This window comes from Girardinichthys multiradiatus, chromosome 2, assembly GCF_021462225.1.
Source record: "Girardinichthys multiradiatus isolate DD_20200921_A chromosome 2, DD_fGirMul_XY1, whole genome shotgun sequence".
NCBI lineage: Eukaryota > Metazoa > Chordata > Actinopteri > Cyprinodontiformes > Goodeidae > Girardinichthys > Girardinichthys multiradiatus.
The window spans coordinates 22,881,747-23,012,238 of NC_061795.1; the positions used below are offsets into that span (position 1 = coordinate 22,881,747).

The 130,492-nt window shown below is 39.2% G+C and overlaps 7 protein-coding genes and 1 long non-coding RNA gene across 13 annotated transcripts in view; 4 read left to right on the top strand and 4 right to left on the bottom strand.

The window, feature by feature from the left end:
- parp16 (poly (ADP-ribose) polymerase family, member 16) overlaps positions 1 to 1,508 on the top strand; it is a 10,629-nt gene extending 9,121 nt beyond the window's left edge. Inside the window, exon 7 of the mRNA XM_047390366.1 lies at positions 461 to 1,508. Within this exon, the coding sequence (XP_047246322.1) occupies positions 461 to 467 (7 nt within the window). The 3' untranslated portion in view covers positions 468 to 1,508. The remainder of the gene's footprint in view (positions 1 to 460) is intronic.
- A 1,889-nt stretch (positions 1,509 to 3,397) lies between these two features.
- On the bottom strand, positions 3,398 to 6,936 carry si:ch73-330k17.3 (IGFBP domain-containing protein). The gene is made up of 4 exons (XM_047390381.1): positions 5,400 to 6,936; positions 4,045 to 4,132; positions 3,775 to 3,964; positions 3,398 to 3,688 (listed from the first exon to the last, which is right to left on the bottom strand). Exons 1-4 carry the CDS (start codon positions 5,737 to 5,739, stop codon positions 3,623 to 3,625), a joined length of 684 nt encoding a protein of 227 aa, XP_047246337.1. The 5' UTR covers positions 5,740 to 6,936; the 3' UTR covers positions 3,398 to 3,622.
- Positions 6,937 to 10,423: 3,487 nt separating this feature from the next.
- Positions 10,424 to 20,406, bottom strand: ctdspl2a (CTD (carboxy-terminal domain, RNA polymerase II, polypeptide A) small phosphatase like 2a). 3 transcript variants are annotated; one of them, XM_047390334.1, is made up of 15 exons: positions 20,189 to 20,406; positions 19,253 to 19,299; positions 17,478 to 17,689; positions 17,276 to 17,320; positions 16,482 to 16,617; positions 15,919 to 16,065; positions 15,506 to 15,733; positions 15,125 to 15,218; positions 13,964 to 14,075; positions 13,787 to 13,873; positions 13,637 to 13,699; positions 13,464 to 13,543; positions 13,179 to 13,305; positions 12,978 to 13,073; positions 10,424 to 11,502 (listed from the first exon to the last, which is right to left on the bottom strand). In XM_047390334.1, the coding sequence occupies exons 3-15, from the start codon at positions 17,664 to 17,666 to the stop codon at positions 11,437 to 11,439; spliced, it is 1,470 nt and encodes a 489-aa protein (XP_047246290.1). In that variant the 5' UTR covers positions 17,667 to 17,689; positions 19,253 to 19,299; positions 20,189 to 20,406; the 3' UTR covers positions 10,424 to 11,436. The 3 variants fall into 3 exon arrangements, with proteins under 3 accessions (XP_047246290.1, XP_047246298.1, XP_047246306.1); XM_047390342.1 differs by lacking the exon at positions 19,253 to 19,299 and having other exon boundaries at positions 17,478 to 17,688; positions 20,187 to 20,406; XM_047390350.1 differs by lacking the exons at positions 17,276 to 17,320; positions 19,253 to 19,299 and having other exon boundaries at positions 20,189 to 20,403.
- A 532-nt stretch (positions 20,407 to 20,938) lies between these two features.
- On the bottom strand, positions 20,939 to 43,234 carry sqor (sulfide quinone oxidoreductase). 3 transcript variants are annotated; one of them, XM_047353573.1, is made up of 10 exons: positions 43,081 to 43,234; positions 42,233 to 42,443; positions 41,925 to 42,095; positions 41,771 to 41,824; positions 39,557 to 39,751; positions 39,252 to 39,461; positions 38,959 to 39,142; positions 23,653 to 23,720; positions 23,272 to 23,450; positions 20,939 to 23,174 (listed from the first exon to the last, which is right to left on the bottom strand). In XM_047353573.1, coding segments are annotated over exons 1-10 (1,332 nt in total). In that variant the 5' UTR covers positions 43,083 to 43,234; the 3' UTR covers positions 20,939 to 23,116. The 3 variants fall into 3 exon arrangements, with proteins under 3 accessions (XP_047209529.1, XP_047209510.1, XP_047209519.1); XM_047353554.1 differs by having other exon boundaries at positions 42,233 to 42,496; positions 43,081 to 43,197; XM_047353563.1 differs by having other exon boundaries at positions 42,233 to 42,490; positions 43,081 to 43,179.
- A 7,928-nt stretch (positions 43,235 to 51,162) lies between these two features.
- On the top strand, positions 51,163 to 78,068 carry atp8b4 (ATPase phospholipid transporting 8B4). The gene is made up of 28 exons (XM_047392834.1): positions 51,163 to 51,375; positions 51,633 to 51,711; positions 58,645 to 58,703; positions 58,776 to 58,889; positions 58,973 to 59,071; positions 59,155 to 59,216; positions 59,293 to 59,365; positions 60,265 to 60,335; positions 60,442 to 60,521; positions 60,634 to 60,792; positions 60,915 to 61,003; positions 62,815 to 63,011; positions 63,125 to 63,333; positions 63,831 to 63,874; positions 65,402 to 65,567; positions 65,645 to 65,833; positions 66,043 to 66,158; positions 68,098 to 68,262; positions 68,349 to 68,460; positions 68,553 to 68,658; positions 70,786 to 70,927; positions 71,278 to 71,461; positions 72,620 to 72,843; positions 72,922 to 73,005; positions 74,660 to 74,905; positions 74,988 to 75,126; positions 75,205 to 75,335; positions 75,656 to 78,068. The coding sequence occupies exons 1-28, from the start codon at positions 51,307 to 51,309 to the stop codon at positions 75,971 to 75,973; spliced, it is 3,726 nt and encodes a 1,241-aa protein (XP_047248790.1). The 5' UTR covers positions 51,163 to 51,306; the 3' UTR covers positions 75,974 to 78,068.
- A 48-nt stretch (positions 78,069 to 78,116) lies between these two features.
- Positions 78,117 to 87,639, bottom strand: galk2 (galactokinase 2). Its single transcript, XM_047392821.1, has 10 exons — positions 87,413 to 87,639; positions 87,233 to 87,321; positions 85,733 to 85,856; positions 85,519 to 85,612; positions 85,279 to 85,425; positions 84,070 to 84,168; positions 83,827 to 83,979; positions 81,885 to 82,095; positions 79,482 to 79,683; positions 78,117 to 78,597 (listed from the first exon to the last, which is right to left on the bottom strand). Exons 1-10 carry the CDS (start codon positions 87,460 to 87,462, stop codon positions 78,390 to 78,392), a joined length of 1,377 nt encoding a protein of 458 aa, XP_047248777.1. The 5' UTR covers positions 87,463 to 87,639; the 3' UTR covers positions 78,117 to 78,389.
- A 578-nt stretch (positions 87,640 to 88,217) lies between these two features.
- Positions 88,218 to 107,707, top strand: cep152 (centrosomal protein 152). Of its 2 annotated transcripts, XM_047354808.1 has the most exons (27): positions 88,218 to 88,722; positions 88,851 to 88,950; positions 92,404 to 92,513; positions 92,608 to 92,668; positions 92,753 to 93,073; positions 93,567 to 93,729; positions 94,722 to 94,862; positions 95,115 to 95,254; positions 95,560 to 95,760; positions 95,886 to 96,033; positions 96,984 to 97,075; positions 97,180 to 97,343; positions 97,456 to 97,657; positions 100,140 to 100,244; positions 100,327 to 100,457; positions 100,538 to 100,666; positions 100,744 to 101,026; positions 101,117 to 101,377; positions 101,534 to 101,665; positions 101,751 to 102,380; positions 102,536 to 102,611; positions 102,700 to 102,867; positions 102,955 to 103,039; positions 103,787 to 103,869; positions 103,994 to 104,150; positions 104,238 to 104,341; positions 104,437 to 107,707. In XM_047354808.1, the coding sequence occupies exons 2-27, from the start codon at positions 88,864 to 88,866 to the stop codon at positions 105,243 to 105,245; spliced, it is 4,983 nt and encodes a 1,660-aa protein (XP_047210764.1). In that variant the 5' UTR covers positions 88,218 to 88,722; positions 88,851 to 88,863; the 3' UTR covers positions 105,246 to 107,707. The 2 variants fall into 2 exon arrangements, with proteins under 2 accessions (XP_047210764.1, XP_047210755.1); XM_047354799.1 differs by lacking the exons at positions 104,238 to 104,341; positions 104,437 to 107,707 and having other exon boundaries at positions 88,854 to 88,950; positions 103,994 to 104,229.
- A 10,190-nt stretch (positions 107,708 to 117,897) lies between these two features.
- Positions 117,898 to 121,803, top strand: LOC124856984. The gene is made up of 2 exons (XR_007035466.1): positions 117,898 to 118,511; positions 118,584 to 121,803. It is a non-coding gene; the product is annotated as an uncharacterized LOC124856984 (long non-coding RNA).
- The last annotated feature ends 8,689 nt before the right edge of the window (positions 121,804 to 130,492 follow it).

Sequence of the window (130,492 nt, forward strand, 5' to 3'; positions counted from 1 at the left end):
TAATTTCATTTTATTTAAGACTTGAAAAGATGGAGATTCACATTTATCTTCAATAAAAACACTGCAAAGACCAGGTAGATTCCAGAATTGTCAAAATTGTAAAACAATTTATAATTTTATCATTTTTTACTCAATGAAGTACTTAATCAAAGGTATAAAGCTCCTTAAAATTGCTCAAAAATATAGAGGGATTAAAGATTGCTGAATGACTCTGATTTCTGAGTGACGACATCGTTGGTAGTTTTCTCATGACTGGTTTTGTGTTGCATTCAAATGTTGACATGGTTCACCTCTGATAGAGATGCATTTATTACAGCTGGCACACAGACGGTCCTCCACTATCAGACGTTTGGTGTCGCTAAAAAAGTCAGGCAGATAAATGGGGTTGATAACGGCAGCGGCCTGCTTTGCCGGCGTGTCTCCTCGACCTAATAGCTAATAAAATGATATGCATTAACAGGAGCTGAAGCTGAAGGGAAAACATGTAGCAAATGGCCCGAGACCGGGAATAAAACCCAGGATAACCGCGTCGAGGACTAAAGCCTCTGCACCTGGTGCACCTGCTCTACCAACTGAGCCACCCAACACCTCGTTTTCAATAAATCTGATTAAAAAAACTGTTGGCACTTCTTTTATTTTCTGACAGAACCATGTCTTGTTAACCCTAATAAACTCTGGATAATGTCGTGAAATCAGCGGTTTGCAGATGCATGCGTCTACGCAGTTAAAAGGAGATGAAAGCAAATGCAGGCTTTTGTTTTGGCTTTAAAACAAATTCCTTCTTGCGAAATCCTTTAGATAAACTGCTTCTCTCCTTCAGAAGCTGCTCACTCTTGAAGGCCAGAGAACAAATACCCATTGTTGGTCCACACTTCAGTCCTTTTCCTCATTATCGCTGCCTCATAAACCATCTGTTATTCAATAACTACTACCTGTGTGGGGGCCAGCCATGGTAGAGGGGACTTGCTTTTGAACTGAAAGAAACCCCGACCTAATGAAATGGGAAATGCTAGATCAGAGGTGAGGCACACATGCTGGTGAATTGCTTTGGTTTGTTTTTAAATCGGCATACATGTGTTGTAGTTTCACTCCTCAAGTTTTCATTCTTTTATGATGGTTTTAAAAAGTGGTCAATTGTTTCTCTCTCACCATTAATGTGACATTTATTCTGTTCAATTCAATGCAAAGTGAAAATGCTGCAATAACCTGGTTGCCAACTGTACACAACCTTAAACTAAATCCCCTATTCATTTAAAAACACCATTCAGTCTTTGATAAGAGTCTATGAGCTTACTACATCCTCACTCAATAATATTTGGCCATTCTACCTGGACAAAAACTGTCCAAACCTAACAGACCGATAAGGACATCTCTTGTCCACACTTTTAGTTCTAGTCTCATGCAAGCCTTTTCATAACTTTGATTATCATTTGAAGTCCTGCGTTTGTTGATTTGGCTGCACACTGAAGCAGAATAAAGTAAACCTGAAAGTTTTGGGTCAACACTGACTATTTGGGGGTGTTTTTAATTTCGCCCGATGTGAACCAAATGATGATTCCACCCCTACCATGTTTTATTCTGTGCTGAGTGTTCTTGGCTTATTATGTAGAGTTGTTTTTTGTTTTTTTTTCTTTTTGTGCCAAACATACCTTATTGAATGATGTTTGGTTTTATCGACCATAGCACGTTCTGCCACAAGGTCCCTGAATATTTTAGCCAAGCTTGGGTGTTTGCTTTGGAAGAAAGGCCTTCTGTCTTCTACTCCTGAGTCCAGACACATGGAGAATACAGGAGAATCCGTGACCAGATTCTGTCTTGTCATTTAATCAGTTTTAGAAAGAGACATCCAGTTCGTGTAACCTTGCTGTTGTCCCATGTTTTCTCCAGTTACTGACAACTCTTTCCAGTGTGCCGTTGCATATATCTAATGCTGTGGAATATTTTGTACTCTTCTCCTGACTGATACTTTAGTACGATGGCATCCTCATGATCCTTAGTAAAATCTCTGCAAACTATGGATGTAAGTAAAGGATGTATGTGAACCGTTGAGGAAAATCCTACTAGTGCAGCTGAATCTTCATTCAGATCAGTCCAATTCAATATAATTGATGTTAGGTGTGTATCAGAGAAAACTAAATGTTGAAATTCATCGATGAGGTGCAAGAAAGTATTTTATCAATGTGTGCCAAATTAAACCACCAGGATGTTGTACCCTAACAGGTTTTTTTTTTTCAGTCAAATTATACAGGATTTATGCCACACTGATGGTAGAAAAGTTAGGAAATAATGTATCAAGGTGGCATTTGTAACATTATGAAAACCTGGCATTTCGACATGGGTGTGTTCTCCTCTGGGATCCAGCGCTTCCTTCAGGGGCTGCAGTATTTTGGGAACCAGCGTTGTTCAATGAATAAACCTCCCAACTGTGTCATATAAATGTGATTTTTCTTTGTTCAGATTCTTCTTGCTGGACAGAGTTTTGACATTTGCTGCTCAAACATGATTTCACTCAGAAGTTATTTAAGTCACACTTTTAAAAAAATACACACTCATTCATAAAAAAAAAAAATATATCATCTTGCCTATTTCTTTTTTTAACCACATGAACACGAGTGTACAAAATCTAAAACAGTTTTAGTAACCATAACAAAAATGCTGTAGAACAATGAAAATACTGATTTATTACCATATAATTAAGTCAGTCAACGTGGAAATGATAGAAAATCATACTTTGGTTTTCTTATTGCTATAAGATCTGCAGATATTTGATTGGACCAATAAATATACTTCCATGAACTTACATTGACTTTAGGAGAAATAAAAAAAAAAAAAAAAGCTTTTTAAGTTCTCTGTGTGCCTTGATGTGTTGTTTTCACTTTTGCTCATAAATGTTGCTTCGTTTAAACCTGACATGTTTTTTATCTCGCTGTTGACAGACCTAATGGTTGGTTAATTGAGGATAGCCATTGACACTAGTGGTTTTAAATGTAACTAGAAATCTAAACCATGTTTAGATAATGTTCTTTCATGAGGGAATATGGAGCTCTTTCCACCTTGGCACTGTACTGAAAAAGTTGACAGACGTCCCAAACGTCTGCAGAGATTTGACCGAACTATCGGTCCAGCCTTCCTCAGCATAACTCAGTGGTTCACCTGCTGCCTTTTAATGTGTTTACACCTGATTGGCGTGTTTTCACCTAGGCTCTAACATGTTTGCATGGCTGATGGATGTATTAACGAGACCGAAGACATTGCTTTGAGAAGACATGGAAACTGGATCTAAAGTTTGGCCAAATGCACAACACATTTTTTGTGTTTTGGTTATTAAAAAAAAGGTAAACAGGAAGTGAAATTCTGAATACTGTAAATCCAGCATGATCAATTAAACCAGACCCAGTCGAGTATCACTTGGATGTTTATTTTCGCAGATATTTACACAAAGTTTATTTTACAAATGTTCTTAAACTGACTGATTACATATGTACAATTCACATCATAAAATGAGATCACATAGTATTCTCAGGGTACTGACATTAAGAAGGTAGCTGCCCTTTTTCCATTTTGCTACATGAACTTGTGAAGATTTTCCCTTGGTTTCAGTCATCTCTTCCCCTTGGTGGATTTACAGCTGTGGGTTTGAGGGTAAGCAGTCCGGCACCAAACACACCAAATTCCCTTCGCTGTTATTCTAAAACACAACACACAGGTTTTGATAAAACAATGATAGAATACAGCTTTATATATTTTTCCCGTGTTCCTAAAGTTTACTCTCACCTGTATGTCACTGCTGCAGGCAGGATGAGCTTTCAGGTGATTGTGCACACACCTCCCGAAACGGTCCAGGCAGGCGGGATCGGACGGCGCGCAGCTGTGAGGGCATGAAGGACGCTTCAGCATGAGGCAGCTTGTGCAGGAGGTGTGCTGACAGGAGCCCTGGCATGCCTTCTTCTCCAGAGATGCAAACCTGCAGAAACAAGAATTACGATTTTCTGCCAGGAATATTTACAACAAATGAAGCATTACCTGCAGAGTAGGTGTAGTCACCTGGCAGAGCAGATTGCAGAAGGGTTGGCCTGACAGTACTCCTTGGTGCATTCTGGGCTGCAGCTCTCTGGATTGAGGGTTTCAATCACTGCACAACAAGAAGTTCATGAAACGATCTGCCCAGTTCTGTACGTCAAAACATGAAAAGCAGCTCTTGTAGGATGTCTGATATCGAGCCCAATCGTTGACGGTGACACTTCTTTTCATCATGGACAGATAAGAGGCACAATTATATGAGCGGAAACCTTTGGATCAAAGGAAGCTTTGACCACCCTATCAGTCTTCACAGCTCATAAATGCTGTTTACCATATTGGCACCATTCCCATCGCAATGTGTGCAGTGGTGGTTGTTGCCTGAATGGCGCCCTGGGAGAAGCCCTCACTCACACAGTCACTCAATGGTGCATTTTCAAATGGGCAGCTCCCCAGGGTGGCATGAGAAATGGGAGAGTATTTGATGATTAAAATGACTTCTCAGTCATTTGTACCCTGACCAAGGTTTCTATTGTTTTCATGCATGTTGAGAATCTAAGACAAATTCTTGTATTTTAATTGGATGGGTGGCAGCAGACGGAGGGGGATGCCCAGGGTGCAATTCATTCAAGAACTGCCACGGCACTCACTCCACTCTAACAAAGCCCACTGGGCAGAAGTAAAATTAAAAAACCCAAAGTATTTTATGTAAACATCAAACGTAAAGAACTAAAAAAGGAATTGACACAGATCACCAATAAAGAAAACATCTGTAATCACTATAATTCATGGCCAGTCCATATATAGTGCTTCTCACCATTGTTTCAATCTAATGTAACAATGGCAAGAAAGCAACCAAATAATCTATTGTAAAATAAAGAGCAAATAAAGAACCTCTGTTTTTAATCCATTTGAGGTCTGACTAGTGGAAATATGCAAAATCCCAAACTAATTGGTAAAGAGGTGTACAGCAACGTTTTCGGAAATGCAAGTTGGTTATAGAAAAGTCATTAAGGGCTCTATTGAAAGATTTTTTAAACTTTATCTTTTGCTTCGGGGCACTCCCAGATCATGCTGCCCTAGACAGAAAGCCACTTGCCCGTTACGGTTGTATTGGGGTCAACCAATACCACAATAAAAAGCTGTTGATGTTGAAATATTTTAAATATACATGATGCATTTTAAGTTATCAATAACTAAAATAATGCCAAATTTTTACAGTTTAATGGAATTTAGTTCATCTCTAATTGTTCTTTTTTAATTATTTTTTATTTATTTTCACTTTAAAATCTTTTCCAGGACTCATTGTGTTAAAACCTCATTGTGAACCCAGCTATATACCCTACCTGTGAAATATAAAAGAATATGACTTTTGACCTCACCTGCCTTACAGATCCCCTTTCTCTCTGCATCTGGTTTATCAGCTGCTGGCTCCTGATAAATACACACAAACCCCTCATCACACTTCCCCAGATAGTCCCAGTTCCCTCCGCAGGTCTCCCCCTCCGTCCGGGCGCACACGGGGCAGCAGCCGCAGACGCCCGTCGTGACGCCACCTTTGCACTGGAGCCTCAGCGTCCGCCTGGTGGAGCAGTGTATCCGCTTGCAAGGCGGGCAGTGTAGGCTCTGAAGCTGCCGGCCGTCCCTGGTGAGAGTGTCTTCTGTCCCTAATGCCCCTAAAGGGCCACACAAAAGGAGGAGCATCCACATCCTGGATTTCATACTGGTATAACCCTGAGTGGAGGAAACCTGTCAGCTTTTAGAATCGTGAGAACCTGGAGGGTCACACCAGCGAGGCCTGGTATTTATAAGCCACAACCTCCTCTGGCAACCAATAGATGAGGGCAGGGGGGGTTTAATCATCCCCTCATATTCACACTATCAACAGCGAGGTTTTCTTTAGAAACAATTTGTCCTCCTGAACACAGATAAGTGTGATGAAGGTGGAAAGACTGCCCCCCTTTGTATCTGCAGTCACATGACCTCTGAAGGGGGCAATTTACTGCACACTTACAATCAGGTAATGACCCATTTCTCAAAAGAACAAAAGGGTCAAGACAACAATAGGTTATCTGATCCAGACATCTCGTAAGTGTGGTGAGTAAAACTGGCAGGATGTGAACACGACAATAAATGATGGTCCCTGCCTGGAAGTTTCTGTTTTTTCTTATCCAAGTTCTCACTGATCCAAATTATCACACAGTTCATTTCAGTCGTCCCTCCCCGTTATTTTTGTGGTCGTTTTTTTAGAAACCTTCACTTGTTTAATGTCCTTTTATTCTCAAGCAGCCTCACTTATTTTGCCAGATGTTTTTAGAAAACATACTGAAAACCAATAAACAGATAGAAAGTATTTAAACTCAACAGCAGATGGTCCACATGATGATCTCAGATTATGAAGCAAGAAAAATATCAAAGCATTGACTCTATAAACGTATTCTCTAAACTGTTTAATCTGGGAATAACTTGAATCCTGTAATGTTAATAAAAGACAAATTTGACAACATAAACAGTGAACCACAAAAATTATGTACATTTGAACTTTATTCCTTTATTTTTCTGAAAAGTTCTTTAAATTAACTTGTGAATGAGTGGTTCTGTACAAATCAACTTTTCTTAAAGTTTAATTTATAAAACGAACCACCCATCCCTTATATCCTGAGGAGCATTATTTAGAGACCATTAAAAACTGATTTTATTTTATGTTATTTGATTTTATTGTTGCAAATCAATGCAGTCCTCTTCAAAGGATTCTAAGACAGCAATTGTATAGTAAAATAAATCTTTTTATGAAATTTCAATCATTTTTATCTTGTTCCCATTTTGTGTTATCTGTTGTTAACCTGCAAAAAAATCTAAACTTTAGCTTCAAGCCGACACATTTCATGATCAATTTGTACGTTTTAGTGTCAGGTATTTAAACCTATCATTTCAACATTCCTTTTTTTTTACTGTGGAACTTGTTAAAAATGTTGCAAATAAATGTCTGAAATATGATTATTGGATATTTTTTGACAGTCTTGTAGAATATGAAACTTTGTGAAAACATTTTTTTTCTGCTCAATTTCCTTGTTTTTATGAGGTTTCCCTGCAATAAAACTTCCTTTCATGGTTTAACTCATATTGTTAAAAACACCAGACATGAAACTATCTAAGTTTCATCAGTTTTGTTTAATTTGTTTGAGGAAATTTATGGAGATGGATTTAAAAGAAAATAGATTTTTCCCCCCTGTTTTTAACTACACTGTAAAATAACTTTTATTGTTGTTGTTTTATTACATGTTATGAACAGTTTGTTCATTGTTAAACATGATATGGGAACATCTACCAGCTGTAAAAAAAGACTATAACTTGTCATCTATGCCTACAAATCTCTTTAACTTTCCATTCTCCCTGAAAAGTTTCAGAGTGACGCGTCACTAGATCTGATGTTCAGGTAAGAGTTGGTGCTGGTTTACTAGATAGTATTTATTTTACACATTTCCTTTCATGTTAAGTTTTAGTGACATATCACATTGTATTAAAGTACGCAAACTTTCTAGCAGCTTTAAAAATCCAATAAAACCTTATTTGACTTTCGAGAATATTTTATTGCAAAAGAAAGAAGAAAGAAGGAGAAGCATTTCATCTGGATTATTACCTTCAACCATAATCAGATGTTTACCTAAGCCAAGAGCTAAATGTAGAAGAAATGACTGAAAAGCGTGTATTTATGATTAAACTACACAAAGCAGACCAAAACATTTGTAGAACTTCAAATTTTCTACAATCAGTAAAAGATGTTTAAAAGATGAACAATTTGGTAAAAGCCCAGTCAGTAGTGAGTTGTTTAAATTCAGTTTCTGGCTTAAAGAAAGGAGGAGCAGTCAATCTCTAGAAAGCACACGATGTTTGAACGATATGAAAGTTTCACTTGTGAATTTTTACGCAAATACATTCTAAAGCATGAAATATTTTAATAAGTATAAAAGTAGACAATGTGTGAAGTCATCGCTACCATCTTATGTTGAACATTTTGATGTTTGAATTGTTGAAACAGTACAAAAACTGCAAAAGTAGAGAGAGGCCAGGAGATGTGCAGAAAATGATGTCTGCATTGTTTTTTTGCAAAACGTTACATCCATAGATCCTCGTTTTGTGTTGCATTGTGAAAATTGGGAAGATTCTGCTTCAATCTTCCCATTAAATACAGAATAAATCTACTCCCTGAGCTTCAATTTGGAAGGAACGGAAACCCACAGCAGCTTTTAAGTTTAGCCATTAAACTGCACCAAACATCTGTCGGTATTCTTCAGTCAAGTCAACTATAGTTGGTTCTTGTTGGCAGTGTACATTATAGATTTAAACTGATGATTTAGAACAAAATGTGTTCAACTTGAAAGTGCATTTTAGAGTACCTCTATTGTGAATTAACCTGAATTTAATTGCTGTCTACCTCCTTTTGGTCAGAAATGAACTTTAAACAAAAGGAATCTGTCTCCATGTTTCATGCAGCCCAATATGCTGCTTCAGTTAAAGCTTAAATTATTTTTACCCCTGATAGATTAGGGCTCACAGTATTTTTTTTTATTTTACCAGCGTGTTAATTTTGACTGGAAGTCATATTAACATTTTGAAGTGGCCCGGTGAGAACCCTGACTTGAATCTGATAGAAAAACTGTGGAGGGAGCTAACGATTAGGGTGATGGTAAGGAAGCCTTCCAGCCTCAAACACTTGGAGCAATCATCAGCAAAGATAAATCACCAGTGGAAACATGCAGAAAGCTGGTCATTCATTATAAAATAGGTTTTACTGCAGCACAGCCAATACAAATTTCCCCCCATTGATTACTGAAAAGTGAGCATTTCTTTAATAAATAAAAATAAAACATAACTTTATTTGTTTTTAATTGCTAATACTTTTACAGGATCTCATCTTTTGAGAGATTCCAATCTGATTAGAAACAACCTAATTTTTTTAGCAGAATGATTAATTTTGGGCTTAACTGTGCACCTCAGTAATCATTGAAAAGGCTGTTTATTTTTGCACTCCTTTAGATTCATTACACACGATATAACGATATAACAATATAAACTTGGCACAAAAAAAAAAAAGGACATTTGTGTATGGTCGGTTTTTGTCTTTGAAGTAACAATGCTTCTTGCCAATAAATCTTATACTATAAAAAAGTCTATTGCCCCCCAAATGATGTCAGGCCTCTAAGCAAAATCCATTTGTGGTGTGAACCCTTGGAAAACTTGCCAAATCCTTTCAGCTACTATTATAAACAGAAAATTTGAATATTACATAAATGTCAGCCAGCTAAAAACCACATCCATGCACTGTACAGTATCTGTACCTAAGACTTGGTAGGGGCTTCTTATGCATAAATCACTGCATAAATGCTGCGGGGCATGGAGGAGATCAGCCTGTGGCACTGCTGAGGTCTTCAGGAAGCCCAGGTTGATTTAATATCGACCCTCTGCTTGTCTGCACTGTTGGGTGTGCTACTCCTCCTCTTTCTTGACAATCCTCCAAAGGATCTCTGTGGGGTTCAGGTCAGGTCAGTTTGCTGGCCAATCAAGCAGAGATACCATGGTTGTTAAAGCAGGCATTGGTATCGTTGTGGGCTGGTCCAAAGTTTTGCTGGAAAATGAAATCAGCATCTCCATAAAGTGATCTGAAGATTCCTGGTAGATGGCTGCATTAACAGTAGACCAACACCAGCAGATAACATGGCACCCCAAATCAACACTGAAACTTCACACTGGACTTTAAGCCACTTGGAGTCTGTTCCTCTCCATTCTTCCTGAAGACTCTGAGACCTTGATTTCGGAGTGAAATGAAACAAAATTACTTCCACGTGAAAAGGGGACTTCGGATCTCTGAGCAACAGTCCAGTCTTAATTTCCTTAGCTCAGTTAAAACACTTCAAGTGACTTTAAACAAGAATGCAACAGTTATAGCCCATAGCCTGGAAACATCTGGGTTGTGAGCTGCCCCTTGAATCTCCTGCAGACTCTTGAATATGTTTTGCTTCACAAACCTCTCAAGGGTGTGGTCGTCCCTGTTCTCTATCATACGTTTGCCTTCCACTCAACTTTCCATAAATATGCTTGGAAACAGCACAGTGGAGGGTGTTTGTCAATGTCCAACTACTAAGTCAGCAGTGCTGCTAATGAATGTGTAGGCCACAAATAACATTTCTGTATTAAAAATGTATTTTATTAGTCTTGTTATATTCTTATCTAAGAAATAAAATTTTAGGTTTTTATTAGCTCCAAGCTACAATCAACAAATTACCAGAAATAAAGTACACCTTCAAGTACATCACTCTGGGTGTAATGAATTACAGTAATGATATTCTGATTTATTACGATACACATGTAAGGTCATTACATAAAACATCAATTAGGAGGCCTTGAGTCATATAAAAATGTATTTATTTCCAAGAAAACCATTAAGGAACACTGAATACACCAGGAGTGATCATTCAAGTCAATAAAACTCGTGACTCACATCAGAGATCCGACATACAAGACGTTTTGGAAAAACAAGATTTAATAGCAATCATGTTGGCAATTTGCTGGTGCTACAATTTTCTTTTCTTTCCTCCAAATAACAAATTTAGGTGATGCATACAAAAGTGACAAGATTTAATCATATCAACTTACAAAGGGTCAAAGTGCAAGATGCCCCCCAACACACACACACAAATCCCCTCATCAAAGTGTCGAAATCAGAACTGGATTCTTACGTACAAATCTCTGAAATTATTGTTTGGCCATTATGGCTTTGTATTCATTTGAGACCTTATCCTAGCTTATATATCTTGATTTTAAAATATTTCAGAAACATTTTACCCCTAAAGATACTTTTTCTTTCAACTGCACCTTATTTCAGACAACTGCATGTAATGGGGTAAAGCATCACAGGAATACTGCAGGCATACAAACCGAAAAAGCAGCTGCTTAACAATTTCAAAGAAAACACGACATTTTGTGGGTTTTATAAAAGCAACCAATCAATAGAGTACATACTAAAATCCAAAGTGGAAATAAAATGACTTAAAAACCTTGAAGAAAAAAGAAATGAAACAATTATGTACATATATTTACAAGTAACTAGAATGAATAATATACAGGTTTGACCGGCCGTTTAAGGTCAGGCTGAAACCGACATGGTCCGTTTGAACAAACATCACGCGACATTCACTTTCGTCAATCCAAAATGGTTGCGTTGGAGACAAACTACCCTCCAGAAGGTCGTCTGCTCTTATTCAACCTTGTATGAACATCCAGGACTTTTTAAATCAAATAGAGCTTTTTGATTTTTTAACATGTTTTTTTCTTTTCTTTTAAAAGCAATGGCAAAGTGTACGCAGAGAGAAAACCACTGAATGTATCCTGTTGTTGAAGTGAGGCATGAATGAAGGCCCCTCAGTCTGGAGGAAGGAGGTCATGCAAACGAAACCGTTCTCTGATGTGCGGTCTGACGTCTTCGTTCTGTGATGCAAAAGCAAACAAAAAAAAAAAAAAGAAGAACGTTTTAAAATAAAACTATTTGAAAATCCAATAGTGTCCAGACATAAAGATACAAGAACTTGTGGGGTGATCAGTCCTGGCTAAAGCTCAAAATCACTTTGAACAAGCGCTCTAACATCCACAGCAGAAAATAGGACAATAAAATACTTGGTGTGAACGTTACACTTCTGTGTTTGTGGGCTTTCACTGTTCTTCGAGTGGAGTTTGTCATTTTATTCATTAGCAGCTTTGGTTGAAAGGTCCCAACATGGAAGGGGGGGTTAAAGTAGACCCACCTGCTACAAGTCTTATCCACAGCCTCAGATATTCACAGGCCAATAATGACTCAGATATAAGAGGAGTGACGTGGGAGTACGCTTTAAAGCAAAGACAGCAGCAGCACATTCTTCTGGCACAAGACGGACCACAACCACAGAGTTCGGCAAGACAAATCGTAGTACGTTCGTAAGTATCGTAACCGATTCCCAATTGATTCGTAGGCATTCCCATGTATTAAATCAGGGAGTTGTAAAGCACTTTCTTGACCACAGAACAAAGGCATTCTTAGCTTCCACCCTCAGTTCTGGATCAGTCTGTTGTAGTGACCATATTCTAGCCTTCTAGGTGCCGTCAGCTGCAGTCTAACTCACCACCTGTGGGCTCTTCTCCTTCCTCTTCTAAACCGTCTTTTTGTAGCTATCAGCAGCGGTGTTGAGACTCCAGTTCCAGGGCCGGAACTACAGCTGCTCTGCGTTCAACATCCATTTTAAAACTGATGCCCAAACAGGGGTGAGGACCTTTTTGTTAAATCTTGATTGAAAATCCCATGATTTTGTTAAGAATAGTAACTAATTCAAATTTAATCCCAACTTATCCTTGGATGCATTAGGCATATTGTACCGATTCCTAACATTTGTGCAGTAATCTTAATAGATTACTGTAAATCGTACTGAATACTTGAAAATATTTGTGCGAATGAATCCCACAAATTATCTTTATATATGGTACCGGTGTCAACCGAATCTTACAGCATCACGGATTGGCCCAGAAAATTTACAAAATCCCAAGAATCCTCACCAATCCTGAAATTTAGCAATTCTTGGCGATTCGTGGTGTGTGTGGAATAGTAGCATTCGATATTCTCAAAGCACACACAGCCCTGTGATCTTAACAGATCATCTTATATAATGTGGAAGAAAACAAAGCGGGTTTGAGGTTTCACTATAAGAACAGAACTACAATCTGAAAGGTAACAAAGGAACCAGGGTTCTCTTGATTAATCTTTACATTCTTGCCCGGCTTTTAAATATAATTCTGATCATCTGCTGCAAGGGTTTCCAAGAACAAGTTACAGAACGCTCGATCACGGGGCTTGGTGGTGTATTTTTACATCTACAGAAGACCTGTTGCAGTAATCTAGCTACTCAGAACCAAATGTTTTAGAGTAAAATACATACCAGCTCCACGAGTTTCTCAAGGAAGGGGATAAGCTTTAAAAGCTCGTTGTCATTTCTATCCACAAACCAGCTCTCGATTGGGACTCCATTAGAAAGCTGGAAAAGACAATATCCACGCTTAAATCGCAGCACCAGAGAGGAACATGGAGGGAAAAAACTCCATCAGATTTTCTCCATCTGCTTCTGGTGTCACGGTTTTACCTGATAGGCAAAGGCTTGGGGTGAGTTGTCGATTATAACCGTCTTTGCAAGATCCCGCCCGAGGATGTTCAGGTCTTTAATATAATTTCCTTGAACACAAACACAGTGCTCCCGAAACAGTCTATGTCTGGGGAAAAAAGACGAAGCCTCGGTTAAAACGCAACAGCACATCCAGTAACTTGGTTGGAGAAGGCTAATGGCAGAGACATTCTAAAAATGGCCAAACAACAGATTCAAATAATTACATAATTACTGATTCAATTGAAACTTTGGGTCAATTCTTACCTAACTAGCTGTTTTTTCGGATCCAGGATGTTGAGCAACTTATCTGCATAGACCTTTTTTGAAGCAGTGAAGAGAATAATCTGTAATTTGAACAGAGACAAACGTTTTTATTTTGCCACCAACGGGTATAAACAAGACTTGCATGGGCTGTCGGCTGTGGAGCTGCACCTCACCTCGTACAACTGAGACATGCGCTCAAGAAACTCTCGAAAAAAGGGCCTCAATCGCACATAGACCTTTGGATACAAAAGCAAACAAAAGCTTCAGTAAGGCAGCTACCGAAGTGGGAGGTTTGATCATAGAGTAGCTATGGTCTCAGTTACCTGGTATATTACATCTTGAAAGAGCACAGGGAATGTCAGGGCTGCATCTTCTAGTTCATTCAAACTGCAGTGGACTAAAGTTTCATCCTGGCAGCAAGATGACAAAATAAATAAATAAATAAGGGTGAATTTATTTCTACGGCTAGTTCATTTCTTATTAAACCTTTCGCTACCTACCAGGTCCAGGACGAGAGAGAAATCAGGTGTGCTGCGGGTTTTCAAAGGTAGTGCTGGTTTACGAGTTAACTGCTCTTCTGTCAGTGGAGGCACATGCTTGATGAAGAAGTACCTACAGGAAGAAAAACAAAGAACACAAGAGACATGGGTAGAGGCTTACCAGTAAATATTAAAACAGAGCAATCTTCACCCTGATTTAAAGGGATAACTCAGATGTTTTAGATGGCTCTAAGCAGTTAATTTCTCCACTCTCTTGGTGTCCAAATTTGGTGAAAACACAGATTAGTTGGTGGCAGACAGAGAGGTTTTAATGAAAAATGTACAGGTTACAGTGATACCACTATAACAATAAATTAGCTATTTATAGTGCAGCCCTAATGCCAGAGCATGGAACCTGCAACACCAGCTCCAAAGTGGACTTCTACAGTACAGAAACTAATCAGTTTGCATAATGTCACAGCGATCCATGCAAAAGGCATTCTATACACCTTTAAACAACATCCATATTTGCATCAGATGTAACCGATGGATGTAGGTTGGAGTGTGCTGCCAAACATCAAGCATGTGAAACATGCATTGCAGCACATTGTAAACAGTATCAACATGGCAAGAGAGGCTGTTTTAGAGTATAGCAGGGTACATCACAAACACGTACCTGAACAAAAAACCTTTCATCTGAACCACTGTAAAAATGTTTTGTTCTAAAAATCAGTTCCTCCGGCCAGATGCACATTTTATTCTGCAGCATTCAAGATTATTAGCAACACACCACGACCTATCTGAAACTCAAGTGTTTAAAAAACATAAGCATCTTTGTAAATAACAGTTAATTGCAAGTGAGACAGAGGTCTGAGGGCTCATTAACCAGGAATTGCAGGAGTTGCTATGATTATTTCTATATGGTGTACTATGATCTGAACAGATGAGACAGCTTTGTGCTGCCATCTAGTGATTAAAAGTCTCTCATTACAACAAACACTCATGAGGGAGATTTTGTTTCTAAAAATGAACCTCATTTAAGTGTTTATTAAAGCCAGAAAATGGGAACTTGAATCTGATTAAAAAGGAAACAAAAGCAGATTAGAGTTTTTTTTTTAAAGAGTCTCAGAGCTTTGCTGTAGACCTATTAAAAAAAAAAAGTGCTGATTTCAATCTACTTACGGGTCAAAAACTTCCCAGTCCTCATCATAAGAGGTTTCCGCAGGTGCTGAAGGTAAAGAGTGTGGGTAGCTGCCATCTGGCATACACCCAGGAGCTGAAAAACACAGAAATGGAAAACAAACTTAGTATAAATCCTCTTTAAATGGAGGCTCTACACTTAAACCACGTTGTCTTTACAGAAGCAGAAAGGATCAAGATGTTGTTTTGTCAGTAATGCCTCCAACTTGCCACTTATATCATTCGTTTTATAATCCAATAAAACCAAGAAGCAACAATATCATGTCTAAATCCATTTTCTGTGTATGTAGGTACAACTACAACAGTTTAGCTGTTTTTCCAGGTACTTTTCTGAATCTTTAGAATGGGTCTGAAGTGAGTTACCTGTTAATGGGGGTATGTCAGCTTCGGTGGCGATTTCTCCTTCTTCGATGGTTGTGTCAGAGGTGACCTGAAGCCTCTGTGGTAACATTTGGACAGTGTGACACGGAGTGATTCCTTCCCTGGATGTCAGAGTACTGCTCGGCATTTCTTCTGCTTGCTCAATGTCCAGCTGTTTAATGATTTCCTCTGCCTCCACTGCTTGGCCCGGCGAATCTGAGCCTGGAGTGGCTTAAAGTGACACAAAAAAACATCTCAGCACCCTTTGGCCTGTGGAACTTCAGCCACACATCAAACAGCAGGTCCCAAAAAACAGCAAGATTATGTGCATTGTGTAATTTAGCAGACACACAGTCTGGCATCCTCTTAATACTTCTTTATTTTTTTAACGCTTAAAGTTCCTTGTTATTCCCTACCAGTTTTAGTTGCTGGTGAGAAGAAGTTGAAAACCGGGGAGAAGATGGTTCCCAGTAGGGTTGTGCGAGGTGGGCTGCTTAATGAGTCAACAGGGGCCTCCAGTTTACCATTAGGTTTCATGGGTTTACTGTTGCAGGTCATTGTGTCTATAAAAATAAACAATACATGAATAAGATGGAAGCATTTTTTCTAAATATCTGTAGATTTTCATGCTGCGAGCTCCTTGTAGATACAATTATATAAAGGCATGACGGGGCTGTTGCAGCACCCGGACTGCTTTCTTTCATGGGGTTCTGTAGGACCTGGGTGCGCTAACTTTATACAGTTTTAAAATCTTCTCCTTATTTAACATTTTTGCCTAACATGGAGCCGTGTACTAGAGTAAAAAAGAGGAAAATGATCCACAGCTACATGTGTTCAAACCTTTTCTAACAGAGTTCAAACTTCAACATGCTAATAGGGGTCTGCGGCATGAGATTCAGAAACTTTATTTTCTTGCTTTTACAGTTGCTGTAAAATATGAACCTCAAATCCAGAATACAGGGAACCGTCTCTGCTCTACCTTTACTTTGAGTTTTTCGACAAACTCTTGAGACCGACTTGTTGGACAGATCTCGGGTCGGGGGTGTTGAAGAAATGAGGTCATTGTCTGAATTACAATCAATACGACTTCTCTTGGCTGGGATTTCCTGCTCCACCTAAAAAGCAAACAAACAAATAAAAACAGCCACATTAAGGCAATTGTTTTTTATCTGTAACTATTTTTTACGAAAAATAAAATAAAGCGCTCCCATGTATTAAGAGCTAGAATGTAAAAAAAAAAAAAAAAAAAAGAGTTAATATTACCAGCTATAATCACTTTTCAATGTAATGTTTAATATATGTGACAAAAATAACAGATGGGTCCAGAACTTTTAGCTATAAAGTCTAAATGCACTTTTCAGTTTAGCATGTAGATAAATAGTTGCCACTGTCCTGAGATCTAGGAACTAGCTTAGAATTATATCAAGCTGTATTTCTGACAGCACCTACAGACAGAAAGATGAAACTCATTAACCAAACCAAATCTGACTTTAGAGAGCCGGATGAGAGCAGCTTTGCTCCTTTCTACACATGCAGTCAGTGATTTTATACATCAGATAATGTGTTACTATTTAAACTAACAGACAGTATGTGTAACTTCACTTGGTTCATGAATAAACAGGGGTTTACATGCTTATTTAACATAAAACAGGATACGTGTTGTTTCAACACTAAAACTTGCTGTTTGGTGTCATGATTTCATTTTTTTCATGTTTCCCCATGAGTTTAAGGTTATTGTAGCCAAGCAGGTTGTCTCTGTCATTGGAAACACACATTTATAAAAAAACGTGAGGTTAACTGGAATCCTTCCTCAATTCCCTGCAATCAAAAGAATACAAACATAAACGTTTCTAGCCACATCTTTCAAATAAGAAGTGTGCTCTTTTCATAAATAAATGTTTCTTTTTTGCCATAGGGTGTAGTACGTTTGTGATAAAACAAAGCTGAAGGGCAGTAAATCTCTGTCTGTGCTTACCTTGACGGCATTCCCACGGATGAATTTCTTTATAGTGGAGAGGAGCCCGGTCTCATTCTTCTGCATTTTGCCTCGACCTCTCAGCGGGGATGTCTCCACCTCTCTGTGTTTTCGTTTGGCCTGGGACGGGTGCGTTCGGTGGCCTTTGTTTAGCTGCTGAGGAGCTTTACGCACTCTCAGCCTCATCATGCTCCGACGTCACATAAAAAAACCTGACAAGAACAGAAATAACAGGTGCAAATATTGTTTGGATTCAGGTTTAGGTTTCTGACCGTTTTGATAGTCTCCTACAGGGACAGATAACGATACCAAACTGAGGTTTAGTATCCCAATTGTTGTTCCTTTGTTTTATTTGACACGTAGTGCAAAATGACAGCATGCAGAGGAATTATCATGTTTTCTTCTTCAATATTTTACCCTTTTAGCCATATGTTGAATTAATGGAAAGTAGAGTTCTGTAGATTCACCACTTAAGACCTGATGTGACATGTAGGCATAGCATTTCTTGTATTTAAAGGGTGGTTTGGGGTTATCAAGGTTTTTATGTTTTTCAAAGCAAAGGATATTTACACCGTTTATTTGTCTTAGGGCTACACAGTGTCATGCAAACATATTACCATCTCATAAACTTTTCCATATTTTACTACTTTATAGCCACAAACGTCAATGCACTTGGGATTTCATGCAAGTCCAAGTTAAATCGACCAATAGCAGTAAAATGGAGGGAAAAGGTTATGACATTTTTTTTTTAACAAATGCAAATCTGAAAACTGTGGTATGCATTTGTATTTGGCCTTATTAACCAAGGAACACAGCAGACAGGTCAGGGTTAATATTCTAGAGAAGTCTAAAGCAGGGTCAGGTTATAAACCAACAGCCTGAGCTTTTGACAGAGCTCTGTTCAATCGATCATCAGAAGATGAGAAAAAGGTATGGCCCAGCTGCAAACCTACCAAGATTTGGTAATCAACCAAAACTAACAGGCCAGGTAAGGAGGTCATTAGTCAAAGAAGCAACCAAAAAAGGCCCATGGTAACTCCAGAGGAGCTGCAGAGATCCAAAGCTCAGGTGGGAGAAGAAGTTTGCGCAACTACTGTTAGCAGTCCACTCCTCAAATCTACCCCTTATGGAAGAGAAAGCCACTGTTGAAAGAAGTCTCATTTGTAAGCCACAAGTCATGTAGAATGGTCCAGTCAAAGTGCAGACCCAAACCAACAAAGAATCGGTGGAAAGGTTTGAATCAGATATTCTAACCAGCCAATCTGAATGATCTTGAGCTAATTTGCAAAGAAGTATGGGCAAAGAATTTCATAGTGATGTGCAAAGCTGCTAAAACTATAACCCTAATATGTGCAGAAGCGTATTGACTCAGGAGGGCCGAAACAAATACAAAACACAGATTTTGGATTTTTATTTGGCAAGAATTTTTTTTAAAGAAATTGCAAAATTTTCCCCTTGCTTCACAATTATGCGTTACCCCTTTACAGCTCTTGTGCATGAAATCACCCCAAAAAACACAGAGACCAAATTTGACAAAGAACAATAATAAAAAAAAAAAAGGCTGCAGTATGTTTTATGCAGTACAATCGATTTACATTAATAACCTGTGCATTATGGCTATATAATAACATCTCATATTTTGTTTTTGTAACATTAAGCAAGAATATGCAGGTGAAAGCTTGTCATAGTATATTTATGTTAGCTGGTTTTGCTTGCAAATTTTCGGTTCCCTTTTCTAAATCAACTCAAAGCAAACACATAAATTGTATGCTTACGCTGAATAACGCAGCACTCCCACCTGTATCCATATCTCTAGCATGGCCTGAAATGAATTTGAGAAAGTTGTGAAAAGTACAAGATTTCAAGTAATCAGTTTTGTGCAAACTTAAAACAATTGGCCACATAATTTACACAAATCTGCATCATTTTACGTTTCAGAAAACCCAGAATGCAGAAAATCCTTCGTGAACAACTTGAGATTTGAAGTTCTCCAAGAGCCCATTTAACCCAGTAACTGAACCAATCAAACGCTAAATCTGTAGCCGACTAAAAACAAGTGAGGGATGACTGATTGGTATGTGACAAGGATAAGAAGCAGGTCTCTATCTGCTTTGTTCAGCTCCGTTTAGTTTGTTGTGTTTATGGTTTACGAGTTTTGCCCTTTGTTGCTAAATAGTATCTGACAGCAAACAGCACAGCTGTCTGTCGTTATGTAACATCGGACACAAACAGCGTTAGCCGAGTGCTGCCGTGTAGCACCGAGACCGGAGTATTTAACACTTTAACGGCAGACTGACTCTGGTGCTTTACGGTTGGTAGTGAACGTGGACACAACTGACGCTTATTAGCTTAACATGTCTGTTTTAATGCTGATAACCCAAACCTGTCAGTGGGTTCAGTGACTAACAAGCTATGGTTAGCTTCGAGGCTAACAAGACGCCAAAGGCAGAACAAGCAGTGCCATAACGTTACTTCCTGCAATACCCACAGCACCCTTCGTTTTCGCTAATAATTAACAATATTAATCCGTAAGTCATCCTTTAACTAATGTGTAGCACAACCCAAACGAACAACTCGTTTTGTTCGCTCCATAACTATATTCAGCCATTAGACTACGCCCCCTTCGCTGACTACCGTTAGCCGCTAGCTAGCAGCAGTTGGACTTTCACTTGGGAAAATATCTGTTGTTTACATGCCGTCTGGTTTCCTACCGAAGATTTCGGATGCTCGTGAAAACCCGCCAGACCGTTGTCAGTCTCGGCCGCGACTGTGGCGGCCACCGGTAGAGGTCGATCCGTGGTTGTTGCCGCCAGCTGTGTCCGTCTCTCAGTGGATAAGTCACAGAACAGCCGAGTCTTCGGACGCCATTTCCCGCCTCATCACAAACAGAAGGCTGGCGGAGCGCAGGGGAATGCGACACAGACGGAGAGAGGTGGCTATGGCAAGCCCCTTTATCATTTAATAATCAGACAGCAGATTCAATATAGATATCCATACTTGGTCCACATTGACGACTTTGCAATGTCCATTCCAAAAGTTATTAATTTGAGCTCTTACAATACAATTTGTATTGGATAATTCCTATGCTATTTATTCTAACAGCCAATGATGCCATTTTAACTAGCGTGAAAAGGAGGGATGCTATAAATGAATATCTAATCATCTAACTAGATAGGAATGTGTTTTGATAACAGCCTACTATTGTAGAAGTGACAGTCATGATCTTTTATAAAAATAAAATGTTCTAAGGACAGATGCCTGGATGGGTGCTAAGAACATTATCTTTTGCAGTATTTTTTGCTATAAAAATAATTTAAAAATTATTGTCAGCCTTTGCACGGCATACAGTCATAACCTCACAAAAATAAAACCCACCCATAATCAACAATTGTACTTCAAAACAGCATTGGGAATCAGTTGTGCAGCTTTGCTGCTAAACACCATCCAATAACTTCTTTCAATTATATTTTAGGCAACGTTTATTGATGTGATTATGGACCAGACAGTAAAAAATAAAAATTGTAAGAAAAGCAAAAGCACCCAAACATACTGCTTGAGGTTTGGACAAAGCATACGTTAGTTTATTATCACAGGACAACTAATTCTTCACACATTTTTTTTTCACCAATAAACAATACACTCATTCCTATCTCTAGATCTAGATCTGGCCTATCAACGAAAATAATATACATTACTTCATATTCAGAATGAAATACATTCATTTTCAAACAAGAGCCACAAAATAACCAGCCAGACATAAAGGAGGCAAAAAGGAATATATGGTTAATCATAAAGATGCAAAATGACCACTTAGCAACAGGTGACAACTGACAAATAAAATACAAAACAGCTGTTTAAAAAATATAAAAATTAAATGAAAAGCTCTATGAATCAATATGAGTTAAATTAAAACATTGATTTACAAGTAAATATATAAACCCAACTCAAAGGATCAGATTTGATTCATATTTTAACTTTATTTTATGAAGAACCAATATTTTTCTATTCTCATATTGTTTGTTTAACTTAATTGAAGTAATTTCGATAAGTCTTTTATTTTCTTTTAACACATTGTCTAAAAGCCTTTCTCAGAGTTGCCAGTCTTACTGCCTTTTCTTTTTATATTTGTCTGTACAAAATAAAACTGAAATGAAATTAAAGTTTAATAATACCTAAATAAATCAAAAAGTTTAATTAGTTAACCCCACAACGTGATGTGGAAAACTTTCAGTATAAGCTGTTTAAGACCATCCAACAACAAACAGACTGAAGGTATTCAGCGCTTTTCTACTCATGGTGACATAACAAATCACATTCATCCATTTGCAAGGTTCCCAAACAGCAACACATTTACACACAGTTTCAGACAAGTAAAGGTTCAGCGTCTTGTCGGAGGCCACTTTGACATGAATAAGGGGGTTAGCTGTAATCACAACCTTCAGACTACTCTTCCCACTGATCCACATGTGAAAAAAGGAAGATGAACTTGGAAGTGTTGGCCTGGTCATACATTTCTGCTGCACAGAGGCTACTGAGAATGCAGCAGTAATGTCGGGTGTAACACAACTGATTATTAAAAATGGACAACACGCATTCAATGTCTTAAAAAGAGAAATACAAAGCAGATCTGCACATAACATGAAGGTCGTATGTTATATTTTGATGAAAAATGAACTAAAGGGTAAAATAATGTTTAACACCAAGCAAACAATTTATTTCTATTTTTTAATTATTAAACAAGGAAAAAGACAAGAGTTTTAACATTATTGCCAATTTATTGGTTTATGGACAATACATCTTTGTTAGTCAATGATTTTTGCTTTGATTGTGTGGCCACCATGACATATAGAAAAAAAATCATAAATGTAGAAAAAACCTCCAATGCTGACATATAAAATATAAAAGAAAGCACTTATGGTTGTTTTCATGTTTATAGTCAAGCCTTTTTAAAATGAACTCCAGTAAAATATTTTAAATTGGACTCCTCTGTTTTCAGGATTAAAGTGAGATGAAAAAATGACGCTAGCTACCAGCACCACACACTTTTTACTGTAGCAACATGAAAAATAATGCATTCATATAGAGTCCTTAAAGACTGCCATAAGCACTAAAGCAGCAGAGTTAAGGCGTTCCTATGAAGATCTGCAAGGACTGATTAATGGGATTACACCAAAAACAGAAGCAAACTCAACATTGTGCTTGACCAGTTTGCACACTTGGCAGTTGTGAGCGTCGTTAGCTGGGCTGTGCATCAGTTAGTTGGATTAATCTGGATGCTGAACCCAGCTGTATGACACTGATCAAACTTCTCAGGAGAACAGTTCCTCTTTACCTGCTGGAGTTCTGAGCCACAGCTTCCTCTAGGTTCACCGCACATTTAGATGTCTGAAATCATTAAATCTTGTCAGCTCCTGCTCATCAGTGGAACCAAAAGTAGTCACTCATGTTAAAGTCATTTATTTTCGTTGTAACTATAAAAGCTCCACTTTTAGGCAGTTGAGATGAATCTGTTATTTCATGATGTTAAGATAATAGACAGGTGTGTGTGTCCTTTCAGGGATTAGGACATAATGAGTAGTTTACGGCTAGTTTCTCTGTAATTTATTTAGGAAACATAACATTTAGTTGATGGAGAGGTTTTACTTCATGCCAAGATGAAGGATCTTCCTGTACGGTCCAGGTCCCCCCCACAGGCCCCTGAGAACAGCAATAAAAAGACTTTGTAGCAGCCAATGCAAAAAAAAAAGGTATTACAATTAAGCATTTAATTGCTGACAATAAACCATATGCATACCGGAGAAGCCCGTGCCAGTAGAGGTGCGGCATCACATCGGCCTTCATGTAGTACATTAATCTTCGCTCTTTGGCTTGGTTGATTGGGAACGTTTCCAGTGGCTGTCCGTCATAGTCGAACTCTGCCAGGACAACTGTGTTGTAGCTCGTGACCAGTGGACAGGAGGTGTAGCCGTCATACTACAAAAAAAAAAAGTTTTAATGTTTTCTTTTTTTTTTAAAGGGGTGGCAGATTTAATTCAACCGAATACAGTCATCATAAAGAGGACATACACACCGTTCTTACAGCTGCTAAATGAGTAAACCAACCTCAGATGGACAAAAACACAGGCTATTTTCTGATCTAGCAGATTTTCTTTAAAGAGGAGACTAAGACACTTACCTTCTTATCTGGCTTCTGGTTTTTCAGTAATTTGCTGATGGTTCTGTTCAGGATCGCAGACTGTGCAGCTAAATAGACAAAAAAACAACAAGGTTTAAGTTAACTCTCTTTACAGAAGTGAGATGCTGCTGCTAAAATTAGCCCAACCCAGAGACTTTGCCCAACGCGAAACACTGATGGATGAAAATAGACAATAACACCTTAAAGTGAAAGTTCCACTTGTTTGAAGTAGGTTTCTGTTGACATGCTACAACTACTTAATATTTTCACTGATCTGACTATTATTACCTGAAAACCTAAACTCTTTTTCAAAGTGAGAGCATTATCTATCCCATGTAAGATATTGACTGTTCATTCTCTTAACTGCACCTCACTTAAATATAAAAACTATTGTTTTAAGTCTTTAATAGACAATTTTATTGTTTTTTCCAAGAACCCTGCAATGAAAAGTCACATCAACATTTCAGTAGCCTGTTCCTGGTATCTACAAAGAGTAACATGTTTAACCCTTTCTCTCTCCTAGACATGGCGATTGACTGAGCTTAACTGTAACAAACTCTATGTGCTCTCTTTCAGACTCTAACCTTGAAAACTGGCTCAGAGTTTCTGTTCTTTCTTTCTAGATGAAACGACTAAAGGAGCTACATCCATTAACATTTACTTTTCCTTCCCATAGAAAGTACTCCTGGATCAGTGCTTCTTTGTTCTCTTTGTGTCTCTGCTCTGTTCTCTCAAACCCCCAGTCGGTCGTGGCAGATGGCCACTCACACTGAGCCTGGTTCTGCTGGAGGTTTCTTCCTGTTAAAAGGGAGTTTTTCCTCTCCACTGTCGCTACATGAATGCTCAGTATGAGGGATTGCTGCAAAGTCAACGCCAGTGACTGTCCACTGTCTCTACATGCTCATCCAGGAGGAGGGAATGCTGCAAGTCACTGACTGGATGCAATCTGCTGGGTTTCCTTAGATAGAAAAACTTTTTATCCAATTTGAATAAAAAGCTAACTCCGACTGCACTGTTCAATTGTTAGGATTAATAGGAATGTATGTACCTGACTGTTATGAAGTGCCTTGAGACGACATGTGTTGTGAATTGGCACTATATAAATAAAACTGAATTGAATTGAATTAACATGCATTCATGATGTCCTTCAGCCCTAATGACTAAAATAGAGACATGTTATGATGGAAAAGAAAGACTGGATTTTAGAAAATGTGGCGTAATCACAACAGATATAAGTCAATATTCTACACTCATGTTTTCTAGGCCTGATATAAGAGAATCACGTGGTCGCGATATTATGGGAAAATACACATTTTATTCCCCCCTGTCTTTCCCATGTGTGCGTCCAGACCTCTATGTAACTGTTGGATGGGTGCGAAAACTTATCACTCATGTAAAAACTTTGTGTTGCAAGGCACCTGCACTATGCCTTCCTCCCTGTGTGTGTGAGATCATTGTTATCTTCGTGAGAACCAGCCTCCTTTCTGTCTCACACACACACACACCCTGTCTGAACTGTCTGTTGAATTGTGTATATAAATAAAGAGATAGGGTGTCAAAACTTGGTAGTTGCACTGCAAAGTGGGCTACCCTTGCTGCAAGTAACTCTGACTGTATCGTTCTTACCTCTGAGTTGACTAAATAATACCTAACATTATTTGGTCCTTCGTTGCCGGATTAATTCAATAATCTAATTTCTCTTAGCTTTAACAGTGACTCTGGGATCCGTTGGGGGAAGACTGATGTCGAGCGAAGCACCGCTGCACAGCCTCCATTAGCCGGAGTGGCTGACAGTCCCGGTGTGTGTGAATTCACACCTGGCCAGTGGGTTATCGCCTTCCTCAGCGCGGGTGACTCTCACAGGGTCTAGAGAGTCACCAAGAAGTCAACTCCGAGGTGAGACAGTTTTAAAATACAGTTCATAAGAAAAGTATTTAACAGTCGTTGGTAGTCTGTCGCCGGTAAGGACGCTGCATTGGGATGGTTTTATTCCACCGTGAAAGGAATAGTGACAAATTTGGTACAATCCCGCCGTGAAGGGGATTAAAGAAAACGACTGAGGATTATTCTCCTGAGAGGGAATAGAGTAAAGTGCTATATAAATAAAAGAAGAAAAGTACTTAAAAGTCGTTGGTAGTGCGTCGCCGGTAAGGACGCTGCATTGGGATGGTTTTATTCCACCGTGAAAGGAATAGTGACAAATTAAGGTAGGGCCCCGCCAAGAAGGGGGCCAAATAAAACGACTAAGGGTTATTCCCCTGCGAGGGAATAGCATAAGCGCTATAAAACTAAAAAGAACGGAGTAAATTGAGCTCATAAAATAACACCAAGTTAACTTAGAAAAATTACAAGGTACCTGAAACTAACTGTGTGACTGTGTTGTGTGTGTTTGGAGGACTAAGCATTTTAATAGAATCAGCAGGATTCTGCTAGTCCTGTGTTTTCTTTTGCCCAGATTAAAACTACGTACTGGTGACTTTGGAGATTCAGGTCGGATTTCATTCCAGAAAATTAACACCGCTGCGAATTAGTCGCAGTAGAAGGCCGTGTTAATGTCCTCTCCTTAAAGTCTCATGCCAGTGACCTTTTATCTGGGACATTTATACTACAATTAAACTAACATAAAACATAATGGGGAAGAAACAAAGTAAACTAATTGACTTAGAAGGGGATGTAAAGTTTATGGAGAACTATGTAAAAGGAGCAGGTATGATCTGTCATAGATGGAATAAAAAATAAAAAACATGGGTTTTTGGGCAAATTAGATACAAAGAATGTCTTAAAATTACAAGGGGATGTAAAATTAGAAATAATGAAAACTAAAAAGAGAAAAATAACAAAGAACAATGGGGAAGGGACAGAGAAAAAGCTCTGATTTAACAGAAATATGTACACGATGGCATAAAAATACAGATTTTCAGGTAACTTAATTATCACTGAAATCCTAAAACTACACGGGGATCATAAACTGGAGATTATGCATTCAAAAGATTCAAGAGACAATAAAAAACCTTGCCAGATTATAATTTCAAAGGGGACTTTTCAGTCCCTGAGTGCACACAGTTGATAAACAGATTAAAACAAAAAGATGAATTAAAAAAACAACAATAAGAGCAGCTTTTAACGGACATAGCCATAATACTGAGGCCTTAAGAAAAGCACAGAAAAAAACTTTCAGCTTAACTGAAAACAAATAAAGGGCGGCGGACTGCCACCTATCCCAGTTTAGAATACCAAGGTAGCCCCAAATTATAAAGACTAAGAAGTGGTTTTAGAGGACGTGGTAAAAGAAGTTAAAAGAGGAGGTGACAATGTGGACAACATGGAAACTGTCCAACTGGACAACCCAGTGAACAATGACTAGAGAAGAGAGAACAGAATGTTGTTAAAGAAGTAATCTGAGAGTAAAACATTTTGTAGGCAAGCATTAGTGAGAAACAGGTGCTTTAAAAATCATTCTATGGTGTTATACTACCAACAATATCATGATAAAATGCAAAAGATTCATTTTACAGGGAAATAATTCCATATTTGGCTCAGATTGTTTGCATTCTTGATTTTTCCTCTTTGAGAGAAGTTAAATTTCAGCTCTGTGAAACGACCTTGACAAAGAGATGCAGCTGCCTGAAAACAAAGATAAAACTTCTGCAAACAGCAGAAGCCTGTCTCTGCTGAAAGGTCTGAAAAACAAATTGTAACTCTACCCTGCATGTGTCAAACTCAAGGTCCGCGGGCCAAAACCGGACCCCAGAAGTTTAGCGATTCTCTAGAAGTAGAGCCTTTTAATATGGTGATTGTGTGCTTGAATGTTATCTTGTCAATCAATAAGCAGTTTTGTTTACATTCTGCCACAATCTGTCTTTTGAAAATGTTTTGAATCTTGCTCTTTATGTATAAAAAAAAAAAAGAAAGAAAAGAAAAATTGGCTAAAGTCTGCAGACACAAAATGAACTTGGATTGAAGCTCTAACTATGTTTATTTAATCTGAGATCCTCTCCAAATGCAACAGTATATGTCAGTCTACATGAGATACTAAAAACTTCACCTACTGGTATAATATAAAGATCTGAGTGAATATGTGAAACAAACAATGATGAAAGTTTTTCAACAGGTGATGCTCATCCAGGAGGAAGACAGTGTTCCTAGGAAATGCAGCTCATTCATTAACAATCAATTTTTCTCCTATAGGTGGAAGTTTTGCTGACTAATCATAGGCTGGATCTATGAAACATTATGAGCACAGAACAAATGACCAAGGTTCTGAATGACTTATGAACCTCACTGACCTGACAATGATAACATGACACCCAACAGACAACACCTTTAAGGTGGACCCACTAAGACCACCTTATTGATTCTTGGTGAATAAAAAAGAATTGAAGCGTTCAAAACAGACCTTGTGGAAACAAAAGGGGTTACGAGGAAACAATGTGCATTTTAAGAATAATAGAAGTCAAATTATGTTCAAAATTTTGCAAATAAAATGACTCTGAGAGAGAAATAAGTAAGTAGTGTGTGAATGTGTGTGAATGGGAATGACTGATTTCATTGTAATGCATCTTTGAGGGACCTTAAAAGCGCTAATAAAGGTCTGATGTTCTGATGATCTTTGCCAAACTTATATCTTAATAAGGTTTCCAGAATCTTTTCCGAAAAATCATATAAAGATGGCAAAGGTTCTACCTGTATTAAAAATACTGATAACCATAAGAAAGTTCATAGATCCGTCTTCAATTTTTCATAATTCTTTTACAAACAGGGTATTTAAACTTTCATGTGGCCAAATGTCTGTATTTGACTTTCTGTTTTTGTGAAATAAATGTCTGTTTCATGTTATGTAAAAATTAGAGTCCTCAACATTACCATAATAATATTAGGTCAGTTCTCTATGGTAAAACAAAAAGATTTTAACAGATGTTTAGACTTTTTCCAGTCAGGTTCAAAATGATTGAATTAGACTCAAACTTAACATAAGATGAAATGAACCTTAACAGAATTACTGAACTGGACTGAAATAGATAAAACTTTAGTTAATTGAAACAAACTTTAGTTACTTGAACTAAATACAAAGCTGACTGAAACTGTATGTTGTATCTATAAAACTGGGTAAGATAAACTAAGATTATAAGATATAATATGCCCTTCATTTTTTGTGTTCATCAGTGAGTGAGTTTTTATTTTTTATAAGAACTAAACCAAGCATTATTTATAATAATAGCAACTACCAAAAATATTGATCTCATTTTTAAATGTAATAAGGACTTACTTTATAAAATATGATAAAAAAGAATAATAAGAATTTGGAAAAACAGAGGCTTTAAACCTCTGCAGGAACAGCACTGACACTGTCAAAGGTAGATCCTAATACAGGAATCTGGAAGCTCATTCTGGCGTGGACAGTCAAAGTCCATCCAGGGACACATTTAGATGAGGCAGAGGGACAAATACAGGGCTTAGCTGAGAGCAAAGAGAGCAACATGCATCCTGCCCTAGCTGCTGTCCCACCTGAACTGTGGTCCCAATCATCAACTGATGTAGGGCTTATAAAGGGGTTCCCACCATACAAGGTTAAACTAATATCTGAAAAAAGGCTATCAGTCCACCAATACCCCTTAAAGCCAGAAGCTGAAGAAGGTACTAAGCCAATAATACAAGATATGTTGAAGTCAGGAATATTAAGAGAAGCACCTGACGCTACATGCAAGGCATATCTCACTGACATCGCTATTATTATCACAGCCAAACATAACTCTAAAAAGATGTGCCCTTTAAATCCAAGTACTCTAATACCTACTGCAGAAGATGGAAAACCACATTCTTATAAAGCAAAAGTTGAAGAAGACACCAAACCCAGACAAGACATTTCTCAAACCCTTACACCAGATTCATGTGTTGTGTTTGTAGATGGCTCAGCATCTAAAGATGAATATGGAAAGAATAGAGTTGGTTATGCAATAACAACCATCGACAGAATAATAGAAGCTAAATCTCTACCCAATACATGCTCAGCCCAAACAGTAGAATTATATGCTGTAGTAAGAGCATGTGAATTACATGAGGGACAAATACTTACTATATACACAGACAGCCAATACGTTTTCGGATCAGAGGTTTTAAAACATCATCAGGGACAGAACTAACTCATTTCAACCTATTAAAGAGAAAATGTCAGATCTGCTATTTATAGACACAGACGTGCTGAAAGACGCCCAACAGTCAGCACCCAAGACAGAAATAAAGGCCTGGCTAAAGAGAGGAGCACAGAAAAAAGATGACATCTATCAGATTGAAGATAAACCAATCCTCCCAAAAAATGTATACAACACAGCGGCTACAGTGACACATTGGGAAGACCCACGTGTCAAGGGGGGAATATGTCACATCTGGTAAAGCATTAATGCTACACTATAAATTTTTCTGCTATTCAAAGCATTTTTGCAGATCATGCATAATTTGCTGCAAACACGGGGGAAGAAATATTGCCTAGTTGCAATAGATGAACCTAGTGACACATTTCTTCCCCACATATGGTATCCCACAGATTATAAGGTCAGATAATGGAACTCATTTTGTAAATAAATTAATAGAACTAAGTTCTAATGCATTAGGGTTTCAGTTAAAGATTAAGGAAAACAATGGAAGAAACAGGGAGGCCATGGCCCAAATGCCTATCCCTGGTTAATTATGGATGAGAATAACTCCAAATCAAACTGGTCTTACTCCATTTGCCACCTACTGTACATCATTGTATAACTCCACCCACTATATTCTGAGCCTGAGATCACGTGACACCAAGTTGCTGATATAAATTTGTATTCTCAAAGAAATAGTACATGGCAGACCGTTTTCTCTGCCCTCTGACATGAATGAAATAGAGAAAGCACAACAGGAAACTTCATTAGCTGAGTCGATGAATAAAATGTTGCAGACAAAAGAAAAACAAATGTCCAGTGGTCTGCCGATAATCTCTGCTCCTATCCCACAGAACGACCTGAGGCCTGGAGACCTGGTCCTGATTAAGACACTCCACAGGAAGGATTGGAGCACTCCTTGGTGGAAAGGGCCGTTTCAAGTACTCCTGACAATGCCCACAGCTCTGAAAATAGCAGAGAGGCCTTCCTGGATCCATAAAAGCCGCTGTAAGCCAGTTTTGCCGTTACAGGAGCCAAACCAACCGACGGGGTAGCAGAAGGAAGTCCGGGTTCAAAGGAGTTGGAGGACCCATATGGCCCAGCGTCTCAAACCGGTGAAGAAAACAGCTGATCTGCGCCCAATTATAAAATGGCTCTCTGTAACATGTGGACAGGACTGATAAGCCTGAGCTTAATTCTGGTAGCAGGACTCTTTCTCTATCTAAAGCAGGATCCACAGGAGGTGATACCGAACCAGAAGAGATGGACATCAGACGGGACCCATCTCAGAACACTGACGGAAGGACATGACACACACCCATTTCTGCAAAATTACTGGTATCGTTATGTGTATGACACAGCTAAAACTCAAAATAAAACTGATTGTTATGTGTGTTCTATAATGCCCGTGCATTCCCAAGGCCCCACCATATATGTCAAAGCTATGAACCTCACTGAGATAAGTTGCGCCATATCAATGGGCCTGATAGGATATACAAATAAAAAGTTATTTCTTATGCCAGACCAATCTTTCAGTAACCAGAGATTAAATTATAGTTGTGACCCAGAAAACTGCACTTGCGACAGAAAACAATGGCAACCTCTCAACATTACAGGGAAATCAGAACCATTCAAAGCATATGTAACAGACCCCGGAAACCATCGACACTGCATAAGACAAAATGGATGTAGAAGATGTGTACATATTTGGACTTTGATAACAGGATTTCTGCTTTTTGGAATTGGTGGTTACCTGGCTTATCGAGTGATTGGCAAAATGTGGGCAGCTCTTCAAAGCGTTCCAAAGCTGCCTGCGATGTTGGATGGAGTCTGTAGCGCGATCAACACTCAGACTGAAATGTTAAGAGATCAGAATCGCAAGCTGGACACGATTCTTGAACAGAATCGCAGCCTGGCAGCGGTTGGACTCAGAGGTTAAAGGATATAATCTTGGAGAAGTGGTACGCTCCAGATCTGCGGAAAATACCAGAAATTTGACTATTTGGATTTGCAATTGAGACATACCAGTAAAACTCTTAAGGTAGTTGGAAATTCACAACTGCCTGAACCACAACATTTATTGTTTTTCTAAATCCAGCCCCCCAACGCGGCCTTGGCAACTTCTGCTAACTGGCTTTAGACAAAATATCTCCTGGATGTTATATAAACACAACGCTCTTCCCCAGCACTCCCCTACCAGCTGTGTGCTGATAGGACTATGCGGCCGATTGATAAAACTTCCAAGGACAATGTCGCTTCTATCAGTGTTGACAGTTTAATTCTTGCAAACACACTAAGACTTATATATTCGCACCCTCAAGATTCCACCATACCCTTGCTAAATCTTTAGTTATGTGTGTGTTGCTTACCCCTGCTGAGGTTCTTTGTACTATTTCAGACTCTATTCTGCTCAGAATAGAGTCTGAAATATGATTTTTCCCCCCCTCCTAACTTACTTTACCTAAATGTGTGATTTCAATACTTGTCATAGATTTTCAGATTTCTCAGAAGGATTACCAGCAAATACCAAATATTATTAGTATTTGGAAATTTGACTACAGCTGTTTTTACACCAATGACCAGAGATTTTTAGATTTCTTAAAAGGATTCATAGATTTTTAGATTTCTTAGAAGGATTGTATTACAACAATTTCATACCAGTGAAAGCCAAACATTATTAGTATTTAAAACGTTTGGACCTACCAGTGACCCAGCTTCTCTACCTAGACTTCAGTGAGTGCCCATGACTGTTACTGTTTGAATTATGGGACCACAGATGCCTCATACCAGCGACCTCAAGGATTAATATTATAATTTTTCTTCTAGCACCGGATTAATTCCTTACCACAGAGGACTTAATGAGCTAATTACCTCTATTAGAAAGACTGGATTAGAACCAGCTCTTACCAGTAAACTCCCAAGGATTATTGATGTCATTTGATTTGTTTTTCTGTGTTTGATGTTCTGTATCATTGTAATGTTTTTTTTCTCATGTACAGCACTTTGAGTGCATTGTTGCTGAAAATCACTATATAAATAAACTTGACTGTAAAGATTTCTACAAAGTTTGGGTAATTTTACTAATGTTTTAGAGTGTAACTGCTGTGAAACAATCTGAGACTCCTTGGTCTAATTTTACCATTTTCTGTGCCATTCTGGAGATGCTGCTCCAGGGGGCAGTGTTGCTTCCTTAGATGAATGAAGATGGATAAATGACAAAGTATAAATATTTGTTGGCAAACATTAACAACTATACTCACAGTACAACTGGAAGTTAACAGATTAACAGGTTATAGAGGACATGGTGGATGTAGTGCACCTCTTAGTTTTATTACTTTTATGACTGAAGGAGGACTGACTGTCATTGTCAGTGGACCAACATAAAAAGATTAGGACACTACACCGGAAAGAAATACAAATAAAGAAAAGAGACTTTAATTTTTTTTGTGAAATGTGATAAAAACATTCTTGTGGGGAATAAATTAGGACAAACATTCCCGTTTAAATGGCTAAAATCAAGCACAGATATATCACATCAGATGCATATAATTAAAAACACCATTACTCAGCATTTTAAAGGAGAGCCGCCCTGTCAAAACCTTTGTCATTTACTTTCCCCTGACTGGAAAAAAGTCCACAGGTGAAGAACATTTCAGAAAACTGGCAACACACTCCGGTCTGGCTGTCCAAGTGAGTTCACCCTGAGAGCAGACTACAAGGTGCTACAAGAAGTCTCCAAACCCCCTAAAATGTCATCACAGGACCTACGACAGGCTCTAATAAAATCAGAAAGAGACTGCACTTTCATGAAGCCTTTGTTTTCTCTGGCAAACTTCAGTAAGACTTTCATGTTTTTCCTAGAAAGCTGACAATGACCAGAAGTTCAGGAATAATGTTCTTTAGATAGTTGGATTTAAAACTTGTTTGGAAACCAGAACCGGGGATACGTTTGGCTTAAACTAAATGCAGCATTTCAGGAAAAGAATCGCATCCACTATGTGAAATGTGGAGGTGAAAGTGTCATGGTTTAGAGATGCTCTGCTGGGCAGGATCTGGCCATCTTACCAACATAGAGCCCACCATGAATTCTATCAGGATTTAGAGAGTCATCGTAGAAAATGTAAGACTATCTGTAAAAAATTAAAGCTGAAGCAGAACTGAACCCTGCAACATGACAATGACCCAAACATACCAGTAAATCCACCAAGGACTGGCTCTAGTCAAAGCTCAGATCTCCATCTCAATGAGATGATGTGGGGTGTCTTGAAACAGGTTGTACACGCAGGAAACCCCTCAAACATCTTAGGGCCAAAAGTGAAGACAGGGATAAATTTTTCTCAAATCGATGTCAGATAGGCACAAAAAGCATATCAGAAGTTATTTCACTGTAATGGGATTAACACTGGCTATTAGGGATTAGGGCGTCATCACTTTTTCCTCAGAAAGAAAACACACTTTGTTCCTCTTTCTTTATTGAGTAAAACAAGGTAGAAACAAGTAGAATTGAATCACTTCATTTTTCAGAGATAAATAAACAAAAGATATTAATGTGAATATTTCTTAATAAAGATATGGTAATAGTGAATATTTAACAGGAAATCCTAATTTTTTCACCTGACTGTACATGAACTCAGCTTTACCCCGCGATGGAAAAACACACGCAAACAGTCCAGAGGAGATTAAAGTTTCAGGGGATAAAGACGCACAGTAGCACAGTTATGCCGTGCTTTAATTATTCTGTTTAGATGAGCGTTTACAGTCATCTTTATCTGAGTGGCTGTCTGAACATGATGCAGGATCATTGTGAAATAATGAAATAAAATAATTAAAAAGCAAACGAGTCTGAAAATACAAGTTTGGATAACCACCAGCTGTTGTGCTCTCCGACCTTTAAATCAGGCACACGGCAATAAAGGCAGCGAGATCACACCTTCATCAAGACTACAGCAAAGTAGCAACAAAGTCACTTATCTATGATACAAGCAGCCTAAACAGGTAGCAGGAGGAGTTCAAAACCTCAGTTAGGATGTGGGTCTGGTATTAACGATTTAATTTAAGGAGACATACTTTATTGAAAGACTTAATCCAGGTATTTGTTCTATGCAGCTATTTTAGGGAATCGGAATCCAACCAGCTCTTTGCTGCCTGGCTTTGATTTATTTTATATAAACTAATGCACATACCACAATGTTTATGTTAAAGCCAAAGTTAAATTCAAAGCTAAAATAAAAGGTCAAATATTTTATAGTTAATTGGATGCATAATCATACTGCCTGTAAATTGGATAAAATCTCACATTTTTTGGCACTAAAAGTTTCCAATAGCACAGTGACCAGATAACAGAAATATACACTATATTGCATAAAGTCTTTGTGTGTCTACTTTTACATGTACATGAACATTGATAGCATCCTATTCTCAAACTATAAGGTCCAGTTTGTTGATGGACCCACCATGACCAGCAATAGCAACTTTATCTATTCTGTGAACATTTTCCACAAGGTTTAGGTGTGTTCACAGTTAGATGTGAAAACCAGAATGGCAGCCTTTGCTCTAATTCATCCTAAAGGTGTTCAAGAAGGTTAAAGGTCAGGACTCTGTGCAGGCCAGTCAAGTTTCTCCACACCTGCAGCCATGGATGTGATTGTAACACCAGAATTCATTGATTTGGTGGTGTGACCCAACACTTTTGGCAATATTGTAACTAGAAATCGTACAGACACACTTGGTTCAATAAGCCAGCCAGTAGGCCAGGCAAACTGGGACCTCAAATATGATCCTCAGATATGGGTTAAGAAATAGGAGAACCTTTTAAAACAACAAAATCAGCACTGCCCCATCATTTAAGGTTTTATAGTAGAGCAGCTAGATGAAAGTCAGACTACAGACTACAACAGCACGCCCAGGTTTTTTGTCCAAGGGCAGTCAAAGTTACCGTGGAAAGATAAGTACAAAGATCTAAGGTCTGAGCTGTTGTAAACTAAACTATCTGAGGAGAAGTCCAAACACTGTATTCTGGTAAACACCAAACACGGATCATCACTGCCAAACCTAACCCTGTGATGTGTTGTTTCTCAGCAGCAGGAGCAGGAAGACTCGGAAGAAATAAATGGAGCTAAACAATAGAATTCCCCTCAAAGCAGCACTTGGGATTATATGAAGTTTAAAGCTGGACATCTGATTAACTTTGACAGCAAATTGACATTTATCACCATCATCCCTGAACAGGACACCGCCCTCGGCACACTGTACTTTGCTACTTTCGTTCCCAGAGAGGAAATTTTGATTAGCTTTGCAGTCCCATGGCAACAATTTTATGACTTGCTTATCTTTGTTATCTTAATGATAAAAAATTAACAATAAATTACAACCTAATTACTAATGTCCTTGCCTCAGAAGGTAGTAATCAATTCGATCCAAATTCAGACAAACAGTGACCATTTCTCTTTCAATTCACTTGTGTTTAATTTAATCTCAGTATCTCCAGCTGTTATCTGAAGGCTTTAGAGTTTTTTTTTAGAGAACATTAGAGAACAAATAGCATCATGAAGTCCAAGGAACACAGCAGATAGGCCAGAGAGAAAGCTATGAGGAGTTTTAGAGCAGGGTTATGGTATAAAACAGTATTCCAAGCTTTGAACATCTCGAGGAGAATTGAACAATCCATCATCTCTAAATGGAAAGAGTGTGGTTCTGCTGCAAAACATACCAACACATAGCCACCAACCCAAACTGACAGGCTTGGCAAATAAAGCATCAATCAGAGAGGCTGCCAAGAGGCCTGTGGTAACTCCAGAGGAGCTGAGGAGCTCCACAGCTCAGGTGGGAGAACCTTTCAACAGGACAGCTATTGGTCGATAACTACATATCTGGCCTTTATGGTAAAGTGTCAAAAAGAGAGTCCCATCAGAGATTTTCCACGAGCCAAGCAGGAGACAAAGCAAATATTCTAAAGGAGGGATTGTGGTCATAAGAGACGAAAGCTTTTTGGCCGACATTCAGAATGCTGTGTGCTATCCTGAACATCCCCGTGGTGAAACAGCATCATTCTGTGAGGATGTTTTTCTCTAGCAGGGAGCGGGAAGCTGCTCAGAGTTGAAGGGAAAATGAATGAAACTAAATACAGAGCAATCGTGGAAGAAAATTTGTTAGAGCCTCCAAAAGATTGTAGACGGGTGCAGATGGTCACCGTTTAGCAGAACAACCCTAAACATACAGCCAGAGCTGCAATGGAATGGTTTAGATCAAAGCATATTCATTAGTTAGAATGGCCCAGTCAAAGCCCTAATGATGTGTGGCAAGATCTTCAGACTCTCTGCATCCATCCTGACTGAGTTTTTCGTTAAAAAGAATGGGTCAATGTTTCATTATTTACAATAGATGTGCAGGTAGAGACATGCACAGGTAGAGACATTCCCCAAAAGATTTGCAGCTGAAAGGTGGGCCAATTACACATACTTGCCACACTTTCTAGATTTATTTGGAAACCATTTTCCTTCCACTTCGAAATAATGCACTACGTTGTGTTGATCCATCACATAAAATCCTAACGAAAAACAATAAAGTTTGTGGTTGTAATGTGACAAAATGAGGAAAGATTTAAGGGGTAGGAATAGTTTTGCAACACAATGCAAGTGGCTGTCTTCACTTTTCATTTGTTGCACCTAACCACCATTAGAGAAGCAAAACAGAAACCCTCCCAGACTTTGTGGTGCAGCCTTTAAGTAACCCTTTCCATTATTATGCAACAAGAATAATCTTTCAGCATAACAATGACTCTGCTAAAAGCAAAACTGGTTTGGGTTCAAGACATGCTGTTTTACACATCCTTGTAACATCCCAGACTTCATTCAGAGAAGCTGTTTGTATGGGAATGCTAATGTCTGACATGATCTGGACCGGACAGGTCCCACCGCTGGCAAAAATGTCATTATAAGGAGAATTTACAGTGAGCAAGAAATGCATGCTTCTGTGGCAGCAGATAAAGGAGCTAATTTAAACAAAGCTCATCTGGCAGAGGAGATAATGACATTCAGGAATTTATCTCTGTCCTGAATCCAACCAAGGATCATACTAGATAACCTAAGTCCAAACTACACGAGACTGGAGCCTTCTTTTTGATTCATTTCTGGACCTCATGTGTCACATCTGTTGCATTATACAGAGATTGTGTTGTGTCGTACATCCATTCAAAAGTGGCTCTGGAGGAAGTCTGGACCTGATATGTAAAAACCAGGTAGACATTTGTGGTAACCTCCAGACACAAATCAGGAGAGACCTAAATATGGGAGCTAACAAATCCATCCGAGCTCTGGGTGTCCTTTTAATGGTTTTTTAAAAGTTGGTCAGCCTTTGTCTTTCTTAAGCCAAAGGTCGCTCTTTATTTAGCCAAACAGACACTCAAAGTCAGGCTAGACTCTCCAATTTGATCAACTCTAAATACCAACAACAGCTTGATATCTGTATATGCTCTTGTGTTGACGTCTTTTCATCTTAGGGAGATAGTTGGCATCATACCTGAAGGACCCTCAGATGGTCCGTACGAAAGAGGGGATAAACCACTCAAATCTAATTTAGGGTCTTAATGCATAAATAAACGATTGCATCCTTAAATGCGTATCACATTTGTCCATGCAATACTTAATTAATTAAATGTCTCATGACAGTAAAGATGTAATGTTTTAATAAATTTTCCATTTAAAAAAGGAGAAAACAGTTTGCTGTAAAACCAAAGAGGTCTGAATCCTTTCCGGAAACACCACATGTTGTTTAGAATGAATGTGTACAGAGACATAAAGAGATTTCACTTTACTGCTCTTCACTGCCTTTGTATTAGTTACATCTTATAACACCTAGATTACAAACTGTAACAAGGAACTAACCAGGCATACAGGGTTTATCTGATTTATAATACATCATAAAATGTAATTAGATCATTATCCCCATGACTGAACGCAAAGATGTGGCCTAAAAGATAACATAAAAAGAAACCATTATTACTAATCTTAGGCTTGGTTTATACCTTTATGATGCTGTGCAAACAATACAGATTTTAAAGATTAAAGCATTTAAAATACAAAACAAATATCTTATATGCTCATAGAAAATACAAGCACTAACCGCATACAGCAATCCAGCAGTTTCAGGATCATTAAAACCAACAGCGATCACTTACCGACAGCGGCTCCGGTTTTTGCTGTGGGAAGGTTGCTGCAGTCTCCAATCCCAAACACATTTGGATATTTGTTATGTTGGAGCGTTTCTTTGTTTAAATCCAGCCAGCCGTTCTCATCAGCGAGTGGACTGCCTTTAACCACCAGGCTGGGCCCCATCGGTGGCGTGACATGAAGCATTTCATACTGGTCCACAAAACAGGGCAGTTTAACACCAAATTATCAGGACAAATTAGAAAGAACTTTGTTTAAAAGGTTGGGCGATGGAAAGTGTGACTTAAAGTGAGGTAGTTACCTCAAACACTTTGGTTTCCCCTGGATTGTCGAGATTTTCAAACACGGCTTCTTGTTTGTCTGGCCGCACTTCTATCAGATTGTGTCGGAGGTTTATTTGTAGGTCGCGGGTTTTCACGATGTCCCACAACGTGTCAGCGTACTTCTTGATCCCAAAGAGCACTGGAAGTGATGTGTTGTAGATCACGTTAGCCTTTGCCCTTTTTCCTGTCTTAAATACGTAAATATAAAGGCGTCTTCATGAAATTAAGAACAACACATTTGAACTTTTAAGCACATTATCACTACATCCCAAAGATTAAGTACCTTTCTAAAGTAGGCATCCGATAAGTACATGATCTTCTGTGGCGCACCGGCACATTTCACAGGAGTGTTTGGGAAAGTGAAAATGGCGTTTCCCTCTTTGAAGTTCTGCAGAGCTTTCCATGTTTTCTCCACCGTTGTGACAGAGTAGTTTGATCCAATCTTTGGATGCTCAAATGCCTCAGGCAAGCCTTTAATCTACACAAACAAAACCCACTTTAAAAGGAAAATAAAAGGCTTGTGGTCAGCTCATCTCTTTACCAATTTGACCACTATTTTTGTACCCATGCGTTATACGTTTGGCCCTGCATACATCCATCTGGTATGCATGAATAAACCATTTAATTCCCATAAAAAAAAACATTTCAAAACAGGTGCATCTACACAAATTGGAATATCATCGAAAGGTTAATTCTACTCCCCTACATTATATACATTTATTACACACACTGATACATTTTAAGTGCTTATTTCTATTAATGTTAATTAGCACTTAGAGCTAAAGAAAACACAAAATTCTGTATCTTAGAATATTACATAAAATGAATAAAAAATAGAGTTTCAGTACTGAAATGTCAGCCTACTAAAAAGTATATCTATGTACTGTACAGTATAGGTATTAATCCTTGTTTGGGGCTCCTTTTCCGTGAATTACTGCATCAGTGCAGCGTGGCACGTAGTTGATCAGCTTGGTGCTCTGCTGAGGTGTTTAGGAAGTCCAGGTTGCTTTAAAAGCAGCCTTCTGCTTATCTGCATTGTTGGGTCTGGTGTCTCTCATCTTTCTCTGGACAATACACCAAAGGTTGTCTATGGGGTTCGAGTCAAGCCCGTTTGCTGGCCAATCAAGCACAGTGATAAGAAGGTCATTAAAGCAGGTACCAGTACCTGTGGCAGTGTGGACAAGTCCCAAGTCCTGGTGAAAAATGAAATCAGCATCTCCATAAAGCTTGTCAGCAGAGGGAAGCATGGAGTGCTCTAAAATGTCCTGGTAGATGGCTGTGTTGACTGTGGACTTCAGAAAACACAGTGGACCAACACCAGCACATGACATGGCACCACAAATAATTACTGACTGTGGAGGCTCCCAAGCGACATGAATTCAGATTCTGTCCCTATTCCTCCAGACTCTGACCTTGATTTCCAAATGAAACGCAAAATTTACTCCTATCTGAAAAGAGGACTTTGGGCCATTAAAAACAGTCTAGTCCATTCTCTCCTTTGCACAAGTAAGATGTTTTCTAACTTTGTCTTTGGTTTAGGAATGGCTTACCTAAAGTAATTTGAGAGTTGTAACCAATTTCCTGTGTGGTGGTTCTTGAAGCTCTGACTCCACAATTCACACCCACTGAACCTCCCCAAACACTTGAATCTGCTTTGCTTCACAATCTTATCAAAGCGGGCTGCACGGTGGCGCAGTTGGTAGCACTGTTGCCTTGCAGCAAGAAGGTCCTGGGTTCCCGGCCAGGAGTCTTTCTGCATGGAGTTTGCATGTTCTCCCCGTGCATGCGTGGGTTCTCACCGGGTGCTCCGGCTTCCTCCCACAGTCCAAAGACATGCCTGTTAGGTTAATTGGTAACTCTAAATTGCCCTTAGGTGTGTGAATGAGTGTGCGCGTGGTTGTTTGTGTGTTGCCCTGCGATGGACTGGCGACCTGTCCAGGGTGTATTCTGCCTCTCGCCCATAGACTGCTGGAGATAGGCACCAGCTCCCCTGCGACCCACTATGGAATAAGCGGTAGAAAATGACTGACTGACTGACTCTTATCAGAGCCGCAGATATCCTTGTTGCTTGTGCACCTTTTTCTACCATACGTTTTCCTTCCACTTAACTCTCGACAAGCACGCTCCAATACAGCACTCTGAGCAGCCATCTTTTTAGCGATGGTATTTTGTGGGTTTACATCCATGTTAAGGATGTCAGTGAACATCTACTGGACAACTGTCAAATCAGCGGTTTTACTGGTTTCGTGCAATATGCTCCGATCTTTGGGCCAGTTAAGGTTTATGAAGTACAAATGATTATATGACCCCTGATCAAACCATAAACTAACTAACCAACTTCCTGCTTCCTTTCTGTATCAGAAAGTGTCAGATATGACAACTCCAAAACTGCACAAGGTCAAAACGGCGAAGGGGTGAAATGACCAGCACTGTAATGTAATTAGAGTTATGAAGAATGTAAGAGGAGAAACAATGAGAACAGAAAGTGTGACCTTACCTTTTCATAATGGAGCTGTAAGCCAAGAGCCACTATCAAATATTCATAAGAGATCTGTAGGGAAGATAAGAATCACTTAGGACCGATTTCAAAATCAACAACTAATCTCAGAATTTCCCTGAAGACTCTTTCAGGTATCCAGTAGTTAAATCACCTCAGTCCCATCGTCTATAAGAACAGTGTTTGTGTCTGGGTTTATTTCCTGGACCTTGGATTTCACCCACTTCACACCAGACGGCATAACACTGGCAGTGGGACGAGCCGATGAGGCAACAGTTTTGGCTCCAGCCCCAACAAGGGTCCATATTGGCTGATAGTAATGCACCTGAGAGATACAAAAAAAAAAACTAGCTAGATAAGAAGTCTGAAAAGAGCTTTTGCAACTTTACATTATTTACTCCAGTGGTGCAATGGCAGAAAAAAAAGTAGTTATTATGTGATCATAAACTCCCGTATCCTTGCCTCGGATGGCTCCACAACGGCCACATTCTCGGCTCCAAACATTCTCTTCATCCGTGCACTCATGCAAATCCCCCCACTTCCTCCTCCAAGGACCAGCATCTTGTAGTGCTGCTTGGCAGAGGCACGGCTGCTGGTGTGGAGGTGAGAGACAGCATCGCCTGTGGGGTGGCACAGCCTCAGGCAGCGCAGCGAAGCCATTCTGACCATGATCCTTGATGGGCAAATCATTTCCGTTCAGCAGCAATTCACCAAGGCAATCTGGGCCTCAAACGAAAAATCTTGCAACAATATACACTTCCTGTTTTGCTGCTGCTACATCTAGTATTTTACAGAACTGAGGTGGCAACTTGTTTATACAGTGGCAGGAACAGTTAGAATAAATAACCCATTCAGATAACCTCTTTACATAGTTTCTTGCAGATGAATCAAATGCTAACTCTGCTACAGGATCATGTGACAATACAATAAGGTCTTTAAAACCCACAGATACTGTGACATACAGTTGAATCACAGCAGCCTTAGAGAAACATAATATAATGTCCACAACTTTAAATATTTTAATTGTTTTCAGCGGTGAAGGTAAATTAGCTATTAAAACTGACTTCTCTATTTTGACTGAAATGTAATACTGAGTATACAAAAACAACAGCCTTGTATAAAAGAGCCAGACAACCAGCTGAAGCAAACAGCTTTATCAGAGCACAGCGGGAGAAAGCGGATCTGGACTGATCCAACTGTAGGTGCATGCTGCGTAGTCAACTGTCCTCATAGCAATCATTCCTGTACACACACACACACACACCAGAAAATATTATGCACCTTTGTAAGATAAAAGGCCAGACACTTACATTAAAGAGCAGGTTTTCACCGCCTGTTTTGGCCGCCAATTCTGACCCAAAAAAAAGCAAAAATCTTTGGACGACTAAATTCTTCCTGTTTACTCCTCGGTGGAACATCAACTGAATAGCTGTGTGGACTTCAAAGCGCGATGAAATAACAGACTTCCAGATTCCTCCCCTCACACGACGGACAGAGTCAACGTCCAATCAGAATGTATTCTTGGGACATTTATCCCGCCTTTTCAGTGGTTCGACCAACCATAAATGAGTACTTGAAACAGTGAATTAAACGTTAAACAGTTCATTTATAACGGTATAAATCGTAAACAGAACTCAGCAGCGACGTGAAGAATGTAGTCTACACCAGCTCGTTTCTTGTGGTGTGGATAATTTCTGTAGGGCGAAATTTGACAGCTGCTGCTGTTTAACCATAAGGGTACAAAAGACACTTCTAAGTGGGCGTGTTTGGATCGGAGCCAGAATGTAGACGGAGCCCTTCCCTTTGCAATTTGGTTATGCACCAAGGACAGAAACAAGGCAAGAGTGCAGTTGGTTATGTGTACAGTACAAACCCAGACTTGTTGCTGTTATTTTGCGAGTGCATGGTGGATCAACACTGGAATGCAGCAGAGCTTTCACTGTGCAGTGTACTGTAAATTAATACAGTATTGCAGTGCATAACCCAAACAAGTAATTTGTTTCTGCAAAAGTATTATGAATTCAGACCGTAGAAGTATAAGGAAAAATTATGGTAGAAAAGTGTGAACAAGCGACATGTATAACCAAAGCCTTTTTAGTTGTTCTAATTTTCTGAGAAACTGAATTTAGGGTTTCCATTAGCTGTAACTCATAATGATCAAAATTAACAGAAATAAATGCTCAGAAGTACACACTGTATATAGTGAATCCATGTTTCACTTTTTGAATTTGATTACTGAAAATAAATTAACTCATCCATGATATTCTAATGTATTGAGATGCACCATTATATGTGTACAAATGGCACATTTGTCCTTTGAGAAGTTTAATCTCTCCGGAGGCCCCAAGGTCCTAAGTAGTTGGTAAGTTAGAATTCAGGCCAACCCCGAACCCTGCTAAATTGCCATTTTATTGCTACCCTCTCCATTAGATTGCTCTTAAAAATACAAAAACTGCACCAAAATGTTGAACCCCATCAAATCCTGATAAATCTAATATAGTTTGAAATTCGTGCTGCAAAGCGTACAATAAAGGTTTTGCAATACTTTGTGTCACTGTTTTGTATAAAAGGCGTTTCATAAATAAATCAGCTCTGTTGTAAGCTATTTAGATCCAATCATACATTTGGATTACTTTTAATGCAAAAAACTAAATAAGTAGAAAAGATCAATCTATTACTTTAGAAAGTAAGTTACTTTTAACCCATGTCTGAGCTACCGCACCCTGTTGGCGGTCAGACGCCTCGGAGCCCCTCCGGTCCTTTGGAACCCCAGAAACAGTCACTCACTCTATCTAAAGACTATTAAAGGAATGACTCTCAACCAGTTTCTAACTTTTAGCTCTTTTTAATCTAAATTAAGGCAGAGGAATGATTACAGAGATCAGCGCTGAGGCTCCCGTCTCGGACTGTAGCATCTGTTAGAGGATGACGAAGAATCTCGATAGAAGGTCACATGTAGTTTTATATCTGGTACTCCTGGATGTGCCCTCCCTCAGTGATTATCAGTAGACTATGTGTCACCATTGTGGTGTTTATCTGTTAGATTGTGTAGTAGTGGGTGTCCATCCTTAATCTAAGTGTGCTGTAGGTTTCTAATCAACCCAGTTACACCGGCTGCTCCACTATCAATCCCAGTGCTCCACCTTCAGGTCATTTATGACAAATCTTGGGCCATTTGTCCTTGTACTGTGTGTCTATGAGCATTATTATCTTATTCTAACAAAAGGGAAACATTAGAACTTATACTTTACTTCACTATGGTATAAAAAGGAAAAACAGCTATGAGCATATTAATAAAGGTTTGTCATGATTCCAGCCCTTCAGCTCACCTTGACTGTGCTGATTACTCATTGCCTTCACCTGCACTGAGCTGCTCCTATTTAATCAGCTGCTCGTCACCAGCTCAGTGTGAGATCGTCTGTTGCCTCTGTCACAGCTTTCAAGCCTTGATTCATGTTTCAAGAGAGTTTTTTTCTGGTTATCTGATCCTGCTTGTTTTTTGACCACTGATTTCTGCCTTGTCCTTCTGCTGTTCGGAAAAGTCCTGACCTCACGTTGCTGAAACCTTCCTGTCTCTGACTCTGTGCTTTAGCTTGGATTGTCTCCCGCTTCTGCATCTGGTTGGTGGAAATATTCTCTGTCTCCTGTTTGTTCCTGGAACCCCCAAGACCTCCTGTTGTCCACTTCCCCTTCCTCCCCGGCTGGATTTCAGTTCCCTGATAAACCTCCATTCCTGTCCTTCCTGTCTGACCGCTTCAGTGGAACCTCTTCTACCCAATTATTATTATTATTTTTTTTATATTAAAACTTTTGGTTAACCATTCTCTTGTCTGGCTGCGTTTTGGGTTCTGGTTGAGTTGCTTCATCGTTACAAGGTTATTCCTAACACCCATTCACTAACAGAATTGTACAAAACCACGAATGGCAAGTGGCATTATAAAATACATGGGGAAAGGCATCAAATAAACCCTTTAATAAGGCTGCAGTCACTATGTTTAATAAGTGGCAGCCATGTTGGGTTTTGACTTCTCGGCTCCAGGGATCCTGTTTATTTTGTCTGCTTGGAACTTGATAAATCAGATTTTTTTTAGTACAAATGAAACACGTTTAAACTCAATTCAGTTTTAATTCAGTTTTTTATATTACACCAATTCACAACATGTAAAAACCACATTCTTTCTTTTTTAATGACAAAACACAACATACTGCTGTACAGTACAACAGGACAACAGTACAAATGTGTGTCATAATGTCACCTCTTGTAATACAGAGTTTTTGTCGAGGTGGTAATGGCCACAAACTGTTTGAGAACTACTCTACTAAAACATTTGTAGGAACTGAAAGGTCACAATTCAGAGGCATCAGCTGGAAGTCTTCATCACCATGACTCAGCTTATCTGCTCTCCCCAAACTGGTTTTACTAGTCCCTTTATCAAGCATAGAAACTGCCTGTATTCTGATATTTATATACAAATAGATCTACAATGTCTATCAACCTCTTCCCCTCACAAAATGACTGTTGTTGTGAAGCAGAAGTGGCAACCCTTTCACCTCAGTTTCCATCTTCATTCAACTTGGTTGATTTAACAGTCTGGACTCTTCAAATATATGAACGGCTGTTCCGTTCATCATGAATGAATAAACAGTCTTCTTTAAAGCAGTGGGATCTCTTTGTAACAACATCAGGTGCTTGAAAATTCCCTGCAGGCCTTGCTTTGCCCTCTGCACACCTGTTGATTTATTTCACAGTACATTAGTCTATTGCATTGCACACAAAACAAGACATACAGTGCCTTCAAAAATTATCTACATGCCATTTAGTTATAGTGATGCTTTACTGTTTACACTGCTACCTCTAAATAAAATATAGTGCAACCAGATGCCTAATTTAAAGCTGGGTTGGTTCATAGAAAAACTATCCCAAGCTTTCTCACAGAGAACTTTGAGATGCCCTATACTGTATCCAAAAAATCAAGAGACAATGGTACAAGTACAAACCTACCAGGATATGGCTGTCCACCTAAACTGGCAGCCTGAAAGAAGTCAAATTTGCAGTTTGCCACAAACCATGTAGGGGACACTGCAAACAAGTGAAAGAAACTGGTCTGGTCAATTCAATTCAATTCAGTTTTATTTATATAGTGCCAATTCACAACACATGTTGTCTCAAGGCACTTCACAAAAGTCAGATACATACATTCCAATTAATTCTAATCATTAAACAGTGCAGTCAGATTGAGTTATTTATTCAAATTGGATAAAAAGTTTTTCTGTCTATGGAAACCCAGCAGATTGCATCCAGTCAGTGACTTGCAGCATTCACTCCTCCTGGATGAGCATGTAGAGACAGTGGACAGTCACTGGTGTTGACTTTGCAGGAGTCCGTCATACTGAGCATTCATGTAGCGACAGCGGAGAGGAAAAACTCCCTTTTAACAGGAAGAAACCTCCAGCCAGATAATTTTAAAAATTGAACTTTTTGGCCTACATTCAAATTGCTGTGTTTAGTTCTCATGATGAAACATAGTGGTGGCAGCATTCTTTTCTTCAACATGGACAAGGAAGCTGGTCATGTGGTTGATGGGAAAATAGATCAAGTAGGGCGACTACCCCTAAACTAACATCTAGAGCAATGAACGAAATAGTTTACATCAAAGCATATTCATGTGCCATGTGTATCTAATCTTACTGGGCTTTAGTTATTTTGCATTGTTATTAAAATGGGAAAAAAAACTCCTGGTTACTTTCATAACTCTGGTTCTCTGAGTAGCATGAGTCAGTGTCTCCCAATGGGAATGCTCTAAGCCTGACCTCATCAGAAGCTCCTATTACACTCTTCCATCCATGATTGACTGGGGACAAGTCTGTCAGTGCCAAGAGGGCAAAGCCCCACCCCCTATAAATGGGGCTGACACTGCAAAGACAAATCATTCAAAAAGACACATCCTCCTTCCTTCTACAAATGAGCAAGGAGGATGACTTGGTGACACGCTCACTCATGCTACTCAGAGTGCTGGGGTTACAACTCTAACCTAAAGTTTCTTTCATAGCATTTGTTATGTGTCTCACAATGGGAAAATCCTGACTCCCTGATTCCATTGCAGATCGTACACCCAAGACCAGCTGCTCTACAAGGCATTTCACTGACAGTTGTATGGTGTCACTGATGAAGCTGAGCACTGAATGAGCCAGTGGTAGAGCTGTGACATGTTGCTCATAAAACCGGCAAAGGTATGGGGAGAAACCCAGTTCTGCAGGGCAGGTCTCCTGAATGAATACCCCTCTGAAGAGGTCCCACAAGGTCTTTAGATCTCTAGTGGAGTACGCACCCAGGCCCCTGTGGCCTTCTGCCCTCGGAGCTGTTAGCTAAGGCAATCACACTCACTAGTCCGTGTAGAAGCCACTGCTTTGACACAGGCTTACCTAAATCACTTTTGGCCCAAGAAATAAACAGCAGGTCACTTTTCCTCAGTATTTTCATTCTACCCATACACATGCACAGGGAATGTACTGGACAAAATCCATGTAAACAGTTCTGCTCCACTGAGGGAAAAGGTGGGGATTAGATGATACCAGCTCCATTGCTGAACTATTGGCATAAAGGCAGGATTGGGAAGGAAGGTCATTCCCTGGAGAGAAATACTTGCAGTATACACAGAAAAAATATGAAGCTCACCTCCATGCTTAGCTGAGGTTAGAGCCAACAGAAGTGCTGCCCTCAGCATTACAAATTTGAACACCATCTGCTCCGGAGGCTAAAATGGTGGAGCAATAAGGGCATCCAGAACCAAGGGGAGGTTCCACAATGAGGCCAGGGGTTTAGAGACAGGAAGCTTGTGATGAGCTCTTCTCATAACTGGCTGACGAATAGATGCCGTCCCACAGCTTTCCCCCCAAAACCAACATGGCAGGCTGTAGGCCCACCACTTGTTATTGCTATGTCTTTTGTATGGTTTGTTTCTCCCTCTTTTTTCACAAAAACCCCTCAAAAATAGGTCTGGCTTGGGCCCTACTGGTTCTGCGATTCCTCCTCAGTGCAGTGTTTATTTACTGATTTCTAACTTGTATGCCAGGCAGTGCAACTTGTAGGAAGACACCACATAAAAAGACAGAAAAGACACCACATATGGTGTTTTGTCCTTTATATGCAAGACAATCTAAAGTCCTTCAGACAAATTTCAAGAACAAAATCATTAAAATAACAAATCCCTTTATGCTTTCAAAAGCATTGCATCTAAAGGAACTAATGTTAAAATGCAAATATAATGGTAAATCCCACGCTTCAATCGCTTATCTGTGATTGGGCAAACTGTTAATTAGTGAAACTTTGATTGAAAGCTGTTGTAAACAATAATATTTCAGTCCTGATTTAAAGGCACCAACACTTTAGCCCATTTTGGTTTTTCAGTGAGTTTCTTCCAGTACCTAGGGGTATAGAAACTAAAGGATGCCTCTGCTTATTTAGTTCTGGTCCTGAGACCAATAAGTGAGCAGGTCTCTGATGAACTGGGGAGTCTAGGTGGCACATACTTGATAGGGAAATCCGAAATGTACTGTATTTCAGCCTAAGATAGTTTTTTTGCTTTATAAATTAAAAGCTAAATTAAAAAGTGTGTCCATTTTTAAACAAGAACCTAGTGCAGTGATTCGGGAGGTTATGAATACAGCTAGATCAGCTCTGTAGTTTGTCAGTAAGTGACTGTATTTACTTAAGGGTCTGCTCATAGCCCAAAGCTAAGGTTAGCTTCACTGTTTTAGCTCCGGTGGTATTAGAGTGAGCTTGTCTCCAACATAGGGACAAAATTACAATTGTTGCTGTTTATTAAAACAGTTATATTTTTCTGTCATTTGAATCTGAAGCTAGATTTATCAATCCAGTAATTCTGTTCCCTTTTTATTAAGCTGTCAACATACCTGAACTGGGGCTCCAACATGCAGCCAACATGTTTTATTTATGTTAACAGCTGCTTTGGCATGCAGTAAATGCTTTAAATGTATCAGTAAAGTCCTGAAGTGGATATGAAGACAGGTTTATTCAGAGAAACAGTGCACAGTGGTGCAGTTGGTAGCACTGTTGCCTTGCAGCAAGAAGGTCCTGGGTTTGATTCCCAGTCGGGGGTCTTTCTGCATGGAGTTTGCATGTTCTCCCTGTGCATGTGTGGGTTCTCACCGGGTACTCCGGCTTCCTCCCACAGTCCAAAGACATGCCTGTTAGGTTAATTGGTCACTCTAAATTACCGTTAGATGTATGAATGAGTGTGTGCTTGGTTGTTTGTGTGTTGCCCTGCGATAGACTGGCGACCTGTCCAGGGTGGAACCCCCCTCTTGCCCATTAACTGCTGGAGATAGGCACCAGCTTCCCTCGTGACTCACTATGGAATAAGCGGTGGAAAATGACTGACTGTTTCTTCTGAAGTCTATCATCTCCTTTCCTTCATTTACATTTAAGATGAGATAGTTGTTCTCATAAAGCCATCAAAAAAGAGCAATATCCAAATTTTTCTTACTATCTGACATTAAGTCAGATAAACATTCTCTGTTTTTGGTGAGTTAGGATCACCAGAAATATTTTTATTCTAAATGCCAGAATAACAAGAAAATGTTTTATTAGCCTACTTTCTTCATAAAATAACCCAGATGATGATGGTATGGCTTTGTTTGTGCAGAACATTTTGAGCACGTGGCAAACGTCAATGGCCGGGACTCGTACCCGTGACAGCCGCGTGGAGAACCATGGCCTTCGTACACAGGTCTGGGCTTTTTGTTTTACAGTCGTTTGGTCACTGTAGACGTAGTTATCTTTTTCACCCCCTAGATGGCAGTCGCAGCACAAACATCTCCAAGCCAAGTAGCGTCTGACCGATTAAACGCAACAATTTCTCCCTGCATTAATCAATCGCATTTTATATACACACCAGATGAGGGCGCTAGATCCGTAAAGACCAAACCCATTGTAGGAAAAAAAACAGAAGGAAAACAAAGTGAAGAAAATAAACATAACGCCTTAATTTCACATCTATGCAAACCTCTAATAAACTAATTTCTTTCAGTTTTCCGCCTCAGATATAGCGTTATTTAATCAGAATATGAACTTGTTTAAAAATGATTTAATGTGTTTTATGTATTTGAAGCAAATGCCAAAGTGCAAAAAAATACTTTAAATGTAATTGATGCACAATGCATGTGTTAAAATCAGAGATGCTCGGTGCTGGGATAGACTTCCTTCCTTCTCCCCATGGTGAAATCTTCTAACTCAGCCGCACCTCGCTGGCACCTTGCTTCTCGTTTCTCCTCGGATTATAGTCTCAGAGGAGCGGGACGGATCTTCTGCCTGCACAATTTCCCCCCCCCCCCCCCCCCCACAACCCACACCTTCCGCAGAGTCTTTCTTTGCTTTGCTGCATATTAGTCACCACAGCTCAGCAGCATCTTCACATGAGTCCAGCCGAGCTGGTACTGGTGGTGATCATGTTTCCGGAGGCGGACAGCGCCTTACTGTGAGGAAATGTGCGGAATGCGTCGCTTGGAATAAATAAATGGTCACTACAGACTGGCAGGATTCATGGAGACAACACAAGACTGCGCCTGTTACAAAGTTGTACAAGGTAAGACCAGAGGGACTGAGCATGCCCAGGCGGTATCTGCACCCATTTTATAAACCTGCTGCATGTATTTACCTTTATCCTTTCTAATAAACAGAAACCTTGGCAACCCCTTAGACTCAGAGCTGCCCACTCTGTTCAAGTCACCTGGGATCTTTTGTTATGCAGACATAGGCTGGGGATTTACTCACCGCTGTTGGCTTGTTTGCAAATAAAAACAATGCACTTTGTTGTGTGCGCCGTTTATTTTTAACATTTAGGTTCTCCATGTGTCTGCCAGGGAAACTCTGGGAAGGTCCCAGGAAAAGATGCCAATCTGGAGGAGAACGACTTATGATGGTAAGACACATTCGCCTGTGTTTATTATTTATTCGGACTGAAACTAATCCTGTTATTTAGTCATTATTATTTCCTTAGATGAACAAGGACGTTTTTTTTTTTTTTGTCAGGGGGTGACAAAAAAACCCTCTCATTCGGGGGCATACAAGGAATGACAGATCATCATTAAAAAATGGCACACCAAGAAATAACCCAATTACTTGTTAAAGTAAGTACTATTAGTAAATAAATAAAAATAACTAAGTGCTTCATGAAGGGAGTATATACATTAGTAAAATAGCAAATTAAAAGATACAAACCTAAACAAAAACAAATATAATAGTCTTAATTCATGGATTCACTAAATTATTAATCAATGCTGGAACATAGTAAACCATGTACTCTCTGATAGTAAATTAATTCTAATCAGTTAGAAGCTTTGCAATGAATTAATTGTAATTGATTGTATTTTAATCACATCTTCATATGATAGCAATATTTGACTTAGCAGGAAATGATTTCCAACTCAAATAAATTCTGACTAACAACATAATTAATTATTTGATATTTTTGCTGTGAACCTGTACTAGGACTGTCGTAGCTAACGTTAGCTCTGGTGTCTGTCTCGTGTTTGGCACTTAGGTGACACTGTAGACTTGAAGTGCTACCATATTCAATACATCTTCAATGGTGGCAAACAAACTCCAGGTGCACTGCTGCTACCCGTCAGGTTGGAGTGTGTGCATCAGTGTTATCAGCGGGACAGAAACGAGAAGAGTGTGATTAAATGGGTTTTTCAACATTTACTTTTGTTCTGAAAATAATTAATGGGCGTTATTGCAGTATAGTCTCAGGGTTAAAAATAGTATGTATATAAAACTCCCTGGCTCTGGAGGGTGTGTTGGGTGGCCTGTACCCCCTTGGTTGAGCAGTTGCAGATTATTTCTGATTTCTGATAATTGTTTTATAACACATCATCTACTCAAATATTTTTTATTTGTTATCAGATGCAGAATGCAATAACCTTGAGCCTTACAGGGACAAACCACCACATTTTAATGTGATTGTAATCTCAGAATCAGAATCAGAATCAGAAAAGCTTTATTGCCAAGTACGTTTTTGGACATACAAGGAATTTGTTTTGGCGTAGTCGGTGCAATACAATACAAATTAAACAGTATAAACATATCTACAATATAATATAAATATATGTGGGGTTCCTCGGAAATGTGTCGTCTTATTGTCTTGTAACAGTTTAAACTTAACTTTAATGCTTCCAATTTCGGGATGAAACTCTGAAGAAATACAGTCAAAAACACATCTGGAAGAATTTACCGAATCATTTTACTATGAGCTGTTCAGACAAGGGACGTTTCTTTCGAAAAAGAGACAGAAAGTAAAAAAATACCACAAACTAACTTTTCCTATAAACTACATAAACGAAATGCTTAAGCGGGCCAAAGTGTTAGAACAAGCGAAGCAGTTTTTTTAATAATTGATCATTTTAGTAAGTGATACCTGGGTGACCTGAGTCGATGTGTGAGATCATCTGTCCTGTTGCAGCTTGCTGCAGGTATGTTATACATAATTGAGCAACAATTTAACCTTGTCTGGCCACAGCAGGTCTATCTCAGTGTTTCTTCAAGCTCTGGTGTGTGTGAAATATTAGACTGCTTTGGTAAATTGTCTGTAAGGTTGTTGCTAGTGTTTCTGACTGAGTTTGTTTCCTGCCAGGATGTAATAGAGTAAGATGGAGCATGATAATGACCTCTAGTGGGTCCCAAAAGATGATGAACAGTGAAATTGTTAGCGAGGTGTTAGGTATGATGGGCAGGTAGGGACAAGCTGAAGATGCCACAGGCATTTTCTCAGCTTCGTGTTGCCAGATTCCTAATGTGGACCTTGCCACATGTTATTAACAAAAATGCTATTATCTATAGCATGTCAGGGTTTATTGATGCCTTGACATATCACATAGGTAAAGGCACAGGTAAAACAAGAGAACCAGAGACATTACATTCAACCATGCTGTGAAAAAGTATTTGTCCCCTTACAGATTTTCTTCTAGTTTGGCTTACATGTCTCAGATCATTAAAACAAATTTTTACATCACACCAAGACAACCCAAGTGAATATAAAATGTGCTTTAGAAATGATGATTTCTTTTATCAAGGGGAAGAAGATATCCAGACCAACCTTACCCTATGTGAAAAATTAACTGTCCTCTAAACCTAATCCCTGGTTGTGCCATAAAGCATTTGGAGTAACTGGCAAGCTGTCTTTTAAATCGCTGTGGAGAAACGTTTCTTTATTCTTCTTTAGAGAATTGTTTTCATTTCTCTGTTTCAATTCAGCCACATTTGAGATTTTGTTTAGCTTGAAGGGCCTGGTTAAGGAGGTGCACTTCAATCAGATATAAGTCCAGGTTTTGAGAAGGCCACTCCAACACTCATTTTGTTTTTTAGGAATTGTGAGACAGGTGTTTGTGTTGTTTTTGGTCAGCTGTGGTTTTAGCCTTGGTACTCTCCCATTTTTGTCTGATTTCCTACTTATTAGCCCGTTTTCCACTGAAAGACCCAGGATTTAAAGCCCCAGGGTTTGTTTTACCCGGGTAATAGGAATCCCAGGGTATCTCCTACATTCTTTTTCCATTGCCTAAAGAAGCCATGGACCATTTATGAATCAATCAGCCTAATGACATATGGGGAAGTTGTGAAAAAAACTGCAATACACCTTAATTCCAGCAGATGGCATTACTCCTTCACTCCATTTAAATACTAATAAATCCTTTATTTGTATCAACTGATAAATAATAGATGAAGATCAGCTTTAGAAGTAAACAATTTATTAATTCCTTCCATTATTCTTTAGGTTGCACTGGATCCATAAGCAGGAAAAGTTTAAATCATTATTTTACATTCAATTTTTTACCAACCTGCATCCGGCCAGAGTTGTTGCTTTACAACTGCATGATTCATTTACAATAACTACGAAACACTGATTAACACACTTATTTTTCTTTAATTATCATCAGGTAAACATGAGATGACTACAGAACATGTTTTCAGTAAAAAGGGTTTATTTATTAGAATAAAAAAACAGATTAGTACAGGGAATTGATACCTTGACTGTCTATTCATAAGCAATAATTTAAATAAAGTAGAAGATGTGTAGGGAGTAGAACAGAGGATGGCAGGATCACGAAGCTTCTGCATCCAAACCTGGAACTGTGGTCTCTCCTCCTGTAGAGCCGTCTGCATAAAACTATGAAAATTTTGAAATATTGAAAAGTTCATACTCCACTAAGTTAGATTTACATGAATAGACAATTTTAGGGAAACGTGTATTTTTATGTACATGGAAAAGTACTCTGATCATCAACACTGTATTAAAACATTTGTCTTACAGAACTGTGCCAATATAGTTAAATATTAATGCCAAGAATTACTTAAAATGTCACAAAAACAAGTTCTATTTAAGTGATCGTTTTGATTCTGCAGGTTCGGCAGTCATCAGGCCTCGGCGAATTTGAACTTATCTTTCCAAACTGTGGTTAATCACAATAAAATTATTATACATTTTTTTCATTTAGTCCCAGGTTGGTTCAGATAACTTTTCATCAAATTTATTCAAAATCATCACTTGAAAAATATTGTTATTTACTCCAGTTATCTTGGTCTGAATCTTTTAAGTGTAACAATGGAGCAAAAGCACAAGACATCTGTAAGGGCACAGATATTTCTTCGCAGCACTTTACTTATTCTCAATAAATGTTAAAGCTGTAAAAGCTCTCATGTAGTAAGATCTTGTTTAGCAGTTTGAATTTGCTCAGATTCCAACCTTTATTATTACCCATTTTTAATTAATCGTGTGAACTCTAAGCGTCTGTAACCAGGGTTAACGCTTTGGTTTTTGTATAAATATGTTATAAAACGTTAATTTCTGACCTTGTGGAGTGCCAGCTAGTGAACACGAGTAGACCTGAACTGGTTATCACCATCAAGTTATTCCAACGTTTTTAAAAAGTTACAGTTCCAATACCTCTAATATCCTCCATCACACTTTTCCAACCGCTTAAATCATACTGAGATATCAAAAAAAGTGTCAGAGTTAGTGGAGTTCTCCATGGCTTTAAGGATCATAGGGTTATCCACAGCTGCCCCTCCCACATCTGTTGCTGTGCACCTCCAAGTCAGCTGCCTGAAAAAAATTCAACTACACACTCGTCTCGCTCACAGGAGAGGCAAATTCGGTAGTTAGGAAATATATTCTGACAGTCATATTGTTGAAAGTAAAAGAGCCACCCATCAATCATGTTAATAACATGTCAGTAAAATAGACAGCGGCAGATAGCCTAACTAATTTTAATTTGTTATACCGTTGTTACTATTTAATAAAGGGAACAGCCAAAAAATATATAATATTCTGAACAATAAGTTGACTTTTTTAGTGTTAAATCAGTGAAACTGTGGTATTTAACTCAAGGTTATCGTTCTGTGAGAATCTCATACATGCCCACGCTTAGATAAGAGTTCCTTGAATTAATGTCCAGTCTTCAGGTGAAGGTATGCTAGCCAGTATATATTGGTTGGACACACATCAGACTAAAGCCCAATGGTCTTTTTTTTTAGTGCTCTCAATAAGAGAGTTAAAAAAAACACACACACACACACACACACACACACACACACACACACACACACACACACACACACACACACACACACACACACACACACACGCACACACACTCTTGTTTTGCTATATGTAGTGAGGACCATCTGTTGACTTCCATTGATTTTCAGTCATTTTCAACCCTTTCTATGCCCTAACCCTGACAATAACCCTAAACCTAACTATTACCAGTGCTTACCTAACCCTAACCTTAACCTAAAGTCAATTCACATCTTAGTCCTAAACCTAACCGTTAGCAAAATAGGTCGTGAGGACCAGCAAAATGTCCTCACTTTGGTACAAACGGTCCTCAATTTGATGGTAAAATCGGGAAAATGGTTCTCACTGTGATGCCAAGACAGGAACACACACACACACACACACACATTAAAAGACTAATATTTGTCATATCTGCTGTGAAACCTCTCCAGTTTTCCCATTTAGTAACCCTGTAGGGAGTACTTTTCCTTTATGAAAGTTTATTTCCAGATTTCTGAATCATCTGTTCAAACAATATATTAGATAAAAATTAAAATGAAGCTACAAGCACTTGAGAGGGAGACAACTGTTGATAACTGCTCCCAACTGATGGTGTCTGATGACAAGAAGCTTCTAATATTTGCAAACAATTACAGATACATGGTTACGTTATGTCAGAATCTATATGTTCAAGAACTGAAGGTACTACTTAATGTTTGGAGGACTAGAAATGAATAGAACTGAATAAAGCTGCTTTTCAAACATTTTGTTTTTGCTTCCCGAATGGAAATGAAGCTGTTGAATGATGCATTATTTAAAAAAAATATGGTGATCTTTTTATTATATAACGTGTGCAGTTTTGGAGCCAGTTTTTCAGGGGCATTCATTTAACAAATACCCAAGATCAAATTAAACTAGCATTAAGGTCAGACTTTTAAAAAAATGGGTGTAACCCGCCTACCTTCAACTCCAGTGCAAAGCACAGTTATGCTGCTGAGTTTAGGAAGACATGATTGGGGTTATAGAGGTGCTGCAAAGTGAACGTAAAATTTGGTCATTCTGGTCAGAATCTTGGGCATGAATATCATAATATTTTGGTTATTTCATAATTCTTTGGAACCACACTTTTTTGAGTGAGGACTTATTACACAAGAAATGTTTTAATTTTCCAAACAAGATTTACTTAAAAGCATAATCCATAAATATTTAAGAGGGTTAACCAGCACCATTCCAGTACTTTAAGGATGGCCTGCTTTATTCATTCTAAAACCAGTTTGATTGTGAGTTTGGGATCATTGTGTCCGAGTCTGAATGGGCTGAGTGATCATTAGAGGGTAAGATGAACAATTTGAAGGTATTCCTCCACCTTTATATTTTCAACACCTTTCTGCAATGCTGCATTACCACTGGCAATAAAATAGACCCTCAGCATGATGCTGCCACCGTCATGCTTGATGGTTGGTGGTTCGGCACCCTGTCAGTCCATGCTGATGTCAAACTGGCTTCACTGCGGAAAGTGACACCGGTGTTCCAGCATCTTCCACTTTATCATCAATTTGAGCACTGGTCCAACTGGGTCCAATTTTCTTTCATTTGAGGCTGAAAGTTTGTGTCAAATGTTTGAAACTTGGACCTAGTTGGGTGCTCCAACAGGATAACAGTCCCAAAAAACATCAAAACTATTTTTGGATGACTTCCTGAACAGCATTACCAAAGCCCTAACCTTAAGCGCGTGACAATGTGTAGAGGCTATAGTCTTCGATGCAGCTGTCCTGGTTTGGAGTGCCGGACCTGGTGACCTTTGCTGAATGTCTCCCCCTCTCTTTGCCCTCTTTTCTGTCTACCTACTGTCGAAAAAATGAAAATCAAAGGCCTCTAGTGCCACAAAAATATATATAAAAAAATAAAAAAATAACATTTTGGTGGGCTATGCTTAAAAGATGGCTCCATTCCAGGAAACCAAATAGTTTAAATAAACTCCTGCAAGTAGGAGAGAATTACTCCAGATGCTGTTGATGACAGCAAAACGCATGCGGTAATTTGCTGAGGGACATTTAAGGAGATATTGGTGTCATCGTTTGTAATTGTTTGAACCTCTATGTAACTTTGACAATGTGTGGATAATAGAAAATGTAAAATAATAATGATAAACTTGCACCCAATTCGTGTATTTAAAAAAATAATTGAAGTTGTTTGTTGAATCATCATCTGTCTCACTAACAGAGCCTGAAAACTGAAGTTGATATAAAATATTCATGTTTCATATCATATTGAGGAAAACCATGTGGTTTGTGATTGCAGAGAAGGAACGTCGTGTGAAAGCCAACACACGGGAATACAACGAGAAGTTCTCATATGCTGTAAGTGGACCTCACAGTTCTATTAGGCTTTGCTCATGGCAACTGAAGCCCATACTATTTTATCTTGTGCAGAATAATCATATTAAGACTTCAAAGTACAACATCTTCACCTTCCTGCCCATCAACTTGTTTGAGCAGTTCCAGAGGGTGGCCAATGCTTACTTTGTTGTGCTGCTGATACTTCAGGTAGGACAAACATTCTGCTCATTAATGTAGATCTTTTGAAGCTCAGGTTAAAGCAAAGTGACCTATGCAGATTCTCTTCATAGTTAATTCCAGAAATCTCTTCTCTGTCCTGGTTCACAACCATCGTGCCTTTGGTTTTGGTGCTGGTGATCACGGCTGTCAAAGATGCAACAGATGACTATGTAGGGACTACGATTTCCCTTCTAATTACTTTTAATCATCAGCAATCTTTTGCGAAAATTATCACATATTTTTTAAATTTCAGTTTCGACATAAGAGCGACCAGCAAGTCAACAACCGCCAGTCTCAGGTTCTCATCAAAGGAAGGTACTTCAGTCAAATCCTTTCAACAACTGCAAAACCCCAAACACCCCCACTCACCATGGTCCTTTATCTGTTTAAGTTTACAGAAGGAGAAATGGATGAATGTTCGGGTGGGGGACATCATCAAACTTGAGAATAATCAGTTTGTCGCTGTAAGTAAAATGCATGGACCTTAGGCGGTTCTATATAGGGGCCCATAGGGGCCAGTGCCCCTGTAGAACTGGTCCTGGTCCCTGTTATGCCCCCTGTACTGAAGACATAACACTAAATCAGTTTCTTATGTTGATATATGGTGGCACAGAAACCGTAACTGATAAATAAAACGATGCAATATTGCCCTGTTATTTTTTAAATCTTTTCTTCTGTGTCCCCATGAAAAAACACTGGCCCCTCCTTGGTCCCCCTGGTAAATTTGGTTTAGAACCACCATTGGCACAGATGTATAATACCTTCCAAAATATTGGTCACGTTTTTACATTTTGTCACCTTACAAACACAAACCTCAAGTATTTTATTGGAATTTTATGTGAAAGATCAACAGACAGTGGTGCATGATTGTGAAGTTAATGGAAAATGGATGAACATCTGGATTTCAAAATTTTTTACAAATACAAATCTGAAAAGTGTGGAGTCTATTTGTATTTACCCCCCATCGTGCTGATATCCCAAAATAAAATCCAGTGCAGCCAATTTTTCAGATTTTATTTGTACACAGATTTGAGAAGCATGTTTGTTTGTTCATGAACTTCACATTTATGCAGTATTTTGTGTCACTCTGTAGTATAAAATCCCAATAAAATTATCTGAGGTTTGTTTAAAGGGTATGAATACCGCAAATGGCATTTCAAACTTGGTTAATCTGGGTGTTTCTTTTTTTATTTTTTGTGCAGTCTTTGCTTTTATTGAAATGTGTCTTTTTGTTTTTATATCCAGACATAAAAACGGTGAAAGCTTTCGATTTAGGCTACAGAGTCCTGCTGCAGCTTCTGTAATACAGACTGATTTATTGCCTCGTTTCACCACTGACTGTTTCATTTGGATCTATTCACAGGCAGATATCCTCCTTCTGTGCAGCAGCGAGCCTTATGGCCTGTGCTATATTGAGACTGCTGAGCTGGATGGGTGAGCGCTGCACTAAGTTATATAAATGATAAAAAGAAAATCCAAATTTACAACTGAGCTGGACGGGGGAAACTAACAGAAGCTTGGTCATTTTTTTTTCAAACAGCGAGACAAATCTGAAAGTCCGTCAAGCCTTGAGTGTAACCTCAGATTTGGAAGATGTTTCAAAACTGATGGACTTTGATGGTAAGGTGCTGCATAGTGTTTTTATATTTACACAGCATTTTATCCTTTTTCCTTTTTACCGTTCTTGCAGTCTGAGTTTGCTCAGATTCCCTTTTGTTCTGTTGTCTCTCAGGAGAAGTCATTTGTGAACCACCAAACAACAAGCTGGATAAATTCACAGGAACATTGTACTGGAAGGACAATAAGTACTCTCTGGATAATGACAAAATGCTTCTGCGAGGTTGTGTTCTCAAAAACACTGAGTGGTGTTTTGGAATGGTCATATTTGCTGGTAATATTTATCGTTTAATGTTGTTAAACTCCGTATCTGTGAGCGTTGTCTTGTTGTTTGTTGTTTCTCAGCTCTTTAATGTTCTTTAAGTTGAACTAGTTGTCTTTGTTTCCTTTTATCAGGGCTACAAACCAAGCTGATGCAGAATTGTGGAAGGACTAAATTAAAAAGGACCAGTATTGATAAACTTATGAACACACTAGTTTTATGGGTATGAAATTGTTCTTATTTTTATAAACGCCTTTTCAAAACACCTATATCTTCTTCGCAAGTTATCTTTGATGTAGGATTCGCTTCAGATTGTTTACCCACTATACACATTATAAATACAGATTGATGTGTCACTGAATTCTTTTGAAATATTTTACTGCTATTGATTCCAGATAAACCTATTTCAATTGAAACGTGCCAAGGCTTGAACCTAATCATGCCTACATTTCGCTGGCACCGCTCCAGGTAATTTAACGTAACACTTCTTGGTCAGAGACTGCTAAGCTTGTGGTGTCCTTCCACTGCTCTGTCTGCAACAAAAAAGGATCTCACCAAGCAGTTGCTCCTTGCACAAAGAGATAGCTACACCCTACTCTTCCCTTGAAGTAAGACTTCCAGCTGGGGAGAAGAACATGCGTACCTTCAAATCGCACATATAGGTTGGTTGCTCCATGAGCAAGGAATATTGTGAGTTTGTAACCCTGGAATTAAAATGCAAAATGAACTTTTAAAGCTGTCACAGAGAAGGGCTGACATTGGTTTAGCCTAAACTAGCTAAGTTATGGTTGAGGTGCAAACACTTCAAACACTCCATTTCTGCTACCTGTGCGACCCTTTCTCTGTTCCAATGGTTATAATCAGTCTGACAGTGAGAGGTACCCTCAATCCTTGTGGTTTTTAGTATAACAATGGCCACGAGTGTGCTCTAGAAGAACAAACTTTATCAGTTTATTATTTTACTTAGTACCCCTACACATAGCCCATTATAAAATGGCCAAACTAACACTCAGTAGCTTATTCTTACCTCCCCAACAACGCTACACCATTCCAAACCCTTTATGAAGTGCCTTGAGATGACATGTGTTGTGAATTGGCGCTCTATAAATAAAACTGAATTGAATTGAATTGTGTTTGGCATTGAGGAGGGAGGCGGAGGAAAATTGCTAGCTCATAGTGTTTTAAATGCAACTACAGAATAGTTGCAGCACAACTCATAAACATCAATTTTGTGTAGGTTTTCTTATCACTGCACAAAACAAAGTGCACAGATAGCTGCATTGGGATATTTGCACAGGATGGCGGACCGTTATCTGAAAGCAACGGTTAAAATTAAACAAAGTTTTGCAAAATATTCGTTGCCTTTGTGTTATATAACAAAACCTGAAACTGACAAAGCAACACCATCATAAAATGTTGTACTAAACTGAAAGTGAAATGTATCTGATTCACTCCTGTTTTTGAGTAGTTATTAAGCATAACCTCTTAAGCCCAAAGGGGTTTTGTTTGAGCTCAAAATAATATGCGCAAATCTAACCGAATTTTTCTGAGAAATGACATACTCTATCTAAACAAACATTATGTTAATATTTATGTCTTTCAAATGGGAGTAATAATTCTGGCCTTTCTTTGCTGCTGGTTGAGTAAAACCTGGGTGGATTGCGACAAAATGTTTTTTTTACAATCTGTGAGCTCTCTGCTTACAGCAGACATGCTGATCGTGTGTGTAGAAGCCGTGTGATGAACAGCTGAGTCTGAGTTTTGATGTTACATAATTTTGTGGAGTTTGTTTATTTTCTGATTCAACTGCCTTAAGTTTTAACTGTTTTTGGTGTAAAAATGGTTTATGTCAGCTTTTAGCCAAGATTCTACTATTTCTGTGGATACCACATATGTTCATGTTTAACTAATGGAACTTGCAGTAAAGAAAGTAGAAGAAAACAAGACTTAAATTCTGCCCCCAGTACTGGGGGTTGGACTTAAGAGTGGACAATATAACCATTGTAAAGACTGTTGTATTGTTTCTTTCATCAGATTTTTGCCTTCCTTATCTGTATGGGCGTCATTTTGGCAATAGGAAACACTATATGGGAGACTTGTACCGGCAGAAAGTTCGAACTATTCCTACCATGGGATGAGTTTCAGAGCAGTGCTGTTTTTTCTGGCTTCCTCACCTTCTGGTCCTACATCATCATCCTCAACACTGTTGTGCCTATTTCGCTGTATGTAAGGTAAAAATAATCCTTTTTCCTTTAGATACTTTCATTTATTAGCTTAAATATATCTTTTAGCAATGGTTTTTTGAAAAAACATTGTCTGAGAAGTTCCTCACTCCTTCCTTCAGTGTGGAGGTCCTGCGTCTCGGACACAGCTTCTTCATCAACTGGGATCAGAAGATGTACTACAATCAGACCAACACCTCAGCCGAGGCTCGAACCACCACTCTGAATGAGGAGCTCGGGCAGGTCGAGTTCATCTTCTCCGACAAGACCGGCACGCTCACGCAGAACATCATGGTTTTCAGCAAGTGCTCCATTAATGGGCAGACGTATGGTATGAGTGATGTTCTTACATGGGTTTTTAACCTCTCAGTGAAAAAAAAGCTACCAAAAATGCCCCCCCCCCCCCCCCAAAAATGATGAAACATACAAGTTTTGCATTGGAACCAGAGGGACTAACATCCTTAAACATATGCCATGTTCCATCAAAGAACAGCTGTTTTGAAAGGCTGCAACACGGACAACAATGAAAGCTCTGGTGTTTTCTTGGATTTGTGAGGAATGTTGCTCTTTGTTATAATTTGATTTGGTTAATTATGCAGGAAGGTTACAACTACAAAACAGTTAGTGAGATTCAGTAGAGATCAAGGAAAAACATTTCCATCTCGTCTTATTTATTTTTTAAGTAAAATTCGGTTGAGGTGGAATTAAAATATCCAATTTTAAATCCACTGTACTGTTTATTTAAGAAACCATCAAGAAAATTGCTTGGATAATTTTTCAGTTTTTGACAAGATGCTGAAGTGTCTAATGTATCTTTTTTTTCTCAAGGTGATGTCTATGATGAATTCAACCAGAAGGCGGAAATTACAGAGGTATGATGGGAATAAACAACTTCATTACGCTCATTTATATTTCTTTTATACTTTCGTGCTTTCATTATTGCATTTCCTATTTTTGTCCTTCAGGGTAGTAATTGGAGCATGGCGCATTAGCCTCAGCTGTATTCTCACTGTCTCTCTGCATGACGAAGCAACGATATTACTGTTTTTAAGCATATGTGAAACTTATAGAAACTCTGAGAAGTGAATATAAAAATAAATGCAAAGGCGTTGTGTACATGAGTGCACACTAATTATTTGGAGCTAATTTTTGTGCAAGGAATGGAGAAAGGGTGCACCCCTGTTAAAATGTCTGTTTTAAATGATAGAGAATAATTAGATCAGGATAAATCATTTCAGACCTTCCCTACTAGTCACTGGAAAGACGAACAAAAACACTATTATTTTTAAAACACTAAAGAAATCTCTTAGGGGGAGAAATAATAAAAATAATGTGGTTACATAAGTGTCACACATCCCCAAACTAAAACTTTACTACATCACTCAATCTTCTTGGATTTGAGTCTCTCAGCATGACACATCCTGACTTGGTGATATTTTCCCACTCTTTTTGTTAAAATGGTCCAAATCTGTGAGACTGTGAGAACATCTTCTGTGTGCAGCTCTCTTCAGCTCACCCTTAGTCTTCTTCTCCTGAAGCAGTTCTTTTGTTGGGATTTATCATGTGTGCTTTGGTTCGTTTTCATTCTGAAAGATGAAGTTCATCGTAATCTTTCTAGCCTAAGCTGAGTTGGTTTGGGGCTATCCACATAAAATGTGTGTTGTTTATCAGTTCAGCGCTCAGCTCATCTTTAAATCTATTTGCTGTATATAAGCTATATATATTGCTTATTTAATTAAATCTACAAAAAGTCATATAGCTTTATCTACCTGTGGATTTCAGGCAATACTTAAAGCTCCACCATTTTGTTATGAAATGAATGAAACAATTAAAAACTATGTTCTACAAATAACTCTCCAGTCTAACCTACACACCTTGTGAGTGGGCTCTGGTGACAAATCCACTCTTCTTACCAAGACACCCACACGGTCCATGAGGCTTGTCAGAAACACTGAGATTGTTCAAAGGAGTCATCTGATGCATTAAAATAAAGCACCTCCTCTGGATGCCCAGAGTAATAGAGTTATAATCTTATGAGTCTCTTGGGTATAAAGCTGCACCAGGTTAATGAAATAATTAAATGTCCAGAAACTAAACTTTTGCCATTTTGCTGACTGTAATTTTTCAGCCTGAATTTATTGTCCTTTTCAGATATTAATCAGTATGTTTTTCTTAGTTCTGATATCAACATTCTTCGTGTTTCTTTGTCAACAAGTGTCTTAAAAAAAGCATTACTATGCAGTGGATCTATAGTTGCTTTTTATTATTCGCCTGTTTAATACAGTATCTGTTAGTTTTTTCTTTTATCTCTTATCTTCTCCAACAAATGTTAGTCTAATTTCGGATATGAATGAAAGATTGCTGTTTTCTAAAATCCCCCACTGTTGCTGTGACCTCAGAAAACGGCGTGTGTAGACTTTTCCTTTAACCCGCTCTGCGACAGAGGCTTTAAGTTTTACGACTCTAGCCTGGTTGAAGCTGTCAAACAGGAGGACTCTGCAGTGCTGGAGTTCTTCAGACTGCTGGCTCTGTGCCACACCGTCATGCCAGAAGAGAAGAGCGAAGGTAAAGCTACACACACAAGTGTTAAAATAATGTCTTTTAGGATTTTTTCTCAGATTATTATTTCTGTTTAAATGAAGGGAATCTGGTGTACCAGGCCCAGTCACCCGATGAAGGAGCTTTGGTAACCACAGCTCGAAACTTTGGGTTTGTCTTCCGAGCTCGAACACCAGAAACCATCACACTATGTGAGATGGGAAGAGCTGCCACCTACGAGCTGCTGGCTATACTGGACTTCAACAACGTGCGCAAGAGAATGAGTGTCATTGGTTAGGTCTTTACGTATAATAGCTTTAGTAGTCAACATGACACCACTGTGTACAATCCTTTAACGTCCCTTTCGGCATACTGAGAATAATGGCTCACTTTAAATATGTTCTTTGGATGCGACATGTGATCTACTTATTTGGTGTCTATCCTTATGAGTTTTTTTTAAAAAGCCATATTTGTTCTTGCTTTGTTGTGTTTTCTGATCCAGTGAGAAGTCCCCAAGGTCAGATTAAACTATACTGCAAGGGGGCGGACACAATCATCTTTGACCGTCTGGAGCCATCCAGTGAACACCTCATGTACACTACCTCAGAACACCTCAGTGTAGGTGTTATCTGAGTTATGAAATAACATTTAAATGAGTCTTTGATGAACCTGTGTATACATTTGTTTTTGTTTTTTGCCTTGTCAAAAGAGTTTTACAGTGCCTTCCTAAAGTATTTATATCCATTGAACTTTTTTCATCCCAAACTTCAGTATAATTTATTGGGGTTTTATGTGAAAGACCAATTAAATGCAGGAGATACTGGTGTAGTGGGAGGAAAAAGCAAATCAAACATTGTTTTTTAAATTTTTTTTTCAAAGTTTTACTTTATTTTCTTTGCAACAAAAAAAAAAGGAAAACTATGAGATACATTTTCTTTGAACAGCAGCTATCAAGTCTTGCTATAAACTGTCACTTGGATTTAGTTCTGGACTTTGACTAGGTCATTCTAATACATGAACATGCTTTAAACCATTCCCTTGTAGTCCTGATTGAATGTTTAGGGTTTGTTTGTCTGCTGGAAGGTGATCCTCCGCTCCAGTTTCAAGTCCTTTGCAGGTTTAATAATAATAGTTTTAGACAGATTGTCCGACCTGATGTGTGGATCCCTGCAGCTTTCCTGTTATGGGCCTTTTGGCTGACACTGATTATTGTTCTCTTCTCTTAGCAGCTTAGGTGATCAGTCATGTCTTGGAAAGTTTGTCCCATACTCTTTCCATTTTTAAATGGTGGATTGAGCAGAGCTCTGTGAGCTGTTCCAACCTCAGGATATTGTTTTATAACCCAATCCTGCTTTATAGTTCTCCATAACTTTATCCCTGCCCTGGCTGCATCTGGTCCTAGGTCATCTTGATGCTGTTTGTCCACTAATGTTAAACAAACATCTAAGACTTCCACAGACCAGCGGCATTTATACTTAGATTAAATTACACACAGGTGGACTCTGTTTACACAATACTTTGTGTTGATTTATCCTGTAACATAAAAGTCCTGTACAATACAGTATATACTTCATGGTTCCCATAGTTAGGACAGGACCACATTGTGGGTTATTGAACACCGGGAAGGGGATCTTGAGATGATTGCCAGACCTTAAAATGAGCTTCATTAATAATAATGATACATTTTATTTGTACTGCACTTTACGTTACTGTTAATTGCAATTTTTGGATGCTTTATTATATACGGATCTGGTTTAATACATAGTTTTAAAAAGTGCTCAAGGTACCCATGTTTTCTCCAGTCAGGACATTTGAAAGGAAGGACACATCTAAATTTACACAAAAAAAAAGAATTTACCCATTAAATGACAAATATTGACATGACACATATTCCATTAAGATGTGTCTACATTAAGGTGTCTCTACACCTTATTCAATTCAATAACTGCAGGAACAAAGCTGTTTTTTATAATGTTGCTGGGAATCTCCATCTGGACAGAAGAAGCTAAAGCTTGCTGCAAAAAGGATGGGAGTCATTCTTTAAATGGAAGAAGCGATACGCTGTACCTGCCTGGCATACAGGATAAAAGTTAATACAATAAAAGTTTGTATAATTGACATTCATGCTGTTTGTGTGTTGTTTGGTATGTTGATTTGATCTGATTTATTCTTTTAGTAATTATATATATTTGCTTCACTATAACATGCAGACAAAAACAGTGAAAAAGAATGATCATTATGGTAGTCTACTGGGTATATGGATTACAGATTGTGGACTATAGTCTAATTGAACAGATTAAAGTCACATGATGCATCTCTTTGCTGTGAAGGCTCCTGCAGTCATTGAACCCAGCTGGATCTACTCTGTCACCCAGTTTTCTTTAAATACTTTAAAAAATTACATGTTTTCAGATCTCATTAGCATCTTGGCTAAAGAATAAAAAAGAGCAATGGTGCAGCTTTGATTACTTACAGTATTAGTTCAGCTAGATTAGCTGACTGATTTTTAAAACTATCATTGACTACAAAACTGTTGAATGTGTTCATTTCCTGACAGGCATTTGCAGGAGAAGGGCTTCGAACACTAGCTCTTGCCTACAAAGACCTTAATGAAGAATATTATCAGGTCTGGAAGAAGAAGCTTCACTACGTCAGCACTGTGATTGAGAACCGTGAAGAACATCTGGCTGTTCTCTACGAGGAGATCGAGCAGGGCATGAAGGTAAAATTGACATTCTTTTGTTTTTTCACCTTTGAAGCGATGAGTCTTATTTAGCAGCTACAGACTCACTGCTGACTCGGTTGAAGCTTCTTGGAGCCACAGCAATAGAGGACAAACTTCAAGAAGGAGTGCCTGAAACAATCGCCTGTTTGACTCTAGCTGACATCAAGATCTGGGTCCTAACAGGAGACAAACTAGGTAGTTAATAAGTAAAGAAATCTTGATGATGAATAGCTGCTTACGTACTGTATCTGTGGAGAGTTACAGATCTATAAACTGTGTGGTTTCAGAGACGGCGATGAACATTGGCTACTCCTGCAACATGCTGCGAGACGACATGAATGAGGTCTTTATCATCTCTGGACTGGCGCAGCTGGAGGTGCAGCAGCAGCTTAGGTAACTCACCATGTTGACACAATGCCCTGAAAGGCACACAACAATAGCCCCAGGGGAGGTCTGATGTGTTTTTCAGAAGAAGATATTTTGTTCTTTTCTAACCAAATAAAACTTTAGCACCACAATAAAAAATGCAAAAAATCCTAAGTGCTTAAGTTGTAACCAAGTGGACTTCTTTTTTGGATGAGGAGCCTTTTGTGGTCCTTTGGAGGCACCTAGGATTGTCATGTCCAGGATGACTGAAAATCTGCAGTATAAATACTGGATATAAAAACATTGAAATTTTTTAATTAATAAAGTAAATATATAAAAAAATAAAACTATAAGGTATACAGCTGAAATATACAGTGGCTTGCAAAAGTATTCATACTACTTGAGCTTTTTTTCAAAAAAGTTTTTCACATTACAACCAAACACAAATCTTTTGTGATAAACCAACAAAATGTAGTCCAGGACTGTGCAGGGGAAGGAAAAGAATGCATGTTTTTAAGTTTTTTTTAGAAATACAAATCTAAAAAGCGTGGTTTGCATTTCAGTTACTCTTAGACAGTATTTGGTTGAGCCACCTTTTGCTGCAGTATCACCTGCAAGCCTTTTTGAAAAGGTCTCTGCAGCTTTGCACATCTAGAGATTGAAACTTCAAATCTGTCCTTTCTTCTTAGCAAAACAACTCAAGCTCAGTCAGATTGTTCTTGAAATCAATTTTCAAGTCTTGCCGCAGATTCTTAATTGGGTTTAGGTCGGAACTTTGGCCGGGCCGCTCTAAAGAATGAATATGCTTTGTTCTAAATAATTCCATTGTAGCTCTGGTTTTATATTAACGGTTGTTTTCCCGCTGGAAGGTGAAACTCCACTTCAATCTCAAGTCTTTTGCCGTCGGTATCAGGTTTTCTTTCAGGATTGCCTAGTATTTATCCGCATCCATCTTTCCATTAACTCTGATCAGCTTTCCTGTCCCTGCTGAAAAAAAGCACCCCTGCAGCATGATGCTGCCACCACCATGTTTTATGCAGGGGACAGTATGTTTAGGACAATATGCAGTTCTAGTTTTTTGCCACACATTTTGCATGTAAGCCAGAAAGTTCAATTTTGGTCTCATAAGACCAGATATTCTACTTGCATGTTTTCTGTGTCCTGTATTTTACTTGTGACATGTTCTTGTTGGTTGGTGGTTGATTGCACCAGGTTTTATTTAGGGGTATCAGAGTAAAGGAGGCTGAATAAATGCAAACCACACTTTTCAGAATTTTATTTTTTAAAGATTTTGAGAACCGTTTATACTTTCCCTTCTACTTCAAAATCATGCCATTCCTTGTGTTGGCCTATCACAAAAAAAAAAAAAAACAATAAAACATTTGTAGTTCTAACAGGAAAACATTTGATAAGGTTCAAGGAGTATACATACTTTTGAAAGTCAGTGTGAATGTAAACAAACAGTGACCACAAAAAATGTGAGTTTGATTGCTGTTTTATTATCTGACTTTATCTGACTCAGATACGGTAAGACTTTTATTTCTCATTATCTTATTGGTTTAGGAATGATGACAATGTACTTCTATAAAAGGCTTATTTTCAACTGTGAGTCCAGTTATTTCCGGTTATGCTGTAAAGTTCCATTCAGATGTCATAAATATTACATTGTACGTATATTAATTTTACAAAAAGAACAGAAGAACTATCATATAACACTGTCCGGTGAAAAGTAGATAGTCATATTTAGCCAAACCTGGTCCTGAAACATTGTTAATCTCAGTAGAATCATACTTGCATCACATAAATGTAGTGCATTTATGTGTCTGTTAATGAAGTCCTTCCTAAAAACAGACAGTCTGACTTTACTTACTGAGTGCCTTTTGTCAAAAGTTTTGTTCTCTTGGAAATGTCATGCTCATATTGTGTAAAAATGAGGCGAAAAAGTGCCAAACCCAATAAATCTTATTGCGGCATGAACATAGATTTTATTATTATTGCTCTTTTCATGGTAAAGAGAAATACAGAGCCCTAGTTGTAGTCTTCAAAACTCAGTGCCTCATTTTCTTCATTTTCTGTTGTCTGGTTTAAAAAAAGAAACACAAATCAAGAAACGTGTAAAATGCACGTTATTAAATAGCTTTCCTCTCTCTTCAGGAGTGCTAAGGAGCACATCCTCGGGCTGAGCCGGGTGAGCAGCACCGGAGACGTTGCTAAGGGCGAAATGTTTGCAGAAGATTCAGTGTTTGAAGAAGCTATAATTTCAGAATATGCCTTAGTCATCAATGGCCTCAGTCTGGTAAGAATAATCAAACTGTTCATTTCTTTGTTGTCTTGTCTTTTATTTTGTTTTTGCCATTGCGGGTTGTGTTGTTCTCTGCTGAACGTGGCATCTCTCTTTACCTGCTGCTGACTAAATAAAGTCTAATTAGCAGAGAGCTGCTGGACTGCTAAGGGCTGTCAGCTCTATTACAAGTTTTCATTAACATCCATTTCTTTACCCCCTGCAGCTCTGGCAGAGTGCATGATCCACAGCCAGGTGGAAAATGCTATATTGGGCTGTGGCCTGGTGCTGCCTCAGCAGAGAAGTTACAGCGCTGCAATAAAACAATATGTTAAACAGGTGTGATGTATGTGTTTGCCCTGCAGGCTCACGCTCTGGAGCCCCAGCTGGAGCACACGTTGCTGGATCTGGCCTGTTTGTGTAAAACAGTCATCTGCTGTCGCGTCACGCCGATGCAGAAAGCTCAGGTGGTGGAGCTGGTGAGGAGGCACAAGAGGGCCGTCACGCTGGCTGTAGGAGATGGGGCCAACGATGTCAGCATGATCAAAAGTAAGGCTCAGGAAGAGAAAAACTGTCCTCATTTTCTCATACAGAAAGCTATGAATCCAATTACCCAGAATAAACATTGTTTATTAAAGATGTTTGAAACCCATTATTATTAAAAACAAACTATTGATTTCAGTCTCACTCTCACATTGCTATTCCAGGAAATCTCAAACCAAGAAGAAGCCTCTATGCTGAGTGCCCGAAGGCGCAAATGGAAAAAAAAGTTACTCGTTTTAGACATATTATAAATTACATATATGTGGAAACAGATATTTATAACTTTACCCTAGTTTATGGAAATATCCTCAATTACTTACAAATATTTCACTTAATTACTTGTAATTTGAGGACCTCTGCAGTCAGTTCAAAGTCAATTCATCCAGTAGGTGAAAAACTGTTGGCAATCTTCAAATGGTAGCAGAAGATAAGTCAAGTTCACCATCCTCTAATAAAACATTTTTTTTTTTAACATTATTAATTATTTAAGCAACTAAACAGAGGCACATATCGTCTTCATAGACGAAATGCAGCATTGTTGCTTTCTTTTTTTTTAAACTTTCTGTAGGCCTCTAAATAAATCCCTTTCCTTCTGAAACTAACATTTTGATTTTGTCAGATGTTTTTTACCTGTTGTTCTCATCATTCCCCAAGAGCTCCATTAGCTTTATATAAAGTCTGTGTTAGCTGAATCTAAACCTTTAGTGCCAACTTGTCCATTTAACCATGTAACTATGATGCATTTCCCCTAGAGCTGCACAATATTTTGAATCACAGTGGTCATAATAATGTCTGCCATATCGCAATCGTAAAGTACTGCTTGCATGCAATATTTGGCGGGATATAACATTTTAAGCGCAATGCATTCAAACTCAGCAGGCCAATAATATTTTTGGCCAGTTGAAGAGTCTCTAACTGTCCTTGATGTGCACCATATGTGTATTTTTGTGGCTGACATGGGTCCAAGAAAATGGTGAAGTGTGATTATAGGAACAAATGAAAAGTCATACAAATGTGGATTAATTATGCAGCCCTATTTCAGTTGTAGGTTTCAGCTTTTTAATCATCATACATGTTGCTTTTAATATGCCAAATGCATGTGCAACAGTCAAATAATGTTTAAAGGCAGTGACACACATTGTGCTTTTTCTTGTGCTGCTTCAGCCGCCCACATCGGTGTAGGCATCAGCGGACAGGAGGGGATGCAAGCTGTTCTGGCCTCAGATTACTCCTTTGCTCAGTTTCGATACCTGCAGAGGCTGCTGTTGGTGCACGGACGCTGGTCCTACTTCCGAATGTGTAATTTCTTGGCCTACTTCTTCTACAAGAACTTCGCCTTCACCCTGGTTCACTTCTGGTACGGCTTCTACTGTGGTTTTTCAGCACAGGTAAGAAAACTTCAAGATATAACAAAATCTGTGGCCAGCTTTATAAATGATCTCCATTTAATGCTCTTCTTTCCACAGACTGTGTACGACCAGTGGTTTATAACCCTCTTCAACATTGTTTACACGTCTTTACCGGTACTTGCAATGGGACTTTTTGATCAGGTATTGTTAAAAATAAGAAAAAAATAATAAAACACAAACATAACATTAAATATATGTATTTATGTCATTCAAACCAACAGCATGCTTCACATTTCTTTTACATCCAGTAAAGATGAGTGAAAGCCTAAAATAAATGCTAATAATTTTACTGCGGTAGGATAATCTCACCCTGATGTCACCCTTGTTAAAATCCAGCCTTTAATTTGAGTACACTTATGCAAAAATAAAATCACACGTTAAGAAATAATTGTTTTTTTGCTTTCTGGCTACCTACCTATTATGCGTTCACCTTTATTCTATAAAACAATTGTAACTAATCCTCTTTTTCATTATTTCTGCTTTCCATTTTCATACATTTATCAAATAATCTATGTACTTTTAATATAAGACCTGTTTCTCTAAGCCATTTTTTAAAAGGGGAAAAACTATAGAGCACGCCATTTGGGTCAGGTACATTTGTGTTGATCCACATTAATCAGAAAATGGCCAACTTTGCCTCAATCTTCTGTCAGAGCAATAACTATAACATTTAAAATAATGTGAAAAACAAGGCTTGACAAGGATCTACAACAACTATTAACAACTATCTACATGCTGACAGGTGGTTTGGCAAGCTGGGACGTTTCCTGGAACCATGAGCTTTGCTCAGGAAAGACTAAAAGTGACACTTTCAACAACAAATATGTGAGACAGCCCATTATCCCCACTGTTAGATATGGTAAAATATCTAAAATGCTTGGGGCCTGTTTTCTTCCAAAGGTCCAGCAGGAGATTTTAAATAAAAATTTGGTGTATTCTGCCAAAACACTGAAACCGGTGTTTTGTGTTTGGGGTTATCATTGAGATTATGACCCATAACATGCAGCCAATTCATTCAGAAATGGCTCCCAAAATCCACCTTCTTTCATGGCCACCTCAGTGCCCAGACCAGACTTTAATCCTGCAGAGAACCTGTGGGCTGAGCTGAAGAGAGCTCAGCCCACAGACTCTGGACGATCTAGAAAGATTGTGTAAAGAGGAGTGATCGAAGATCATTTTCTTTGTATGCTCCATCCTTGTGAAAAAGTGCTGTCCTATTAACAAAAGAGGGCTGCACAAATATTAATAGCAGGAGTGCTGATGATTGTGGCATCAGTGGTTTTGTTAAAATCATTTATTTCTTAATGTGGATCTTTTCCCTCACTGAATGGCTGTACTCAAATTAAGAGTTTGATATTTCCGTGTGAAAATATATCTTGCTACAATGAAAGATTAATTTATTTTTAAGCTGTCTGCTCATTTTTACTGTGGATACAGTAAAAATGTACATCCACAGTTTGTCAACTTCCTCATACTTTTACTGCACTTTTGTCTTTTCAAGACACTGTCAAGTCATCCAGGTGAATATTCAAATTATACTGTAGCCCCATTCTACTGTGTTTCCAATAATGCACCTTCCGAATCTAACTTAAAAAATAGATACCATAATAAATGTAACTAATCCGTTACTAATTCTTTAACTCATGTGCTGCAACTAATACGGTTTTAGTTACTATGTGTTACCTTTAACTCACCATTTGTTATGCATCCTGTCGCATGACAAATGGTGTTGGCATTTGACTTTAATCACCAGGACCTGCTTAAACTGATCTAATTACCAGCTCCTTTCTGCCAGGATGTCAATGACCAGAACAGCCTTCGCCACCCGAGCCTGTACAAACCCGGCCAACAGAACCTCCTCTTCAACAAGCGCCAGTTTTTCCTCTGCACGCTGCAGGGGATAGTGACGTCATTCCTGCTTTTTTTTATTCCCTATGGAGCCTTTTCCGTCATGGTGAAGGAAGATGGCGCCGACTTGTCTGACCACCAGACGTTTGCTGTCACCATTGCAACAACATTAGTCATCGTTGTGAGTGTTCAGGTGAGTCTCTGAACACAGCAGACCACGAAGTAAAGTAATAAAGCCTGAAGCTGTACTTAAATGTGTGATTTTTTGTTACTAGATTGGATTGGACACACACTACTGGACAGCAGTCAATCACCTGTTTGTGTGGGGAAGCCTGATCGTGTATTTTGCTATACTGTTAGCAATGCAAAGTGATGGCTTGTTTGGCATTTTTTCTAATAATTTCCCATTTATTGGTGAGTTTGACTCGGTGTGGTAAGAAAACTGATTGGTGGAAAAGCAACAGAAGCAATTTCTGATCACTGTCTCCACAGGCACGGCTCGTAACTGTCTTTCGGAGAAGACCGTGTGGTTGGCCGTCCTGCTCACCACTGTGGTTTGCATTTTGCCTGGCTTAGTTGTAAGCTTTCTGAGAGTGGACCTCTTTCCAACTCTAACAGACAAGGTGTGGTAACAGTGCATGCATTAGTAAGTCACAATCAACTCATTATGAACCAGGTTTACCAGTAACGTGGGCAAATAAAGGATTACTTATTAAATGTTCCTAGACATTCACGTCAATTTAAAAAGTAAAGCATAAATAAAACTAAAAAAATTGAATATTAAAATTTTTTGTGTGAGATTGTGTTACTTTAATGAAGGATATATGTGTTTAAGGCTTTTTGCACATTTTCATCAGGGGTCCAATAAGTATAGAAGATGCTGTAAAATCTGACAATCTTAAGGAATTGAGAAACTTCCTCCTTCCTTGCTTTGTTATCACAGGTGCGCCATTTGCAGCAGTCCAGGAAGAAGCAAGGACCTCAGGAGCAGAACCTGAGGCGAATCCGCAGGACCAGCTCCCGCCGCTCTGCCTATGCCTTCTCCCACCAGCAAGGCTATGGAGAGCTGATAACCTCAGGCAAAAACATGAGAATGAGCACACTATCTTCCACTCGCTCCCTTGAAGGAAGAGCACAAAGCTCAAGCTGGATAGAAAATATACTTAAAAGAAAAAACGAGGTCGCTTGCATCTCGCCTGAAAAACCAGATCCACCAGATAGCCATAGAGACTTCAGAGGATCAGTAGATAGGCTGAAATAACAGTAAAGGATACAAGTGCCTAACCAGAGTATTAATACCCGTTTAACTTTTCACATTTTTCATGTTAGAAATACAAACCTTAACAAATTCTATTGGGATTTTATATTACTGGCCAAACACAAAGTGGGGCATAATTGTTATGTGGAAGGATATTAATACATCATTTTCAAAATGTTTCTCGAATGAAAATCTCACATAGTGTGGCATGCATTTCTACACAGTCCTTAGTCAACACCTCATACAATCAATTTTTGCAGCAAACACAGGTCCAAGTCTTTTGGGGCATGTTTCTACCAGCCTTGTGCATCTAGAGACAGACATTTTTGACTGTTCTTTGTAAAACAGTTCAAGCTCAGTCACAATGGATTTAGAGCTTATGTGAATGTCAATTTTTATGTCTGGGCTTTGACTGCGCCATTCTAACACATGAGCAGGCTTTGATCTAAGCTATTCCACTGTTGCTCTGGCTGTCTATTTAGAGAAGTAGTCCAGCAAGAAGGTGAACCTCCACCCCTGTATCCATTCTTTTACAGCCCGTCCTACAGTATTGATATATGTGCCTTGCAATGACCTTCATCCTCCTTCCCAAGGTAAAAGTGAAATTTGCCACATTTCTGAATTTTCTTTTTGAAAACATTTGAAATGTTGAATAATCTCTCTTACTCTTTACAACTCTGTGCTACTTTGTGTTGGTTTTTCACATATATTACATTTAAGTTTGGTGTAATGTAAAACAAAATGTGAAAAAGGTCAAAGGGTTTGAATACTTGCAGGACACTACCATTTGGATGGATCTGACAAACCAAGCACAAGCTGAGTGTTCTTCATGTGGGTAAATCAAACCTCAAAACAAGACGGAGCATACCTCATTTTCTAATAGTATGAATCATGTGAACTTTCAATGTTAAAGGATTTTGTAAAACCAGAATTACTGGGATTTGATTTTAGTATTTTCCAGGTCTGGAAAAGTATGGAAAAAAGTACAGAAAAATGGTTGAATTTCCAGAATTTATTCCCTATCCCATTGTCTAAATAATATATTCTTCCTGTCCTGCTTGTGACCTTCTTTTTATTTTGTTCCTTTCTTCATAGTTTCCTTCCCTCTGTCCCTTTCTTCCTAGTGTCCTTCCGTCTTTCATTTCTTTCATCCATCTGTCCTTAATTCCTTCCTTCCTCATGTCCTTCCTATTTTCTCCAGTCCTTCCTTTCTTTATTGCTACCTACCCTCTCTATTTCCATTTCTTATTCTTTTACTATTTGCTTTGTTCCTACTTGTGTCCTACCTCCATTCATTCCCCAAGTCCTTCCTTTTTTGTGTCATTCTTTCCTTGTCTGTCCTTCTTCACCTTCCTCATGCTCTTCTTCTCTTTCCTTACATTTTTGTGTCCTTTCTTTAGTTCCTGCCAGTTTGTTTTTTTTGCAGGTTCCATACATAAAGCCTGAACACTGGCGTTCATGGTGAACTTACGTGTTTTACACTTAAAAATGGCTATAAAGGACCAAGAACTCTAGAGATTTAGGTCTGAAAAGGTTTGGGATATTTACATGAACAACATGTACTCTTGAAATTACTTCCAAATGATTTAACTTTGTAAATTTCAAAAGTAGTAAAAGTTCTCCTTTTTACCATGCAGAACACTTTTAAAAGCACAGTGCATTACACTTTATTGATTCTACATTGTCCTAAAACAATTTAGAAGAAAACTTTTTATGTGCTGTCTGACCATTTATTGATTGATTAATTCGATATTTGCTTGTAGTTACACTTTGAATGTATTACTACTTCAAAGAACAGTAAATATTACCATCAAAAGCATTAAACAATTTGGCAATTTTCACATAAAATAGTCGATATTTGAGCTGAATAACCGACAATAAACAGAAGTTTTATTAGATTAGTTTCATTTACACTGTCTGGCATGTACCTCAAACCAGGAAGATCAGCAAGGGTCCACTGTTACAGCCCAGAAGCCAAAGTTCAGTCTGAGGTCTTATTTCACAACTTGAAACTTGTCTCATTTGTCTTGTATGACAAGTATTCGTTATAGTCATGTTTTTATTATCTTTTTGCCTTTAAAATAAATGTTTTTGGAGATATATGTATCCTTTACCAAAGTACAGCTGTATTTTATACACTACAAAGGACTTTTATATAGTGAGTTTTATTATTCTGAGGAAAATCATTTGACACCATCTCTCAGGTTCCAAAAATATACTAATTACAAAAACAATTTCAAAAAATAGATATCACAGAAGTGAATAATTCTCCCCTCTGTTCCCATCCGTAAAATGAGGTAAAACATTAAACATCATTTCTAGTTCCCGAATGTAAAAAAAACAAACCTATTTCTCTTTGTTTTAGTTGATTTGGAAAAAACAAAAAGGGGGGAAATTAAACATACATGGGCTAGAAATGTTACTCCTCCAGTAGCACTGAAGCTCCGCTACCCGGCTTTGTCACAAACAAACTTTGTTTCTCCATCGCTGCCCTGCGTGGATCGGGCGAATAGTAGGCATCTCTCACGGCTTGTAGGAAGGACTCGGCCTTCTCACTGGGAACCATGGAGACCGCACAGCCTCCCCAGCCCGCTCCTGTCAACCTGGAGCCCACGGCTCCCGCCTTCCTGCAACCAGAAGAAACGATAAAGAGTCAGCGTTGCGGTGAATCGCTCCAGCATCAGCTTTCAGCACCATTAATCTTCATGAAAAATTTAGAGAAAAATCGATGTGGGAGAAATAAAGAGAGAAAAGTGCCGTTTTATTGCACTGAAGAAAGTATTACTGGGTCAGATACATGCAGTGATGAAAGCTGAAATAAATAGCTTGATTACAATATAAAAGGCAGTAAAAATAAAAATGCATATTTTGGATTTTTGTAAAAGGAAGCAGCTAAACAGGTGCAGCTCAGTAAATTACTATATTATTGAAAAGTTTATCTACATTTTTAGTTTAATTCAAAAAGAAAAACCCAAATATTATGTAAATTATTAACACACAGAGTGATATATTTCAAGCATTTATTCCTGCTACAAACAGTATATAAATATACTTCATGTTTAACAGTTTAATAGTTTGACCACACGGTGGCACTGGATGTAAATGAATCCGTCTCAACTCAGGTGTTTCTTTGTTGCTTAGTTGTAAGCATTGTAGTTTTTCTCCCGAGTGCCACGATACGGATTCATTTTTAGTGAATTTAGAGTTTATTATGTCTTCCTACTCCTAAACGACACTAAGAACAGGAGCATCAATAGTCTGGCTTGCCCCCAAAGTTTGTTAAACTCCTTACCGAGGGTCTAAATATCTTATCACCAGCAGCTCAGTGGAATCATTTTAAGGAAATTAGGAAGAACTTCTATTTATTTAGTAAGAGCTGCAAAACAAGACTGGGTCTGTCTACACATTGACTATGAGTAATTCATTTAGCAGCATTACCTTTAAAGAAATACATTTCTCTTAATCAAACGTGACAATTATCAAAATCTCTTTTTTGTCCCACTGTACTCACAGACAGATGTCCACCAGCTGGTCCAGTTCTGGACAGCTGCACTCGTACAGGTCTCTGCAGCTCGCGTGGCTCTGGTTCATCAGCTCACCAAGCATCGTTATGGTTTCGGCAGATCCGGCGTCGCACACGCTCTTAAACCTGATCACGCGCGCAGCTTCGCCGTACACATGCTTGGCTCGCTGGTGAAGCTTGAATTGCATTACTGGGACAGAGGTGAAAGGGTAAAAATTTGCAAATTTGAAGTTAATCATTTTTAAAGGCTTTTTAAACAGTCTGTGACCTAGTAAAATCCAGTTTTATGACGCTGACAAACTGAGATATTGTCTCATCTTTATTTCTGCAGCTAAAGTATGGTTTAATATAATGAAAACAAATCTGGATAAATAAAAATAAAAGAACAGCAATACAAATCTTGTCTATTGATTTCATCCCCTGCTGACTTTTGCTCTGATGTTTGCTCCCCTACAAACCAGAGCACAGTTTCTAAACTTTTTTGGTAGTTTGCTTTTACTGTGAAGAGACAGGATGTCAAAATTACAAGCAAAATAACTCAAAAAAATCAAATGTTTGCCTGTCATTTAGAAAAATAAGCATTTGATGCCCCATCAAAGTAAGGTCAGAACTTGGTGGAGAAACCTTTATTGGCAAGAACAGCACTAAGACATTTTCTGTAGCTGCTCAGCATGTTTCCACACATCTCAGGAGGGATCTTGACCCACCCTTCTTTCTACAGACTATCCCAATTCATCAGATTACTTGACTACTGCCTGGCAGCTTGACGTTTCAGCTCCCTCTACAGATTTTCTGTAGGACTGAGGTCTGGAGACTAACTAGGTGACTCCATGACTTTAATGTGCTTCTTATTTGGACACTCCAGGATTCTGGTTGTGCTGAAGGGGATCAAACCTTACAGTGCCTTGCGAAAGTACTTGTTATTTGGTCCCCTTGCATTAATACTTTGTAGCTCCACCCTTTGCTGCAATTACAGCTGCAAGTCGCTTGGGGTATGTCTCTATCAGTTTTGCACATCGAGAGACTGAAATTCTTGCCCATTCTTCCTTGCAAAACAGCTCGAGCTCAGTGAGGTTGGATGGAGAGCATTCGTGAACAGGAGTCTTCAGCTCTTTCCACAGATTCTCGATTGGATTCAGGTCTGGACTTTGACTTGGCCATTCCAACACCTGGATACGTTTATTTGTGAATTATTCCATTGTAGATTTGGCTTTATGTTTTGGATCATTGTCTTGTTGGAAGATAAATCTCAGTCCCAGTCTCAGGTCTCTTGCAGACTCCAACAGGTTTTCTTCCAGAATGGTCCTGTATTTGGCCCCATCCATCTTCCCATCTATTTTGACCATCTTCCCTGCTGACGAAAAGCAGGCCCAAACCATGATGCTGCCACCACCATGTTTGACAGTGGGGATGGTGTGTTCAGGGTGATGAGCTGTGTTGCTTTTACGCCAACCATATCGTTTTGCATTGTGGCCAAACAGTTCGATTTTGGTTTCATCTGACCAGAGCACCTTCTTCCACATGTTTGGTTTGTCTCCCAGGTGGCTTGTGGCAAACTTTAAATGAGACTTTTTATGGATATCTTTGAGAAATGGCTTTCTTCTTGCCACTCTTCCATAAAGGCCAGATTTGTGCAGTGTACGACTGATTGTTGTCCTATGGACAGACTCTCCCACCTCAGCTGTAGATCTCTGCAGTTCATCCAGAGTGATCATGGGCCTCTTGGCTGCATCTTCTCCTTGTTCGAGATGAAAGTTTAGAGGGACGGCCGGGTCTTGGTAGATTCGCACTGGTCTGATACTCCTTCCATTTCAATATGATTGCTTGCACAGTGCTCCTTGGGATGTTTATAGCTTGGGAAATCTTTTTGTATCCAAATCCGGCTTTAAACTTCTCCACAACAGTATCTCGGACCTGCCTGGTATGTTCCTTGGTCTTCATGATGCTCTCTGCGCTTTGAACAGAACCCTGAGACTATCACAGAGCAGGTGCATTTATACGGAGACTTGATTACACACAGGTGGATTCTATTTATCATCATCAGTCATTTGGGACAACATTGGATCATTCAGAGATCCTCACTGAACTTCTAGAGTGAGTTTGCTGCACTGAAAGTAAAGGGGCCAAATAATATTGTACGCCCCACTTTTCAGTTTTTTATTTATTAAAAACGTTTGACAGATCCAATAAATTTCATTCCACTTCACGATTGTGTCCCACTTGTTGTTGATTCTTCATAAAAAATTTGAATTTTATATCTTTATGTTTGAAGCCTGAAATGTGGCAAGAGGTTGACCAGTTCAAGGGGGCCGAGTACTTTCGCAAGGCACTGTATATCTGAGATTTGGCTAGATCAGGTGAAGAACTTCACAGATGTCTTTAGTTACCCACCATGCTGAGTGTTAGCACTCAGCAGCTCTGTACACAACTGCTCCAAGGTGATGTCCAGCACTTTACAGATCTCCTCACGGCTGTATGACTCAGGATGGAAGACCTCGTCCACCAGGACCAACATCTCCTCCAGGGAGGCCTTCAGCTCTGTCTGAACCTGAGAGAGCTTCAACAACCCCCTGGGATCCAGACCTCGTGCCTGCGCCAACATCTGAGGCCCAAAAGAGACACTTAGGCCCTGATATTCAAAGATCCCAAATAAGGGGCGCTAAATTGCTTGTGCAGACAACAGAATTGCACGTGCAATAAGTGGGCAATTTTCAAAGATTGTGCATGCAATGGATAACAAAAGAGGTAAAAAAAAAAGAGGTGCAAAAGAGGTGCAGACTGCCCTATTTAAATGAGGAAATTGCATGTGCTGCTACTGCCCCCAGCGGAACAAGAGGAAAGGCAAACAATAGATGTGTTGCTTGAAGCATGCAGGGGTTGTTGTGCTACATTTTATAAATGATACAGTTGCTGTTAAAATAGCAACATAAATATAGTTTGTTATAGGCGTTGGTTATCTGTATGTTTATACCTTTGCTCATTTAAAGCATAACATCACATCATTGTCCTGCAAAGAACTTAAATCGAACATTCATGCACATAAAAATAAATTATTTTCCAATGATTGTACTGAATTCATTTAGTTTGTTTTGCCAATATTTCAACAATATATAACATGTTTTATTGTTTAAATTGTTTTTGCTGACACAAAATCATTTTTCACTGTATAAAGCCTCCCCTGGCATATGTTCACATTCGAAGAACGTAAAAGTGATCCAGCTCTGATTGCTCTGCAATGATAGAATGTTACTGTCAATAATGCAGTTTGTTTTGTTTAGTGAAAAGTGTAAAGCATACACTGTCTCTCTCACCACATGGAAAAGCTGCCTTAAAATGGTGATTTTTCACTTGTTAAGAAGTGATTTTAGCATCCAGTTTGCAAATGAAGGATTTAATATGTATTATGTCTTCATTTCTTTCCTATTAATTATATTATCAACATTAAAGCACAGTGGGTAGTTTGCATGATGTGTGATTACAGTTGTGCACACTTGATTAGTTATGTGCACACCTTTGCATGATCAGGTTTATGTGGGATCAGCAGCAGATGATCTCACTGACAGTGATGGTGCGCTGGAGTGATCCGGGCGCAAGAAAAAAAGTGTTGCAAGGAGTTTTATCAAAGACGAAATTTCATGGCTTCTGTTTGTGATTGGCTCAAAATCAGAGCTTATATAACCCTACAGATAATCCTCTGTTCTCATCTATTTTTATTATTTTTATGTTTGACAACCCAAATCTGTTGACACATGTACAGATGATTGTCTCCCTCCGTCATCTGTCATTCTATCTATGCCTCCTTCTGGCTACAGTGACAGCAGACATTTTTGCATCCCAGTTAGCACCTGCATTACAAATGTGCTAAATCTAGATGCAAAAACAGCACCGCAATCCATTTCAGGTTGAATAAATCGCATTGCGGGGGTAAGGAATTAAATTTGCATATCCCCCTCCCAGAAATTTTGGCTTTTGGTTCATGATCATATGTTTTCCATATTCATGGAGGCAATCCGATTAGCACCTCGTTTGTAGATCAGCTTTGCGGACGCAAACAGGTTTGTGTGTGGTTTTGTACACTCAAACCTTTTGAAGATCACACCCTTAGTGTCATCTTTTAGAATATTCTCTTAATTAGTTGTGTAAATATTAGGTTATTACTGCACTTTATTAAGGGTGAATGAACGTTTCTGCATCTCAAAACAAACTAAAAAACCAGATCAAAAATAGATTGTAATGTTTTTCTCAGCTTATTGCAGCTTCAGGACAAAGCAAGCGCAGCATTGCAGGCACTCAAAAAACTGCAAAACAAAACTACTGGCCAGGAACACCGCACCTTTGTTGCAATCCGACACTCCACAACGCGGATGTTGTAGTGAGAAGAAGCAGCTTTGTTCATCTCAACGCAGCAGTTGGAGATCACAAACACGGCCCCCTCTGGGAGCTTGACGTCGGTGGCCCTCAGAGGCTGGAACTCTATCAGCTTTGCCTAAAAAGCGATTGAAATAGTTATGTCTATTATTTCAATAAACATTAACCACCTGAATATAGAGCTTCAGTCAAAGAAAAAGCTTCATACAGTTCCTTTCTCTGCCAGGAATGATATGGACTGGTCCATGCCTCCTCCCTCTGTCCCAATGTAGCGCTCACTTTTGGCACAGATCTCCGCAAGAGCCACCTGGAAGACGGATCATGGGCAAATACAAAGCAACGAGGCAAGAAACACACATTAAACCACCACAAAATACTAAATACTCCTTTACATTGAGGAGTGGGAAGGTAAACACATAAAGGGGTTATTTTAATTGTTTGGGTCATCTTGTTGGGTTTTCTCCCCCCATTTAAGGATTTCTTGACACAATCTTCTGCCTGAAAATATTCATTGTGCCCTCAACCTTACATATTACAAATCTGCACCAGCATTCATAACTGTTGAACTTGGGAGTATTTTCTCACATTAAGCTATAAACCTCCATACTTTATCAAGATTTTATGGGATGGACCAACACAAAGCAATGCATTTTTGTGCAAAGGTTTTCAGTTTTCTTACAAACATACTGAAAGGAGTAGTGTTCATTTGTATTCAGCCCCATTTACTCTCATGCCCCAAAATAAAAACAATTGCACGTAATTACCCATCTAGTAAAGTCTACCAGTGTTTCATTTACTCTGTATCAAATGCAGCTGTTCAGTAAAAACCTCAGAGGTTAGTTTCCACAATGAAACATACCTTGACCTTGAAGCTGGTCATGTCAGTGAGATGGATGGAGCTAAATAGAGGAGGATCTAGGAAATAAATCTGCTGCAACAGACTGTACAGCAAGAGCTGCAACGGCAGAATTTAGATTGAAGCATATTCTTTTGTTAGAATGGTCCAGTCAAAGTCCAGAGCAGAGACTTGAAAACTATTATTCACAGATACTCTATGTCTAATCTCACTGGGCTATTTTGTAAAGAACAACGGGCGAAACACTCAGCATTTAGATGTTCAAAGCTGGTAGGGACATATCCCAAAAGACTTGTAGCTGTAATTTCAGCAAAAGATGACACAGAGGAGCTGAATACATGGGTACGCATCAATTATCAGATCATCGTTAACAAAATGATTTGAAAACCAGGTATCCTTTTCCTTCCTCCTCACAATTTTGAGCAACTTGTGCTGTACTGTCAAATATAATAAACTTAAGTTTGCTACAAAATCATTAAATGTGAAAAAGTTCAGGGGTACAAATATTTTCGCAAGGTACTTATGTAGTTTTGGTTAGAACGTTTTGGGGTTTTTTTTCACCTTAGAAAGAGACTTGTGGTTTGCCTCCATTGTTAAGAGGCCAGAACAACAAACCAAGGCACTAGAACTGGACAGACCGGAGCTGGGAGGAATGGTTCCATCTACAACACAAGACATCCCAGCTAAACGAGCGATCCCAAACTTCTCCTGGAGAATGGAAAAACATATCAATATACAAAACTGTAGGATATTTAAAGATTGTTTCATTAAACCACATCACAAACCACCAACACACCTTACCTGGATACCTTTGACACCACAGAGAAAATAATAATGCCACTTTGGATCTTCTCTGTCTATGACTATTTCTTCTGAGCATGGCACTTTAAAATCCCTGCAAATCAACAGACAAAAAGCCTTTGGAAAACATACAATTAAACCGCACCGGTATTTGAAAACCCTTATTTAAAGTCATTCAAAGAAAATAAAAGTGCCCTTATTCTTTGTGTCTTACTGGTACTGAGGATTTGTGTTTGTCAGCTGGATCGTCCCCAAGCTGTTCACAGACACAGCTGCCAGGATATTCTGCTCGATCGCCATTGGCAGGACTGAGTATCCACAGTAGTCGATGTGCTCTCCTGGTGAAAGAGACGAATACAACAAATACCTATTTAGGGGGGAAATTTACTATTAATTTGGATGTAGTAATTCTGTTATTTTAGCATTTCTGGTTCTATATTTTAGGTTCTTAATTTCTATATGGCTGCACGGTGGCACAGTTGGTAGCACTGTTGCCTTGCAGCAAGAAGGTCCTGGGTTCGATTCCCGACCGGGGGTCTTTCTGCATGGAGTTTGCATGTTCTCCCCGTGCATGCGTGGGTTCTCACCGGGTACTCCGGCTTCCTCCCACAGTCCAAAGACATGCCTGTTAGGTTAATTGGTAGCTCTAAATTGCCCTTAGGTGTATGAGTGTGTGCATGGTTGTTTGTGTGTTGCCCTGCGATGGACTGGTGACCTGTCCAGGGTGTACCCCGCCTCCTGCCCATAGACTGCTGGAGATAGGCACCAGCTACCCTGTGACCCACTATGGAATAAGCGGTAGAAAATGACTGACTGACTGACTAATTTCTATAATAGTACTAATATTCCAATCCAAAAGCTTTAATTTGTTATCCAAAGCATTTATTTATTCAACTATTTTAAGGTTTGATTTTTTTTTTTTTCTTTTTTGCGAAAAAACAGCCCCCTTCACAATAATAAATCTAGATAAAATCCAGTGCAAACCATGCAGGGAAAACGTGGAAGAAGGGGCGCATTTCAGCCAACATGCAAAATGGTGCATTTGGTGTAAACCTAATGTGTAGCATTCTGAACACACCATCTCCACAATTACGTGTGGTGGCAGCATCATGCTGTGGGAAGCCTCTCTGACAATGACGTTTGTTAGAGTTGATGGGAAGGTGGACGGAGCTACATGCAGACACAATCTGGAAGAAAACTTGTTAGAGGCTGCAAATGACCTAAGACTGGGTTGGAGGTTTACCTTCTAGCAGGACAGTGACCCTAAGACTACAGCAAGAGCTACAGAGGAAAGGTTAAAAGCTTTTGTAAATGCAAAAAAAATAATAATAATAATTGCAATATTGCAAGTGTGAAGCTCAAAGACCCCCCTCAAAAAAAGACTTGCCGCAGTAAATGCAGAGAAAGGTGATTTACATAGTATTGATTGCATGCCATGAATGCATTATGTTTATTTGAAAAAAAGACACATGTATCCTTGTCTTTCCACTTGACAATTATGCACCATTATGTGTTGGTCTGTCAGAGAAACATATACTAACTTGAGAAGCTTAACATTATATTAAATGTGGTTTGGTGGGTTTAGACTTACTCACTTTAGTGACAGAACCATCTGAACATGAAAACGAATTAAAAATCATTTACATATCAAAACCGTTTAAGGTGTTTAATTTCTTAAGTTTCTAAATGGATGGATTTTTTTTAATTTAATTACCTATTAGATTTACCCTTCCAGGTGCACATGTATAGAAGAGAGGAGATTCTCCAAACCTTGCTTCAAATTTTTCTTTCAAGGTTTTCAACCTGAACATAAGGAAAAGAAAAAGAATTGGTAAACAGAAGATGCCCTGTTAATTTCAACACCGGACAATCAGCCCCTCTCGTTGCTTCTCACCTTTCATTAGAAGTTATCTCAATCTTCAATTTCGGTGGATTGGAGGCCATGTTTACCTGCTCAGAGATTATTTGGCTCAGTTTCTCGTCGAAGTGCTCACACAACCTGACTGCTGTCAGCTGACTGTCCCACGGAAATCCCGGATATAAAACCGCTGACCTCCGGTCAGCTGAGGCCCCATTTAGATGCCCTGTGTTTATTGGAAGCTGACTCAGGAACAGCTACAGAGGCAAGACGCGGAAATGCACAGGGAACTGGAGACACGTCAACTATTGTCCTACACTGGCCACCGTAGAAGGCGAAGCAAACTCATGTTTAACATATCTGTATCATTTTTATAATAATCTTCAGTCAGAAACACTTACTGATTGCACAGTAAATAGAATATCCTAAAACATATTTATTAGATTATATAATTACTTCAGTAGTGAACCATTGTGTTGTTGCTGAGGATGTATCAAGAAGTTAAAACTGATAGATAGTAATATATATATGTTGAGCGCATATTCTAATTAATTAACCTGATTTTAAATTTAATTTGAGGATTATTAAAACATACATATTTTTTACGTTATTACAAAAACCATTTCAAATTCTTATAACATACTGCTTATACTGTAATAAGCATATATACGTTATACACACACACACACATATGCATTTATATGTGTGTGGGTGTGTGTATGTATATATGTGAGAAAAGTGTCAATCCCAAGAGCATTAACAAGTAACAAATATCAACAATTACTCTACCCATAATTCTAGCAATGCTGTTACTATGGAGACGTTGCTAACCTAGCCTGGTTCCGGTGAGAGAAACGAGAACTAAAACATTTCTAACATGCCTGTTCGACTAGGTGGACGAATAAATTAGTCAAATAATAGTATTTCTGCTAATTCTTGATGCTGTAAACAGTTATTGAGTATGTTTTCTTTGTTCATCGGGGGTTTGGCGCTGCTAATGCGCGCGAGTTTTCAAAGTGGGCGAGTCAACGTTGCCAGGATGTTCAACAGGCTAGTTAGCTAGCTAACCAGAGTTAGCTTCGGACTTTACAGAGTTTACTGTCTGGGGAAATGCTCGTAAAGTGGTGTTAAACTCTGTACTGGCAACACAATCTGCGTTTACGAGAAACGTTCTGTGTGTAAGCGTTTTCATGCTCTGTAATTTAAAAATGCAACAAACATTAGTTGAGTTGGTTCGCTGCTTTAAGATGTAAACAGTAGCAGGGGCAGCACTCAGCAGTCAAAGGCAGCGTTGATTAGATGAGCTACTAAAATAAACTTCCAAATCTTTTTTGGTATTCCAACTGGTAAGTCACAAATGTACATATCTGTTAGTAACAAAAAAAAAAAAACAACAAAAAAAAACGATTTTGCAGTTCCTGGATGCTCTTAACAGCGTACCAAGTTGACCAAACTGTTTACTCTTCTTTCCAAGCAGGCAGGGCAGTATGTCGATTGATTTTGACAGCGCTGCTCTTCAGACTCAGCATGATGAAGACGAATACGACCAGGAAGACTACGCAAGAGAGCAAGAGGTGCAAAACACAGCATGCCACAGCTTCACTTTCAGCTATATGTGTTTTCTGCCATGATTATTCAGTTGAATCTATATATTTACTATGTATTTAAATATATAGCATATAGCATAGACACTACACTTTTCCTGTTTTAGTTCAGTTAGGATTTCCAAAATATTTTCCGTTTTATAATGCCAAAATAATGAGAGACATTTATTTTCTCTCATTATGTTTTGGTGCAAAACGTGCATGTCAACCTCCTGTGGTCAGATGAAACTAAAATTAAGATGTTTGGCCATGATGATTATATTTGAAGGAAGCTTGCAAGGCTCAGAGCATATATCCCACATAGAAGTACTTGGATGGCAGCATCATTGTTTTGGGCAGGAGGGACTGGTGCACTCCCAAAAATATATGACATAAGGAAAAGTAAGGAATTGGATATAGTGAAGCAATATCAGTCAGGAAGTTAAAGCTTGGCCACAAATCGGTCTTTCAGATGTACACTGATCCCAAGCATACAGCCAAACTAGTTTTAAAGTAGGTAAAGAACAACAGGGTTAATGTTTTGGAGGGGCCAGTACAACACCCTGATCTTAGTGACATGGAAAAACATTGCTACAGCTGAAAAGGTGTGAATAAAGCATTCTGCAAACCTGACCCAGCAGTTCTGTCAGGAGAAATCTGTAAAAACTCCAGCAAACTAATGTGAAAGCTTGTGAAAGGATACCTAAAACATTTGACCTAGTTATAGTTTAAATGTCGATTTCAACAGAAACTAAAGAAACGTATGTAAACTTCTGAATTTAAAGAAAGTTTATTTAATATTGAATTATTATTTAGAATACTCTTGAAAATTTCATTTAAGTAAAAATACTCAGTTAGACACAAACTGATTTTTCAAGCTTTTATTAAATCTGACCAATAAGAAGAACATTTTAATACAGAAATGTGGGCTTAATGAAAAGTATATTTGATACCTGCTTAAAGGTTGTTATTTTCAAAAAGTATTTGTAATATGACAAGCGAGCCTCATTGGAATGCGTATTCTAATTCTTGAGTATGTTCATATATAAAAATACCTCTCATTCTTGAAAATAAACAAATAGAAAAGTTTAGTCTGATTTAATGTGAGACAGTAAAGATTTGTCTTTATCTGATTATAAAGTGTATGTAAATGTCTGGTTTTAACTATACATGGATTCAAGTACATTGGAATAAATTAGAGGATCATGGAAATGTTCAGTTACTACAGTAAATTTTCTTCAGTGATTTTTAAAACAGAAATGTCAGCCTACTATAAAGTATTTCCATGTTGGTTTGTTGTTTTTTTTTTCATTTTATCTAGCATTTATTTATCGAGATCATTTACAAGAAAAAAACAAAAACAGTTACAAACACAGAAATAATACAAAGAATTAAAACATTCCACTCAAATTAAATAAACAAATAAAATATGAACTAAAAACAAGAACAACTTTCAGAAGAAGATTTCTCTATTTTTCTTAAAATAAATTTAAATTCTCTGATGGTGCTAACGGACCACAGAAGGAGAAAATGGGATAAAATCCTGAGAGCGAAGTCTGTGCCTGAGTTACATAAAGGAGGATAAATAAGGCGGGAACAGTCCAAGGATAACTTTAAAGATGAAAATGTACCCATGCACGAGTTTACGGATTGATAATGATGGCCGGTTCACTCGAGGATATAAAGTACAGTGATGAGTGAGAGATTTATACCCTGTTTTGAACTGCAGTGCTCCATGATAGACAGCATTCAACATGCAGAGAGATGGCAGGGGCATTCATATATAGAACATCACATCTAACTGTACTTAACAGTGAATTTGCTCCACATGCGGTTAGAGCTTCGTTTGCATTAATTACTGCTTCAGTGCGACTGGGGAAATCTTGATGTGGCATTGCTGAGGTGTTAAGGAAGAATAAGTCGGGTTAGTAGTGACTTTCAGATTGTCTACTTTGTTGAGTCACTTTTGACGGTACTTTTAGCAGTGTTGGGCAAAATAAATAAAAGTGTACCAAGATTCAAAAACAAGATGACATTGTTCAAAGATCAACTGTTTTGTTGGCAGCAGTGGTTATTCAGTCTGAACAGCTGCTGGGAAAAAGATCTACAACAGCGACCCTTTGTTTGGTTCGGATGCAGCAGACTGTCACAGAGAGAGCTCTCCACTGCTGTCACAGTTGCATGCATTGTGTATAAAAACGATAAACATCACCTCATTTAGCCATGATACACAACATTTACTCGCTTTTAATCTGATTGTATGTGATGAATCGGTCAGGTTCTTATTTGCTGTTTGAACAGTGTTGTTTCTAGAAGCATTAAAGTGGCCATTGTTTGACTTTCATAAATCACAGCCACCCTCTCACAGGTCCACCCCCACTTTGTGCTTTTCACACCCACAATCTGTTGCGCCATGTGTCTGAGCTGTTATTGGCTCAACGGAAAGGCCTCCTTCCAGGTGTGTACTGCTGAAACTAGCCCCGCCCTGTGGCCTCCCTACTTTCTCCTCTCTCAGGGTAGACTTGCTTCCACTCTTGACCCCGTTTGAGCTTCAGTGAAGAAGGAAGGAATGTTGCCGAGATGCTTACCAGAGAGATGCAAAATGAACTGAATTGATTTTTTTTTTTTACTTCGTAGTAACCTACTTATTACATACAAACTGGTCAAGTGGAACATGTCTGCTGCCAGTAGCTGGAATGTTTCTGCCCCAGTTAACCCTGCTATATGTTTTTTTTCTAAACAATGGAGGGCTTTGGGAGCGAAACGCAGCAATGTCACAGGGAGTCGACAACATGCCATTCACACTTTGAATGTTTCACATAGGAGGTCATCTCTGCAGACAGACTGGGATATTTTAGTGGTTATTCTGCAGCTTTATGGATAGAACCAGAGGTTTTTTTGTTGTAATTGTGGTGATATGGGTCCGTCGGTCGTGGACACAGTCGAAGATTTGAGGAATATTCAACAGTCCTTGTGGGAAGTAAGTCCAGCAGGGCCTGCATGTATCATCGCACATGACAGGTTGATAAGAAAGCCTGTTTAATCTTTTCTGACTTTTTGTTTTATTCCACAAAAATGTATAAGTAAGGCATCATATTTGGCAATTTCAAATGTAGCTTTATTCTACAAAGCGTGTTATTGATTCATGTAAAAATGTAGGCATTTGAGAAGCGCTGGTTAGTGTTTGTTGAACGATACTCATTCCAAAACAAATATCTTTTAGTTTAACCCCAGAATCTTCATAAAGCTTATAGGAAAGTCTATGTGTACCGTGACTGTTTGATAATAGTGATTTTCTGTCACTTATGAGAAAACTCTCCTTTTTGCTGCTTCTCAAGTTGTTATTGATTGGCTCTCTGTGTTATTTCCTTACACAGTGTTACTTTATGACTTAGGTTGCTGAGCAACCTTGCTGACTAATTTCCATGTGTCATGTCTCTGCAGTTGCACAAACTGCTCACAGACCTACCAGATGACATGCTGGAAGATAGCAGAGACTCCTCCTCCCCTGAGCTGGAGTGCTCTACCTACAGCAATAAAAACACCAGCAACAGGTAACACATCTGATTTGGAGGTCTTGAGGTGTGGCTAACAACACAGAAAAGCTGCAGCCAAGTACGGTGATGTGATTTTTTTGCCTTCTCTCAGCCCACAGTCTAAGTGGAACCAGGATTGGTCTGATCATACACAGCCCACTTCTCACACACAGGTTGTCTTACTATTAGATTAATACTGTCCAAGATTCAAAGTAAATACAAAATGCATCCATAATGCTGTTACTGTTTCTCTGAAGGCTTATGAAGTCGACCATGATCATGGTTCGCATGATGAGTATGCCTACGAGGATGGTCCTGCGTGCGCTAACGAACATCTGAGTCACCCTCATAATGCATTACTGCCTCGCAGCTGGAACCAGGATCGTCACCTAGCTCAGGAAAATCATTCATGCACAAACATGGACTCGGGTGAATATGCAGAGACCAGGGATTTTTCTGCAGAGTGCGAGCCCAGGTTGTTCCCTGAGAGCACCAAAAACAATGTGGATTATAATGGAGACGGAGGCTACAGGAACCAGCAATGCCGTGGTGACCACAGCACCAGAACCCATTTCCAAGTAAGTGATCCATTTTCAACGCTGCAACCATTTTAGGAGAGCTCTTGATGCTTTTTGTAAGTCTAGATTCCTAAAACATTGATTGTGTTTGTAATATCTACCTTCCTGCGCAGTAGGACTTTCATTAGCTTAAATACTGGCAATTTTTGAAATCTTAATATGATATTGTGTTCTAGATGTTTTAGGAGTAACAAAAACAACAGTGAGAACGAGTTTCAGTGATTCTCCTCTTCTTGTTATGTGTGGGCTACAAATGCTGGCCTCTCTATAGAGCTGTGTGGAGATTTATAAAACTATCCGGACATTTATATGTGCTGCTGGTGCGACGTATATCTTACCGTTTATGACAGAGGCTTCGATCTGTCTTTCTTAACACTTGTCTAGCAAACATTCATAGCAGCTTAGACTTACCCAAATTTAACGACTTACACGCTGTGAAAAACAGTAACATTTTCACCTCAAACTTACTGTTTTTCTTCCTTTTGATCTCCAGAAATTAACATCAGGACAAGGTGACCATGGTGGTCATCATTTCAAGGTTAATAATTATAACCCTCAGCTCACTGCCCACCTGCCAAAAATGTTACACCCGGATTCCATTCAGCAAAAAGATCAATTCGATCAGCTGCAGAGGGAATTTTTGGATTCGACGCAGCGTGAGTTTCAGTAATCTTTGTTTTGATGCTGGATTGACCAAAACCAAGGACTCTTGGTTTTGATTGCCTTTTGTAATGTAATAAGTAGAGATCTAAACAAATAAGAGACTTACGATTAATTGTTGAATAATGGTTTAATAGATTAAAATTTGTTTGATTCAATTAACTGATAATGCCAGCTTACCCTGTCTTAAAATGATAGTTATACGTCTCTCTGTTCATGGGAGATGCCAAGTCTTTTAAATATTTTATTTTATTCATCTTTTTTTCTATTCAGTAACCTAATAGGTTCCTGTTTTGTTATATTTTATAAATATGTCTAAATTTAATAATGTGTGAGAAAACAGCTGGAACAAGAAATTGTGAAATACTATAAAGTGCTTCTCCTTTAAATTCAGCTCATTGTATAAAATTTAGCCTTTCACATTAAGGAAAATACTCTCATGATACAAGAGAAAACTCAGGTTTTTAAGTAAATGGCCATTTATCAATTAATCGTCAGTCGATCGATTGGATCAATCAGCTGTGGATCAACTCATTAATCGATCACTTGCATCCCTGGTTATAAGTTGAAGTTTGTTCTTTAAAACAGTTTTATTGTTGGTATTGGTAACAAGAAGGTGAATTGCTGAGAAGTGTGAAGCCTGACCAACTAATAGGCCGATGTGATAATTGAGCAGCCAAATAGCACATTAGAGTCATACAGTGAACTTCAAATCAAATTGCCTTGTAATATTATGTTAACGTGTCCATGTGGGGTTTGGATTAAAATGATTCAGATTAATTAGAGGAAGCTTTACTTGACAGACTCAGTGATTTTTTTCACAACCACTCTTAGGATGTTCAGAGGAATGGGCTAATTTACCTTTATATAACAGGAGCACTAATGTTTGATTGCAGAACTTACACTTCATTTTAAAAGCTTGGACTATTTAATAAACAATGCCTTTACTAGCACTGTAAATAAATCTTAAATAACTTGGTTGTTTCAGAAACTGCTGATAGGGAACAAGTTGCCCAGCTGCAGGTTTTAAATAAAGCTCAACAGAGGCAAATAGACGACTTGGAGCGGAAATTGGAGGATTCCCGCCGTAATATGAGATACATCGAGCATCAGTTTGCAATCGTCAAAGGTTTGTTTCACAATGTTTATCTTCACAGTATGGAGAACCTTACCTCTATGAAACAAATAATCTCACCCAGTGTTTGGTTTATAAAAATAATTCTAGTCTATCAGAAGATTCCTCAGATTTATTTGGTTTTTCACTGTTTAGTTCTGCCTTGAAAGGAACACTTTCCCCATGTCCTGCCTTCTCACATATTCTGCATATGACTGTGCTGGCAATAAGAGTCTGGCATCACTAATTTTAACAAATGATCACCAGATGAAAAAGACGGCCTTGCGGTAAGTTTCAAGGAGTCAAGTCGATTGATTGAAGAAGCAAAGAGAGGAGAGGTTCAAATGCAAAACAAGCTAAAGGCTCTGGAGCAGCAGGTACAGATCCTCAGAGAGAAAGACCAGGAGGTGAATGCTTTACTGACACATTTCGCTTCCATCTTCTTTACTCTTCAACACTTTATTTATTTGCTAAGCTGTTATTAACAGGCAATAAACCATGCTCATTTCTTAGATTTCATTGTTTAAAGTTACTTTATGAAGCATTTATGAACTGCAGTTAAAAGCAACACCCTAACAGACGTAAATTACATGAATATATTTCAATAAATATTTTTCCTTCCATTGCTTTTTCAAATATTCTGTTTGTTATTTAAATCATTCAAAGAACAAAAAGCTTCTTGTGTGTAAAGCCGTTACATTTCATGTTGCAGAACACGATGAAGCTGAATGTTGCTGATGCTGCAGTGGACAGCATGAAGCAGCAGATGTTGGAGCTTTGTCGCTCTGACACTCTGTCCAGAGCACGGCAGCAGCACGACAGAGACCTCGCCATCATAAAGGAGCAGCACGAGGCGGCGCTTTTGGCCTTGCAGCAGAAACTCGACTCCACCTCACAGGCCCTGAATGACCAGGTGAGTGTTTTTTTGTTGATATTGACAGTAATGCATTCATCAACAAGTTGTGCGAAACGTATCGTTTTGAAATCAGATGGTACACTTTAGTCATCCACAGACCTTGTTTGTTTTCCTGCATCTAGATTAATGTTGCTCAGAAGTTACAGCAGCAAGTAAAGGAGCTGGAACGTCAGCGAGAAGAAGAGCAACTGGAGCGAGCCAGAATCGTCAATTCTCTCACCCAGCGCCTGGAGGAGAGTCAGCAACAATGCGCCAAGCTGCTGCAAACCAGTCAGTGAAGCGTCCAGATTTGTAATGGCTACAGTGCTGTGAATAGTTTTTGCACCCTTACAGATTGCTTTTGTTTTGCGTTTTATCACACTTACAGAAAATGTCTTAGATCATCACAGCTGTTTAATATCACACAGAGCTAACCTGAATAAATACAAAACGCAGTTTCCAAATGATGATTTTATTTAAGGGTAAAAAGCTACCCAAACGGGTTCTTTGTGGGAAAAGTGATCATCCCACCCTCATTGTTGAGTAGGGAATTTGCTTTGATTTAGTGTCTGACAACAAGAAGTAGGCCAAAGATCTCTTAGAGCAACACACTGTGCCTTGGTCTGAAGAAATTCAGAAACAAATGAGAAAAAAGGTCACTGTCATACAGTCTGGGTTACAAAACCATTTCTTAAACTTTGGGAGAAAACGGGAACATGGGTGAACCTTTACATGAGTGGCCAAACGACCAAAATTACTTCAACAGGGCATCAACAACTCATTCAGGAGGTCACAAGAGAACCAATTGCAACATCTATAACACTGCAGGCCAAAATGATGTCAATGGTCCGTTTACCCAGAATTCCCAGATATTCTCAGTACTGATGAGACAAGAGCGTAAATTTTTGAAAGGCATGCGTTTCGTTACATCTGCTGTAAAACTAACACATCATGTTGGAAAAGTTAAACATGGTGGTAGTCAGTGATCATCTGAAGCTGCTTTGCCTCTTCAGGATTTCTTTTTGGATTTATTTGGGTTATCTTTCTGTGATATTAAAATTAGTTTGCTGGCCTGATGGCTTTTAAGTTACCACATAAGCAAAATAAAATCTTTCAGGGAACAACTACTTTTTCACAGAATTTTATATATTTGCATGTTAAAAATCCTAGGTTTTGCAGACCTTAATACGTTCAATTGCATATTCTTGTTAGTTGTTGAGGTTTCGTTTATTTTTCTTCAGATTCAGTACAAGAAATGAGTCAAATGAAGATCAAACTACAACAAGCCCAGTCCGCCAAGGCGTTGAGTGAAAACATGAACAAGGTTTTACAGGTTTGCTTTCCGGTTTTTCTCCCATACCACAAAATCATTTTTAGGTTCCTGAAGAAAAAGACTGTTTAAACTTGTCAACTCAAACCATTTTTTTTATCTTAAAGGAAGATATGGCTGAGCTGAAAGAGCAGATAACTCTGTATGAATCTGCACTAAAACATGGCGTTATAGCGATTGACCTAAGTAAGGACTGGGAGAACCATCTGTCTGAATCCTGCATGGATCTGGGACTGAAGAAACCCGAAAGAAAAAATGGCACACTTCACAGGTACACTGTGATTGTTGTGATTTTACTACGCCTTTAAGTCTGATTTAACAACAGACACTAACATCACAGCTTCCACTGGTATTCATGACAGTTTTTCTTTTTGTTTCGTCAGAACTGCTCTGAATCACCTGTCAGACTCCAAACTGCCCAAGGACGAAGCTCTCAGGCTCCTGCGTGTGGAAATGCAGCGCTGCCTGGGATGTTTAAAGGGGAAGAGGCTGAAGATCAGTCAGCTGCAGGAGGAGCTCCAACACTCGCAGGCTCGAGTCAGCGAGCTGCAGGCCGAGTTGGAAGAAGCAAAACTCAACTCCTCAGTAAGGGCTCCTCCCCCTGATGGACAGCTTTGAAGATGAACTTAGATTAACCAGTTTGTGATCCTGTAGAGAGAATCATATAGTGCCTCGCAAAAGAATTCCTACCCCTGTTTTCCACAGTTTATGACATTATGACCTCAATGTATATCCATTAGATTTTATGTAATAGACCAACACAGAGTCTTTAATCATTTTCAAATGGAATGGAAGCGATGCAGAAATCTGTGTGTGGCATGCATTTACATTCAGTCCCCCTAAATCAGTAACTTTTTTAAACCACTGTTCACTGCAAGTACCGTCTTTTAGTTAGATTGACAGTTAGATTGGGCGTGGACTTTGACTGGGCCATTCTGGGTCATGAATATGCTTTGATCTAAATCATTGCATTGTTGTTTTAGGTGTAAGTTTAGGGTGTTTGTCCTCCTGGAAGGTGAATCTGTACCCAAACCTTAAGTCTTTTGTAGCCTCTAGCAGATTTTCCATCCAGGATTGACTTGTATTTATCTCTATCCCCCTTCCCATCAACTATGACCCGTTTCCTCATCCCTGCTTAAGAAGAGCAGTCCCACTGCATGATGCTGCCACCACCATAGTTCATGGTAGAGAAGGCTCATTTGGTGTGCAGTGTTGGTGTCCCATCGTACATAGAGTACCCAGGGCTGAATACAAAGGCACGCTTCACTCTTCAGATTTTCATTTGTAGAAACATTTGAAAATCAAGTATCGATTTTTTTTCTTTCACTTTAAAATTATGCACCTACAGGTCCTTCTCAAAATATTAGCATATTGTGATAAAGTTCATTATTTTCCATAATGTCATGATGAAAATTTAACATTCATATATTTTAGATTCATTGCACATTAACTGAAATATTTCAGGTCTTTTATTGTCTTAATATGGATGATTTTGGCATACAGCTCATGAAAACCCCAAATTCCTATCTCACAAAATTAGCATATCATTAAAAGGGTCTCTAAACGAGCTATGAACCTAATCATCTGAATCAACGAGTTAACTCTAAACACCTGCAAAAGATTCCTGAGGCCTTTAAAACTCCCAGCCTGGTTCATCACTCAAAACCCCAATCATGGGTAAGACTGCCGACCTGACTGCTGTCCAGAAGGCCACTATTGACACCCTCAAGCAAGAGGGTAAGACACAGAAAGAAATTTCTGAACGAATAGGCTGTTCCCAGAGTGCTGTATCAAAGAACCTCAGTGGGAAGTCTGTGGGAAGAAAAAAGTGTGGCAGAAAACGCTGCACAACAAGAAGAGGTGACCGGACCCTGAGGAAGATTGTGGAGAAGGGCCGATTCCAGACCTTGGGGGACCTGCGGAAGCAGTGGACTGAGTCTGGAGTAGAAACATCCAGAGCCACCGTGCACAGGCGTGTGCAGGAAATGGGCTACAGGTGCCGCATTCCCCAGGTCAAGCCACTTTTGAACCAGAAACAGCGGCAGAAGCGCCTGACCTGGGCTACAGAGAAGCAGCACTAGACTGTTGCTCAGTGGTCCAAAGTACTTTTTTCGGATGAAAGCAAATTCTGCATGTCATTCAGAAATCAAGGTGCCAGAGTCTGGAGGAAGACTGGGGAGAAGGAAATGCCAAAATGCCAGAAGTCCAGTGTCAAGTACCCACAGTCAGTGATGGTCCGGGGTGCCGTGTCAGCTGCTGGTGTTGGTCCACTGTGTTTTATCAAGGGCAGGGTCAATGCAGCTAGCTATCAGGAGATTTTGGAGCACTTCATGCTTCCATCTGCTGAAAAGCTTTATGGAGATGAAGACTTCATTTTTCAGCACGACCTGGCACCTGCTCACAGTGCCAAAACCACTGGTAAATGGTTTACTGACCATGGTATCACTGTGCTCAATTGGCCTGCCAACTCTCCTGACCTGAACCCCATAGAGAATCTGTGGGATATTGTGAAGAGAACGTTGAGAGACTCAAGACCCAACACTCTGGATGAGCTAAAGGCCGCTATCGAAGCATCCTGGGCCTCCATAAGACCTCAGCAGTGCCACAGGCTGATTGCCTCCATGCCACGCCGCATTGAAGCAGTCATTTCTGCCAAAGGATTCCCGACCAAGTATTGAGTGCATAACTGTACATGATTATTTGAAGGTTGACGTTTTTTGTATTAAAAACACTTTTCTTTTATTGGTCGGATGAAATATGCTAATTTTGTGAGATAGGAATTTTGGGTTTTCATGAGCTGTATGCCAAAATCATCCGTATTAAGACAATAAAAGACCTGAAATATTTCAGTTAATGTGCAATGAATCTAAAATATATGAATGTTAAATTTTCATCATGACATTATAGAAAATAATGAACTTTATCACAATATGCTAATATTTTGATAAGGACCTGTATTTCTGTTGGTCTTTCCCATAAGAACCCAACAAAATCATTGTATGCACTGCACATATTAACTGAAGCAAGTCTTGCTCTGAAAAAAATAAGTTTTACTGTGCTTCCGCAGGCCAGAGAGACCAGCCCCATGAAACACCTGGAGATGACTGAAGACTCTCAGAAAGAGTTGATGAGAATACAAGAAGAGAAACAACACTTGCTGGAACAAGTGGAGGTTGAGTGTAGTCTGTTTTCTTTAACTTATTTGGTTTTTATTTAAGACAAATTGTTGAGACTGTTTTCTTGTGAACCTGTAGCTGCTTGAAAAGAAGCATAAGGAGCTAAAACAGAGCGAGGAAAAGCTAAAGGTTGCCAACTCTGAGCTGTGCACCAAAATGAGGGAAATGATCCAAGAGCTGGACCAAGAAAAGCAAGAAGCGGCTGAGAGGTACAACTCAGGACAAGGTTGTGTTTTCTTTGCTTAAATTCTGTCTGTTTATGATAGATCATTTTCATTATTTTCTTCAGGACTGAGCGGATTAATCAGCAGTATAGAGATGATGTGGTGAACCGGGTCAGAACTGAACTCATGCTAGAACACAATGCTGAGGTGGAGCGGCTGACTGCACAGCACCAACAGCAGATCCAGCAGCTGCAGTAAGTCTCTGGTCCTAATACTGAAAGCTGTTCTCATTTACACATCATTCACGTGCCGCTTTTTACTTCCTTCACAGAAACCAGCTGTCAGAAGTCAGCGATAAGATGTTGGCTGTGCAGCAATGTTACATCGCTATGTGCAAGGAGAAGTGTTCCCTGGAGGAAACTGTGGAGAAGAGAGACCACGAAGAGAGCAGTATAGCCGTGGAAAGGCTGAGAGGTGAACTTGAGGCCAAGCATCAGGCCTCGATGATGCACCTTAAAGAAGACTGGTCCAAAGAGAAAGAGGCTGAAATCCAGCAGGAAGTGAGCTCTCATGTAGCTTCTACTGAAGCCAAATGGAAGAAAGAACTTCAAAAGGTCTGACTTCCTAAATGAATGCTGCCCAGCTCCTTTATATTAACTAATCCTGATCTAATGATATACATTTTGTTTTCGGTCGGGGTGAAGAGAGAGAAAACCTGGGTTCAGAAGCTGGAGGAGGCTGAGAAAGAGAGAAACCCAGACACTGCTGAGGTGACCTGCCAGACAGATGAGCTAGAGGCCAGAGGTCGGACAGTTTATGCTGAGGAGCTGGACTCCAGGCTCGCTGCCCAGAAACATCAGCTGCAACTGGAAGCGGAGAAAGTGCAACACAAAGCTGTGGAGGAAGCCAGGAAACAAGTCCAGAGAGAGTTAGAAGAGAAACACCTGAACGACATGGCCAAGCAGGTCCGTTGGGCTTATATGGTAGCACATAGAAAACAAGCTTTAATTTACACCAGCTGGGATTAAATAGTAGACTGGTTCTGTACATTAATGTTAACTAATTTAGCTTTTATTAAAAGGTTCAAGCTTAGTGGTAGATGTCACAAATATATGTTTCAGGTTGAAGGAGCTGTAACCCGAGCCTACAGCCGTTGGATTGAGGACTTGTCTTCATTACCAGAATACCAAGCATTTCTCCAAAGGGAAAAGGAGAAATGGGAAGAGCTTCAAGAAGAAGTTACAAACCAAAAAGTGTGACAATTTCTTGTTGTTTTTATAATTACTGTCACTGCCATTAATTATTTCCTTACTTTGAATAGTTTCTTCAATGTTTCAGATATCCCAGGCCCTGCGGAAAGCAGAGGAGGAGTGGCACAAGAACCAAGTGGAGCAGCAGAAAGTGGTGGAGCTTCAGGAGGCACTGGCAGCCCTCAAGAGCCAGCTGGAGCAAGCCACCAGAGAGCAAGCTGCCCTACTGAAAGTTGAGCTGGCTGCAGCCCGAGCAGCGTGGTACAGAGACAAACAGCAGGAGATCTCTATCATCCAGACCCGAAACGAGCAAGCATGCCAAACCAAGCTGCAAGAGCAGTGCAAAAACCTAGAGCAGGCTGTGCAGGAAGTTAGAGAAGATGCTAACCTCCAGAGGAAGGAGCTGCTGCTGGAGATGGAGGCCAAGCTTCAGCAGGCTATGAGGACACGAGAAGAGGAGTGGAGATGCCGGTATGCAGAGAAGGAGCTGGCCCAAAGACAGCAGATGAAGGAAAAATTCTTAGCAGAGCTTCACACTGCAGTTGCCAAGGTCGCTACACAACTTATAAGGCCTTGTGAAACAGACCATCAGGAGACTGAAGATAGCAGGAGCATCAGCGGGTCGCCATTGGAAGCTACCATCACAAACACCATAGAAACCTCGTGCAGAGACATGGTGACCAGAGCCGTATCCGAGGCCAAGAAAGAATGGAAGAAAGTATGTTTATGTTAACCTGCTATGCAGAGAAAAACTGTGAGATTTTGCCCAGTTGTGATAGGTGTGGGTTTCTGGTTAGATGTTAGTTTGGTATTTTTTTTCTAGCCTTTTGTCTTCACAAAATTAAAAAAACCTTTTATTTTTTACTTTTACAGATTAGCGAAGAAAGGCTGAGCCGCATCCTCAAAGAAACACAAGAGAAACATATAAGAGAAATCAACAAAATGCAAGGTGTGCACTAAACCATGGCCTAAAATATTGTGGGGGGGGGGCTTCTGGACTCTTTTTAATTGCTATCACGATTGCCCATTATTTCCAGGCTCTTCGTCTCAGAGGAAGGAGCAGTCTCGTTGCAGGAAGGAATGCTCTGAGAGCTTAGGTAAGCTACAGAAGAAGAATCAGGAACTCCAGAGACATTTAGAGAAAGCTTGCCATCAACTCCAGCACCGCATCCGTGAACACAAAACTGCCATGCAGCGCCTTAAAGGTAGGTTTATACGTTGGATTTAAGCATTTCTCAAAATAGCACAAAGCACTGACTCTGCATCTGTGTTTACTTTTCTCTGAAATGTAGATGAGCATGAAGGCAGAATACAGAAACTAAAAGAGGAACATCTGCAGCAGTTAGAGGAAGTGAAGAGATCTAAAGAATCCTCAGGGTTTGTTATCTCCATCCATTATATGTAATATATATATTATTTTGTTAGAGACCAGTTAAATGTTTTGCCCGTACCAAAGATGTTAAATGTTCTGTATTATCTGGCATAAGAAATACTCAACAAGCACCTCCCTCTTCAGATTCACAAGTCTGCTTTGATTGTATCAGCAGCTTTTACAATATGAACAATCTGCAGAACTTTTTACTACAAAGTTCAAGCAGTTGCTTTGCCTTCCAAAAGTGATCATGTTTAGTACAAAGTAAAACTCCAGCTGCTCTGTGAAGGCCTCAGAGGTTCGTTAGAGAACATTCTTGAACAAACAGCATCATGAAAACCAAGGGTCACAGCAGAAAGGTCTGGGTTTAGGTGGCAGAGAAGTTTAAAGCTTGTGCCACAACTGCAAACCTTGCAAGTCTACTTAAACTGACATTCATCAGAGATGCAGCCAACAGGCCTGTGGTAATTCTGGAGTAACTGCATAGATCCACCACTCAGGTGTGAAAACATGTGGAAGAAGGTCTCTGTTGAGATGAGCTTAAAGTTGAGCAAAGTACTGTGAGTAGCAGCAAAACTAACATTGCACATCACCTTGAACACACCTTCATCAAACCTTCCTGAAACATGGCTTCATCAGGCTGTGGGGATGCAATAATAACAAGCAAACTCAAAATAACTCAAAACTTAATGGTTGGGCCAGAAACTTAGCATGAGAAATTAATTCATTTGTATAAATGTGTTTTCTCATAGAAGTTCTGATCACCAACAAAATCTTCAGCAAGGCCTCGAGGAGATGAAGCAGCAATACCTGATCACTGTGGAAAAGATCAGAGGTTGGTGTTGAGAGTGTGACAGAATTTATGCACACAGTAGAGTATTTAAAGACGTTATTCGAAGCCGATCTTCAGCAGTCCGCAACATGTAGATAAAACAAGTCCGATTGTGTCTTTCTGCAAGGAGACATGCTGCGTTACCTTCAGGAAAGTCGGGAGCGTGCAGCGGAGATGATCCGCATCGAGGTGCAGAGGGAGAGGCAGGACACTGCCCGGAAGATGCGGCGCTACTATCTGACCTGTCTGCAGGAGTTACTGGAGGATGGGGGGGAAACAACAGGGCAAGAGGCTTTAATTGTCCCAAAGTTGTTCACTTGCTGCAATATTGCTCCGCAGGCTAATTGAGTTGATCTTCCTGTCTTCCGCAGTGCTGAAAAGAAAATAATGAATGCCGCGAGCAAGCTGGCAGCCATGGCTAAGGTGCTGGAGACGCCGGTCAAAAGTAAACCGGGAAAGAATTACTCTTTACCAAGTGAGTCCTATTTTATAAAACAGCTTAAAAACTTATTTGATTTTATTTTCCCCAAAAATGTCAGCGAGGTCTGCTTCTGTGTTTTGGATCGACAGGTGGTTCAGCGGGTGGATCTTCTAGCGCCATTGGGTGTGTGCCAAATAGAAGTGCAGGTTTCAGTAGCAACCTGACGGCGCTAACTGAACTTCCTGATTTCAGACCAGAGCAGCGACCCCAGAGGGAAAAGGCTTCTGCTGATTCAGGGCCACAATCAACCGCAGCAGTTAGGACCAAACTTTTAGGCCCCCAGGACACTCCTGGACATCAGGAGGGCTCAGGCGATGCAGGCACAAAGCCCAAAACCTTTAACACAAGCCCCCCTTCTTACAAATGTTCTCAGCAGACATCTTTCCAATCCCACAGGGATTTTGTCAGTTTCTCAGTGAGGGGTAAAAGCACTGAGTGGTTTCTGCAAGGAGGCAAAGCAGATGGCCGCCTGGAGTCAGCGAGACAGAGCCGACCTTCTCCCATCCAGGAGGCTCCGGTCAGAGATGAGAACCAGAGGGACTGGAGCGGGACTAGCAACGACTCAGACACTGGTCCACACAGATCCATACTGTTGTACCCAGGGAGGAAAGTTGAACCAGCGAGGCCTTTTCCTATGAACACTGCTTCTGATACTGAAATAAGAGCGTTTGGCGGCTTCACTCCAGACGCTTCAGACCTAACGGTGTATAAGGAAATCCCCCAGCAGACACTTCCGACTGAAAGCAACACTCAAGCAAAGAAAAGTCTAGTCAGAGAGCCGATCCCCGGCTCTGAGTGTGAAAGCAAACGTGAAGTTTGTTCCAGGCTTCTGTTCTCTGAGCTGAGGCAGCGGCAGCAGGACAGCGGGTTCGACAGTCCGTTCTACCAGCAGAAATGATGAAGGGAGGGCAGGTGTGAGGTGAAGTTAGAGCCTCAGAGGTGATGGTCCAAGTAGCTTAATTTGGACTGGATTGTGCCTTTAACTCAGTGTTTTATGTTTACATGTTCTAAAACATTTAGAACATTTTTCATTAGTGGTTTTGTGGATGGAAATATCGTTTGGATGTTTTGGAAATACTTCTTTGCTTTCTTCTAGTGAGTAATTTACAGGGTTTGGTCAAAGTATAGAAACCCATCATCTCCATGAATATATGCAAAATATGCAATATTTTGTCTTTTTACAGGGTTAATTGATTAAACAACAAACAGATTGTTAAAAAAATTATTTGTTGCAGAACGTTGATCTTATTGCAGATTTTCTTATTCACGCCGGATCAAAATAATACATGCATTCCCCAATAATATTGCATAAATGTCCCAAAGGAGAATTAGACGAGTTGATTTAAACAGGTTGGATTCCTTGAAGAGACCCAGTTCATAAGCATAGTCCATTCCTTTTTTTTTATCGATTCAAGGTGTGGGAAACCTTGTCAGCCTGCTGTACCATTTCCAAAACCAGTCTTATGATGTGTTTGGGGTCGTCGTCCTGTTGGATTACCCAATTAGCTCCAAGTGTCACTCATCCGACTTAAACTGTCTCCTTCAGATGAATGGAAATGAGTTTGGTTGTTGAGAAAGGAACCCAGAAATCACCAAGCCTCAAACCAATTATTAACAGGTCCGCAAGGTTTTATATCTACACCATCTGAAAAGGTGCCAAACAAGAAAGACCCCCTGCTCCAACATGTACAGCTGCCTGCATGGACAAGCCAGATGTTCTGGAGAAACTGTCTCAGCTGTTTGGTCACAATGATAAAAATTATGCTTGGGAGAGTTGACATGACTCTTTTAAAAGAAACCCTGTACCAACGGTGCAGCAGGGTGGTGGTAGTGTAATGCTGAGGGGCTGTTTTGCAGCCAGTAGTACTGGTGGGTTGCATAAAGTTAGTAGAATAATGAGGAAGAACTACATCCAAATTGTTCCCCTCAAATCAACAACTAGAAAGTTGAACCTTGGACACAGTTGAGTGTTTCACCAGGACAATGATCGCTAACACACATCAAACCTGGTTTTAGGATGTATAAAACAGGCTAACGTGAAACTCCTGGAATGGCCCTGAATCAAGCTTAATGAAAACCTAAGATCTGTGCTTCAGGGCTGTGTCCGTTCTAGAAAACCAACCAATTAAAAGTCAAATATGCAGCCAGGACTATGCCAGAAGCTTGCTGATTGCTACCAGAGCATGTCCTTTTTCTGCAATCTGTACATTTGAGCCTATATTGTATAATTATGACCTTATGTGGATTAGAGAAAATCCACATTAAATTCAAACTATTTTCACCCAATTCGCTGTATCTTATTTATCATTCCACCCCCGGAGAAACAAGATGGCACAAACAAAACCCCAAATTAATCTGGGATCCATGCTCATGATGAGTTAATACAAAGTTTTGATCAGTGCTGTACATCATTAAGATAATATACCTGTAACATAAAACTTAAAGAATAAAAACCCAGGCAGCAGCTGTTTTATTTTACTCGTCTTATCGATAAAATAGGTGGAAAGAGCCTCCACGGCACATTTAGGGCTCCAAATCACCTTATCACACATTCTGAACCTGCACCGAGGCAAATTAAGGGAAGTTTTGATCTGGATAAAGCAGATAAAACTTGTTAATTATTGACTGGTCAAGTTCCCTCAGTGTTTCATTCTGTTTTGCATCACTGTGCAAAGCTAATCTCTGCCACTGATTTTAGCTTTACTTTCACCACGTAGCTGTGATATGTGCATTGATCCTCCCCTTTAAGTCACAAGAAGAAAGTAAAGAAGCATCTTTACCGAAACTGCTGTTGTATAGTGAACAGTTTGTAGCAAAGTAAATGTTTATATATAATCTAGAGGTCAACTGGGTTACATTAAAATGTCACCCCAGTTTGAGCAAATCTGCCTTTCTTTTGTTAACTTTGATTAGGTTTAATAAAATCACTACCCTGTTAACAAGTTGAAATGCAAACTGAACACAGGAAAACTCAGGAAACTTCTTACACTCCTCACTTTTAATATTAAGGTTGGCTTGTTTCAAATAAAATCTTGTTTTAAAAAGGATACAAGTTTACTTTTTGTTTTTGAAAGCAAAACAACAAAAGCCATTGAATAAATATTTTTAACTCCATCCACATGGAAATATCTGAATGACATAAAACGGCTGCTAGCTCTCAGCATAAAGTCCTAGATATTCAAGTTCTGTTTCTATGTTTGAAACGTGTTTTATGTTCCATGTTCGTGTTTTTATATTGTGAAATGTCTTACACCGGATTTACAAGATGAGCTGTGCATACATTATAACTGTTTTATATTTATATGTGTATATATACTTTTAAAGACATTTTAATAAACCTCGTCTTATTTGAAACTGAAACATTTTGTCTGTTTATAAAAGCTGAACTGCAACAGCAAACTGTTGTTGGCCTGAACTTGGTTTAATGTAAAAGGAGACGCTGCAGAGCTTTGCTCTGCTGGAGGAACCAGGCGAATGTTAAACAAGAAAACATGCAGACTGATACTCGCTGACAAGTAGGTCAGCGGAAACAATATCGGTGCTGATAACAACAGGAAGGTTGTTGAATTATTTATCCACAGCCTCACTGGGGTGCTCCCTTATTACTCTCCATCAAGTTTCTGAACAGCTGCCAGTTACCTGATGGGGTTTGGTCTTTTTGTCTTTTGTAGCTCCTGTTAAAACCTCTTTGAATTGTGTTGGAGGTGTAAGATTTTCCAAATATTCTGCGGAAAGTATCCAGATCATTTATTTAGATTTTTAAGACAGGAAAAGATCAAAATTATTGTGCCTGACTCAGTACAGATTCTGTTTTTCAGCAGCGCAATTTATACAGGCCAGGGTGAGGCTCATTCAGCAGGTAGGCGTGGATTAAAGTTTTAGGTGGGATAAACCCAGTAGCAATAGCTTTAAAGGGCTTTGCCTATACTCGTAGAATATGGGGTTAGAACTTATCACCCCTCCATCCCCTGGGGGGCCGAGGTCATAACCTGGTTCACCGCCAGCCTGTGTATAAACACTTAGAACCAGCTGTGGCATGGACATGAGGAGATGGTCAGAAAAGACTGAAGAAGCTCTCAGGGACTCTTTCAGCTCCACATTGTGCTCCTCATGGGGAGGACATCGAAAGTATTACAGACTGCGTCAAGAATTACATTACCTTCAGTGTGGACAATACTGTGCCCCTCATGAAGGTGTGGTGCTTCTCTAATAACAAGCCCTGGACCAACACTGAAAAAAAGGCCCTAATCAAGGAAAGAGCAGGGCCTTTAGATCAGGTAAGGAGCTGAGCAAAAAGATCAGGGATGGGAAAACAACTATAGAAAGAAGAGGAAGAACCAGCTGCAGCAAAACATCAGTGGTGTCTGGAAATGCCTGAACAATCCCAGGCCACAAACAAAACTCCCAGGCTCTAGGAGACTGAATCAGTACTTTGTCAGATTTGACAAGACACTCGCTCCTCCCCCAGCCCAGTCTCTGATGCTGCAAATCCCTCATCACTGACTGCTTTTCTTCCCAGAACTGGCTCCTGAGGTGCTGCACAGACCAGCTGTGTGATATCATGGGACGCATGTTCAACAGAAGCCTGAAGCTGGGGGAAATACCTCATCTATGGACACTATGGAGAGGGTCATGTTCTTTGATTTCTCTAGTGCTTATAACACCATCCCACCTAAACTTCTCAGGAACAAGCTGAGGCAGTCAGGAGTGGACCACCACCTGTTCAAGGGGATACTGGATTACCCTACTGGCCGCCTGCAGTATGTAAGAACATGGAACTGGGTCTCTGACATGCTGATCCGGAGTACCCCACAAGAAACTGTGCTGGCACCATTCCTGGTTACCCTCTACACTGCAGACTTCTCCATCAACTTCTCTAGCTGCCATCTTGAGAAGTTCTCAGATGACTCTGCCATAGTGGGCCTCATCACAGATGAGAAAGACAGACAGTGGATACAGGTCTTTGTGGACCAGTGCCAAGAGAACCACCTCATGATCAACAAAAGGAAAACTAAGAGGCGGGTGGTGGACTTCCACAGGCACAGACCCACCACATAGATACTGGTGAATCTTCAGGGAACTGTTGTTGAAATAATAGAGTCATAAGAACCTGGATGTTCACCTGAACAATAAACTGGACTGGAGTCACAACACTGCTGCTCAGTAATGAAAAACTGTGATTGGGCCTTACCACTACAATTATAGAGTTATAAAACTTAATTGATTTATTGTTCAGCATCTTTTGGTGTTGGTGTGAAATCATTTTCTTTTTTATATTAGTTTACAACAAATCAATATCTAAAAGTAAAAAAATGTCAGAATCTTGACATTGAATCATTACTCTGACTTCATTAAACATCCGTCCGTTCATCTTTCCATTATCTATACCTACTTATCCTTGCAGGGTCATGGGGGTCATTGGACGGGAAGTGGGGTACACTTTTGACAGGTCACCAGTCACTTTTGTCACTTGATAAAAACACATTATTGGAATTTGTATTTTAAAGCATTTTTAGGTTCCGTTCAGAAACAAGCTTCGCATCCTCCTCTCCTGCTCACAGCCTAACAGACATTCCACCTTCCTTTGACCCACAGCTGTCCAGTAACACCTCACATTTTTTATCTTCCACCTCAGCCAGGGTCTAGGGCTGAGGTGGAAGATAAAAAATGTAATCTGACTTGGTCGAGTGATTTTAGGATTTAATAAGTTGATATTGAAGTGGCCACCAACAAACATGATTTTATGTTACATGTGTTCCTGTTTCTAAATGAACGCATATCAGAACCTCGTGTTCTATAAATACAGATTACAATAATTGTCTTTTCTTTTTCCCCTATTATTTATTTTTTAAGACATTCAAGCACATTATTATTACTACTACTTAGAAACACAACATCTTTGATGCTGGATGCAGTCTTGCTTATGTCAATTATGATTATGTCTTGAGATATTCGTTTTGTAGACCAAAACTGCCCGGGCACATGAAGGCAACCAGGTTTTCTATAAGAAATGGCTGAAATTCAGCGGTAGACTCAAGAAAAAAATATATATGCAGGGTCCACTGCAAAGGTAATCAGTTAATCACAGATCAACACACTGCCACGAAAACACATTTATCCTTAATAAAGGACATTGTTTTTTTGATTATTTCTTTCTACAAAACCTTCTTCACCACAGAATGCAGACATTAATGCAAAACAGTTTACTACTCAACCAAAACAACTTCCTGGTATAAAACTCATATTTGTCATTATAAACTAATAAGAAAGTTATTCAATTCAGCCCCACGTCGATACACAATCTCTGAACTGAAGTCATCAGCTCACGTTCCACGCTGATGTTTCCCCTTTTTTTTTAAACACAAACCTGTCTGCTCCAGCAAAGAGCTTAAAGCTGTGAAGGCATGTTTTAATTTAGCTCAACTGTGTGATGATCAACTCAGTGATATTGCAGCAAATACTCAAATTCAAAAGAATACTTTATTAATCCCAAAGGGAAATGAAATTAAATTAAATATGAGCGTTTGTGAATGATCAATCCTGCCATAATTAAAAATCCATACAGAAATAAATACATGACCCAAAAAAATTTACTGGGTCAAAAAGTAGCTAAATTAGTGTGCCATTAAATGCAACAAAATAAAATAAAAAAGTAGTTATTCACAAATTGATCAATTAATCAGATATTATATATTTCTATTTTAATCTTTTACTCTTGTAATTTATCTCTGTGCTATTGTCCTTTTTTAATTTAAACAACTAATTTTCAATCACACTTTTTTCTTAAACTCTAGATTTTTGCGTTTTTTTCATTTAATACAAGAAATTTCTTAAATGTTTTATTTTTCCTAGCCCTATCATATTTTTTCCACATTATATTTAAAACACATTTTAAAAAATAATTTTATTGTCTTTTCAATTCTTAAATATATTTGCTCCTCTAATATATCCCTGTTTTATTTTCTTTCCCAATGGATTTTGGTTCCCGCCCTTACCTGATGTCAGGATCTGTGCCATGTGTGTTTGTTTGGTGCTGTTTACTGTGCTTAGCCTCTAGATGGAACCTGGAGGAGAGGTACAGGTGTTCTCTATCCCCCTGATTACCTGCTGAGGAGTATTTAAGGAGGAGGCTGCCAGCAACCCACGGTCAGGGTGGCTGGAAGATTGTTGGAGAGAGGTTGTCGGTGGTGAGACTACATCGAAGAAGAACGGTTTTGGTGCAGCGCGGGAAAAACAAAAATAGAAATATATCGGATTCGGAAAAGGTGGATTTGGGCATAAACTGGTATGTGAATGGTTCGGTTGGAAATGGAGACAGGAAATGAGGAAGACATGGATTTTGAAGGGTGGACGCCAGCTGGGAGAGGAAGAGAGAAAGGACGTGGAAGAAATAAAATAGATGAAGGAAAGGGAATTGGTGATATTCAAGGTAGCAAGCGAGAATTGGAAGGAAGCAGTTCAGAAGAAGAAAGGATAGTTAGGAGAAAAGTTATGAGGGAGGAATTTAAAATAATATTGAAACTTAAGAACGAGGAAGAACAGGATAACATCAGCCCCATTGTGGTGTCAAGAGAGATAAAAAAAGAAAATTGGAGATGTTGAAATGGTAAAGATTTTGGGAGATGGAAACTTATTGGTAGTTTGTAAAAATGAAGAACAAAAGAACAAGGCTTTAAAGGTGGATAATATCTGCAAGAAAACGGTGTTGGAGAAAACAAATCATGGGAGAAAATAAAAAAATTAGAGGAGTGATTTATGGGATCCCTCTAGATGAAGATCTTGATAAAATTAAGAGACGTATTATTGGTGCAAAAGTGAATAACTTGAAGAGATTGTTCGTTCGTCCGTTCGTCGTCTTCCGCTTATCCAGGACCGGGTCGCGGGGGCAGCAGACTCAGCAGAGACGCCCAGACGTCCCTCTCTCCAGACACCTCCTCCAGCTCCTCCAGGGGGAGCCCAAGGCGTTCCCAGGCCAGCCGAGAGACATAGTCCTTCCAGCGTGTCCTGGGCCGTCCCCTGGGCCTCCTCCCGGTGGGACGTGCCTGGAACACCTCCCGAGGAAGGCGTCCAGGAGGCATCCGGTATAGATGCCCGAGCCACCTCAACTGGCTCCTCTCAATGTGGAGGAGCAGCGGCTCTACTCCGAGCTCCTCCCAGATGGCCGAGCTCCTCACCCTATCTCTAAGCGAGTGCCCGGCCACCCTACGGAGGAAGCTCATTTCAGCCGCTTGTATCCGGGATCTCGTTCTTTCGGTCATGACCCAAAGTTCATGGCCATAGGTGAGGGTAGGAACGTAGACCGACCAGTAAATTGAGAGCTTTGCTTTTCGGCTCAGCTCTCTCTTCACCACAACGGACCGGCACAGCGCCCCCATTGCTGTGGCAGCTGCACCGATCCGTCTGTCGATCTCCCGCTCCATTCTTCCCTCACTCGTGAACAAGACCCCGAGATACTTAAACTCCTCCACTTGAGGCAGGAACTCCCCTCCAACCTGAAGAGGACAAGCCACCCTTTTCCGGTCGAGTACCATGGCCTCGGACTTGGAGGAGCTGATCCTCATCCCAGCCGCTTTACACTCGGCTGCGAACCGCCACAGCGCATGCTGTAGGTCTTGGCTAGAGGGGGCCAGTAGGACCACGTCATCCGCAAAAAGAAGAGACGAAATCCACTGGTCCCCAAACCAGACCCCCTCCGGCCCTTGGCTGCGTCTAGAAATCCTGTCCATAAAAGTTATGAACAGGAACGGCGACAAAGGGCAGCCCTGCCGGAGTCCAACATGCACTGGGAACAGGTCCGACTTAGTGCCGACAATGCGGACCAAACTCCTGCTCCGCTCGTACAGGGACCGGTTGGCCCCTAATAAAGGGCCCCCGATTCCATACTCCTGGAGCACCCCCCACAGGGCATCATGAGGGACACAGTCGAATGCCTTCTCCAGGTCCACAAAACACATGTGAACCGGTTGGGCAAACTCCCATGAACCCTCGAGCACCCTGTAGAGGGTATAGAGCTGGTCCAGTGTTCCACGGCCGGGACGAAAACCACACTGTTCCTCCTGAAGCCGAGGTTCGACTATCGGTCGGACTCTCCTCTCCAATACCCTGAAGAGATTGTCAAAAACAATAAATGGAGAAAAAGTAGGAAGTATGTCAATCTTCATTGAATTTGACGAAAAAGAGTTGCCACAAAACATCAAAATAGGTTATCTTAGCTTTCAGGTTAGACCTTATATCCCTCCGCCACTTCGTTGTTTCAAATGTCAAAGGTATGGACACATAGCAGCAGTTTGTAAAGGGAAGCAGAGATGTCCTAAATGTGGTGAAGATCACAAGTTTGAAGAATGTAAAGAAGAAGTACAAGAAAAATGTAACTGTGGAGGGCAACATAGAGTTACGTATGGAGGATGTGAAGTAAGGAAGAAGGCAAAAGAAATCATACAGATTAAAATGACTAAAAACATAAGCTATGCAGAAGCAGTTAAAAATGTGAAGGAACAGAAAACAAGAAAGATTGAACAAATAGCAAATCAAATTCCACAGCAAAGCAAAGTACAGTCAAAAGAAAATGTTACAATATCAGTAGAAAAACTAATATTATTTGTAGCCTATGTTATCAACTGTACTGACCAAGCCAAGCATAAAACTGAGAAGATTAAAATAATAGTGAGAGGAGCTGAAACGTTTTTGGGGTTTAAGGAGGGATCGTGGGAGAACATAAATAAAAATGTGGAGGTAGATGGGAGACAAGGAACATCTGGTGAAAGTACATGTTAATATTACAATGGAATGCAAGAAGTTTAATTGCTAACGGACAATAATTTAAAGGTTATATTGATAGTCTTGAAGAACAACCAGAAATTATTTGTGTTCAGGAAACATGGTTAAAAACAACATTGGATTTTGTGATAAAAGGATATGATGGTGTAAGAAGAGATCGACAGGAGAGAAGTGGAGGAGGATGTGGAATATTTATTAAGCAAGGGATACAATATCGGGTATTAGGGAAAGGGAAAGAACTTGAATATATAGTAATTGAGATATGGGAACAATAAGGTAAATTTAAAATAATAAATTTTTATAATCCATGTAAAACATTGTCAATTGAAATAATGGAGGAGTTAAATGAATATTTGGAAGGGAAAGTAATTTGGTGTGGATATTTTAATGCAAATAGTACATTGTGGGGTAACTAATGATAAAAATGGACAAGTTATAGAAGAATTAATGGAAATAAAAAATCTAGTATGTATTAATGATGGGAGGGGAACAAGAATCAATGTAAGAACAGGGATGGAATCAGTTATTGATTTAACAATGGTTTCAAATGGTTTAGCTGGTAGTTGTGAGTGGGGCATTGATAAAAAATCAACAATAGGTAGTGATCATTATCCCATTACAATAAGAGTAGGATTAACTTTAAATAATAGGAATATAAGTGTCAATAAAAAACTACATTTTAATAAGGCAGACTGGACTAAATTTAGATACTTGAATCAAATAAACTTAGAGAAAGTAGATATGAGAATGGATATAAATGATGTATATTTAAAAATTTGTAAGATAATCATGGAAGCAGCAGATAATTCTATAAAGAAAGCAGGGTGTAAAAGTAATAAGAAAATGGTACCATGGTGGACAAATGAATGTAAAGAAGCAATAAAGTTAAGAAATAAAGCATTTAAGGTACTAAAAGGAAATCCAATTTATAAGAATTTAATTGATTATAAAAGAAAGCAAGCAATAGTAAGGAGAACTATTAAGAAGGTAAAAAGAGAATATTGGAGAAATTTCTGTAGCACAATAGGGAAAGAAACAAAAATAGAAAAAATTTGGAAAATAATTAAAAGAATGAATGGCATAAAGAGAGAGTTTGAATATCCTATATTAAAAATAAATAATATAAATATAGTAAAAGATGAAGATAAAGTTGAAATATTGGCAAGAATATTTAGTAAAATTAACAGTTCAAATAATATTAGTGAAGAGGGAAGAAAAGGAAGAGAAAATACAAAACTTATATATAAAGATGTATTACAGAGTGTTGAAGAAACAAATAATCTGTTAAATGTTGAATTCACAAAAGCTGAATTAAATTATGCACTTAGGAAGACAAAAAATACAGCACCAGGTAAAGATCAAATTTGGTACAGAATGATAAGGCAACTTGGTGGAAAATCGAAAGATATAATATTACAATTATATAATAAAATATGTGAGGAGGGAAAGTTACCACTGAGCTGGAAGAAATCAATTATAGTACCAATAGCTAAACCAGGAAAAGATAAATCAAATCCAGGAAATTATAGACCAATAGCCTTAACATCAAATCAATGTAAAATAATGGAAAAAATGATTAATAGTAGACTAGTATATTATTTAAATAATAAAGGATACATGTCAAAGTATCAAAGTGGTTTTAGGAAAGGGAGAAGTACTAATGATCCAATGCTATGCTTAGAGCATGAAATTAGAAGAGCACAGGTAAATAAAGAAAGTGTAGTGGCTGTATTTTTTGATATAGAAAAAGCATATGATATGATGTGGGTGGAAGGATTATTAATTAAATTACAAATACTGGGCATTAAAGGGAAAATATTTAAATGGATTAAAGACTTTTTAACAAATAGGAAAATACAAGTTAGAATTGGGGAAGTGATCTCAGGAAAATATATAGTAGAAAATGGAACTCCACAGGGGAGTATTATAAGTCCGTTATTGTTTTCAATTATGATAAATGATGTATTTAAAGATATTGGAAAAGTAATGGGATGTTCACTTTTTGCAGACGATGGAGCTGTTTGGAAAAGAGGAAAAAATGTAGATTTCATTGTAAAGAAATTACAAGAGGTTATTATTGGAATAGAGAAATGGGCGTTACAATGGGGATTTAAGTTTTCAGTTGAAAAAACCAAAGTAATGATATTTAATCAGAAAAAAATAAACAAGGAAATAAAATTAAAATTATATAACCAAGAATTAGAGCAAGTAAAGTATATAAAATTTTTAGGATTATGGTTTGATGAAAAACTCAAATGGAATACACATATTCAAAAAGTTGTTGATAAATGTAAGAAAATTTTAAATATTATGAGATGCTTGGCTGGCAGTGACTGGGGAGCAGATAGAAAATCACTAAAACAGATTTACACAGGAATGATAAGATCTAACATAGACTTTGGTTGTATAGTTTACGGTTCAGCAGCTAAAACACATCTGGTTAAATTAGATATTATCCAACATCAGGCATTAAGATTATGTACTGGAGCATTGAAAACTACACCAACAGCAGCAATAGAAATAGAAATGGAAGAAATGCCGTTAGAGTTAAGAGGAATAAAACTATAAATAAATTATTGGTTAAATTTAAAAGGTAATAACTTGGATCATCCAATTTGGGAAATTTTAAATCCATGTTGGGAAAAAGAAAAGAAAGAAATGAAGAGTTTTGGATGGACAATTGAAAATAAAGTAAAATAATTTAAAATGATTGATTTAGAAATTAGTCAAACATCACCAATATCAATTATACCACCATGGATTCTACCAGAAGCAACAGTAGATATGTCAATAATGGAAAAGAAGCAAGATAAATCTTCCATAGTAGATAGTTATTCAGTACAGATACATTTAAATAATTATTATAGATATATTCAAATATATACAGATGCATCAAAAATAAATGGAAAAGTAGGAATAGCTTTTGTAGTACCAGAATTTAATCTAAAAATAGGAAAACGAATTACAGATGGCTTATCAGTATACATAGGAGAAATATTGGCTATATTATTAGCTTTACAATGGGTAGAAGACATAAAACCATTAAAAACAGTCATTTGCTCAGATTCAAGCTCTGCATTATTAAGTTTAAAATATAATCAATCAGATAGTAGGATGGACATTTTATTAGAAATATTTCATACATTATACAGAATACAAAAAATGGGCTTGATAGTTATATTTGTGTGGGTTCCAGCACATATTGGAGTAGAAGGAAACGAGAGGGCAGATAAAATAGCAAAGAGGATAATTCAAAATCCTATTAGTTTTATAGTTAAAACAAGTAAATCTGAGGGAAAGAGTATTGTTAAAGGAAAGCTGATAGAAAAATGGCAAAAAAGGTGGGATGAAGGAAAAACAGGAAGATGGTTTTATAAAATTCAGAAGATAGTAGGAGAAAGAAGAAATGGAAGACGAAATAGAAAGGAGGAAAGAGTGATAAGGTTGAGATTTGGGCATACAGGACTTAATTATACACTTTTTAAAATTCAAAAGCATGATACTGGTAAATGTGATTACTGTGGAAAATATGAAACAATAGAACATGTTATATTAGAATGTCATAAATATGAAAGAGAAAGAAGATATATGAGAAGAGAGTTTGAAGGTATTAAGGAAAAGGTTAATTTATTAGATATTTTGAGGAAGAATTTAGGGAGTAAACATATACAAATAGTGATTCGTTTTTTAAAGAAAACAAAATTATTTCATAGAATTTGATTATAGTAGATAAAATTGTGAAAGTATGGAGGATATAGAAGGGTAGAATACAATGTAATGTGTAAGTATGTCTATTTGTATATATACATATAGGTAAGATATATTTATTTATTTAATTTGTAGAATTAAATATATATATATAAATAGATAGACCGACACGAACCACACTCCATACCAGTAAGTGGCGGTAATGCTACTAAAAGTTTGTTGCCAACCACCAATAACACCAACAAGAAGAAGAAGAAGAACTCACGGTCAGAGTGTTGCCCTTACTGGGACAGCTCAAGCCACATTACCTTTGTCTTGACCTTACACTTTTGGTAATTTTGTATTTGTTACCTTGCAAGTTAACCTGAACCTGACTTTGCCTTCTGCATTGAACCCTGCCTGGATTACCATCTTCTGGAAAAAAGCTATTCAGCTCCATGAACAAAGACTCAAGCCTCTTATTATTTTGTTGGATCACACCGGCTGGCAGCCTCCTGATTCCTTCGTTCCTTGGATCTCCTATGAATCCTGTTCACCCTCCTCCATCCACTGCACCAACTTCAGAACCTCTTGGACCTACTAAACATCCTGGCACACCAGTATTCACCATCTCCCGTCTCACGGGTAAACAACCCCTTGGTCTCTCCATCCCCCTCTGGTGGATCTCTCCATCAATCCAGTAAGGCAGAATTATTATTTAAGAATTTAGATCCAGAGTTACTCCTTGCTTACCGTTCTGTTTATTTTACAGTTGGTATCTCGGTTCCAGTTCCCTGCACATTTCATTACACTGTAAGTAAACTCATTACCGTTAAACTCAGTCTCCTGAATTGCTTTCTGCATGTGGGTCAAATCTGTTCGAAACAATATGACACCTGAGTGCAGGAGCCTCCAACCTGGTCCTCAGAACACACTGTCCTGTGTGTTTTAGATATGCCTCAGCTAAAGCACACCTCAGCAGCCTTCAAGGACTGCAGAGGCCTGTTAATCAGCCTCTTATTTCAGCCAGGTGTGTGAAGGTAGAGAAACACCTAAAACATGGTGGACAGTGGGTACCAAGGACCATGCCTGCCTCAGCAACTGCGACAGTGTAAAGCATAGAGATAGTAAAAATGGAGCCTGAACAGACCTTTCAGGTTAATCCTGCTGTCTCTACTGTAAATGGCTGTACATGGTCTTTAATCCCCTCTTTACATACTCCTGATGGCTTATAATCTTGTTTTGTTTAAAATGTTGTTGTTTTATCTTGTCTTATTCCCATTCCAATGTCCATAGACGTAAAAAGAAAATCGAACACTGTTAAAAATGCATTGATGACTAATACATTTGCTTAATATATTAGTAACATGTTGTGCCCCAGCCATGAGATCTTTCTCATTGGCCCGCACCAGCACAGCTGACGCATTGGGGAGGCAGGGCTCAAGAACCGTCTGAATGTCTTTGAAACTCGTTAGCAGGTAAGACCCTACTTTTTCGAAGAATCCTTGGATCCAAAGTTGACCACGATCTGGCGTTCGTGTACCTGCCGATTGAAGAACAACCAAAAGTTAAGTAATGGTATGTTGTTCGAGTACCCAGTGATCCTGCTACGGGGTTCCCCCAGAACCTCTGGAATGGTGTCTCTAATCACATCGAGTGAAGCAGTTTCCTCCCTGCCTGAGAGGAGACAGAGGAGGAACCATCGCCTCGCATGCCTTCCTGTGTGCCTGTCCGGGTAGCAGGAGCCCATAGACGTTCCTCTCCACCATTTTAATAGCCCATAACTCCATGTGATGGCTAGTTAAAAAAAAAACACTAAAATTAATTGCCCAAAAGATTATTGATTTCTAATTCAGCAAATTATATTTAATAGATACAAATGGCTGAACAACATTAATATCAATTATCCAAATGTTATTGATTTCTAATTCAGAAAATATTTCTTTAAATAATATTTTTACTAAAATAATGATGGCTGTCTAAAACATTTAGAATCAATTGTCCAAAAAGTGTATTGATTTCTAAGTTGGCAAATAGTACATTAAAATGTTTTAACCTTCTGATTTGTATTGTGACTGGTTGTTTGCAGACATCCCAGTTGTTGTCCTTTTAAATAGTTTTAAAAATAATTTGACCTCATTCCCAAATTCCTCAAGATAAACCTTGGCTCTCAAACAGAAATATCCATGTTGAACTGTCATGACAGTGTGCCGAGAGTCAGGTGTTTTCTCCAGGTATACTGGGCGTCGAATTCCCAGTCAGCTGACAGCTGGGGAGCAAGCCAGCTGCAATTAAGCAACATCTTGATAAACTGAGCAGATATTTCAGGTTTACACAGCTACATTCTCACCTAAAAACATTGTAAAAGTTCATTTTGTTTTTCAAAAAGCATAATTTTTATACAGTTTTTCTCTCTCCTCCACCATTGCTGCCTCTGTCTAAACAATCTGCTTCAACCCGCAATGAAGAATACACCGGACTCATTCTTCAAATCTTGGAACAAAAAAAAAGACATTTGTCGGCCATATTTGGAGGAGTCTTAGAATTTGAACAGCCTTTGCTGCATCACTGTGACGTATTCGGCCTATAAATGCGGCCTTCGAAGGATGCGGACCCTGAATTTGGAAACAGCCAACGTGTATCTGGAAATGAAGAAACAAAGAAGGCGTGACAGAGAAAGAGGGGGCAGTCTTTGGAACAGTGTCACCACCTCAGCTTCTGGCCCGGTGGCTGAGGTCAAGCCTCTAGGTAGTAGGTTATGGGCACCGATTGGAGGATGGAGTTTCCGAAGAAGCAAATCACACAGATTATGTGGACCTTCTGAAAGCGAAGCTGCATAGAGTTGATACGCTGAAACTATTGAAGTAACAAGGCTTGCAGGATGGCTTACAGAACTACAGGACTAATGGCGTCACCACAACTTCTTTTTGACGGCTCTTAATATAAGTATGACTTGTGGGACACAAGATTTCTTGCCCATTTAGACATTTTATAAATAAAGAATACTTTAGTAGAATTTAGCTTTACACTGCCTTGTCAACACTGTAGCCTATACCTCTAATACACAAAACGGTGCATTTTTAACTACAATAAAAACTGGATTTAACATCCTGTACATTTGTTGCCATACAAATCTATAGCAACTCCACATTGGGCTCTCTCAATTCATACTTCTGTGCACATACACAATTTAAATATTGCTGTTGTGTTTAGTGTGTTAGTGTGTTTTGTCATTGTAAAGAGTAATTTTGTCATAGTGTATCATTGTAATATTCACTAATGTTTAAGTAAACAAAGTAAAATGACTGTATTGATGGAGGACACAAGCTCTTGAGCTAATCGAGTACACTACTGGGCATTTCATGGGAGCAAAAAATAGCATTTCTTAGACCTGAAAATGAGTATCACTATTGTTCAAAATGTTTCTTTTGCATCATCTTACACACAACTCCAAGCTCTCCTCAATGTTTGGACTGGATGGGAAGTCCTGCCAAGAGAAATAATTGTAGTAGTAAACAGCAGTCTCCCAAAGTCTTTCACCTGCTTTGAAGTACTACGCTTTCCTATGCACTACAAGAACTAAGAAGCATTTTTGATGGATTTTCAAGAGTGTCTCAACTCCTCTGTCTCAGGTATTAGTTTGGTTTAGTATATATTCTAAGACTTGATTTGATTGGGGTTTCTTCTTTATTAATTTAGCAAAGCCAGTATAAACTATAGTATCCAAAAAGCTACATAAATCTGATACTTTTATCTCAACCTGGAAAGCTAAATAAAACTTTTATAATCAGTTCCTAAAAATCTGTTTTAAATCTGGTCTCAGACATTTAAGTATATTGTACATTATAAATTACATCATCTCTTGTTATGAAGGCAAAATAATATTGCTAGGGAAGCTTGTAGCGCAGCTGAACTACATGCATTTGGTGAAATCTGCTCAGGGTTGTCATGTAATATAAATTCAACTAATAAATTTTGTATCACAGAAGTGACTGATGCCTCAAGACAGTCTTTTATGGTTCTGTTTTATTTTTTTTTAAATAATCTTATTGAAGCTGTTTATGTCTGCACTCTGGCCATAGAATGAACATTTCCAAATAATACTGAAATTACTTTATCAAACAAGATTTACGAAGGTGTGATATCAAACATAAGCCTGTGTAGGAAAAGTTTCACAGTAGACTTCCAAAGCTTATCAGAGTGGAACATTTGTGTTTGGTAACACAGCAAGCCGCTGTTCACTCAGTGCATGTAGGAGCTGAATCTCTGGAACATTGATTTTATTTGAAGAGCAGAGATTATGCGGTCCGGTTCTGTCCAAACCATAGTCCTCCTCAGTCTGAAATAGCAAATATTAACATAATTAGCTTACAAACTGGCTACAAATAATTCATGCAGCCATCCTAACTCACAATTACTCTCATTACCATTTTTACATAAACTATTCCTGTTAGCTAACATGGCAGTAATGGTAAATTGCTTTGTAAACTATTTTTCTGCAAACTGAAACATTTTAGTTGGCCAACTAATAAAGCATACGTAAATTTGTCTCCAACTATGCTACATGCTACTAATTGATGACTGAAAATAAAGATATACCATGGCAATACTACAAATCATGTAGTTTCACATTGTGTTTTTAATTACTTTACTATTTGAAGTTTGTTTTGTTGTTTTTGCAAATCTGAATCCTTCTAACCTCAGAGAACTAAACAGTGCCTCACAAAAGTATTCAACCTCCTTGGCATTTTGCCTGTTTTGTTGCCTCACAACCTGGACTTAAATGGACTGTTTGAAGGTTTGCACCATTTCATACATGTGAGGATTAATCCACATGCCTTTTGGCAAACTCAGAATGTGCCTTCTTATTTTTAAAACTAAGTAAGGCCTTTTTTCTGGTCACTCTTTCATGAAGTCCAGCTCTATGGAGTATCCGTCTCTTTAAACTTTGGCTCCGTTGGAAGTTGCTTCAGTTTTCCAGTGGTATTTATTCAGCGTAGGTCAGCTAAAGTCAGTGTTCTGGTCGTAAACTTTGACACATTACTGTAGACTTAGTAAGAAACAGGACATGAGAAGCAGGTCCATCCAGGTTGCCTCACAGCCTGGACTTAAATGGACTGTTTGAAGGTTTGCACCATTTCATACATGCGAGGATTAATCCACATGCCTTTTGGCAAACTCAGAACGTGCCTTCTTATTTTTAAAACTAAGTAATGCCTTTTTTCTGGTCATTCTTTCATGAAGTCCAACTCTATGGAGTATCCATCTCTTTAAACTTTGGCCCCGTTGGAGGTTGCTTCAGTTTTCCAGTGGTATTTATTCAGCGTAGGTCAGCTAAAGTCAGTGTTCTTGTCGTAAACTTTGACACATTACTGTAGACTTAGTAAGAAACAGGACATGAGAAGCAGGTCCATCCTGGAGTTCAGACCCACTAAGAACACTGTCACTGAAATGGCTGAAATAATGTGTGTGTAGTCCAACTGTGAAAAAGTATTTACCTCCTTAAAGAGTTCTTCTGTTTTTGATTTTTTGTCATGCTAAAGATCTCAAAAAGCAACACATCCTGTGAACCGCTGCGAGACCCACGATGCCCAAATGTGGTGAAGCAGTGGTGAACCTTCCCAGGAGTGACCTCCCTACCATAATTACTCCAAGAGTGCTTCAACGACTTATCCAGGAGGTCATAAATGGAAGTAGGTTTATCAATTGGCCACATAGTCCTATCAGCACACAGCTGGTAGGGGAATGCTGGGGAAGCAGAAGTTGCCAAGGCCACATTGGGGCGCTGGATTTAGAAAAACAATAAATGTTGTGGTTCAGGCAGTTGTGAATTTCCAACCACCTTAAGAGTTTTACTGGTATGTCTCAATTGCGAATCCAAATAGCCAAATTTCTGGTACTTTCCGCAGATCTCAAGCATACAACTTCTCCAAGATTATATCCTTTAACCTCTGAGTCCAACCGCTGCCAGGCTGCGATTCTGTTCAAGAATCGTGTCCAGCTTGCGATTCTGATCTCTTAACATTTCAGTCTGAGTGTTGATCGCTCTACAGGTCCTTCTCAAAATATTAGCATATTGTGATAAAGTTCATTATTTTCCATAATGTCATGATGAAAATTTAACATTCATATATTTTAGATTCATTGCACACTAACTGAAATATTTCAGGTCTTTTATTGTCTTAATACGGATGATTTTGGCATACAGCTCATGAAAACCCAAAATTCCTATCTCACAAAATTAGCATATCATTAAAAGGGTCTCTAAACGAGCTATGAACCTAATCATCTGAATCAACGAGTTAACTCTAAACACCTGCAAAAGATTCCTGAGGCCTTTAAAACTCCTAGCCTGGTTCATCACTCAAAACCCCAATCATGGGTAAGACTGCCGACCTGACTGCTGTCCAGAAGGCCACTATTGACACCCTCAAGCAAGAGGGTAAGACACAGAAAGACATTTCTGAACGAATAGGCTGTTCCCAGAGTGGTGTATCAAGGCACCTCAGTGGGAAGTCTGTGGGAAGGAAAAAGTGTGGCAGAAAACACTGCACAACGAGAAGAGGTGACCGGACCCTGAGGAAGATTGTGGAGAAGGGCCGATTCCAGACCTTGGGGGACCTGTGGAAGCAGTGGACTGAGTCTGGAGTAGAAACATCCAGAGCCACCGTGCACAGGCGTGTGCAGGAAATGGGCTACAGGTGCCTCATTCCCCAGGTCAAGCCACTTTTGAACCAGAAACAGCGGCAGAAGCGCCTGACCTGGGCTACAGAGAAGCAGCACTGGACTGTTGCTCAGTGGTCCAAAGTACTTTTTTCGGATGAAAGCAAATTCTGCATGTCATTTGGAAATCAAGGTGCCAAAGTCTGGAGGAAGACTGGGGAGAAGGAAATGCCAAAATGCCAGAAGTCCAGTGTCAAGTACCCACAGTCAGTGATGGTCTGGGGTGCCGTGTCAGCTGCTGGTGTTGGTCCACTGTGTTTTATCAAGGGCAGGGTCAATGCAGCTAGCTATCAGGAGATTTTGGAGCACTTCATGCTTCCATCTGCTGAAAAGCTTTATGGAGATGAAGATTTCCTTTTTCAGCACGACCTGGCACCTGCTCACAGTGCCAAAACCACTGGTAAATGGTTTACTGACCATGGTATCACTGTGCTCAATTGGCCTGCCAACTCTCCTGACCTGAACCCCATAGAGAATCTGTAGGATATTGTGAAGAGAACGTTGAGAGACTCAAGACCCAACACTCTGGATGAGCTAAAGGCCGCTATCGAAGCATCCTGGGCCTCCATAAGACCTCAGCAGTGCCACAGGCTGATTGCCTCCATGCCACGCCGCATTGAAGCAGTCATTTCTGCAAAAGGATTCCCGACCAAGTATTGAGTGCATAACTGTACATGATTATTTGAAGGTTGACGTTTTTTGTATTAAAAACACTTTTCTTTTATTGGTCGGATGAAATATGCTAATTTTGTGAGATAGGAATTTTGGGTTTTCATGAGCTGTATGCCAAAATCATCCGTATTAAGACAATAAAAGACCTGAAATATTTCAGTTAGTGTGCAATGAATCTAAAATATATGAATGTTAAATTTTCATCATGACATTATGGAAAATAATGAACTTTATCACAATATGCTAATATTTTGAGAAGGACCTGTACAGACCCCATCCAACATCGCAGGCAGCTTTGGAAAGCTTTGAACAGCCGCCTACGTTTTGCGAATCACTCGATAAGCCAGGTAACCACCAACTCCAAAAAGCAGAAATCCTGTTATCAAAAGTCCAAATATGTACACATCTTCTATGTCCTCGACTGACATCGTAGTCAGGCACACAATCTTCCACTGCTGCCAAGAATCCATTGTGTATCCAGAGAAGAACGTCCCATCTGGACAAGAGGGTCTCCTTTACCCTGTCTTCCCATCAAAACATTTGATCAATTACGTTGAGAGACCAGCTGACCAAATCCATAATTCACAAGTTTGGAGGATATGCAAAGCGAGGCTCTGAGAAAAATACAGACAAAAGCAGAAGCAGGGATCGGCAGGGAGAGCAAGCAAGAAAAAAGAAAGACAGCAACTTAAACAGAATACTTAAGACTGTGACTAAAGGTCCTAGATTCTTTTTTCTAATATTTAAACACGTCAGCCTTTATCAGACAACATCTTCTAATTTTTATCTGTAAATCTGATAGTAATAGTAGAATATTAACGCTGAGAATGTCAGCTGTAACGTTCTTAGAGTTAAAGAAATGTTTTATAGTGAAGCTGATGCAGAAGAAGTTGAAAAGAAACCTCTGATTCCCTCCACTGGATGTGTTTGATTTCAGAAAACAAATATTAATTTAACTTTTAAAGGACCTGCACCCTTTCACCTTCCTTTGTGCAAACTCCAGATTTTTAACATTTTATTTAATCTTTTCCCTCATATATTTAGAACTAATTTCTGAGAACAGATTGTACAAATTACTGTTGTACTGAGGACAGAAAAGCTAGGCCCCTAACAGACATGGACTACAGGGTCCAGAATGAAATGCAGCAAAAAAAAAAAAAAAAAAAGCCTTTATGTTGCACATTTAGGAGTTTTCAAACCTGGAAAACCCTGCAAGGATCGAGGACTGAGGATTTATCTGGGCCGGGTTTCCTTGTGGATCTAAAGGTTACAGGTTATCTACGGGTTACTACTTCGATCAGTCGGCTTTAAATTATTTTTTAAGTTATTTTCTTAATTATTTAAACACTTTAAACTGGTACTTTTTTCTAACGTATAAAGCATGGAAATATTTTATAAATTGAAATCTGGATATAATCCTTCCTTTTTGGAAAGTTAAACTTGGGTTAATTTCTCAGGTTTCTAAACCTACCCACAGAGTCACACAAGTGTCAATGACCTGCAGCTCTTATCAGCTCTCTGATGACAAAAATTATCATGATGACCATGAACATAGATCCGAGAGGCAGCCAAGAGACTGGGGGGACTCTGGAGCAGCTGCTCTGCCTTCATGGAGGAGTAGCAAGAAGAAAAAAAACGAGATGTTTATTTTGCAATTTGCCTCACAGTGAGACACAGCACACATGTGAAGGAAGGTGCTCTGGTCAGATGAGACCAAAACAGAATTTTCTGCCCCACATTCAAAAGAGCATGTGACAAAATGGCAAAATACCCAACACTGACATAAACACTATTCAGAACCAGTCTGTCAGGTGCGGTGTAACGGAGGACTCCGGAATGCAGACGAGCAGGCAGCATGATGGTAAGTGAAATGGTTTAGTAAATTAAACTTACTTCGGAAGGTGGTGGCAAAAACAAGCATGAACATGCCTGGCATGAACAACAAGAACTGGCAGAAAACAGTGTGACATGATCTGAAATGTTTCCGTGAGGAATGAAAAGAACAGAGGTGTACAGGTCCTTCTCAAAATATTAGCATATTGTGATAAAGTTCATTATTTTCCATAATGTAATGATGAAAATTTAACATTCATATATTTTAGATTCATTGCACACTAACTGAAATATTTCAGGTCTTTTATTGTCTTAATACGGATGATTTTGGCAGACAGCTCATGAAAACCCAAAATTCCTATCTCACAAAATTAGCATATCATTAAAAGGGTCTCTAAACGAGCTATGAACCTAATCATCTGAATCAACGAGTTAACTCTAAACACCTGCAAAAGATTCCTGAGGCCTTTAAAACTCCCAGCCTGGTTCATCACTCAAAACCCCAATCATGGGTAAGACTGCCGACCTGACTGCTGTCCAGAAGGCCACTATTGACACCCTCAAGCAAGAGGGTAAGACACAGAAAGAAATTTCTGAACGAATAGGCTGTTCCCAGAGTGCTGTATCAAGGCACCTCAGTGGGAAGTCTGTGGGAAGGAAAAAGTGTGGCAGAAAACGCTGCACAACGAGAAGAGGTGACCGGACCCTGAGGAAGATTGTGGAGAAGGGCCGATTCCAGACCTTGGGGGACCTGCAGAAGTAGTGGACTGAGTCTGGACTAGAAACATCCAGAGCCACCGTGCACAGACGTGTGCAGGAAATGGGCTACAGGTGCCGCATTCCCCAGGTCAAGCCACTTTTGAACCAGAAACAGCGGCAGAAGCGCCTGACCTGGGCTACAGAGAAGCAGCACTGGACTGTTGCTCAGTGGTCCAAAGTACTTTTTTCGGATGAAAGCAAATTCTGCATGTCATTCGGAAATCAAGGTGCCAGAGTCTGGAGGAAGACTGGGGAGAAGGAAATGCCAAAATGCTAGAAGTCCAGTGTCAAGTACCCACAGTCAGTGATGGTCTGGGGTGCCGTGTCAGCTGCTGGTGTTGGTCCACTGTGTTTTATCAAGGGCAGGGTCAATGCAGCTAGCTATCAGGAGATTTTGGAGCACTTCATGCTTCCATCTGCTGAAAAGCTTTATGGAGATGAAGATTTCATTTTTCAGCACGACCTGGCACCTGCTCACAGTGTCAAAACCACTGGTAAATGGTTTACTGACCATGGTATCACTGTGCTCAATTGGCCTGCCAACTCTCCTGACCTGAACCCCATAGAGAATCTGTGGGATATTGTGAAGAGAACGTTGAGAGACTCAAGACCCAACACTCTGGATGAGCTAAAGGCCGCTATCGAAGCATCCTGGGCCTCCATAAGACCTCAGCAGTGCCACAGGCTGATTGACTCCATGCCACGCCGCATTGAAGCAGTCATTTCTGCCAAAGGATTCCCGACCAAGTATTGAGTGCATAACTGTACATGATTATATGAAGGTTGACGTTTTTTGTATTAAAAACACTTTTCTTTTATTGGTCGGATGAAATATGCTAATTTTGTGAGATAGGAATTTTGGGTTTTCATGAGCTGTATGCCACAATCATCCGTATTAAAACAATAAAAGACCTGAAATATTTCAGTTAGTGTGCAATGAATCTAAAATATATGAATGTTAAATTTTCATCATGACATTATGGAAAATAATGAACTATATCACAATATGCTAATATTTTGAGAAGGACCTGTATATATGGAGCAAGAACAAGGTGAAAAGAGGAGACCGATTTCATGAACATAAACACGAACAAGAAGACAAAACTAAAGCATGACCAGCAAAATAACAAAAGCATGATTCAAAACCTCGAACTCGTCGTCTTCTGCTTTATCCAGGACTGGGTCGCGGGGGCAGCAGACTCAGCAGACGTCCCTCTCCCAAACACCTCTTCCAGCTCCTCTGGGAGGAGCCCAAGGCGTTCCCAGGCCAGCCGAGAGACATAGTCCCTCCAGCGTGTCCTGGGTCATCCCCTGGGCCTCCTCCCGGTGGGACATGCCTGGAACACCTGCCGAGGAAGGCATCCAGGAGGCATCCGGTATAGATGCCCGAGCCACCTTAAATGACTCCTCTCGATGTGGAGAAGCAGCAGCTCTACTCCAAGCCCCTCCCGGATGGCCGAGATCCTCACCATATCTCTAAGGCAGTGCCCGGCCACCCTACGGAGGAAGCTCATTTCAGCCGCTTGTATCCGGGATCTCGTTCTTTCGGTCATGACCCAAAGTTCATGGCTATAGGTGTATGGAGTTAAATTTGTCTCAATATTATTCAATCAAACAAAAAACTAATCTCAATCAAAAAATATTAAGTTGTGATCAAAACTTTCAGAGTTTTTTCTCACAAAGAGAAAAAAGTTATTTCCAAAACATAAACTTTTATTTGCGCATGTCAAAAATCTTTGGTTACGAGTCTCGCTTTTTTGGTTTTGACGCTCTCTGTTTTTGGTTGAACTCAACGAATTTTGAGTTCTGGAAACATGAACATCCTGGGCGGGGCCTAAAGACGAACGCTGTAAGACGTTTCCCTATTGGTTAGCGCTGACTAAAGCAGCAGACTCTGATCCCCCGCATCTCTGAACTTCTGCTCGAACTGCAGGGCTTGCAGCATCGCTTCAGTGAGGAGACATCAACTCTACAGAAGAAAACTGCGGTCAAGTGAGCCGACAGTCAGAAATATGCGGTGACGTCAGCCGACACCAGCTCTCTCTTAAAGATTAGCGTCACGCATACAAGGCGCATTATATATACTACACTTGGGGTAATTGTGTATTTCTCCAGAAACCTACAGTTAAATTATGAAATACTAATTCTGGTTATAGCGTAGATGACCCTCTAATATAATCTGAAGACATTGTGTTGTCACCTCTCATGGTTTTGGAGAAATAAATTCCTGAAAGTGGGACAAATGCATATAATGGTTGAGCATTTTGAGGTATTTTGACAAGATATTTCTCCAAAACTGTACAGTAAAATATAAAATATTTATTCTTTTACATAAAACATGAATGTGAAAGTTGTAAAAATGTAATTAATATAAATGTTACTTTTCTGTTTTTCTCTTATTTTCTCAACCGTTGCCAGGATCGGGTCCTTTCTGCTCCATTACCGTAATGAACCTTGTATGCGTGACGCTAATCTTTAAGAGAGAGCTGGTGTCGGCTGACGTCACCGAGTATTTCTGACTGTCGGCTCACTTGACCGCAGTTTTCTTCTGTAGAGTTGATGTCTCCTCACTGAAGCGATGCTGCAAGCCCTGCAGTTCGAGCAGAAGTTCAGAGATGCGGGGGATCAGAATCCGCTGCTTTAGTCAGCGCTAACCAATAGGGAAACGTCTTACAGCGTTCGTCTTTAGGCCCC

Bases quoted from the DNA above. Each gene is read 5' to 3' on its own strand.
- si:ch73-330k17.3 (XM_047390381.1), bottom strand. From the start codon at position 5,739: ATGAAATCCAGGATGTGGATGCTCCTCCTTTTGTGTGGCCCTTTAGGG. The intron at 4,133-5,399 runs GTGAGGTCAAAA...CTTGTTGTGCAG, and splicing joins AAAGGGGATCTGTAAGGCAG to TGATTGAAACCCTCAATCCA. The intron at 3,965-4,044 runs GTGACTACACCT...TTGTTTCTGCAG, and splicing joins TCTGCAATCTGCTCTGCCAG to GTTTGCATCTCTGGAGAAGA.
- ctdspl2a (XM_047390334.1), bottom strand. From the start codon at position 17,666: ATGATGAGGCTGAGAGTGCGTAAAGCTCCTCAGCAGCTAAACAAAGGC. The intron at 13,074-13,178 runs GTAAAACCGTGA...TGTCTTTTCCAG, and splicing joins CCCAAGCCTTTGCCTATCAG to CTTTCTAATGGAGTCCCAAT. The intron at 11,503-12,977 runs GTATGTATTTTA...TTTGCATCACAG, and splicing joins TTGAGAAACTCGTGGAGCTG to AACGAAGACGTCAGACCGCA.
- sqor (XM_047353554.1), bottom strand. From the start codon at position 42,460: ATGATTTGCCCATCAAGGATCATGGTCAGAATGGCTTCGCTGCGCTGC. The intron at 42,096-42,232 runs GCAAGGATACGG...TGTATCTCTCAG, and splicing joins CCGTTGTGGAGCCATCCGAG to GTGCATTACTATCAGCCAAT. The intron at 23,451-23,652 runs GTAAGTGTCTTA...TTTTTTTTGTAG, and splicing joins ACCAGAAGCCAGATAAGAAG to TATGACGGCTACACCTCCTG.
- atp8b4 (XM_047392834.1), top strand. From the start codon at position 51,307: ATGGTCACTACAGACTGGCAGGATTCATGGAGACAACACAAGACTGCG. The intron at 58,704-58,775 runs GTAAGTGGACCT...TATCTTGTGCAG, and splicing joins ACGAGAAGTTCTCATATGCT to AATAATCATATTAAGACTTC. The intron at 68,263-68,348 runs GTAAAATTGACA...ACTCGGTTGAAG, and splicing joins AGATCGAGCAGGGCATGAAG to CTTCTTGGAGCCACAGCAAT.
- galk2 (XM_047392821.1), bottom strand. From the start codon at position 87,462: ATGGCCTCCAATCCACCGAAATTGAAGATTGAGATAACTTCTAATGAA. The intron at 87,322-87,412 runs GTGAGAAGCAAC...CCTTATGTTCAG, and splicing joins GAGATAACTTCTAATGAAAG to GTTGAAAACCTTGAAAGAAA. The intron at 82,096-83,826 runs GTGCGGTGTTCC...TTTGGGCCTCAG, and splicing joins AGTGTCGGATTGCAACAAAG to ATGTTGGCGCAGGCACGAGG.
- cep152 (XM_047354808.1), top strand. From the start codon at position 88,864: ATGTCGATTGATTTTGACAGCGCTGCTCTTCAGACTCAGCATGATGAA. The intron at 97,658-100,139 runs GTAAGGGCTCCT...GTGCTTCCGCAG, and splicing joins AAGCAAAACTCAACTCCTCA to GCCAGAGAGACCAGCCCCAT. The intron at 104,151-104,237 runs GCAAGAGGCTTT...TGTCTTCCGCAG, and splicing joins GATGGGGGGGAAACAACAGG to TGCTGAAAAGAAAATAATGA.